Raw genomic sequence first — 144,179 nt, forward strand, 5'->3', positions numbered from 1 at the left:
TCCAGGTTTGGATGAACGGACTAACCAGACCCTCAAGACTGCCATAAGGGTTACCTCGGTGGAAGCCAACAATCTTCTCCAGTTGGAGCAGTTGGATGGTTGACCACTGAAATCCCTGACACCTTACACTTCGGTGAAGCCTGTGAGACAAAGTATGTTAAGCTTTGGTTGACATTTGAGAATGCAAGAAATGGTAGTTATGCGGAGCTCATAAAAATGTACCTCTTCAATTTACCTCTCCAAATGACTTTAGGACCATCAACTGTCCGAGCCACCCAGGAAGTATCCCATCCACCAGAGCCAGTAAGTTCGGCTCAGTCTGATTCTCTGTGCTCTGAGTCGTAAGGGGACCAGCTTGAGGTAGAACCCCTGACTGAGACTGGCTGCCTGTCGAGGACAGGAAGAACTAGCCGCAGCACCTGATCAAGCATCTCTTGATTCTGACTCTTTCCTCTCTCCTCATCCTTTAACTCTTTCTCTCCTCTCCCTCGAGATGAAATTATGCATCTGATTGCCCAACAATCTGCCCACACATCCCATCCTCCATCTCATTACATTATCTAAAGCTACTGTTATTGTCATGTTGTCATTATCTGCTAATAAAGTTTGCTAGAACTGCAAACACTCAGAACTAAGAGTCCCTGGACTTCGCAGTCTCCCTCTTCAAGTCCCCCTTCCGAGACTGAATATTGAAAACAAGTGACAGGCAGAGCCTCCCAACCACACAGCACCCACTTCTTTATTCCACACACCATAATTCATTATTTCAGTCTGATTGCCATGAGTTAAAAAAAAATAATCTGTGAAAATAAATGAATGACACAACTGTACCAAAAAGTTTATGTATTAAAATCTGAAATATTGCCAGGTTGGTATTCACACCTGTTTTACAAGGTGATCATTATTGTAAGTTGAAAGGTATCCTTTGATGGTAGTTATTTGTTTCATATTATTCATTTTTGTGTCCTAGGACCTACAATAGATACATATATATATATTCAACCACAAGGGTGTACCAATGAGCTACTTTATGAGCGATAGAAAAAAATGAATCATAATAGAGGACTACTGAAATTATATTATTTCAGTGTAGACAAGAGAAGGGCAGGTTACAATTTTAAAAAAGGACAGCCAGACAAGCCAGTGTATGCATCAAATGGATTTGCATATGAATGGAGTGGAAATTAGCTGACTTCGATATCTGTAAGGTAAGTAACTAATGTGTCAAGCAGATGACACGTTTTCTTTGCCATTTCCGAAACGTAACAATGTTTAAGACATGGATTTCATGTTGTAATGTTAACAAGGTACGCTAAAGTAGTTTGAATTAATGTTTTCATTTTATTAGCTAAACAAAACTGTATAAACAGCGAAATTGTCGTGGAAATCAGCCTTGTTTGCATAGCGATAATTAAAATAATGTAATTTAGGCTGTAATCTCCAAATTTCAAATCATTAGGTCATCCCACAATTGATATGGCAACGAAAGCTAATAGTTTATCGAATCCAATTGTGATGTAGTGGGGGACACTATTTGGCTGGGGTACATTATTTAGCATGACAGGCCCCCTAGTCCTACGCGCAGCGTGTAGTCAGCATATAGGCAGAGACGGTGTCGACCGTGAATGCAGTCTACTGCTAACAGGTTGTTGCAAAATACATTTAGAAATCTATGTTATTCAATTATTGCGTCATCGAGCATCTGCGTTGCCAAGGGCTAAAATAGAAGTCCTTTCTATTTCCGACGCAGATCAAGCTGCAAGTCCTGCCTCTCCCATCTCCTCATTGGTTTATAGAAGCAGCTACCCACGTGCCATCTCCTCATTGGTTATAACCACGTGGGTGATTGAAAGATGAACTGTGTTGCCGGTTGTCATGGTAATACTATGAAAGTTTAGATGCCAATCAGCATATAATTTAAACATGAAAAAGCCTGGAAGGAGGAGAGATGACTAGAAATGATTCGGTTGACCGTTTTATGTGTGGATTGTCGGAGCTAGCAAGTGCAAGCTAACTAGCCAAATTGCCATAAATGTTTTATGCTTTTCGACCTGTCCCCAAAGTAATGTAATTTTAACCTGTGTGTCTTGATCGCGTTTGGTGTAGGGGAACAAAATAAATGTATGCACGATGGCGCACGTGCGCAGCCGGTTTGGTTTCCGTGTAATGCTGTTACATTGTTTTTAAATAACATCTGCCCTAAAAAAAAGAATCTCTATGTGGCATCGATATGAGTCAGAAACCTTTATTCTAGTGCCAACGGAGTCTCGTCTAAAACAGAGATTGGAACCTGAGTGCGTCACGAGTAAATGAAGGATGGGTTTGGATTACAATTATGTCAACAATTCATACCCCCTTTTGCCAAGCTCCACTTGTAAATCACCCTTCCGCCCACTGCGCTTCATTGAATAGGGCTCAATTGTTTCATCACCCCCAGCGCGTTCAAAGGATCATGGCTATTTGAGACTGAAAAGCCCTATATGGATTTACCATGCCTCTGGCTCTGGTTTGACAATGCATGCTTCCAGCAGGATGCACAGTTTACTATGGTTTGCATGCTGTGCTAAAGGGGCTCCCGAAAGGCACTGCATCTCAGTGCTAGAGGCATCACTACAGACCCTGGTTTGATTCCAGGCTGTATCACAAGCGGCTGTGATTGGGAGTCCCATAGGGGTAGGGGTAGGCCGTCATTGTAAATAAGAATTTGTTCCTAACTGACTTGCCTAGTTAAATAAAAAAATCATTAAGGACCCTACTGTGTGGAATAGGTGGTGAGAATTGGTCCCCAATCGTGGTGAATATACTGGTAGCTAGACCATAGACTGCTGGTTATGTATCTGGTTATGTATATTTTGATAATTATTATCATTATCATTGCTAGCATAGCTGACATTAGCTACCTAAGGATTGTGATGTTGCCAGATTGACTTTAAATTCAGTATAACATTAGCCAGCTAACTAAGATTGAGGGGACCACTGTATTTTAGGTAGCTAACATTAGCATTGCTAGCTATTTTTGACAAACTTTGCTAGTAACAGTAATCACTCTAAATTAAATTTGACGACATCATAATATGGCAACGTTTTTTCCGACTCATTTGCCTATGTCACGCCCTGACCATAGTTTGCTTTGTATGTTTATATGTTTTGTTTGGTCAGGGTGTGATCTGAGTGGGCATTCTATGTTGTATGTCTAGTTTGTCTGTTTCTGTGTTTGGCCTGATATGGTTCTCAATCAGAGGCAGGTGTTAGTCGTTGTCTCTGATTGGGAACCATATTTAGGTAGCCTGTTTTGTCATTTTGGGTTGTGGGTGATTGTCTATGTGTAGTGTTTGTGTCAGCACGATTGGTATTTAGCTTCACGGTTGTTTCTTTGTAGTGTTCAGTTTTTCCATTAAAATGACGAACACTTACCACGCTGCGTATTGGTCTTCCGATCCTGCAAACTTCTCCTCCTCAGATGAGGAGGACGAAGACAGCCGTGACAGCCTACATAAGCAATGTCATGATATTTCCAAGCCGCTATAAATGAATGTAATTTAAACTAAACAGTCACATTAGCCTCCGAGGTGCAACCCATGTCTAGGGCACAAATACATATTTAATGCAGCTATGGTGGTACTAGCTGACTCATGTCTGACTACAACAGTACCCCTGCACAGAGGCTGAAAAAACAATACCCCCTCAGGAGGCTGAAGAAATTTGTCTTGGCTCCTAAGACCATCAAATTTTTCAGATGCACAATTGAGAGCATCTTGCCAGTCTGTATCACAGGCTGGTACGGCAACTGCACCACCCGCAATCGCAGGGCTCTCCAGAGTGTGGTGCGGTCTGCCCAACGCATCACCGGGGGCACACTGCCTGACACCAGGACACCTGCAGCACCCGGTATCACAGGAAGGCCAAAAAGACAATCATGGCCTATTCACCCCACTACTATCCAGAAGGTGAGATCAGTACAGGTGCATCACAGCTGGGATAGAGAGACTGAAAAACAGCTTCTATCTCAAGGCCATCAGACGGTTAAATAGCCATCACTAGCCGGCTACCACCTGGTTACTCAACCCTGCCCATTAGAGGCTGCTGCCCAATACACATAGACATGGAATCACTGGTCACTTTAATAATGGAACACGAGTCACTTTAATAATGTTTACATACTGCTTTACTCATTTCATATACCACAGATTAAAAGTTTTAGAACACCTACTAATTCAAGGGTTTTTCTTTATTTTTACTATTTTCTACATTGTAGAATAATAGTGAATATATCAAAACAATGAAATAACACATATGGAATCATGTAGTAACCAAAGATGTGTTAAACAAATCAAAATATATTTTATATTTGAGATTCTTCAAAGTAGCCACCCTTTGCCTTGATGACAGCTTTGCACACTCTTGGCATTCTTTCAACCAGCTTCACCTGGAATGTTCTTCCAACGGTCTTGAAGGAGTTTCCACATATGCTGAACACTTGCTGGCTGCTTTTCCTTCACTCTGCAGTCCGACTCATCCCAAACCATCTCAATTTGGTTGAGGTCAGGGGATTGTGGAGGCCAGGTCATCTGATGCAGCACACCATCACTCTCCTTGGTAAAATAGCCCTTACACAGCCTGGAGGTGTGTCGGGTCATTGTCCTGTTGAAAAACAAATGATAGTCCCACTAAGCCCAAACCAGATGGGATGACGTATCACTGCAGAATGCTGTGGTGGCCATGCTGGTTAAGTGTGCCTTAAATTCTAAATAAATCACAGACAGTGTCACCAGCAAAGCACCCCCACACCATCAAACCTCCTCCTCCATGCTTCATGGTGGGAACCAGACATGCCCAGATCATCCGTTCACCTACTCTGCATCTCACAAAGACACGGCAGTTGGTACCAAAAACCTCAAATTTAGACTCCAGACCAAAGGATACATTTCCACCGGTCTAAGGTCAATTGCTCATGTTTCTTGGCCCAAGCAAGTCTCTTCTACTTATTGGTGTCCTTTAGTAGTGGTTTCTTTGCAGCAAATCGACCATGAAGACCTGATTCACACAGTCTCCTCTGAACAGTTGATGTTGAGATGTGTCTGTTACTTGACCTTTGTGAAGCATTTTTTGGGGCTGCAATTTCCGAGTCTGGTAACTCTAATGATTGTATCCTCTGCAGCAGAGGTAACTCTGGGTCTTCCATTCCTGTGGCGGTCCTCATGAGAGCCAGTTTCATCATAGCACTTGATGGTTTTCGCGACTGCACTTTCAAAGTTCTTGACATTTTTCGTATTGACTGACCTTCATGTCTTAAAGTAATGACGGACTGTTGTTTCTCTTTGCTTATTTGAGCTGTTCTTGACATAATATGGACCAGGTTTTTTACCAAATAGGACTATCTTCTGTTTACCAGCCCTACCTTGTCACAACACAACTGATTGGCTCAAACGCATTAAGATGGAAAGAAATTGCACAAATGAACTTTTAAGAATTGAAATGCATTCCAGCTGACTACCTCATGAAGCTCCATGAGAGAATGACAAGATTGTGTGCAACCTTTCATCAAGGCAAAGGTTGGGTATTTGAAGAACGTTTGACTGGTAGTGTATGTATATACTGTATTCTATTCTACTGTATTTTAGTCAATGCCTCTCCGACATAGTTCGTCCTAATATTTATATATTCCATTCTTTTACTTGTGTGTATTGTTGTGAATTGTTAGATACTACTGCATTGTTGGAGCTAGGAACACAAGCATTTTGCTACAACTGCAATACATTCGGAAAGTATTCATACCCTTTGACATTTTCCACATTTTGTTACGTTACAGCCTTTGTATTACATGAATTGTTTTCCTCTTCAATCTACACACAATACACAATAATGACAGCGAAAACAGTTTTTTAGAATGTTTTTGAAAAGTTAATAAAAATATAAAACAGAAATACCTTTACATAAGTATTCAGCCCATTTGCTATGAGATTCGAAAATTGAGCTCAGGTGCATCCTGTTTCCAATGATCATCCTTGAGATATTTCTACAACTTGATTGGAGTCCACCTGTGGTAAATTAGGTTGATTGGACATGATTTGGAAAGGCACACACCTGTCCCACACTTGACAATGCATGTCAGAGCAAAAACAAGCCATGAGATCGAAGGAATTGTCCGTAGAGCTGGGAGACAGGATTGTGTTGAAGCACATATCTGGGTGGGTACCAAAAAATTTCTGCAGCATTGAAGGTCCCCAAGAACACAGCAGCCTCCATCATTCTTAAATGGATGAAGTTAGGAACCACCAAGACTCTTTCTAGAGCTGGCCGCCCGGCTAAACTGAGCAATCGGGGGAGAAGGGCCTTGGTCAGGGAGGTGACCAAGAACCCAATGGTCACTCTGACAGAGCTCCAGAGTTCCTCTGTGGAGATGGGAGAACCTTCCAGAAGGACAACCATCTCTGCAGGACTCCACCAATCAGGCCTTCATGGTAGAGTGGCCAGACGGAGCCACTCCTTAGTAAAAGGCACATGACAGCCCGCTTGGAGTTTGCCAAAAGGCACCTAAAGACTCTCAGACCATGAGAATCAATATTCTCGGGTCTGATGAAACCAAGATTGAACTCTTTGGCTTGAAGGACAAGCGTCATGTCTGAAGGATGGCTGTGGCAGCATCATCCTGTGGGGATGTTTTTCAGCGACAGGGACTGGGAAACTAGTCAGGATTGAGGCACAGATGAATGGAGCAAAGTACAGAGAGATCCTTGGTGAAAACCTGCTCCAGAGCGCTCAGGACCTCAGTCTTGGGTGAAGGTTCACCTTCCAGCAGGACAATGACCTTAAGCACACAGCCAAGACAACGCAGGAGTGTCTTTGGGACAAGTTTCTGAATGTCCTTGAGTGGCCCAGCCAGAGCCCGGACCTGAACCCAATCGTGTCAGTGTGTTAGACAGCCCAATCCTTAGATTTGGGCAAATGGACCATAGAAATAGAAATGCCATTCTAGTTCTGGTTAGATAGCTGAAGTTGTACTCCGCACACAACTGATATGTTAGGTTAAGTGTTGGCATACTGTCTTTATAAGCACATTAATATGATAATTACAGTAGAAAATGTTTTGTCTTTGTAACACGAACACATTCATAATTTTTTGTTGTTGATGTATGTACAGTCTAGCTGGGCGATGTTTGTGCAATGTCCACATGTAGGGATATTAGTTCTGGGATTTGTCTTCCGGGAAAGATTTACCAGCGGACATAAGGATAGCTGTGCTGCAAGCCCAGCTTCAGACGCAATCGTTAGGCAAGGGTAATTTCAGTGTAGGAAAGGATGAAACAGCGTCTGTGCCACCAGTAAGTACAGATAGTAACGTTAGTATAAATCCCCCCGCACAGTCCCCGCAGCCGGACAACTTTCTCATGGCTTCTGGAGGGAAATGCTGTTGGAATGCTCAACTGGTGTCGCTCATTCAGCCGACAGAAACTTTCAACCGGTTTTCCCCATTAAGTAGCGAGTCGGAGTCTGAGGCCGAGTCTTCTCTTGTCTCTACTCCTCCCGTTACGGGGTCTGAGACGCCGAAGGCTCCCACCATTAGCTCTGACAAATTGAAAACCCTAGTCATTGGCGACTCCATTACCCGCAGTATTAGACTTAAAACGAATCACCCAGCGATCATACACTGTTTACCAGGGGGCAGGGCTACCGACGTTAAGGCTAATCTGAAGATGGTGCTGGCTAAAGCTAAATCTGGCGAGTGTAGAGAGTATAGAGATATTGTTATCCACGTCGGCACCAACGATGTTAGGATGAAACAGTCAGAGGTCACCAAGCGCAACATAACTTCAGCGTGTAAATCAGCTAGAAAGATGTGTCGGCATCGAGTAATTGTCTCTGGCCCCCTCCCAGTTAGGGGGAGTGACGAGCTCTACAGCAGAGTCTCACAACTCAATCGCTGGTTGAAAACTGTTTTCTGCCCCTCCCAAAAGATAGAATTTGTAGATAATTGGCCCTCTTTCTGGGACTCACCCACAAACAGGACCAAGCCTGACCTGCTGAGGAGTGACGGACTCCATCCTAGCTGGAGGGGTGCTCTCATCTTATCTACTAACATAGATAGGGCTCTAACTCCTCTAGCTCCACAATGAAATAGGGTGCAGGCCAGGCAGCAGGCTGTTAGCCAACCTGCCAGCTTAGTGGAGTCTGCCAATAGCACAGTCAGTGTAGTCAGCTCAGCCATCCCCATTGAGACTGTGTCTGTGCCTCGACCTAGGTTGGGCAAAACTAAACATGGCGGTGTTCGCCTTAGCAATCTCATTAGGATAAAGACCTCCTCCATTCCTGCCATTATTGAAAGAGATCGTGATACCTCACATCTCAAAATAGGGTTACTTAATGTTAGATCCCTCACTTCAAAGGCAGTTATAGTCAATGAACTAATCACTGATCATAATCTTGATGTGATTGGCCTGACTGAAACATGGCTTAAGCCTGATGAATTTACTGTGTTAAACGAGGCCTCACCTCCTGGTTACACTAGTGACCATATCCCCCGTGCATCCCGCAAAGGCGGAGGTGTTGCTAACATTTACGATAGCAAATTTCAATTTACAAAAAAAAAAAAGACGTTTTCGTCTTTTGAGCTTCTAGTCATGAAATCTATGCAGCCTACTCAATCACTTTTTATAGCTACTGTTTACAGGCCTCCTGGGCCATATACAGCGTTCCTCACTGAGTTCCCTGAATTCCTATCAGACCTTGTAGTCATAGCAGATCATATTCTAATTTTTGGTGATTTTAATATTCATATGGAGAAGTCCACAGACCCACTCCAAAAGTATTTCGGAGCCATCATCGACTCAGTGGGTTTTGTCCAACATGTCTCTGGACCTACTCACTGCCACAGTCATACTCTGGACCTAGTTTTGTCCCATGGAATAAATGTTGTAGATCTTAATGTTTTTCCTCATAATCCTGGACTATCGGACCACCATTTTATTACGTTTGCAATCGCAACAAATAATCTGCTCAGACCCCAACCAAGGAGCATCAAAAGTCGTGCTATAAATTCTCAGACAACACAAAAATTCCTTGATGCCCTTCCAGACTCCTTCTGCCTACCCAAGGACGTCAGAGGACAAAAATCAGTTAACCACCTAACTGAGGAACTCAATTTAACCTTGCGCAATACCCTAGATGCAGTTGCACCCCTAAAAACGAAAAACATTTGTCATAAGAAACTAGCTCCCTGGTATACAGAAAATACCCGAGCTTTGAAGCAAGCTTCCAGAAAATTGGAACGGAAATGGCGCCACAGCAAACTGGAAGTCTTCCGACTAGCTTGGAAAGACAGTACCGTGCAGTACCGAAGAGCCCTCACTGCTGCTCGATCATCCTACTTTTCCAACTTAATTGAGGAAAATAAGAACAATCCAACATTTATTTTTGATACTGTTGCAAAGCTAACTAAAAAGCAGCATTCCCCAAGTGAGGATGGCTTTCACTTCAGCAGTAATAAATTCATGAACTTCTTTGAGGAAAAGATCATGATCATTAGAAAGCAAATTACGGACTCCTCTTTAAATCTGCGTATTCCTCCAGGGCTTAGCTGTCCTGGATCTGCACAGCTCTGCCAGGGCCTGGGATCGGGAGAGACACTTAAGTGTTTTAGGACTATATCTCTTGACACAATGATGAAAATAATCATGGCCTCTAAACCTTCAAGCTGCATACTGGATCCTATTCCTACTAAACTACTGAAAGAGCTGCTTCCTGTGCTTGGCCCTCCTATGTTGAACATAATAAACGGCTCTCTATCCACCGGATGTGTACCAAACTCACTAAAAGTGGCAGTAATAAAGCCTCTCTTGAAAAAGCCAAACCTTGACCCGGAAAATATAAAAAACTATCGGCCTATATCGAATCTTCCATTCCTCTCAAAAAAAATTGAAAAAGCTGTTGCGCAGCAACTTACTGCCTTCCTGAAGATAAACAATGTATACGAAATGCTTCAGTCTGGTTTTAGACCCCATCATAGCACTGAGACTGCACTTGTGAAGGTGGTAAATTACCTTTTAATGGCGTCAGACCGAGGCTCTGCATCTGTCCTCGTGCTACTAGACCTTAGTGCTGCCTTTGACACCATCGATCACCACATTCTTTTGGAGAGACTGGAAACCCAAATTGGTCTACACGGACAAGTTCTGGCCTGGTTTAGATCTTACCTGTCGGAAAGATATCAGTTTGTCTCTGTGAATGGTTTGCCCTCTGACAAATCAACTGTACATTTCGGTGTTCCTCAAGGTTCCGTTTTAGGACCACTATTGTTTTCACTATATATTTTACCTCTTGGGGATGTTATTCGAAAACATAATGTTAACTTTCACTGCTATGCGGATGACACACAGCTGTACATTTCAATGAAACATGGTGAAACCCCAAAATTGCCCTCGCTAGAAGCCTGTGTTTCAGACATAAGGAAGTGGATGGCTGAAAACTTTCTAGTTTTAAACTCGGACAAAACAGAGATGCTTGTTCTAGGTCCCAAGAAACAAAGAGATCTTCTGTTAAATCTGACAATTAATCTTGATGGTTGTAAAGTCCTCTCAAATAAAACTGTGAAGGACCTCGGCGTTACTCTTGACCCTCATCTCTCTTTTGACGAACATATCAAGACTGTTTCAAGGACAGCTTTTTTCCATCTACGTAACATTGCAAAAATCAGAAATGTTCTGTCCAAAAATTATGCAGAAAAATTAATCCATGCATTTGTTACTTCTAGGTTAGATTACTGCAATGCTCTACTTTCTGGCTACCCGGATAAAGCACTAAATAAACTTCAGTTAGTGCTAAATACGGCTGCTAGAATCCTGACTAGAACCAAGAAATTTGATCATATTACTCCAGTGCTAGCTTCCCTACACTGGCTTCCTGTTAAGGCAAGGGCTGATTTCAAGGTTTTACTGTTAACCTATAAAGCGTTACATGGGCTTGCTCCTCCCTATCTTTCCGAGTTGGTCCTGCCGTACATACCTATACGTACGCTACGGTCACAAGACGCAGGCCTCCTAATTGTCCCTAGAATTTCTAAGCAAACAGCGGGAGGCAGGGCTTTCTCCTATAGATCTCCATTTTTATGGAACGGTCTGCTTACCCATGTGAGAGACGCAGACTCGGTCTCAACCTTTAAGTCTTTACTGAAGACTTATCTCTTCAGTAGGTCATATGATTGAGTGTAGTCTGGCCCAGGAGTGTGAAGGTGAACGGAAAGGCTCTGGAGCAACGAACCGCCCTTGCTGTCTCTGCCTGGCCGGTTCCCCTCTCTCCACTGGGATTCTCTGCCTCTAACCCTATTACAGGGGCTGAGTCACTGGCTTACTGGTGCTCTTTCATGCCGTCCCTAGGAGGGGTGCGTCACTTGAGTGGGTTGAGTTACTGACGTGATCTTCCTGTCTGGGTTGGCGCCCCCCCTTGGTTTGTGCTGTGGTGGAGATCTTTGTGGGCTATACTCGGCCTTGTCTCAGGATTGTAAGTTGGTGGTTGAAGATATCCCTCTAGTGGTGCGGGGGCTGTGCTTTGGCAAAGTGGGTGGGGTTATATCCTTCCTGTTTGGCCCTGTCCGGGGGTATCATCGGATGGGGCCACAGTGTCTCCTGACCTCTCCTGTCTCAGCCTCCAGTATTTATGCTGCAGTAGTTTATGTGTCGGGGGGCTAGGGTCAGTTGGTTATACCTGGAGTACTTCTCCTGTCTTATCCAGTGTCCTGTGTGAATTTAAGTATGCTCTCTCTAATTCTCTCCTTCTCTCTTTCTTTCTCTCTCTCGGAGAACCTGAGCCCTAGGACCATACGTCACGGCAAACCGGGCATGATGACTCCTTGCTGTCCCCAGTCCACCTGGCCTTGCTGCTGTTCCAGTTTCAACTGTTCTGCCTGCGGTTATGGAACCCCTACCTGTCCCAGACCTGCTGCTTTCAACTCTTAATGATCGGCTATGAAAAGCCAACTGACTTTTATTCCTGATTATTATTTGACCATGCTTGTCATTTATGAACCTTTTGAAAATCTTGGTTCTCTCTAATTCTCTCCTTCTCTCTTTCTTTCTCTCTCTCGGAGGACCTGAGCCCTAGGACCATACGTCAGGACTACCGGGCATGATGACTCCTTGCTGTCCCCAGTCCACCTGGCCTTGCTGCTATTCCAGTTTCAACTGTTCTGCCTGCGGTTATGGAACCGCCACCTGTCCCAGACCTGCTGTTTTCAACTCTTAATGATCGGCTATGAAAAGCCAACTGAAAATTATTCATGATTATTATTTGACCATGCTTGTCACTTATGAACATTTTGAACATCTTGGCATAGTTCTGTTATAATCTCCACCCGGCACAGCCAGAAGACGACTGTCCACCCCTCATAGCCTGGTTCCTCTCTAGGTTTCTTCCTAGGTTTTGGCCTTTCTAGGGAGTTTTTCCTAGCCACCGTGCTTCTACACCTGCATTGCTTGCTGTTTGGGGTTTTAGGCTGGGTTTCTGTACAGCACTTCGAGATATTAGCTGATGTACGAAGGGCTATATAAAATAAACTTGATTGATTGATGATAAGGAGAGACGAGACGAGCCAGTTATAGAATATTGTGTTGTAGGACAGCTGAGCTGACTGAAGACTGTGTGCATTCAACTCCCAGTAGGTAGTATCGTCTCCACAGTAGTGGAGAGTGTCCCATGGTGGCGGTGGGGTTATGGTATGGGCAGGCAAAAGATCCTGAGGCCCATTGTCATGCCATTCATCTGCCGCCATGACCTCATGTTTCAGCATGATAATGCACAGCCCCATGTCGCAAGGATCTGTACACAATTCCTTGAAGCTGAAAAAGTCCCAGTTCTTCCATGGCTTGCATACTCACCAGACCTGTCACCCATTGAGCATGTTTGCGATGCTCTGGATCAATGTGTACGACTGTGTTCCATATCCAGCAACTTTGCACAGACATTGAAGAGGAGTGGGACAACATTCCACAGGCCACAATCAACAGCCTGATCAGGAAGTGTGTCACGCTGCATGAGGCAAATGGTGGTCACACCAGATACTGACTGGTTTTCTGATCCATTCCCCTACCTTTCTTGTTTAAGGTATCTGTGACCAACAGATGCATATCTGTATTCCCATTCATGTGAAATCCATAGATTAGGGCGTAATGAATTTATTTAAATTGACTGATTTCCTTACATGTACTGTTAACTGAGTAAAATCTTTGAAATTGTTGCATGTGGCGTTTATATTTTTGTTCAGTATAGAATGAGTGTCTTATAATACACATTCCAGACACTGGCTCTTGCTATCTGGATTTGGCAGAGAAATATCATCTAGATTGTATAGCCAGGTTCAGCTATCACCAACCTATGCTTGGTAGCTGCTGTCAGCTTAGCTAAACACAAGGTCAGCGCAGGCTTCAGGCTACACATATAACTGAATTATCTGACCTTCTTGAGATGGCGAGTCAGTCAGGAGGGGAGAAGTCCTCAACTTCAAAACGTCGCTCTCTCCTTAGCAAAGCTAGTTCATCTTACTTCGCTGTTTTCACTACTGCACTTGTTTGTTGTGATTGAATGACAAAGTCACACCCAATAATCACCCATATCAAACCACACCCCCAAGACAACTCTTGTTTGCCTTCTGTCATGGCCACTAACATTTCTTAATGAGCATTGATGAAAAACTAGCCCAAATCAGGAAGTGCAATTGACTTTAAAATTTCAATCACGCTGTAACGCTGAACTTCAGCAATATGGATTGAAAGCCTGGTTTTGACTACACAAGCGGCACTCGCCTAGCCACGCTAGTTTCTCCCTCATGTGGATGCTAACTAGCAAGCAAGCTAGGTAGTGCTAGGTATCAACAGCCATTTTCAGCTACTCCAGTAGGGGCTGGAAGCTATGGTGAGCTTCGACTGGTCACTCGAGTCGCAATATCGCAGAGGATTTGCATGAAGTTCAGATTTACCCAACTTTAGTCCTACCTTGTTCAGCTCTCTCGCCCATGCGCACATCGCTCAACGGTCCCCCACCCACTCCACTTCTCTTGCTTTCCTTCCATTGAAAGTGAATGGCTTCCGATGTTTCACCAAGCGATGCCGATGTATAGTGTGAACACATTGTAGTCACACACTGCACACTTCCAGTCCTGCCATGCACACACACCAACACACTCTCTCACAAACGCACACATGCACGCACACACACACACACCCTTGGAATTGAATTGTTATCAACAGTGCAGGTTTTGGAGGCTGACAAAAAAAATATAGCAGCTATAATCAATAAATCATCTCAATTTCATTAATATTTCCAACAACTCCTACATTTTTACAAAGAACCTTGTATCTCTAATGAGATGATGCAGAAACCCAAGTTTTTCCACTGCTGTCAGTAATTGTTACCTTGGACAAAGCTACAATCCAGAAAAGAAACACCACCATCTACAGGACATAATTGTACACCACAGCAGGCAAATTAAATGATGGCTGCATAGTACCATAACGCTTCTTACAGACTCCCTACTAATGTCTACTTAAAGAGTTGTCTTTTATAAATAATCTGTGAGATGGTAGGTATAACTCTCCTTTCCTTTCCTTTCCTTTCCTCTCCTGTCTCTCTCTGTTTTGTTTGTATGTAACACTGCAGTGATCAGGGGCCTGTTGCACAAAAGTAGAATTAAGACATCCGGGATAAATGACTCAGCTGAGCTCAATGAAGCCAAAACATGTGCGTCCAGGCTTAATTGGTTGCACAAAGACCAAGCCAGGATGAGCAGACACGGATTCATTAAGCCAGGTGAAACCAATCCTGGATAGGTGCGCGCTCACGGCTCACTCAAATAGACCCCGCCACAGATCACAGATTAACTGATTTACCATGGCAACTAGAGCCGCGTACTTTTCCCCGTCGGAAGCACAAATCCTCATGGAGGCATACGAGGAGGTAAAAGATATAATTAAGAAGAAAGGCAACACCGCCACAGTGATAAAGCAAAGAGAAAAAGCGTGGCAAAGTATTGCAGACCGCCTGAATGCGTAAGTAGTGCACAATTACACACTCACCGCTCCGCTGAAACATCACAATTACAATTCAAATATTTAATTCACATCTCCAAAAATGCAGTTGTACTGTAATTATGAAACGGTTACATTTTTATTTGAAATGCACTGCAGATATGAGTGAAATTGTGTAAAGTAACTCCATCACACTGTATAAAGCTATGATAAATTTTTTGATATTTTTACTGAAAACAAGACAAAAATACCAAGTAATTTTTTGCAGTGTGACTCCATTAAATGTGTGTGTGTGTGTGTGTGTGTGTGTGTGTGTGTGTGTGTGTAGATTAAACATGAACGGGCCAAAACGGACATGGCAGCAGGTCAAAATCAAATACAAGAACATTCTGCAGAATGGTATGGTCCCTGACTAATATTTAACAAAGCACAAGCATATATTGTACCCAGAAGGTGCCTGCTCACACATTGTCTGTACTGTTTTAGCAGTGAAAAAGAATACCCACAGACAAGGCACGGGTGGTGGGTCACCAAAGGCTGACCTTACCCCAGCAGAGGACATGGCCTTGGAGCTAAATAAAGGCAGGCCCGTCTTAGAGGGGATCCCTGGGGGGAAAGAGACGAGCATAGGTTCCTCCCAAGATGCCACCCGCTTCATTCAAGGTATGTCCTTCCATCTCTACATGGGATACAACCACATTCATATTGAATCAATTTGGACTGTCTGACTTTGGTTTACCTATTGCCTTGCAGTGTCTGGCAGCACTGTGTTCCTGTTAGAGCCACCAGCACAAGCACCAGACGATGCTGATCCAGTGAGTACTCCATCAAAGGCATACTGTAGGCCTGGCATGTCTTGTCTACTAGCTTCAATATGAATCCGATTAAATGTGATAGGGTGAAGGCCCCAGTGCAGCAGCAACAGCACATGATGGAGACGATGATGAGGAGGAGACCATCTCTCTGGATTCCAGAAGGCATGAGGTATCATGTTAAGACTGTGAAAGTACTATTTACTCTACAATGGTGAGGAGTCCTCATCAAAATCAAAAAATCTAATTTCTTTTACAGGACCCAGATGCTATACAGTGGGAAAACCAGCCTGGCAACATAGTGCGTATTAATAAAAGGACACCACATCCTGCCAAATTCCAGCTGCGCTAATTGTATTGTGTTCACAGAGCTCACAAGCTATCAGAAAGTTGTATGGCAACCACCTCCGGCGCCAAATAGAACTGGCAGACATAGACATTCAGTACAAGAAGAAAAAGATGGAAAATCTTGCACTGGAGTCCGAAATAAAAAAGAGGACAATTAGGAAACTGGACCTTGAAATAAAAAAACTTGAGAGGGAGGTGAGATATGCCTTCAATGTACACTGTATGCTAACTGTAACACAAATGTATTAATCATTATTTTTCTTTCCTCCCCCAGCTCCAAGAAGATGACACAGCTCAAAATAAAAATTAGGTATATTCTCATAAAGTCAAGTGAGCCATGACATATGAGCTCTTATTGTGAGCACACAGGACGGTGGCATCTTTCTAAGGTTTTTTTTATTTTCCCAGCAATCAGTACAACCAAGTCATCGTTATAAGGCATCGCCCTCTTTTGCCCACCCCCCCAGCACCAGGTGTGGCCACTAGCCTATATGAAGGCCCAAAATTGTGTGTTCCTTTCTGCTCTGACAATGGCATGCCCATTCGTGCGAGATGTGGTGGATGAAGAAGCACTTGTGCTGAGGAGAGCCTTCAGGCGAGAAAGGGTCTTCAGGGACCGGTTGGACCCACTGGCCTTCCCTGATGACCATCTATATGAAAGATACAGGTTTTCTGCAGATGGCGTCAGGTATCTATGCAGACTACTGGGTCCCAGGATTAAGCACCGCACTGCACGGAGCCATGCACTGAGTGTGGAGCAAATGGTTTGTGTGGCCTTGCGCTTTTTTGCTAGTGGAGCCTTCCTGTACTCAGTGGGGGATGCAGAACAGCTGAACAAGGCCACAATTTGCCGCACAATAAGGAGTGTGTGTCTGGCTATCAAAGCATTAGCAGATGTCTTCATCTCCTTCCCTGGCCACAGAAGACTCTGTGACATCAAAGAGGAGTTCTATAGGATTGCAGGTAAGAGGATCTACAAATTACAGGACAACTGTTAACACATAGTAGGATACTCATTACTTTGTGTGACAGGTTTCCCCAATGTCATTGGTGCAGTGGACTGCACACACATAAGGATAAAAGCCCCCTCAGGTGCCCATGAGGCCGATTTTGTGAATAGGAAATCCTTTCACAGCATTAATGTTCAGGTGAACATAACTTTTTGATATTGTCCATTGACGAACACTATGCATTGCCAGTGATGTGCATTGATTGGTGTAATATTCCTCATCTTATGATTTCAGATGGTCTGCAATGCTGACTGTGTGATCAGCAATGTTGTGGCAAAATGGCCTGGCTCAGTCCATGACTCCAGAATCTTTCGGGCCTCTGAAATCTATCAGTGCCTATCACAAGGTAAGCCACACAACCCCTATTTATAACCATCATGGCTGTGTCAAGAATATCACTGTGTTTATGAGGTAGTAATGATGAGATTTTGTGTTGACAGGTGAATTCTCTGGTGTGTTGCTGGGAGACAGGGGGTATGGCTGCCAGCCTTTTCTCCTGACACCTTTCACAGACCCCCAGGAAGCACAGCAGGCCTACAACCATGCCCATGCCAGGACCAGGGCCAGAGTTGAAATGACCTTTGGCCTCCTGAAGGCACGCTTTCACTGCCTTCACAAATTAAGGGTCAGCCCTGTTAGGGCATGTGATATTACTGTGGCTTGTGCTGTCCTCCACAATGTGGCCTGCCTGAGGAAGGAGAGGGCCCCCAGAGTGCCACCAGCCATGGACTGGGACAATCCGGCAATCTTCCCTGATGACGACAGTGGTCGGCTGCTGAGGGACCAATATGTGTTGAATTATTTTAGTTAGTATGTGTGCTTTCAATTTTGGTTAAATATGTCCTGCGGTGGCAGAGGAATTTGGGTTTTTTTGGGTTCGTTTTTTGACGAATTTGGCCTCTTATGATGTTTGTGCGGTATACTGTGTGTAATACAAGGCTGCAGGGAGGCTACTGCATCCATTCATTTGTCTGTTCAGTTGATGTGTATGGATTTGTCCTGCATTTATTTTAGTGTGCAGACATGCAGGGTGTGTTATATACAGACCTTTGAATGTGTATGTATCATTTTGTATAATATGCTTGGATTCTGTGCTTTCCATCTTGTAGAGTCACTGTGACTTCAGTTTCGAAAGGAGCTGATGGTTTACCTGCTTTGTTTTGTCCTTATTCAATAAAGGAACATAATGTTACACATTGTGTTTTTATATTCATATGGAATGTGTATTTGTTTATATGACAGAGTACTAGGGCCACACTGAAGAAAAAGGATAAAGTCATAAATTTATGAGGCTGGTTCTTTCTGCAGAAAAGCTACATATTGTTTTTACAGTTTTGATACTTATGACAATGTGATACTTAATATTCTGGCACATCAGCATGTCTTTGTTTATGAAACCATACTGAAGTACAATTTCACGAAATGCCCCACATCTGTCATTTTAACAACTGTCCTCCTTTAAAACAACTGGTTACAATATTATGACTTGTGTTTTTTTCCCCTCTGTGACCCTAATATTCTATCATTTTATATATAGCCTTATAGTCTATGGGAAACTGTAAATTATCTAATGATAGCAACATCATCTAAAAATCATTTTTTATCCAAAATCATTGAAATTAATGATCACAAACGTTTAAATAATAACAGTGGGTCTAGTTATATGTGATAACAATGTATAGTGAGCAGTGAAATAACTATTGGTTTCCATTTGTGGTGACTGCTGACTGACATTAGGGATGAGATTAAATAGATCCTGGAATTTAGCCTGGTCTGGAGCAGGCTAGCTCCACAGAATAAATCTCCATGGTAATTTATACCATAACATATCCTCCTGCCCCCTATCCATCTTTAGTGCAACCGGATTACGGATCAATTGAGCCAGGATCACCAAGATATCCTGGCTTAATCCCTTATCCTAGTTTTGTGCAACAGGCCCCAGGTCATGGCTGGCTCCTATTTCTCTGCTCCAGCACAAATAAGCCAAACCAGGAAGTAAACACGCAACGTCATCACAGTTCTTGGTCCTTTGGGAAACACTGGGGCCCAATTAGGCTGTTCCTGAATCAGTCACATACCAAACCCACATAGCTTTGTCCCTTGTGGGCTAACCCAGATTACCCCTCCTGACAACACACAGCCATGTAGCCTACTGATTCAAATCAATGCCATACCATACCAACAGTTTACCCACAGTATTGTGCTTAAAAATACTGCTCCTGCTCACCTGTAGAGGGCAATCACTAGATGGCCATGCTATAAAAGACAAACATTTCTGTATTATCAGAAACGATGAGCACGTTAGTAATTTGTTATCACCCCCACTACAGATACAATAGGTAATTAATTAACTCAGTTTCAGCGGTAGGTCAAGTGGGTTGATGAGGGCGAGATTCAAACCAGGCTTGTTTACAGGCAGTGACGAGCAATTTCAAAACAGCTCGGGTTCCTGTCCATACAGGCTCATTTAATATGCAGATGATGTGCAGTTTCAGTGAAAGGAAGATTAGGTTTGTACATGGCAGTGTGAATCTCAATTTAGTATTCATCTCTTAGTACAAGACAGTCAATACCATTGAAAAGGGCCAGTAAACGTGTTTGGCACAGTCTAAAAGGAATGTCCATATATAAAACAAACATAACACATAAAATAAGAAAATTCACATACTTCACCAAGGCTATTTTGAGGGTGGGGGTTAGATGGTCAAAGCAGAAGTGGTCAATCTGGTATGGTGGGGTACTTCAGGGTAAATGTGAATCATTTTGGTGAAAAACAGCACAACATTGTCATGTCTGACATGCATCCAACCACTTCCTTGTTCCTTGTCAACAAAAGATTCTAAAAGCAAAGCTGGTTATATTTATATTTTTATTGATTTACATTAATATATAAGTAAAGCAATTTGTGGGTACAAAAGTACATCTATCTGTAAGAATCACTACTCTGAGATTATAGAATATGTCAGCTTCTCATGTGTCTTTACTGTGATGATCTCTTGTGGAAATTGAGAATGATATTCTGAGAATGTGAGGTTACTTGCTGCACAACATTCCTAAAACCAGTCGCTTTCTAATCACTCTGGCAGAGAATTAACCTGAGACTGTGGACTAACTTCACTTTCTTATACAGCATGTTGTTATCGTTCTCATCTGAACTTTATTTACCCAGGAGCAGGCCATTGAGATTGCAAAATATATTTTACAAGAGACTAGGTATATAAGTGGCAGTAGAAAGACAAAATCATTTATAGAACAAATCATTTATAGTGTAAATAAAGATTGCTGATAAAATGCTAGGGATCGATGTTTAAAAAAACTGCAACTTGTGTTTGTAGATTACAATACTGAATCAATATTTTACTAAAACTCATCTGTTTGACTTACGACAGCTAGATGGTTGAAAGATTATAATTTTAAAAGAACGGGTGCCCAAAAATATATTTAGCTAGTAAAGACTATGGAAAGCCACTCCCCCAAAGTGAAGAAACTCTAGTATGTTCTTCTATCGGACACAGTAATGGCTTCACATGTATACTAGAAGTCTCTCAACCAATTTAGAAATTGCCATGGTTGGATGGTTGGATGAGATAAAAGTAGCTACAGTATTCTGAGGTAGCAAATCATTTAGTTTAAGGCAATACACCAATGACATTTTGTAGTTGACATATCAACTTTCATAGTGTACTAATTGAACATTCCAAATGGCGCACACTATATGCCACCATTTTAAATCTCTGTGTTTATTAGTTTCATCTGCCTTCCTCAGGCGGCGTGGATCCAGACCTCATTGTGTCGGCCAATCAGAGTCCACGGGCCTTCATACCCTGCCGCAATGAACCGGTGGGAGTCAAAGGCTTTCCCAGCCTGTGTCAGGGCATCACGTAGCTTCTTCAAATTTTCCTGGAAGTTGTACTGTGACGGAAAACCACTGAAAATCCTGAGAGAGAGAGAAAGAGAGTTAAAAAACAGAGACATGGACTTAAACAGCAGGATTTGGCCCCTAGTTAGTGAAACAGGATGGCAATGGTGGTTCTTCACCTGACATATATGGTGCAGGCAGGCATAGTCTCGTTCCTGATTGAGGCATCATTGGGAGTGGGGAGGACTGTATCTTCTGGAGCCACATAGAAAGAGAGCGATGCATGCTTCTCTCCACCATCCTCTACCTCAGTCGTAGAAATAAGTGCAGGCCAGGTATGAGTATTGACATGTTCACCTGAGAAGGAATGATAAAAAACACAACATACATTTTACAACCAAAAACCAGATAAAAAAAAGGGCTCATTGAAAGATGATATTCATTCAAATTATTCATCCTTTAGATAATTTAAATTTTAATTGTGCATTCCAACAGGTAGGTTTCCAGTTGTGTAGGCTACTGAATTACACTGCACTTGTCTATGTTACTAGGCTACCGTGTAATAATAGGTATTTTTCTCTTTAATGTTGAATGTTAATGTTAAGTGGATGGTCATATTAAACATATCTTCATAAGAGGGCCATAAACAGTACTTAGTAATGACACGTACAGTTAGAAAGCTCAGATGTCCTGCTTTTTGGGGTATTTATTATTTATCTATGATTTGTATGCAATTTGTCCACTAGTATGTACTGCTATAGTAAATAAAATGAAAAATTGTACATCGTAGATTTTATTTTCAAACTTCATATGCTATGAACAACCTATTCATGAAAAATAGGGGAATAGGGCTTAATCTACATATACTCAACTTTACAATTGACATGATATAAGATTTGAGCTGCCTTATACTGTAATCATTTTTAGATTACAAGTGATCCGGGAAAATCCTACTAATTCCCTGGTGGACTGCTCTCATTCATTGTTGTCTCTCTCCCAGTGAACGTACCAGAGTTGACTAGCGAATCAACTGATTTGTCACAATCCCAGTTTTAATAAATATAAAGTGTGTCCCTCTGTGGTAAACAAAGTGATTTCTTCACATTGTGTTCAATTTGATTTATTTTAAATTCCGATCAAATCGACGTGTGTTTGTCATAGAACAAATGGGACACTTTCATATCGCTGCAGTAGACTATAAGCATTGCAGCGCTATGCTGCTTGTGTGCCTGAGATGTACCGTTCTGCCCGAGCCTCCAACGGCTGTGGACATATAACTCGATACATTTAACCTAATTTAGCAGGCGTAAAATAAACGCCTGAAACTACTTCCCCTACACACTGGTCTTGCCGAGAAGGAAAAAAACTGTCGGGGGAGGTTCTCTTCTGCACTGTTCAACCAATCCAGTAAATGTGGAGGAGGAATTAAGATGGAGTGTTGTCTTGTTAATGTCCAAAAGTGGAATTTGTGTCACACGTTCTTTCCAATTTCCCTGAAAACCGGAACACTCGGTTTATGAAGCCACTGCCGAGTCTCCATATCCAAGAGTCAATCTAAGCTATTTGGCCTAAAATAAATTGATTTATAAGCGAATAACCTTGATATGCCATGATAAAACAATTACATAACGAATGTCCACTAAATAGGGGAATTAACATTTAATTGGTATTGAACATTTGTTGGCTACATTAGTATTGAATTTCCTTGAAGCACATTTCAGTAAAACACAATACTGCATAATATAACTTGCAATTAATCAATAAGGTCATTATTGCAGTTTAAACAATATTGAGACATCCACCTGCTTGATTGTCCCACTGGGTGTAGTCCCACAGTTTCGTGAATCCAGCCTTCACGTCGTGGTCAGAGACACCCAGACTGTCGACGGTTATCCAGCGGCTCACTTGGTACGCACGTTCCTCAAAGTCCTGTTCAAATAAAAACAACGCTAGACTATTTAACAACTACATCTCAAGCTTCTTACATCAGTTATCATATTTGTCATAGATCTCTATATTCACTTACTTCATATTTATTAACGACCGTGAACTCAGGACAATCATAGCTATGACAAAACGGCGGCGCATCCCAACCGTGCGCCCCGCGTAAAAACACCACGGCCAGAACCGAGAGAAGCGTTGTTACCTCGAGATACTTCATATCGTCGCTGCCTAAACTCGGATGACACTTTCAATTTTAACAACTCTCTACCATCTTTGCATTTTCAGGACACACCTACAATACCTTTCTGAGAAAACAGGTGTTGCCTGACTAATTTATTCATCGGGGGGCGGGGAAAGAGAGCCAAATAAACAAAACCTTGCAATACGCCGGGGAGTCGTGCGCTGTGGCGGGGAGTAGCATGGTTATGGTCTCCGTCCATAACAAGACAACGCCCCAACAATCATAGCTATGACAAAACGGCGGCGCATCCCAACCGTGCGCCCCGCGTAAAAACAGAGGAGAGGAGTTCAGGTGCACTAGAGGCATACTCCCTATGAAATTGCACACGTATAGCCACGATAACCAAGGCTACTACTATATAGAAAAACACATTAAATACGACAATAACTAATGTAAAGTAAATGTCAATGCTACTTTTCATGTAAATTCCATTGCCTGATCAAAATAGATGTACAGTATCTGCCAGACCCAAGCCTTTCTGCTTACTGTGGGCTAACCTTATAGAACTGGTCTAACTGGTCCAGGGTCACTGCAGGATGCCAGATCCAAAATCTAATTCTGACAGACTCCTTTGCCTATTTTCTTAAGCTAGTCTAGCCAGTTTCAGCTGCACAATGTAATGCAAAGTTATGACTTTGATGGGGGGACTTTGTCTAAACAGACAGGCAGTGAGACAAGTTATGAAGTCTTTGGTTTGCTAATCAGAGGAGAATTGATAGCTGTTTTCTGGCCTAGGTGTCTGTGGATGTACATTAACTTTGTGTGGGCTATTATTGCTCCTGGCTTGTCCTTGATGGATGGAGCCTGGGGCAAATAACAAAAAAACATCAGACATGTCAGATGGCATTCAGCAGATATTTGAGGCTCCAGCCTTAACATAATTACTGGTTCAATTACCATGACAGAGATGACCACATAACAAACTGTCCAATACTGTGTAGCATGTGAAATGGTACATGTCAAAATCTAGTATGTACACTAAAAGAATAGTGATGGTGTTGAAGAAAGGTTTACTGTAGCAATCCCTCTATATTGCAATAAAATGGAGGTAGAGATTATATAATTATTTTATTGAAACTATTATTATATTTTGATAAAACAACTACCCATTAAGACATAATCCAAATCACTGTGCATGTGAAAGTGTATTCCACTGCAATGCTCCATTTCTAATAAATGTATTGCTCACCTCCTGACTTAGTACTTGCAAAGGAGTGGAATGCAATAGCACAGACTGAAATATGTTCCGGGATTCTTCCGATGGCATTGAGGAGTACACCACATCAGTCACTGGCTTCGTTAATAAGTGCATCGATGACGTCCCCCCCACAGTGACTGTACGTACATACCCCAACCAGAAGCCATGGATTACAGGCAATATCCTCACTGAGCTAAAGGGTAGAGCTGCCGCTTTCAAAGAGCGGGACTCTAACCCGGAAGCATATAAGAAATCCCGCTATGCCATCCGACGAACCATCAAATAGGCAAAGCATCATTAAAGAATTAAGATCAAATCGTACAACACCGGCTCCGACACTCGTCGGATGTGACAGGGCTTGCAAACTATTACAGACTACAAAGGGAAGCTAAGCCGAGAGCTGCCAAGTGACACGAGCCAACCAGACGAGCTAAATGTACTTTTATGCTCGCTTCGAGGCAAGTAACACTGAAACATGCATAAGAGCATCAGCTGTTCCAGACGACTGTGTGATCACGCTCTCCGCAGCCGATGTGAGTAAGACCTTTAAACAGGTCAACATTCACAAGGTCGCAGGGCCAGATGGATTACCAGGACAAATAATCCGAGCACGCGCTGACCAACTGGCAAGTGTCTTCACTGACATTTTCAACCTCTCCCTGTCTGAGTCTGTAATACCAACATGTTTCAAGCAGACCACCATAGTCCCTGTGTCCAAGAACACTAAGGTAACCTGCATAAATGACTATAGACCCATAGCACTCATGTCTTTAGCCATGAAGTGCTTTGAAAGGCTGGTCATGGCTCACATCAACACCCTTATCCCAGAAACCCTAGACCCACTCTAATTTGCATACCGCCCTAACAGATCCATAGATGATGCAATCTCGATTGCACTCCACATTGCCCTTTCCCACCTGAACAAAAGGAACACCTATATGAGAATACTAATTCACTGACTACAGCTCAGCGTTCAACACCATAGTGCCCTCAAAGCTCATAACTAAGCTAAGGACCCTGGGACTAAACACCTCCCTCTGCAACTGGATCCTGGACTTCCTGACAGGCTGCCACCAGGTGGTAAGGGTAGGTAACAACACATCTACCACGCTGATCCTCAAAACGGGGGCCCCTCAGGGATACATGCTCAGTCCCCTCCTGTACTCCCTGTTCACTCATGACTGCACGGCCAGGTACGACTCCAACACCATCATTAAGTTTGCCAATGACACAACAGTGGTAGGCTTGATCAACAATGATAAGATAGCCTATAGGGAGGAGGTCAGAGACCTGGCCGTTTGGTGCCAGGACAACAAACTCCCTCAACGTGATCAAGACAAAGGAGATGATTGTGGACTACTGGAAAAGGGGGACCGAGCATGCCCCCATTCTCATTGACGGGGCTGTAGTGGAGCAGGTTGAGAGCTTCAAGTTCCTTGGTGTCCACATCACCAACAAACTAACATGGTCCAAGCACACCAAGACAGTTGTGAAAGTGCACGACAAAACCTATTCCCCCTCAGGAGACTGAAAAGATCTGGCATGTGTCCTCAGATCCTCAAAAGGTTCTACAGCTGCACCATCGAGAGCATCCTGACTGGTTGCATCACTGCCTGCTATGGCAACTGTTCGGCCTCCGACCGCAATGCACTACAGAGGGTAGTGCGTACGGCCCTAAGACTCCAGCCACCCTAGTCATAGACTTTTCTCTCTGCTACCGCATGGCAAGTGGTACCGGAGTACCAAGTCTAGGTCCAAGAGGCTTCGAAACAGCTTCTACCCCAAGCCATAAGACTCCTCAACATCTAATCAAATGGCTACCCAGACTATTTGCATTGCCCTCCCTTTTAGACTGCTGCTACTCTCTGTTATTATCTATTCATAGTCACTGTACCCTCTCTATATAGCCTCGCTATTGTTATTTTTAATTTTTTTAGGTCGTTTTTTCATTTGTAATTTTTTTAACTGCATTGTTGGTTTGAGCTTGTAAGTAAGAATTTCACTGAAAGGTCTACACCTGTTGTGTTCGGCGCATGTGACAAATACAATTTTATTTGATTTAATAGCTGCGCAGAGACGGCAACCAGGCTACTCTTGACCTACAGTATATAGCTTAACAATAGCTATTCATTCTATGGTCTCCTTTTTTTATTCTTTCTATTGTTGTTAGGTCATTTTAATTGTAGGTTAAGTCTGTCACACTGATGACTAGGTAGGTGTTGGCAGTAGATCTGTAGTAAACCTACTGGATTGTAGGCTTTTGTATACAGTAAATCTACCTGTTCCTTTTCTTTGCTTACATTTGGCACCTGCACTTTTGGACAGTGTAAATAAAATCATCCACTCCTCAACACACCTTACTTCCTGCTTTGTTCCTGTCATGAAGACCTCCTCTCCGTCCACAACACTATGTTGTAGCGTTCATTAGTGAGTTATTGGGCTCAAATAGTGATGAGTGGTCGAAATCTGCCCAGTCACGGTATCAGAGCTCATTTTAGTGGTCATTAGAGCAACTAAATATCTTCTACTATGGCAGAGTAGTCATGGCAAATCTGAGACAAAGGGCAGAAAAAGCTGGAACATTAGTTGGCCTACATTGTGGGAGGCAACCTGTCTGTCAGAGCTACGGTTTGTAACCTTTTCCGTTCGGAGGTTCACCAATTCACTGTCAACAGCTCTCGAGGACCACCATTCCCAAAGTCGCAGATTTTTTTTTACATAAAATATCTTGGCAGTTAAATGTTTTCAATTTTATCAGTGAATGTAACAGATAAATGACTAATAATATTATTATTATTATAAACAATTTGCATTGTGAAAAGTAACATTAAATTGCTTATAATACCATTAATACTCCCAACAGATAATATTTTTAGAAGAAAGATTTGATAAATAATGAAACAAATTGCCGACCACCTTCAGTACCCCCACAGATTGAAATCCATTGGTCTAGAGCAGGGATGGGCAACTGATGCCGGTGGGGGTCACAAAAAATCTAGTCTCATCATGAGGGGCCGCAGTGGCTGGTGGGTCTGCGTATCCACATCCATACCCACACAACATGCAATGTGATCCTTAGCCTTTTGGGGGCCCTAAGCAAAAACATTTTTGGGGGGGTCCCCACACCTTGCAAACAAAACGTTTTAGTGGCCCCGTTCTTGACAGAGGAGAGAAAACTTATATACGTTTTCAGAGTTAATTTTAGTAATTCGACTATGATTACTATACGTTTAGATATCTGGCTAGACTAACAACATTTTTTGCTGACATGGGCTAATTGAGTGACTATCAGTGACCGACAAAGCAAAAGAAAAACTGCTGATCCACGTCCAAATTTCAAAATTGTGCCTTGGAGTATTCTACTATTCTAACTTTCAACAGTAAGGCCAGTTGCCCATCCCTGGTCTAGAGACTAATGGCACAGGGGTTCCCAAACTTTTAATTTCGAGGCACCGTAAATATAATTAGGGCTACATAAATGCAAACCATTCGTTTTTTTAACCTATTTGCTCACATTTTCCACCTTAGGCCTACTTCCTGGATCCAGTCCCATGCTGCTTTTCACTAGACTTTAAGATCAAAGACTAATTTAAGCTACTTCTATCCGATGCCTTCATTGGCTTTTCACGCTTGACCATTAAAAAAATGTTAAAAAGTTTATATGGAAGTTGTATGGAAGCCCTTTCCTGCCACGACAAAAAAATAATTGGACTACGAGTTATGAGATAGGGAGTCATTATTATGAGATAGTAAGTCATTATTATGAGATAACCAGTCATTATTATGAGATATGCACTGTAAGTAACAATTATGAGATATTATACAACGGGTGGGTCTAATTCTGGATGCTGATTGGTTAAAACCGTATTCCAGCCGGTGTCTATTCCACAAGTTACCACCGGCTAAATCTGTGATGTTAAAATGCGCGTACTCTGTTCCATCTGACTGCGAAATCCACTGTCTCATCAGCTCAGCCAGGCAATTTATATATTAGATCCGCACTCTAAAAAGCATCTAGACATTATCTCCCATTTCATTGTTAAAAGCATATAGACATTATCTCCACTTTCTTTTAGACTAGCATTTGGTTTTGAACCACAGAGATTTGTAATAACCTTGCAGTCTGTCTCTCCGACATTTGCAACATTGTTTGAATATTGAAATTCGATCTCCAGCTGTACTATGGTAATGAACATGTTGGGAGTCAGGACGTAACAGACAGGCTGGCAGCTTTTCTCAGCCAGTCGAAATCATGAATCTGCATAATGTTTATGGATGTATAAGAAGAATGTTAATAGAAGAACAATAAATGCAGCTAGTTGACTGTCATTACAGTTTCAGTTTGAAGCGATTGTATTAGCTGTGTAGTTGGCTATCTCTTCTGAACAGTGAGATAGTAAATGTTCTATGCCAGGTGAAATCGCACATCATTAGCTCATTGTTGTGGATGTATCCCCCCAAAATCACTAGGAAACAGCTTAAACAAACGCAAATGCAGCCACTTTGCTGTTATTCTGGGTACACTGTTTGACGTGACTGTGTTAGCCAAAGTTGTCTAGCTAGCAAGCAAGGGATAAGAACATTGCCAGCCATCATGGCAACGTAACATTTAGAACAAACGACTGGGTCGTGTCCATAGATTTAGAACACAATGACTTAATGACTGGGTCGCTTCTCTAGCAACTGAGCCGGCTTGGGTACTAACCCTAGATTTGTGTCGGGACTATATCTCGTGGAAGGATGAAACGGTATGATTAAATTCATCATATTAACGTTTTTAATGAAAATATGTCAATTATTATTTGAATAGGTTTAGTAATCTTTGTATAATAGTGATAATGCTGTCGAAGCCAGTGTTTGGAGGATATATTAGCATGGTTTTAGGGCCCTCAACTTCGTCTGAGGCCTAACAACACCCGTGCCACTATATTCTCCAAATACCGGCTTCTCGGGCATTATTACTAAAGTAAGTCATTACAAGTTAGTAAATCAGAATAATGAGATTCTAAGTCACAATTATCAGATTATAAGTGTCACATTGTCTAAAGATTGGAGACAGGCACAGGAATACAAAATAGTTTTTATTTTATTTTCTCCACCCAAACAAAGGGCGAGGTGTAAACCTCTAAATAATACATGGGACGAGACCCATAAAACAAGTGCACAATAACACGCAGCATGGAAGCCGATACGATAGCAGAGGTACTCACAGGACCAAAGGACGTGGTAACAATAACCGACAAGGACAATGGGGAACAGAGGGCACATACAGTTGAAGTCGGAAGTTTAAATACATTTAGGTTGGAGTCATTCAAATTCAAAAAGGCACTGGCACATCTGAGCAATCTTATTTGCAGGTGCATGGCAACAATTGAACAAGATGAAGGAAAAAGGAAACCGCACACTGCTCTTGATAGTATCACCGATATTTAATAAGCTTACGTATCGGCCACACGGCCTTCGTCAGAGCTTTTGGGATTTTTTGAAAGTTGCACCCTTATGTAGACCTGGCCCCACCCACATCCGTTCTACATATCGAAGGGGGTTGGAGGCAAAGGAAAAAACAAATAAGTGCTACCAAATATAACAATATGCATTTCATAAATATTACAAAAGTGTATAAATAAGGTGTATTGAACACTTCTGTATAATCTCAATGAGGACATAGAAAGTTTTCATTGGTCATTGGGTAATTCATATGAAAAACGTCAGAATAATCTACAAGAGACACACATTTCATGTTCCAATTCACAGCATAACATACATAGGCATTTCATCATTAAATCCTTTTGGAAATAATGTCTGCAGGGTGAAAATCCAAAAACATTCTCTTTTACTCAGAGTATTATTAATATCACCTCCCCTGTCTGATATCTTAACTTTCTCTATGCCACAAAATCTAAAGGTGGAAATGTCATGCTTCAGGTCATTGAAATGTACAGCGACTGGATAATCCCTGTCGTTTCTCCTGATTGAACTTTTATGTTCACTAATTCTCTGTTTGAGAGAGCGGGTGGTTTCACCGACATAACAGAGCCCACATGGACATTTAATAATGTAAATAACATGGGTGGTGGTACACGTAATAATGTCATTTATTTGGAACCTTTTTCCTGTGTGTGGGTGACAGAAATATTCACACTTCATCATATTGTAGCGACCCGCCCAGGGTCGTTACAATATTGTTGCACTGTGCGCATCCTCTGCATTTATAGCTACCATTTGGTAGAGGGCGTAAAAGAGCTTGGCTAATTTTCTTAAGTGGCTGGCAGTTGGCATGAACCAATTTATCGCGTAAATTGCGACCTCTCCTATACACAATACGTGGTGGATATTTAAATTCAGCCGGCAAAGCTGGGTCCGATGATAAAATATGCCAGTGTTTCTTGACCACCTCTCCCACTTTTCGCGAATTCAAAGTATATGTAGTTGTGAACATTACGGAGTGTTCTGTAGCTTTAGCGGGTCTTTTTTGGAGCAGTTCATCTCGTGTTTTTTCCAATGCCAAATTATGAGCTTCATCCCTTGTGACGAATAGCCTCTTTTTAGAAACCTCATGCGCATCTCCGCTGCTTTTTCTAGATAATCATCTGTGGAGTGGCATATACGGCGCAGTCTAAAAAAATTGGCTTCTTGGAAGTCCTCTTTTTAATGGATCAGGGTGGAAGCTGTCCCCCTGTAATAGAGTATTTCTGTCCGTTTCTTTTCTATACAGACTTGTAAACAAGGTTCCATTTGATTTCTCAATCCACATATCGAGATAATGAACACGTTGAGTGTCACGTTCAATAGTGAATTTGAGATTAGGGTCAATGTCATTGAGTAGTGCCATAAAATCTGACAGTTCTTCTTCAGTTCCTTCCCATATACAAAAAATGTCGTCAATATATCAATACCACTTAAGGACTTCATTCAAAAATGAATTCTCGTTTACATTATTAACAAAACGTTCTTCAAAAAGACCCATATAGAGGTTAGCATAGCTCGGAGCAAATGTAGAGCCCATCGATGTTCCATTCGTTTGGAGATAGTATTCATCATCAAACCTGAAATAGTTGTACGTCAAAACATATTCAGCCAGCTCTAGAATGAAGTTTGTTGGTGGATATTCATTAGTATCTCTGTCTCCCAAATAGTGCGCTAGTGCTACCAGCCCCCCCACATGGGGAATGCTGGTATATAGACTCTCGACATCTAATGTGACCAAAATACAGTCTTCTTTTAAACCCGTTATTGGTGAGATCTTGTTTATGAAGTCTATAGAGTCCTTTACATATGATGGCAATGATTGCACATGAGATTTAATAAAAGAGTCTACAAAGTTTGACAATGGCTCTAGCATTGAGCCTATTCCTGCAACCACTGGTCTGCCTGGATAGTTGCCTTGTTGTGTTTTAGGTTTGTGTTATTTCGGTAAAATGTATAAGCATGGACGTATGGCACATTTGCAGCAAAGATATTCATATTCAGGTTTTGAGATAAGGTGGTTTAATAGGGCTTGCTCCAAATTAGAGCAAATATCCCTTTGGAACACCTGTGTGGGATCAACACTCAGTTTTCTATAGAAACGTTCATTGCTGAGTTGTCTCTGAATTTCTTCTTTATATTTGTCATAGTCTAAAACAACCACAGCACCCCCCTTGACTTTCAAAAAATCCCAAAAGCTCTGACGAAGGCCATGTGGCCGATACGTAAAGCTTATTAAATATCGGTGATACTATCAAGAGCAGTGTGCGGTTTCCTTTTTCCTTCAGGTTGGAGTCATTAAAACTAATTTTTCAACCACTCTACAAATTTCTTGTTAACAAACTATAGTTTTGGCAATTCGGTTAGGACATCTACTTCATGCATGACACAAGTCATTTTTCCAACAATTGTTTACAGACAGATTATTTCACTTATAATTCACTGTATCACAATTCCAGTGGGTCAGCAGTTTACATACACTAAGCTGACTGTGCCTTTAAACAGCTTGGAAAATTCCAGAAAATTATGTTATGGCTTTAGAAGCTTCTGATAGGCTAATTGACTTCATTTGAGTCAATTGGAGGTGTACCTGTGGTTGTATTTCAAGGCCTACCTTCAACCTCAGTGTCTCTTTGCTTGACATCAAGGGAAAATCAAAAAAAGTCAGCCAAGACCTCAGAAAAAAAATGTAGACCTCCACAAGTCTGGTTCATCCTTGGGAGAAATTTCCAAACGCCTGAAGGTACCAAGTTCATCTGTACAAACAATAGTACGCACGCCTAAACACCATGGGCCCACGGAGCCATTATACCACTCAGGAAGGAGAGAGCAGAGAGGTAATAGGCGCGACCATCGTCCTGAAGCCCCGGATGAACCTCCGGAAATAGTTGGCTTACCCCAGGAATCGCTGGACTGCTTTCACAGAGTTGAGGATGGGCCATGACCTGACTGCACTTACACGTTGCTCCTCCATCTCCACTCCCTCCGTGGATATGCTGGAAAAATAAACACTTATCTTGTTTTAACATATAGATCATGCTCCAACAGTCTACCCAGCACAGACCTGACTAACGAGACATGCTGGGTGCGGTCAGCAGAATAGACCAAAATATTGTCTATATAAACCACTACACCCCGTTCCAGCAAAGGCCTTGAAGACTGAAGGAGCATTAGACAGGCCAAAAGGAATTACGAGATACTCGTAATGGCCCATGGTCGTGGAAAAGGCTATTTTCCATTTGTCGCCTGCACGAATGCGCACCAGATTGTAGGCGCTCCTCAAGTCCAGTTTCGTAAAGTACTGCGCCCTGTGTATTTGTTCGATGATGGTTGGGATGAGGGGTAAAGGATAGCTGAACTTAACGGTGGCTTTATTCAGAGTTCGATAATCAATGCAGGGGTGCAGTCCCCCATCTTTCTTTTTAACAAAAAATAGTACCGGGGGGATCCGTGACAGTAAGTCGTTATTATGAGATAGTGAGTCTGGATCGTGGACATTATATATATATTCCTGCAGGTCGGGAATTTTTATGTCTCTGGACACAGAGACATAAAAATGGTATCCATGAGTTCATCTGACCCTGCCAAAATCCCGTAGTATCTTTTTAATAATTTAAAAGTCCAAAATGATGTACCATCCCAGATTGTCCCTTTAATGGGTTATAACTAATTAATTTAAATGAATCACACACACACACACACACACACACACACACACACACACACACACACACACACACACACACACACACACACACACACACACACACACACACACACACACACACACACACACACACACACACACACACTGAACTGTGATTCATGTGATACAGTTTGCATTAACATATCTCATAATAATGGCGGGAATGAGCTTTCATATACAAAACCACATTCCTGCCACCCCCAAAAATTATCTGATTAAGAGTTGAGATAGTAACTCTTAATTATGAGATATGTAAGTCATTATTATGAGATACTAAGTCCTAATTATGAGATTGTAAATCATTATTATGAGATATGTTAGTAATAATTATGAGATTGTAAGTCATTATTATGGGATATGTTAGTCATAATTATGAGATAGTAAATCTGGATCCTGGACATTGAACAGTCCTGCAGGTTGACCCCTTTTAAAGGGCAATCTGGGATCCCAAACAATAACAAAGCACTCTCCCCGCCACTTAATTTGGTAAACAGCTGAGGAAGGGGGCAGGAGAAATGTAACCACTCAAATAAACTCAGCAAAAAAATAAATGTCCCTTTTTCAGGACCCTGTCATTCAAGGATAATTCGTAAAAATCCAAATACCTTCACAGATCTTCATTGTAAAGGGTTTAAACACTGTTTCCCATGCTTGTTCAATGAACCATAAACAATTAATGAACATACACCTGTGGAACGGTCGTTAAGACACTAACAGCTTACAGACGGTAGGCAATTAAGGCCACAGTTATGAAAACTTAGGACACTAAAGAGGCCTTTCTACGTACTCTGAAAACACCAAAAGAAAGATGCCAAGGGTCCCTGCTCATCTCCGTGAACGTGCCTTAGGCATGCTGCAAGAAGACATGAGGACTGCAGATGTGGCCAGGGCAATAAATTGTAATGTCCGGACTGTGAGACGCCTAAGACAGCGCTACAGGGAGACAGGACAGACAGCTGATCGTCATCGCAGTGGCAGACCACGTGTAACAACACCTGCACAGGATCGGTACATCCGAACATCACACATGCGGGACAGGTACAGGATGGCAACAGCAACTGCCCAAGTTACACCAGGAACGCACAATCCCTCCATCAGTGCTCAGACTGTCCGCAATAGGCTGAGAGAGGCTGGACTGAGGGCTTGTAGGCCTGTTGTAAGGTATGTCCTCACCAGACATCACCGGCAACAACGTCGCCAATGGGCACAAACCCACCGTCGCTGGACCAGACAGGACTGGCAAAAAGTGTCACTGACGAGTCACGGTTTTGTCTCACCGGGGATGATGGTCAGATTTGCATTTATCGTCGAAGGAATGAACGTTACACCGAGGCCTGTACTCTGGAACGGGATCGATTTGGAGGTGGAGGGTCTGTCATGGTCTGGGGCCGGTGTGTCACAGCATCATCGGACTGAGCTTGTTGTCATTGCAGGCAATCTCAACACTGTGCTTTACAGAGAAGACATCCTCCTCCCTCATGTGGTGCCTTTCCTGCATTCTCATCCTGACATGACCCTCCAGTATGACAATGCCACCAGCCATACTGCTCGTTCTGTGCGTGATTTCCTGCAAGACAGGAATGTCAGTGTTCTGCCATGGCCAGCGAATAGCACGGATCTCAGTCCCATTGAGTACGTCTAGGACCTGTTGGATCGGAGGGTGAGGGCTAGGGCCATTCCCCCCAGAAATGTCCGGGAACTTGCAGGTGCCTTGATGGAAGAGTGGGGTAACATCTCACAGCAAGAACTGGCAAATCTGGTGATGCACTGCGTTACTTAATGCAGCTGGTGGCCACACCAAATACTGACTGTTACTTTTGATTTTGACCCCCCCTTTGTTCAGGGACGCATTATTCAATTTCTGTTAGTCACATGTCTGTGGAACTTGTTCAGTTTATGTCTCAGTTGTTGAATCTTGTTATGCTCATACAAATATTTACACATGTTAAGTTTGTTGAAAATAAACGCAGTTGACAGTGAGAGGACGTTTCTTTTTTTGCTGAGTGTACATAGACGCAAGGACTCTCACTGTCACACCCTGATCTGTTTCACCTGTCTTGTGCTTGTCTCCACCCCCCTCCCGTTTCCCCCATTATCCCCTGTGTATTTATACCTGCGTTTTCTGTTTGTTGCCAGTTCGTCTTGTCCCGTTAAGTCCTACCAGCGTGTTCCTGTGTTTCCTGTGCTCTATCTTTAGTTATTCTTAGTGCTCCCAGTTCTGACCTTTCTGTCTGTCCTGATCCTGCCTGCCGTCCTGTACCTGCCTCACTCTGATTTGGACTACGACCCTTTGCCTGTCTTGACTTACCTTTTGCCTGCCCCTTGTACTATAAAAAAAACTGAGACTCGTACTATCCACCTCCTGTGTCTGCATCTGGGTCTTAGCCTGAGTCCTGAAACTCAGATATTAATGTGAGGACTGACCATCCATGAGATCAAAATTATATGTTTATATATAATTATATGTTTTGAAGCTATACAGTGTTTGTTTACAATTGCATTGTTTACAAACAATGGAGTTAAACAAGCTTATATTTTGGGTTCTGATGGGGTATGACCGTTACTCATTACGAAGTGACATTCTTCAAGAATCAAAGGCTATATATTAATAAGTTTAAAGTTCGAACATGGATGTACCAATCCCAGATTGCCCCCCCCCCCCATTGAATTTATGAATGTCATCAATCAGGCACCCACTAACATCAACAAAACTCTCCAATCCAGTAGTATGGAACAATATCACCACAAACACTCTCTCTCTCTCTCTCTCTCTCTCTCTCTCGCTCTCTCTCTCTCTCGCTCTCTCTCTCTCTCTCTCTCTCTCTCTCTCTCTCTCTCTCTCACACACACACACACACAATGTGTATGTAGACTATAGAACATGCATAAGGTTATCCTTGAAAATTGAAGAGGGCCTGATGCAAAGGCAGGTAGCCTAGTGGCCAAGGTCGCTGGTTCGAATCCCTGAACCGACTAGGTGAAAACTGTGTCGATGTGCCCTTGAGCAAAGCACTTAAACCTAATTGGGTGTCTGCTAAATTACTGAAATTCAACGTGGACATTGGATTCATGTGATACAGATCGCTTTTCCTTTTTTTTGGTGGCAGGAACGAGCTTCCAGAGTAGACCTTTTTAATGCCGACCAATATCTACACAGGGTTTTCAATCTCAATAAAGTCCACACTAGGCCTAGTTATATTGGAAACCCGATTAATACAGTTTTGTGCTAAATCTATTGGTTAACAGGGATAAAATCATGCAGAAGATGGCGCAAGAAGACAACGCGTCCTCGCCACTCAACCCCTGAGGGAGAAAGAGAGAGAGGGGGGGGGGGGGGCACGAGTTTTCCAGTCAGTCGAATTTTATCACGCACCGTTGCTTCTCGAGATGCATCTGCAGCCACTACTTCTCCCTTCTGTACGAAGCGCAGGAGCAGGAGAGCCCTAGGCAAAGGCTTTATGTGTGAGGCAGCAGGCATGCCCAGAAACAGCCTACGAGCCGGCGATGGGCTCTCCAGAAGAGACCGCGTGCGGACTACTTTGAGAAAGGCGGGAATATAGGAGAGCACTGCTTGTTTTGGATAGCTTCAAAATGGGCGTCAGAGAGAGAGAACAAACATGAAATTGATATAAATATCTGGACATTAGATAAAGAGTGTACATTTGGGTAAGTGCAGGTGCGGAGTTACGTTTGGGTGGGTTTTCCACTGAATTAGTAGGTTACCGTCGTAGTGTTATCTTCTCATTAGAGTAGGCTAGCCTAAATTCAATGATGGAGAAGGGGACGCAGCCCCAGCTGATGGCCAAGAGCGCAGAGAGTCCGGCGGAGGAACTCTCCAAGATAAGCGACGGGGAGCTGGTGAAGTGGAGGAAAGAGGAGCTGGTGCGGCGGTTACGGAGGGCAGAAGCCGAGAAGATGGGCGTCATGCTTGACCACGGAAATTTGATCCGGGAGGTGAACCGGCGACTCCAGCAGCACCTGACAGAGATCCGGGGTTTGAAGGTGAGGCAGGTGTGATGTTGATAATGCAGTGCGCACAAGTTTGCGCACTGCTCTATGGATGTCTGATGGATTCCTGGTGAAAAAAGCCATGGTCTAATTATTATTATCATTCATGCGTTAAAAAAGCTGTAATTTACCACTGCAAACTCCTTAAAAATAACCAAGGTAGGTGGTTTGAAGGTAGCAAGGTAGTCTTCAAGTGGTTTACATAATTCAACCCAATGGACCACTTGTTGCTTGTATGCTTATCATAAGAGCTGGAACTGCTGAAGATATGTAGTAGCCCTTGCCTGCAGTCGAAATGACGGGTCCCCATGGGTGGAATGTTTTTAATATTTTTTATAATAAATACATATTATTTAAAAATAATAATCCTGTGTTTCTATGTCAAATGGTTTTGTTATATTTCAATCTTCTGTGATGTACAGTTGAAGTCGGAAGTTTACACCTTAGACAAATACATTTTAACTCAGTTTTTCACAATTTCTGACATTTAATCCTAGTAAAGATTCCTTGTTTTAGGTCAGTTAGGTCACCACTTTATTTTAAGAATATGAAATGTCAGAATAATAGTAGAGAGAATTATTTATTTCAGATTTTATTTATTTCATCACATTCCCAGTGGGTCTGAAGTTTACATACACTCAATAAGTATTTAGTAGCATTGCCTTGTAAATTGTTTAACTTGGGTCAAACGTTTCAGGTAGCCTTCCACAAGCTTCCCATGAATTTTGGCCCATTCCTCCTAACAGAGCTGGTGTAATGGAGTCAGGTTTGTAGGCCTCCTTGCTCGCACACGCTTTTTCAGTTTTGCCCACAAATGTTCAATGAGATTGAGGTCAGGGCTTTGTGATGGCCACTCCAATACCTTGACTTTGTTGTCCTTAAGCCATTTTGCCACAACTTTGGAAGTATGCTTGGGGTCATTGTCCATTTGGAAGACCCATTTGCGACCAAGCTTTAACTTCCTGACTGATATCTTGAGATGTTGCTTCAATATATCCACATAATTGTCCATCCTCATGATGCCATCTATTTTGTGTAGTGCACCAGTCTCTCCTGCAGCAAAGCACCCTCACAACATGATGCTGCCACCCCCGTGCTTCACGGTTGGGATGGTGTTCTTCGGCTTGCAAGCCTCCCCCTTTTTCCTCCAAACGTATCGATGGTCACAGTTCAATTTTGTTTAATCAAACCAGAGGACATTTCCCCAAAAGGTACGATCTTTGTCCCCATGTGCAGTTGCAAACCGTAGTCTGGCTTTTTTTATGGCGGTTTTGGAGCAGTGGCTTCTTCCTTGCTGAGCGGCCTTTCAGGTTATGTCCATATAGGACTCGTTTTACTGTGGATATAGATACTTTTTCACCTGTTTCCTCCAGCATCTTTACAAGGTCCTTTGCTGTTGTTCTGGGATTGATTTGCACTTTTCGTACAAAAGTACGTTAATATCTAGGAGACAGAACGCGTCTCCTTCCTGAGCGGTATGGCGGCTGCGTGGTCCCATGGTGTTTATACTTGCGTACTATTGTTTGTATAGATGTACGTGGTACCTTCAGGCATTTGGAAATTTCTCCCAAGGATGAACCAGACTTGTGGAGGTCTACAATTAATTTTTTTTATTGGCTGATTTCTTTTGATTTCCCCTTGATGTCAAGCAAAGAGGCACTGAGTTTGAAGGTAGGCCTTGAAGTACACCTCTAATTGACTCAAATTATGTCAATTAGCCTATCAGAAGCTTCTAAAGCCATGACATTATTTTCTGGAATTTTCCAAGCTGTTTAAAGGCACAGGCAACTTAGTGTATGTACATTTCTGACCCACTGCAATTGTGATACAGTGAATTTTAAGTGAAATAATCCGTCTGTAAACAATTGTTGTAAAAATGACTTGTGTCATGCACAAAGTAGATGTCCTAACCAACTTGTCAAAACTATAGTGTGTTAACAACGAGTTTGTGGAGTGGTTGAAAAACAAGTTTTAATGACTCCAACCTAAGTGTATGTAAACCTCCGACTTCAACTGTATCACCTCCTCTGTGCTTGCTCCTGTATGTGTGTGTGTGTGTGTGTGTGTGTGTGTGTGTGTGTGTGTGTGTGTGTGTGTGTGTGTGTGTGTGTGTGTGTGTGTGTGTGTGTGTGTGTGTGTGTGTGTGTGTGTGTGTGTGTGTGTATCCAGGACGTGAACCAGAAGCTGCAGGAGGATAACCAAGAGCTGCGGGACCTGTGCTGTTTCCTTGATGACGACCGTCAGAAGGGCAAGCGTGTGTCTCGGGAGTGGCAGCGCCTGGGACGCTACAGCGCCGGCCTCATGAGAAAAGAGGTGTCCCTTTACCTGCACAAACTGAAGGAGCTCGAGCAGCGCCAGGGAGAGGTGATCAGAGAGAACCTGGAGCTAAAGGAGCTGTGTATCCTACTGGACGAGGAGAGGGGAGGAGGGGGAGGAGCAGTGCAGGGTGCAGGGTGCAGAAGTTCCATCGACAGCCAGAGTAGTCTGTCTCAAACTAGGGAGGCTATAACGTGCCTGCTCCGAGACGTGGGGGATGGGAGCAGCAACTCCAGCGCGGGGAGCATGGACAACCCCGACCACCCCCATCACAAGCCTCCTACCCAGGGCTCTGGTCTGGGCTCCAACCCTGGCTCCAACCATGACAAACCAGAGGGCCAAGGCCCAGAGTCTACAGGCCGTCGCCACAGCTCCACCCCAGACTACCACACCTTCCCCCAGGCCTGCAGGCCCCGCGGGGGATCCCTCACCATCCCTGACCCCAGGGGCCTCCGGGGGCCCTGCAGCCCAGAGAAACACGGCAAATCCCCTACTAGACTGGAGGCCGAGGCTCAGTCCAAACCCAGCAGTGCTGACATGCTGGCTCAGAAACAGCTCTTGGGGGCTGGGCAAGGGCTAGGGCCAAACCAGGGTCCGGGTGAGTCAAGTCCAGACCTCTCACAGAGACACAGGGGTAATCCGGTCGTGGTTGGGGCTGGATGTGGGAGCCCTGAGGCCAAACAGGCACTGCCGGGGACACCAGAGCATCTGAGGAAGGGTCGGGTGATAGTGGGGAGCCCTGAAGTGTTACGACACCAGAACCTCCACCACAGCCCCAGTTCAGAGCACGGGAAGGGGAGGTACGGCAGCAGCCCCCCAGCAGGCAGGGAGGGGGTACAGAGGAGGACCACTGGAGACGAGTTGTCCCCTCACCACCGCAGCATCTACAACGGCATGAACGGTGCGTTTTTGTTCAGAATAGTCATAATGTTTTATTTGAGAAATACTGTATGTAGCTGAGGTGGTTCAGGGAACGATATCTGTGTGTTGAGTCTTATACAATAACACAGTCTGAGACATACAGTAAACACTTGTGCTAATACCTAGGCTTTAGTTGAGTGGGCTAACGCGGTCTTTAGGTGTGCAGACATTATGGGTTAGCACACCCAGTAGCCTTCCAGGACCACTGTATATGACTAGAACAAGCATATAGGCAGATGTAACACAATTGACTGTGTAATGTGTTTAGCAGCCAATTGGGAGGTTGGGGCTATGGTAGGTTCAGTTACTGTGGTATCACCTATGTGGTTCAGCAGCAGTTATGGTGTTAGCCAAGCAGCAGTGATGTCACCGCTCTGTGGGATTCTCTTTCTGTGGGTCACATGAGGTTGTGGTGGTGGTGGGGGTGGTATTTGTGCGTGTGTGTGTGTGTGGATGGATGGTGGAGGGCATATGATGTAACACTCCCCAGGGTGTCTGAAGTCAACACAGGGGCATATGATGTAACACTCCCCAGGGTGTCTGAAGTCAACACAGGTAACACAGCTGTGTGCGTTCAGGGCCGTGATTCAGGCAACACACACACGCATACGCACACACGTATGTGCCACTCAGCACAGCAGGGTCCTGTCTTCTTGTTTCATTATTATTATTAGCAGCATCTTTTAGTTATTTTTACCCACAGTTCCAAGGGCATGTGTTTGTGTGTGTGTATAAGAGTTCAGGGAGTCTACTGTCCTGGATAAACATGGAGAGGGAGTCTATCAGTAAGGGTCTCCACTTAGTTAAATATAAGGCTTTCATTTGACAGTTAAATTACATTAAATCAAATAGATTTTCTTAATAACCTTGACAAACGGTTCCTCTTTTAATAGTAAAAGCCTCTTTCATACTTAAAAAGATTTCTGGGAATCCATTTCAGTGACTGCATTGACAGAGGAACAGCTGAGTATGTATTCATAGACGCTCTGTCCCTTAGTAAGTATGCATTTATTAGGGAGAAATTACGTGAGTATGTTTTTCCATGTTTGTATGTGTGTGAGAGAGAGAGAGAGAGAGAGAGAGAGAGAGAGAGAGAGAGAGAGAGAGAGAGAGAGAGAGAGAGAGAGAGAGAGAGAGAGAGAGAGAGAGAGAGTGTGTGTGTGTGTGTGTGTGTGTGTGTGTGTGTGTGTGTGTGTGTGTGTGTGTGTGTGTGTGTGTGTGTGTGTGTGTGTGTGTGTGTGTGTGTGTGTGTGTGTGTGTGTGTGTGTGTGTGTGTGTGTGTGTGTGCCTATGTGTGTGTATCTGCAGACCTGAGATCTAAAGATTAGTGTAGAGTGCTGAGTGGATCCTCTGTGTAAGGCCATGGGAATGAGTCCTGGTTGTGAGCAGTTGGCCTGATGCGTCACTTATCAAATAAAATAAAATGTTATTTGTCACATGCGCCGAATACAACACCTTACAGTGAATTGCTTACTTACAAGCCCTTAACCAGCATTGCAGTTTAAGAAAAAGTTAAAAATAAGAAATAAAATTAACAAATAATTCAAGAGCAGCAGTAAAATAACAATAGCGAGGCTATATACAGGGGGTACTGGTACAGAGTCAATGTGCGGGGGCACCGGTTAGTCAAGGTAATTTAGGTAATATGTACATGTAGGTAGAGTTAAAGTGACTATGCATAGATAATAAACGGAGTGTGCAGTGTAACAGGGGGGGGGGGGGGGGGCAATGCAAATAGTCTCGGTAGCCATTTGATTAGCTGTTCAGGAGTCTTATGGCTTGGGGGTAGAAGCTGTTGAGAAGCCTTTTGGTCCTAGACTTGGCGCTCCGGTATCGCTTGCTGTGCGGTAGCAGAGAGAACAGTCTATCACTAGGGTGGCTGGAGTCTATGACAATTTTTAGGGCCTTCCTCTGACATGCCTGGTATAGAGGTCCTGGATGGCAGGAAGCTTGGCCCCGGTGATGTACAGCACCGTACGCGCTACCCTTTGTAGTGCCTTGCGTTCAGAGGCTGAGCAGTTGCCATACCAGGCAGTGATGCAAAGAAATCAGGATGCTCTCGATGGTGCAGCTGTATAACTTTTTGAGGATCTGACGACCCATGTCAAATCTTTTTAGTCTCCTGAGGGGGAATAGGCACCACAGGGCCAGATCTCATCGTTGTCGGTGATCAGGCCTACAGATGTTGTGTCATCAGCAAACTTAATGATGGTGTTGGAGTCGTGCCTAGCCGTGCAGTCATGAGTGAACAGGGAGTACAGGAGGGGACTGAGCACACACCCCTGAGGGGCTCCTGCGTTGAGGATCAGCGTAGCGGATGTGTTGTTACCTACCCTTACCACCTGTGGGCGGCCCGTCAGGAAGTCCAGGATCCAGTTGCAGAGGGAGGTGTTTAGTCCCAGGGTCCTTAGCTTAGTAATGAACTTTGAGGGTACTATGGTGGTGAACGCTGAGCTGTAGTCAATTAATATAATTCTCACATAGATGTCCATGTGGGAAAGGGCAGTGTGGAGTGCAATAGAGATTGCATCATCTGTGGATCTGTTGGGGCGGTATGCAAATTGGAGTGGGTCTAGAGTTTCTGGGATAATGGTGTTGATGTGGGCCATGACCAGCCTTTCAAAGCACTTCATGGCTACAGACGTGAGTGCTATGGGTCGGTAGTCATTTTGGCAGGTTACCTTAGTGTTCTTGGGCACAGGGACTATGGTGGTCTGCTTGAAACATGTTGGTATTACAGACAGGGACAGGTTGAAAATGTCAGTGAAGACGCCTGCCAGTTGGTCAGCGCATGCTCGGAGTACACGTCCTGGTAATTCGTCTGGCCCTGTTGACCTGTTTAAAGGTCTTACTCACATCGGCTGTGGAGAGCGTGATCACACAGTTGTCCAGAACAGCTGATGCTCTCATGCATGTTTCAGTGTTACTTGCCTCGAAGTGAGCGTATAACCACAACACTACACGCTCATTTACACACTAGTCTACTCAGTAGGAAAAACACTCTAGATACATAATGTGGACTGGGGTGATTCTGTTTTTGGGTGATGTAGTTGCTACCTTATTCAAAGATCTAAAGAAGTACTATTTAGGATCCAGTATTGATGAGAGGATTGATTATTGGAGGCATGTTGAAAGGGGATGACATAGTAATTGAGAAGTGGGCCTGTGGTACTGTGCACAGTTTATTATAAGGCTTTAGAACGCATGTCACTGTCAGAACAGGGTGTATAGTACATATAGTATAGATTTTCAGATGTTATTGCAGGTGCAGAGAAATGTTTGTGTTTCTAGCTCCAACAGTGCAGTAATACCTAGCAATAATAAAATAAACGATACACACCTAATCCAGAAAAAAATTATTAAGAAATATCAGAATGCGCAATGTCAGAGACCGGAATATAAATATATATACATACAGTGCATTTGGATAGTATTCAGATCCCTTAACTTTTTTCACATTTTGTTACATTACAGCCTTATTCTAAAATGGATTAAATAGTTTTCCCCCCTCATCAATCTACTCACAATAAACCATAATGACAAAGCAAAAACAGTTATTTAGAAAAAGGTTTTTTAGAGAAAGTTTTTTTAGAAAAAACTGAAGTATTACATTTACACAAGTATTCAGACCCTTTACTCAGTACTTTGTTGAAGCACCTTTGCCAGTGATTACAGCTTTGAGTCTTCTTGGGTATGACGCTACAAGCTTGACACACCTGTTTTTGGGGAGTTTCTCCCATTCTTCTCTGCAGATCCTCTCAAACTCTTCTCAAGCTCTGTCAGGTTGGATGGGGAGCGTCACTGCATAGCTATTTTCAGGTCTCTCCAGAGATGTTCGATCGGGTTCAAGTCCGGGCTCTGGCCTGGCCACTCAAGGACATTCAGAGACTTGTCCCGAAGCCACTCCTGCGTTGTCTTGGTTGTGTGCTTAGGGTCATTGTCCTGTTGGAAGATTAACCATCGCCCCAGTCTGAGGTCCTGAGCACTCTGGAGCAAGTTTTCATCAAGGATTTTTCTGTACTTTGCTCCATTCATCTTTCCATTGATCCTGACTAGTCTCCCAGTCCCTGCCTCTGAAAAACATCCCCACAGCATGATGCTGCCACCATCATGCTTCACCGTAGGGATGGATCCAGGTTTCCTCCAGACGTGACGCTTAGCATTCTGGCCAAAGAGTTCAATCTTGGTTTCATCAGACCAGAGAATCTTGTTTTGTCTTTAGGTGCTTTTTGGCAAACTCCAAGCGGGCTGTCATGTGCCTTTTACTCAGGAGTGGCTTCCATCTGGCCACTCTACCATAAAGGCCTGATTGGTGGAGTGCTGCAGAGATGGTTGTCCTTCTGGAAGGTTTTCCCATCTCCACAAAGGGACTCTGGAGCTCTGTCAGAGTGACTATCGGGTTCTTGGTCACCTCCCTGACCAATGCCGTTCTCCTCCAATTGCTCAGTTTGGCCGGGTGGCCAGCTCTAGGAAGAGTCTTGGTGGTTCCAAACTTCTTTAATTTGAGAATGATGGAGGCCACTGTGTTCTTGGGGACCTTCAATGCTGCAGAAATGTTTTGGTACCTTCCCCCAGATTTTTGCCTCGACACAATCCTGTCTCGAATTCCTCATGGCTTGGTCTGACATGCACTGTCAGCTGTGGGACCTTATATAGACAGATGTGTGCCTTCCAATCAATTGAATTTACCACAGGTGGATTCCAGTCAAGTTGTAGAAACATCTCAAGGATGATCAATGGAAACAGGATGCACCTAAGCTCAATTTTGAGTCTCATATCAAAGGGTCTGAATACTTATGTAAATAAGGCATTTCAGTTTATTTTTTTATTTTTATACATTTGCAAAAATGTCTACAAACCTGTTTTCGCTTAGTCATTATGGGGTATTATGTGTAGATTGATGAGGGAAAACATATTTAATCAATTGGCTGTAACGTAACAAAATGTGGAAAAAGTCAAGGGGTCTGAATTCTTTTGAAAAGAAAATTGTAAATGCAACATGTAAAGTGTTGGTTCCATGTTTCATGAGCTGAAATGTTTCATGAGCTGAAATGAAAGTTCCCAGAAATGTTCAATATGCACAGAAAATATATTTCTCTCACATTTTGGGCACAAATTTGTTTAAATCCCTGTTAGTGAGCATTTCTCCTTTGCCAAGATAATCCATCCACCTGACAGGTGTGGCATATCAAGAAGCTGATTAAACAGCATGATCATTACATAGGTGCATCTTGTGATGGGGACAATAAAAGGCCACTCTAAAATGTGCAAATTTGTCACACAACACAGTGCCACAGATGTCTCAAGTTTTGAGGGAGCGTACAATTGGCATGCTGACTGCAGGAATGTCTACCAGAGCTGTTACCAGGGAATTTAATGTTAATTTCTCTACCAAAAGCTGCCTCCAACATCGTTTTAAAGAATTTGGCAGCATGTCCAACTGGCCACACATCCGCAGACCAGCCCAGGACCTTCACATCCGGCTTTAAAGTCATGTTCTCTGAACGGTCAGAGAACGATAAGAAACAATGTTCTTCTGTGGGAATTAGTAGTTAGCATAATGTTTTCTACAGGCTTCTACATGGTTCTATTTCATGTAATGTTCTCAGAACGTTAAGTAACAACGTTCTTCTATGGGAATTTCAATACTTCAGAATAACGTTTTCTGCAGTTTTCCTTATGGTTATATTTAAAGTCATGTTCTCAGAACATGAAGAAGACATTCCATAAAAAAACAAGAAAACATTAGTAACATTCAAAGAACGTTCTAAGAATGTTATTTAAAAACATACATTCCGTTCTCAGCGTCAACAAAACTTTCTCTATGTTGTGTGTTCAGGTGTGTTGGCCGTTTCACTAATTGGCCACACCTGGTTCTTAAAGAGTGCTTGTTTTCTTTGAAATTGGGTCAGCTTTGTATGAGTAAAAAAAAAACATGGCATGCTACTTCCATTCTGGTGGTGCAGTGGACTTGGACTAATTCCATGGATAGAGAACAGAAGATCATGGTTTTGAATCTCACTGTCGCTGTGCCACAATAAAAAAAGGGGCTTGTATGATTATTGCCTAAGCAAATTCATTTCCATGTGTCCTATCTATGCTTGGAGTTCAAAACAGTTAATCCAAACTAATCGAGCAGTGTTATTAAAAGTCTCATTGAAACATGTTCTCAGAATATTATTTAATTACCTTAAAATAACCTAGAATTTAGTTCTCAGAACATTAATAAAACCTCCAAGGAAAACATTCAGGGAGCCATAGTAAAACGTTCTCAGAACCTCCCTGCATCTTAAAAATGTATGTTCCCAGAACAGGAAAAATTATAATTTCTGTTTTCAGAACATTTAAAAAACGGTCAGTTTTAACGGTCAGAAAACGTATGGCTTCATTCCCAGAACCAATGGGTAACCAAAAATGTACGTTCCCACAATGTGCTAGCTGGGCAAACTGTATCTCATCCTCACTCTCTTCACTTCCTCCTCTCTCTCTTTCTCTTTTTCTGTTAATTCCTTTCTCTCAGCCTCTCCCTCTCTCTGCTCCCTCCCTCCCTGCTGTTGAAGCTGAGTTTATTGGGAAATGAATGTCTCCGTCTGGTGCTCACTCACCCTTTTGACACCATGAGCTAACGAGTGGAGAACAGTCTACAGGAGCTGACACCGCCTAGCACTGTTCTCCCTCCCCCTTCTCTCTCTATCCTCCTGCCTCTCTCTTTCTGTTTTTTATCCCTTTCTTTCATCCACCCTCTTGCTCCACTCACCCCATAGTCTCGCAGTCTCCAAATCACCCTACCTCTCCTCTTCCTCCCAACGCCTTCTCTTTCTTCCCCTCTGCCTCCCACTCTTTCTGTCTCCATCCCTCTGTTAATGTTGCAGAACCAATTAGGCTAACACATACTGTGGTCTGGTCTGTTGGTCTGAGGATTATAGGCACATAGAGGCACCAGTTATCCAGTTAACCCCTCGCTGTTGGTGCTGGTGTCGTGTGTCCGCCTGTGCCCTCTCGGTTCTGTGCCAGTTCTATCTTTACCTGTATCTGCTTGTGCCTTACTGGTGTTTTGCCATTGTACGTGTCTGTGACAATCCTGTTCCCAATGTCTGTGTGCAGTGTGTGTGCCTTGTGTTGTACTCTATCAAATTGAATTCAGTTTTTACTGGCATGACTGTAAATATTTTACTGGCAGTAAATAACATGGTTAATCACAGAATAATAGAGGGTAAGAAGAATGTATTAAAGTATATCTCCACAATGATACAATAATTGACAGTACAAAATACAGTTTTTTTTAAAACCACATTGTGGACCACTCAAATAGAGCTTTGAGACACAAAAAAAATATCATAGTCCTTTGGCGTCATCTATAATACATCACCTCATATATACATTATTGGTATCAGTTATTATACATTAGGTCATCTATACAGTGTATGCATCAACAAAAAACGAAGACTGTAGATAAAAGGACATTTAGGCACTTATAAATAAATGCACAATCAGCAATTAAGGAATGCTTTATCAAATTTTTCAAAAAACTGGTAAATTGCTCCCTGTCTCTATGATTTCCATGGGCTCTAGCCTAACCCTTTCTGTGTGTCTGTTCTATCTCTGGTCTCCCTCTGTCCTGCCTGCTACTCCTCTGCTCTTCTCCTTTGCACCTGCATCTAAGTTCAGCAATGTCATGTGTCTTCCAAAGAACCAACTGTACATGTACATCAGTAGAGGCTGGTTTGAGGAGCTATAGGAGTACTGGCTGATTGTAATGGCTGGAATGGAATTCATTGAATGGAGTCAAACATGTGGTTTCCATTATGTTTGATGTGTTTGATACCGTTCCATCTATTCCATTCCAGCCATTACAATTCTCCTAAAGATCCTCCCACCAGCCTCCTTTGATGTACATTTAGGGTGGCAGTATGTGCTGTAGTCTCCGGCATTGGTAAATCCAGGGATGAAAGTAGATTTAATTTCTTACCAGTAAGGGACTCCCTATGTGTGCAAAAAAACATTTATTATAGCCTAGGTGTAATCATAGATTCACGTATAGAATCACTATTAATTTAATATGATCTCTATGGGCCTAGTAGGCCTAGTAAAGATTTTGTCATATACAGTTGAAGTCGGAAGTTTACATACACCTTAGCCAAATACATTTAAACTCAGTTTTTCACAATTCCTGACATTTAATCCTCGTAAAAGTACCCTGTCTTAGGTCAGTTAGGATCACCACTTTATTTTAAGAATGTAAAATGTCAGAATAATAGTAGAGAGAATGATTTATTTCAGCTTTTATTTCTTTCATCACATTCCCAGTGGGTCAGAAGTTTACATACACTCAATTAGTATTTGGTAGCATTGCCTTTAAATTGTTTAACTTGGGTCAAACCTTTTGGGTAGCCTTCCACAAGCTTCCCACAATAAGTTGGGTGAATTTTGGCCCATTCCTCCTGACAGAGCTGGTGTAACTAAGTCAGGTTTGTAGGCCTCCTTGCTCGCACACACTTTTTCAGTTCTGCCCACAAATTTTCTATAGGATTGAGGTCAGGTCTTTGTGATGGCCACTCCAATGCCTTGACTTTGTTGTCCTTAAGCCATTTTGCCACAACTTTGGAAGTATGCTTGGGGTCATTGTCCATTTGGAAGACCCATTTAACTTCCTGACTGATGTCTTGAGATGTTGCTTCAATATATCCACATAATTGTCCATCCTCATGATGCCATCTATTTTGTGAAGTGTACCAGTCCCTCCTGCAACAAAGCACCCCAACAACATGATGCTGCCACCCCCGTGCCTCACGGTTGGGATGGTGTTCTTCAGCTTGCAAGCCTCCCCCTTTTTCCTCCAAACATAACGATGGTCATTATGCCCAAACAGTTCCATTTTTGTTTCATCTGACCAGAAGGACATTTCTCCCAAAAGTACAATCTTTGTCCCCATGTGCAGTTGCAAACTGTAGTCTGGCTTTTTTATGGCGGTTTTGGAGCAGTGGCTTCTTCCTTGCTGAGCGACCTTTCAGGTTATGTCGATATAGGACTCGTTTTACTGTGGATATAGATACTGTTGTACCTGTTTCCGCCAGCATCTTCACAAGGTCCTTTCCTGTTGTTCTGGAATTGATTTGCAAAGTTCGCACCAAAGTCCATTAATCTCTAGGAGACAGAACACGTCTCCTTCCTGAGCGGTATGACGGCTGCGTGGTCCCATGGTGTTTATACTTGCGTACTATTGTTTGTACAGATGAACGTGGTACCTTCAGGCATTTGGAAATTGCTCCCAAGGATGAACCAGACTTGTGGAGGTCTACAATTTATTTTCTGAGGTCTTGGCTGATTTCTTTTGATTTTCCCATGATGTCAAGCAAAGAGGCACTGAGTTTGAAGGTAGGCCTTGAAATACATCCACAGGTACACCTCCAGTTGACTGAAATGATGTCAATTAGCCTATCAGAAGCTTCTTAAGCCATGACATCATTTTCTGGAATTTTCCAAGCTGTTTAAAGTCACAGTCAGCTTAGTGTATTTAAACTTCTGACCCACTGAAATTGTGATACAGTGAATTATAAGTAAAATAATCTGTCTGTAAACAATTGTTGGAAAAATTACTTGTGTCATGCACAAAGTAGATGTCCTACCCAACTAGCCAAAACTATAGTTTGTTAACAAGTAGTTTGTGGAGTGGTTGAAACACACGTTTTAATGACTATAACCTAGGTGTATGTAAACTTTCGACTTCAACTTTAGCTTTTAACATGTATTACCTTTTAATGTAGCATAAACACAACCAGTCATGATGTTTTCATCTGATTGTTCAAACAATCACTTCAAAAAAACACTCCTGTAAGCTACCCATGCATGTTGGTCCACTCACAAAATAATTCCAGCATCCAAACAGTGCACTGTGCACCCACAATTTGATGAATGGAAAGAAGACATATTTTTAGAAAACACCTAAACTTGTATTGTGATGACATTCTGCGATTTTCATAAGGCCTGCACTTAGCCTGATGTCCGCGTGCGTCTTGGTATAAGCCACTCATCTCCACCTTGGCAAAATGTAAGTGTTCTCGTCAAACCAACTCAATTTGGAGTGTATACTGTGGCTGACGTGGTAATGTTAAATAATGTTATATATCGTTTTCTTGGCATTTTGTGTTAAATATTGTGATAGACTCATGTTTTACCGGTACGGCGTACCCCCAATATTTATTTTGCCGGGACTCTATACCGGCTTACTTGCACCCCTTGGTAAATCTTTATTATAACACACAGATTTGCCAACAAGAGTGGGCACCTTAACTTCTTATGGCTGCAGGGGCAGTATTGAGTAGCTTGGATGAAAGGTTCACAGAGGTGCCCAGAGTAAACGGCCTGCTCCTCAGTCATAGTTTCTAATATTTGCATATTATTATTAGTATTGGATAGAAAACACTCTGAAGTTTCTAAAACTGTTTGAATTATGTCTGTGAGTATAACAGAACTCATATGGCAGGCAAAAAACTGAGAAGTTCCACTTCCTGTTTGGATTTTTTCTGAGGTGGCAGATTTTCAACCAAGCTCTCATTGAAATTACAGCGAGATATTGATGAGTTTTCACTTCCTACGGCTTCCACTAGATGTCAACAGTCAATAGAACTTTGTCTGATGACTCTAATGTGAAGGGGGGCCGAAGGAGACAGGAATTAGTCACCACTGCCACGAGCTGACCATGCTTTGACCACGCGCGTTCACGTGATAGGCAGCTCCGTTCCATCGCTCAACTGAAGTCAATCTAATTCTCCGGTTGGAACGTTATTCAAGATGTATGTTAACAACAACATTGATTCAGTACATCGTTTGACATGTTTCTACTGACTGTTATGGAACCTTTGGACATTTCGTCACGTTATAGTGGACGCGCTTTGTGACTTTGGAATTGTTTACCAAACGCGCTAACCAAAGTAGCTAATTGGACATAAATAACGGACATTATCGAACAAATCAAGCATTTATTGTGGACCTGGGATTCATAGGACTGCATTCTAGGACTGTTCATCAAAGGTAAGGAAACATTTATCATGTATTTTTTGGTTTCTGTTGACTCCAACATGGCGGCTAATTTGGCTATTGTTCTGAGCACCGTCTCAGATTATTGCATGATTTGCTTTTTCCGTAATTTTTTTTTGAAATTTGACACAGCGGTTGCATTAACTTCTTATGGCTGCATCCCGCTAACGGGATCGATATGACAACAGCCAGTGAAAGTGCAGGGCGCCAAATTCAAACAACAGAAATCTCATAATTAAAATTCCTCAAACATACATGTGTCTTATATCATTTTAAAGGTAATCTTGTTGTTAATCCCACCAAAGTGTCCGATTTCAAATATGCTTTTCAGCGAAAGCACTACAAACGATTATGTTAGGTCACCACCAAACCACAATAAGCACAGCCATTTTTCCAGCGAAATATAGCAGTCACAAAAAGCAGAAATAGAGATAAAATTAATCACTAACCTTTGATGATCTTCATCAGATGACACTCATAGGACTTCATGTTACACAATACATGCATGTTTTGTTTGATAAAGTTCATATTTATATCAAAAAATCTGAGTTTACATTGGCGCGTTACATTCACTAGTTCCAAAAGCATCAAGTGATTTTGCATAGCCACATCGTTTCAACAGAAATACTCATCAAAAATGTAGATGATAATACAAGTTATACACATGGAATTATAGATATACCTCTCCTTAACAAACTATGGTCATTAAGGCCTAGTGTGTTCAATAATTGAGAAAGCCAGTGGTCAGTAAACATTTCAGAAAGGGTTTCTATCAACCAGTTTGTAATGCATTGTAGATGCTTTATGGACATCAGTTGACCCTGTGCAGGTCAGACAATCACTTTGTTCCTTCAGAGAGGGTGGTGAGGTAACCAGCTCCATAATAACCTCGCTGGGACTGATTCTAGGGGGCTTCAACCTTGATCCTAGTGAAAAAACTTATACCGGTGTTATGGATGTCTGTGTTTGTATTTACGTTTGTGTGTGTGTGTGTGTGTGTGTGTGTGTGTGTGTGTGTGTGTGTATGTGTGTGTGTGTGTGTGTGTGTGTGTGTGTGTGTGTGTGTGTAACTGTACAGTGCATACCACCTGACAGAGTCCCCTTGAAACTGCCCTCTACCCTAACACACACACACACACACACACACACACACACACACACACACACACACACACACACACACACACACACACACACACACACACACACACACACACACACACACACACCCCTTCCCTGGGGGAAACCAATCCAGTGCTAGGGTGCTCATCTGTGAGGACAAGGGCTGTGATCTGGACTACCTTGAATAAGCACCTTCCAAACACAACATCATAATAAGTGTCTCTTCTTTGTCCCCTTCGATTAGCGTCATGGCTCTTGCTTGTCATCCACTATTAGTATAGCACCATAACGTTCCTATTTATTCACTATGTAGAGTCTGGGTATAGTTTTCTTCGTGCTTGATTTTGTTATGTTCCTTCCCTAGAGGTGTTAACCTTGGACTAATGACACAGAAAAACACAACTGATCTCAAAGAAAACAGTGCAATATTGGATTTTATCTCGGGGACATGATGCACTGCATTTGATTTCTGTTTAGTTTGACAACACACAACAATACAGATCAACACACAGGTGTAAAATGGACACAACTGTATTGTTATGTCAATGTAACAACAACATATCAATATATCGAAGTCAATGATCTGCTACAGCCCTAGAGTAGCACTATATACAGTGCCTTCAGAAAGTATTCAGACCCCTTGACCTTTTCCACATTTTGTTAAGTTACAGCCTTACTCTAAAATGTATTAAATAGTTTTTTTCCCTCATCAATCTACACACAATACCCTATAATGACAAAGCAAAAACTGTTTTTTAGAATTATTTGCTAATTTAAAAAATAAATATATATATATATTCAGACCCTTTACTCAGTACTTTGTTGAAGCACATTTGGCAGCAATTACAGCATCGAGTCTTTTTGGGTATGACGCTACAAGCTTGTCACATCTGCATTTGGGGAGTTTCTCCCATTCTTCTCTGCAGATCCTCTCAAGCTCTGTCAGGTTGGATGCGGAGCGTTGCTGCACAGCTATTTTTAGGTCTCTCCAGAGATGTTCGATCGGGTTCAAGTCCGGGCTCTAGCTGGGCCACTCAAGGACATTCAGAGACTTGTCCCGAAGCCACTTCTGCATTGTCTTGGCTGTGTGCTTAGGGTTGTTGTCCTGTTGGAAGGTGAACCTTCGCCCCAGTCTGAGGTCCTGAGCGCTCTTGAGCAGGTTTTCTTTAAGGATCTCTCTGTACTTTGCTCCGTTCATCCTTGCCTCGATCCTGACTAGTCTCCCAGTCCCTGCCGCTGAAAAACATCCCCACAGCATGATGCTGCCAGCACCATGCTTCACCGTAGGGATGGTTACAGGTTTCCTCCAGACGTGACACTTAGCATTCAGGCCAAAGAGTTCAATCTTAGTTTCATCAGACCAGAGAATCTTGATTCTCATGGTCTGAGAGTCTTTAGGTGCTTTTTGGCAAATTCCAAGCAGGCTGTCATGTGCTTTTTACTGAAGAGTGGCTTCTGTCTGGCCACTCTATCGTAAAGGCCTGCTTCGTGGAGTGCTGCAGAGATGGTTATCCTTCTGGAAAGTTCTCCCATCCTCACAGAGGAACTCTAGAGCTCTGTCAGAGTGACCATCAGGTTCTTGGTCACCTCCCCGACCAAGGCCCTTCTCCCCCGATTGCTCAGTTTGGCCGGGTGGCCAGCTCTAGGAAGAGTCTTGGTGGTTCCAAACTTCTTTCATTTAAGAATGATGGAGGCCACTGTGTTCTTGGGGACCTTCAATGCTGCAGACATGTTTTGGAACCATTCCCCAGATCTGTGCCTCGACACAATCCTGTCCCGGAGCTCTATAGACAATTCCTTCGACCTCATGGCTTGGTTCTTGCTCTGACATGCACTGTCAACTGTGGGACCTTATATAGACAGGTGTGTGCCTTTCCAAATCATGCCCAATCAATTGAATTGACCACAAGTGGACTCCAATCAATTGTAGAAACATCTCAAGGATGATCAATGGAAACAGGATGCACAAGAGCTCAATTTCGAGTCTCATAGCAAAGGGTCTGAATACTTATGTAAAAAGGTATTTCATATATATATTTTATTAATTTCTAAAAACCTATTTTTGTTTTGTCATTATGGGGTATTGTGTGTATATTTCTGAGAAAAAAAGAACAATAAATCAATTTCAGAATAAGGCTGTAACATAACAAAATGTGGAAAAGTCAAGGGGTCTGAATACTTCCCGAAAGCACTGTGTATGCTTGTCTTTTGAGAGCGCTTAATATTCTCTGGGCTTTGGTGGAGTGATCTCAGTGTGTCAGCCAGTCAGTCAGTGAGGTCTGGTGTCAGTTGCTGTGTAAATAAGGCATAATTCTCCCTGTCGTGTGCCCAGGGTGCCCAGGCATTAGCATTGGAGATGTTACACCCAACAGGCCCTGCTGAATTTTCAGGCTGCTTCATGCTACATAGGTTTTCCTTTCCGTATCCTGTAGTGAAAAATGTATACAGTTAGCCTACATATCGTGATATTTTTTTTGAATAAATTATATCGATACTTTGAATCCCAAGTATTGATTTTAATTTTGCTGGGTAGTATTAGCTAGCGCTTGTCGGCAGTACCTGCATCCAATCCTATAGATATCCATCTTCTTTTTACATTTTGAGCCAAAATGTTTTCTCCACTTTTATTTCCGTGACTGACCAAAACTCATTTTCTCACTTGTCTCTCTGTAGTAGACATACAGTATAGTGAGCAATATGTTTGGAACATCAAATCGGAATAAAATTGCAGTATCAAATCACAATACATATAGAATCGTGAGAATCTCGAAAGCCCTGCTCTGGTCTGTCCTGTTTGGTTTAGGATGTTTATATTGCAGTATGAACCTAATTTAATTTGGAGGGATTTTGAATTGCTCTCTGGGTTTCATTGAGTGTTGGGGGGAGGTGGGTGGGAGTGTAGAAGGTTGAACATCGGTTGTTTTGGCATCACGCTGGAATTTAATTTATCCTCTCTTGAGATGATGTTACTGATGAGGGAAAGAGGGAGCTGGCAGGGATCCTCTAAAGCCTTGTTCACACTGCAGGCCTTAATTCTCAAATCAATTGTGTTTTTCAAATCCGTTATGGAATACTAACTGTCCAAACAGCAAGTTACAAGTGACCAAATTGGATTTGTGTGTGTTCAGACAGCAGTCTTTTGCTGACATGTGTGCAGTGGTGTAGACTGATTGGTGGTGGTGCTCGTGCTTCCTATCACTCAGAAGATATGTATCAAGCTACGGTGACAACAATGCCTACAATGGACATTTCCCGGTTGCTTTGAATGTTCAAAATCATAGTGTAAGAACACTTTCAAAGCCTCAAACAACCTAGTTAGCTACCACATGTCCTTGTCATACTGTCAACAGAGTAGCTAGCAAGCAACAAGATATGCCAAATAACAGTCTTAAAACCAGTTGAGGTAAAATAAATCAGATTTGACCATTCAGACACAAGTCGCAGGGCCTTGGAATCAGATTTATATCTGACTTCAAACCACATATGAAAATGTGGCTCGAAGTATCCTATTCCATGTGCTTTAGGGCTGTTCAGACTGCAGGAAAAATAACAGATTCAAACCAATCGGAAATGCAAAAAATTTTGATTTTAGTCACTTCAAACTGCTAATATAAACAAGGCTTTAGCATTCGTCGGATGTTTTCAATATTGCACTTTCTCTTCTTTACTCATTCCCTCCCCCTCCATCCATCCCTCCTGCCCGCCCTCCCTCTTTCTTTCTCTCTGTCTCTCTTTCACGCTCCCTCTCTCTTGCTCCCTCTCTCTTTCACTGTCTCTCTCCCTCCCTTCCATCGCCCTCATTCTCAGAAACTAAAGTAATTTTCTGAGAAAACCTCCTACTGTGTATACCCAGCTGTTGGCATAAGAGGAAGCCCAGTTCTCTGAATAATCAGTCTGGTACACTGATCATTACTTAGGGCCATGTTCTCTGTTTCCTCCTTCACTTCTTAACACCCTGACCAGTGTCTCCAAATACCTTGGGATTTCAATAAAGTTGGTCCAATGCAATGCATACAAGGCTATTAGCAGTTGTCCAATAAGGATGAACATGTCTGATATTACGGAAAGGAGTTGTCAGTGTGACAGGTCTATTATGGCTCATTTGTAAAGGCCAATTGTTGTTGTTATCAGACTTGCATTCATATTCAATCAGGAATTGGGACTAGGTAGAGTGAAAAAGCATGGGCTGAATTCCCCCGCAATGCGTTGCCTAGGACAACCCTTATTTTTTTTGTGGAGAAATTCTGAAGAAATGAACTTTCACACACCTGAGTCTATTCTGAACTGAGTCTCTTTTCATTCACAGGTGGGTGTTTTATGCCTCAACTGTAAAATATTGTTGCCTAAAATTGGCATGACGTGCTATGAGTTTAAAGATCCAGGGCAGTCCAAAACGTGATTTTTCCTGTGCTTTATATATACAGTTGAAGTCGGAAGTTTACATACACCTTAGCCAAATACATTTAAACCCAGTTTTTCACAATTCCTGACATTTAATCCTAGTAAAAATTCCCTGTCTTAGGTCACTTAGGATCACCACTTTATTTTAAGAATGTGAAATGTCAGAATAATAGAAGAGTGAATGATTTATTTCAGCTTTTATTTCTTTCATCACATTCCCAGTGGGTCAGAAGTTTACATACACTCAATTATTATTTGGTAGCATTGCCTTTAAATTGTTTAACTTGGGTCAAACATTTTGGGTAGCCTTCCACAAGCTTCCCACAATAAGTTGGGTGAATTTTGGCCCATTCCTCCTGACAGAGCTGGCGTAACTGAGTCAGGTTTGTAGACCTCCTTGCTCTCACACGCTTTTTCAGTTCTGCCCACAAATATTCTATGGGATTGAGGTCAGGGCTTTGTGATGGCCACTCCAATACCTTGACTTTGTTGTCCTTAAGCCATTTTGCCACAACTTTGGAAGTATGCTTGGGGTCATTGTCCATTTGGAAGACCCATTTGTGACCAAGCTTTAACTTCCTGACTGATGTCTTGAGATGTTGCTTCAATATATCCACATAACTTTCCTCCTCATGATGCCATCTATTTTGTGAAGTGCACCAGTCCCTCCTGCAGCAAAGCACCCCCACAACATGATGCTGCCACCCACGTGCTTCACGGTTGGGATGGTGTTCTTCGGCTTGCAAGCCTCCCCCTTTTTCCTCCAAACATAACGATGGTCATTATAGCCAAACAGTTCCATTTTTGTTTCATCAGACCAGAGGATATTTCTCCAAAAAGTACGATCTTTGTCCCCATGTGCAGTTGCAAACTGTAGTCTGGCTTTTTTATGGCGGTTTTGGAGCAGTGGCTTCTTCCTTGCTGAGCGACCTTTCAGGTTATGTCGATATAGGACTCGTTTTACTGTGGATATAGATACTTTTGCACCTGTTTCCTCCAGCATCTTCACAAGGTCCTTTGCTGTTGTTCTGGGATTGATTTGCACTTTTCGCACCAAAGTACATTCATCTCTAGGAGACAGAACACGTCTCCTTCCTGAGCGGTATGACGGCTGCGTGGTCCCATGGTGTTTATACTTGCGTACTATTGTTTGTACAGATGAACGTGGTACCTTCAGGCATTTGGAAATTGCTCCCCAAGGATGAACCAGACGTGTGGAGGTCTACAATATATTTTCTGAGGTCTTGGCTGATTTCTTTTGATTTCCCATGATGTCAAGCAAAGAGGCACTGGGTTTGAAGGTAGGCCTTGAAATACATCCACAGGTACACCTCCAGTTGACTGAAATGATGTCAATTAGCCTATCAGAAGCTTCTAAAGCCTTGACATCATTTTTTGGAATTTTCCAAGCTGTTTAAAGTCACAATCAGCTTAGTGTATGTAAACTTCTGACCCACTGAAATTGTGATACAGTGAATTATTAGTGAAATAATCTGTCTGTAAACAATTGTTGGAAAAATTACTTGTGTCATGCACAAAGTAGATGTCCTACCCGACTTGCCAAAACCATAGTTTGTTAACAAGACATTTGTGGAGTGGTTGAAAATTGTATTGATTTTAAGAAAGGCATTGATGATTGTGGATAGGTACATTCGTGCAACGAATGCGCTTTTTTCGCAAGTGCGCTTTTGGCCCCGTTTGGCGAAGTAGGCTGTGATTCGATGATAAATTAACAGGCACCACATTGATTATATGCAACACCGGACAAGCTAGTTAACCTAGTAATGTCATCAACAATGTGTATTTAACTATTGATTATGTGAAGATTGATTGTTTTTTATAAGATAAATTTAATGCTGTGTCACGCCCTGGCCTTAGTATTCTTTGTTTTCTGAAATATTTTGGTTAGGTCAGGGTGTGACAGGGGGGATGTGTGTATGTATTTGTCTCGTCTTGGGTGGTGGTATTGTATAGGGGGTTTTGTTGAGTGTATGGGGTTGTGTTTAGTATAGTTGTCTAGGCAAGTCTATGGTTGCCTGAATGGTTCTCAATCAGAGACAGCTGTCATTCATTGTCTCTGATTGGGAGCCATATTTAAGGCAGCCATAGATGGTAGGCTTTTGTGGGTAATTGTCTATGTCTATGTGTAGTGTTTAGTGTCAGCACTATTTTGTTTAATATAGCTTCACGGTCGTCTGTTTGTTGTTTTTGTTCGTTTTGTTTCGTCTTCATTGAAATTAAAGAAGATGTCTTTCTTTCACGCTGCACCTTGGTCCGCTTCTTATGACGATCGTGACAGCTAGCTAGCAACTTACCTTGGCTCCTTGCTGCACTTGCGTAACAGGTGGTCAGCCTGCCACGCAGTTTCCTCATTGAATGCAATGAAATCGGCCATAATCGGCATCCAAAATTGCCGATTACCGATTGTTATGAAAACTTGAAATCGGCCCTAATTAATCGTCCATGCCGATCAGTCAACCTCGAATGTAAACTTCTGACCCACTGGGAATGTGATGAAAGAAATAAAACCTGAAAAAAATCATTCTCTCTACTATTTTTCCGACATTTCACATTCTTAACATAAAGTGGTGATCCTAACTGACCTAAGACAGGGGATTTTTACTAGGATTAAATGTCAGGAATTGTGAAAAACAGAGTTTAAATCTATTTGGCTAAGGTGTATGTAAACTTCTGACTTCAACTGTAGCTCGTCTGGTATGCTTGTGTCACTGGGCAGCTCACGGCTGTGCTTCCCTTTGTAGTCCGTTTTAGTTTGCAAGCCCTACCACATCCGACAAGCGTCGGTGTAGTACAATAGATGGGTAAAAATAAAAAAGCAGACAATTAATATCCCTTTGAGCATGGTGAAGTTATTATTACACTTTTGATTCTGTATCAATACACCCAGCCACTACAAAGATACATGTGTCCTTCCTAACTCAGTTTCCGGAGAGGAAAGAAACCGCTCAGGGATTTCATCATGAGGCCAAGGGCCAAGAGCTGAAAATAGTTGTCTTGCAATGATCAACAAACAACTTAACAGAGCTTGAATTATTAAAAAAAGAATAATGTGCAAATATTGTACAATCCAGGTGTGCAAAGGTCTAAGACACTTACCCAGAAAGACTCATAGATGTAATCACTGCCAATGGTGATTCTAACATGTATTGAGATATTTCTGTATTTCAATTAGTCATTATGGGCTATTGTGTGTAGATGGGTGAGAGAAAAAAAATCTATTTAATCAATTTTGATTTCAGACTGTAACACAACAACATGTGAAATATGTCAAGGGGTAGGAATGCTTTCTGATGGCACTGTATGCAGACACTTGTATGTGCTGCGCAGGTCGGCTCAATCAGAAATGACCAAAATGTCAAGCACGCTATATTGAATCCGTCCCCAAGTATGTGTTGTAGCTCTCAACAGACATTCTTCATCTTATAGATCCGTCAGTCTCAGAGATAGTGCATGAATATCTGTCAAATACTCATCTCATGCTATAGTAGTTGTCTGCTGAGCTCTAATTGCCCAGCACCAGCAGAGTCCATTATATTCTTGATTAATGTTAATGTATGTGTGTGTGTGTGTGTGTGTGTGTGTGTGTGTGTGTGTGTGTGTGTGTGTGTGTGTGTGTGTGTGTGTGTGTGTGTGTGTGTGTGTGTGTGTGTGTGTGTGTGTGTGTGTGTGTGTGTGCGTACGTACGTGTGTTGGTGTCTGTCTGTGTGTGTGTGTGTTGCATGAATTAATCACAGCTTTAATTTATGCTGTCAGACCTTAAATAGCACGATTTAGAGCCTTAATGATGATTATGTTTTGTAGATTGTGTTTTTAGATAATGATAGTATGGATGGAAAAGAGATGACTGATTGGATGTGTAGAAGTCAGTGTGTGTGTCGTTAAGACCAGAACACTGACATGCTTGGTGTCAGGTGTGGTGTGAGCAGCAACAGATGGTGCCCCATTCGCTTGAGTGAGAAAGTGTGTGTGTGTGTGTGTGTGACAGTGTGTGTCTTGTCACAGAAAATATGATTATGAAAGTGTGTGTGTGTGTGTATATGCTTTAAAGGGGCATAAGTGAAAGCACTGCAGTTTGGCTGAGTCTCAGCTGGCCTTGCTTGCATTATTGTTCATAGGCAGAAAGAAGTGGTTGCTCGACTGAATAGGAGGCAACTTTTTTGTTTCTGATGAGAGGGCACACATCACTCTGTCTCTGCTCTTTCACTGTGGCCATCCTAGACTGTACAGAATTGGACCATATTACATATAGGGAAAGGAAGTAGTAGAATCGTTAGGCAGCTAAATAGCATATGTACTGTGAATATTTAGCACATGCTTTAAGAAGTTAATAAAATACCAGAAGTAAGGCCAGCAGCCACATAGTGAATATGGAGCAAACCTGCCAGTGAAGATGCAGAGTAGGATGGAGGGACTTCCTGTAAACCAGCAGAATGGGAGAATCCAATGTCCCATTTTCCAGACTCTCACGACCAATCATGTTGGCCTAGCCACGAAAATCTGTTCAAACAGTGAGAGAGAGAATGACAGAGTGTATGTGTGTTGTGTGTATTGTGTGCGTGGGGGTGTGCATATGCAAGTGAGGGAATGGAGCATCATAAGAATATGGACATTAGCAATAGCCTCTTCACTATCACCAATACACATGGCAATCATACTGCCCTTGTCAATTCAGCCATCCAACTGTGGTCGCTCACTGTGAGTGAATGAGTGTGTGACGCACATTGAGGGTATGACGAAGGCTGAGCTGTTGTATTTGAAGGAGCTTTACTCTTTGTGGGGTATGCCAAGCTGAAGGTCATATTCTGTCTTTCAGGAACTGGCTGTATGCCCCCCCCTCCCCAAGTCATCTTTTGAGAACTTGTTCACCCAGACAAAAGACAGCTGCAGAAGCCTGGCGAAGCAAAGAACACAAAGACAGAACCTTTCTCCAAGGGAGAAAATGGCGCAAACCTCATCCGTCCTTGAAATGTTTGAATCCCAATCCTGGTAGATGCAGAGTGTTTACTTTTTGCACTAGTACTGTATTCCAATCTGGTTATGGGTGTCCCTTACAGAAGTCTGAATTAGTCTCATGATAATAGCATTGGTTGGCAGTGTGTCACCTGACCTCATGATGTTCTAACGTGTCAGCAGAGAAGCTCCTGAGCAGACCTTTACCAGACCTGATGACATCGCTTCTCCACTCTGTCAGTAAAGGGTTAAGCACACCTACCTCTCCTCAGGGCAGTGTGTGTGTTTGTGTGTGTTTGTGTGTGTGTGAGTGAACAAGAGAGAGAGAGAGTTATTGGATAAGAGAATAGAGGAAACGGTGGCTGTTTATTCTTTAGGCTGTCATACAGTGTATGATGCTGGGTCTATTTTTAGCCCTGAGATTTGAGCCCGGTTGTAGCTGTGAAGAAAGATTGCTGAGAAAGAGGATATGACGTCAGCATATGCTCCACATCCTCTTCTCACTGTCAGTCAGACTTCCTGTTGTCATGCCAGATGTGCTAACTGGGCTGCATTCAATATCACTGATAAGCTGTGTAAACATTTTAGAATAGCAATGGTTCCGAACTGAGTAAAGGGTTGCACAACCCAACAGTATAGTGACAAGGAAGATGTTTTTGTAATTGATGCATGGTTGTCAGCTCCATCGCTGATTGGTAGTCATTGTTCATCATTGTCCTGCAATATATGCTAAGACTGTTGAAGTACTTGCTGTGCTGGACATAAGGGATGGTGTTTGCTTTGTGGATCTTGTTTTATGTTCTGAGTCTGGAAGGGCATGCCAGGATGCTAGCAGGGTTGGCCCTGGATCATTATTCAGTGGTATGGAACGGAACAGGGAGACGTTTTGGAGATTTGTATTGCATTTTTGAATAGTCTAGTGTTAGAGTAGAACAATCAAAGCCTTTGAACACAAGTTGGATAATGGAAACAAAGATAGACATGCCTTTTGTGCTGTTTGACGGAGTTGACAGTTAGGTGCATTCTATAAAGGAAAGGTTTTGATTAGGTTGTTCTGTCACGGATCTCTCCGGAACATTCATTACGCACACCTGCCCCCTATTCACAGTGATTAGTAATTGTATAAGTGTGTCCTTGGTTTACCATTGTGCTGTCGATTTATTGTTACAATGTCCGTTGGTTCGTGTGAGTACCTGTTCTATGTGTGGTTTGTCTTTCGTGCGATTGTGGATTGCGCAGATGATTACGGGTCTCGTCCAGTGTGTTAATCATTGTGCGCTTGTGTTATTTATTCGAGGTACTCCTCGCTCTTTTGTTTGAGTTTCTACCCTGTGTTTTGTATAGTGTTTGTTTGGTCTTCGTCCCTGTGCCTTTACATGGCACGCCGTAATTTGGGTAAGAAATAAAAATAACTATTACGCATTCCTGCGCCTGTCTCCCAAATCATTCATACCAATGTGACATGTTCCTTTGCATGGTGTGATGGCTGATACTTTGGTTTGTGGAAGGGTTTGTTTCGGATGTGGTTAATGTTGAGAAAAGTATGTGTAAAAAAATAAAAATATACTGTATGTACACTACCGTTCAAAAGTTTGGGGTCACTTAGAAATGTCCCTGTTTTTGAAAGATAATATCATTTTTGCCCATTAAAATAACATCAAATTGATCACAAATACAGTGTAGACATTGTTAATATTGTAAATTACTATTGTAGCTGGAAACGGATGATTTTTAATGGAATATCTACATTAGCGTACAGAGGCCAATTATCAGCAACCATCACACCTGTGTTCCAATAGCACGTTGTGTTAGCTAATCAAAGTTTATAATTTTAAAAGGATAATTGATCATTCGAAAACCCTTTTGCACAGCTTAAAACTGGCCTTCTTTAGACTAGTTGAGTATCTGGAGCATCAGCATTTGTGGGTTCTATTACAGGCTCAAAATGGCCATAAACAAATAACTTTCTTCTGAAACTCGTCAGTCTATTCTTGTTCTGAGAAATTAAGGCTATTCCATGCGAGAAATTGCCAAGAAACTGAAGATCTCGTACAACGCTGTGTACTACTCCCTTCACAGAACTACGCAAACTGGCTCTAACCAGAATAGAAAGAGGAGTGGGAGGCCCCGGTGCACAACTGCGCAAGAGAACAAGTACATTAGAGTGTCTAGTTTGAGAAACAGACGCCTCACAAGTCCTCAACTGGCAGCTTCATTAAATAGTACCCGCAAAAACACCAGTCTCAACGTCAACAGTGAAAACACGACACCGGGATGCTGGCCTTCTAGGCAGAGTTGCAAAGAAAAAGCCATATCTCAGACTCAGATTAAGATGGGCAAAAGAACACAGACATTGGACAGAGGAACTCTGCCTAGAAGGCCAGCATCCCGGAGTCGCCTCTTCACTGTTGACGTTGAGACTGGTGTTTTGTGAGTACTATTTAATGAAGCTGCCAGTTGAGGACTTGTGAGGCGTCTGTTTCTCAAACTAGACACTCTGGGACGGAATCAATGGAATGGTATCAAGCACATCAAACATGTGGTTTCCATGAGTTTGATACCATTCCATTCACTCCATCCCAGTCATTATTATGAGCCGTCCTCCTCTCACCAGCCTCCTGTGATCTCTCTCTCAGTACCAGGGCAGGCAGTCAGTAGCTAGACCAGGACTGAATACAGTATAGTGTTCCTCAGTACCCCTGCTGTGTTTCTACAGACAAGAGAAGAGACAGAACATTGGTCTGTTGTGGGTGGATGCCTTCAGTAGGACTAAGGATGAGAGCCTAATTTGCCTCCAGAGAAAACACACACACACACACAGCGTAAGTGTGTGAGTGTGTTTGATCTTAGGGTTTTTAAATAGTAGTTAAAGCTCCTAATATCGCTGGTTTTCCTGGTGTGCTCCAATCACTTCTATTTACTCCATCTCTGGGTCTTCCGGCTGCGAGTGCTAGGAGTTCCCACAAACAACTATAACAGGGAAGTGTGTGTGGAAGTGGGAGTCAGAAAGTGTGTGTGCTGTCACTGTTGGGTATTTTTCTCTCTTTTGGTTGCTAGCAAGCAGGAAGTAGGTTAATAAGGTGGTAAGCCCAGCACAGATATTTGGTAGGAAACTAATTAAGTGTTGACCTGGACTGCTGTTGGATTATGGGATGTTGGAGGATGTGTGAGTGTATGTGAGCGTGTGTGAGCATGTGTATGTGTGTGTGATAGTGATCAGAGGTCCTCTACAGGGGACAGCTCCTAAGCTAGGCCAACAGCTGCTTCCCTAGCTTCTAATTTGCATTTCCACTTTGAAGCCTTTTTCCTATTATGTCTGCTGAGGAATATTTTACATATTATTAATGGCTTACATGTGCAGCTAACCTACCCACACTGTCATGAACATAGACACGCACACATGCGCATGTACAGTATGCGTGTACAGGCATGCACACACATGTAAGCACGCACACACACACTAACTCCCCTAACCATGTCAGCTACAGGCTTCTGACTGATCTTAGTGTACAGTGTGTTATGTATCCAAATAGATGCAGTAAAATCATTCTGTTTATTTGATAGTGTAAGCAACACTTAGGCGTCGTTCCTGGTGCTTTGAGCTTTTTGTTCCCCCACCAATAGCCTAATGCAGAGGTTCAGAGCAGACCTTCACTGACACTGTGTCTAATGGCTGTCATAGAGGGATTCAGGAACATAATGAAGACTGTTGAGGTGGTGTGTGTGTCGTTATATGTGTGTGTGTGTCTTTACCTTTTTATATGTGTTTGTGTGTGTGTGTTTACTCTTTGAAGTCTTCATAGAAGCCTGGCGCTGTTGTTCAAAGAGTCGGCTCTTTCTATTCTCCCTTCTTTCCTCCTCTCACAATGAGGCTATGCCTCAGAGGACCCTAACAAAATGGAGGGCCACCTCCCCCCTCCACACACACACACACACACACACACACACACACACACACACACACACACACACACACACACACACACACACACACACACACAGGTGCAGCAGAGCAGAGGAGACAGCTGTGGACTAGCCAGAGGTCTCTGTCCCTGTCTCTGGCTGGACCAATGGGAGGGCAGGAGGAAGCAGGTCAATAGTGGCAGAGGGCCAGGAGGATCAGGGTCTCTCTGCTTAGAGGACAGGATAGGGGCAGGATAGCCCTTCAAAACACCTGTCAGTGTTTTCTCTGTACTTAGAATATTAAATAAACACGCATGCACACACACACGTAGCTAGCTAGTTAAACAATGAACCAGGATAATCTCATAGTACTACAGTACCAATACAAACATTGTCATGGCTGTAGTATGAATCTGCAGGTAGCTAAAGCTAACAAAATTGGTTCAATGTTAGCTAGCTAACATTAGGCTATAACTAGCAATGCAAATGGATTCCTGATTCAAATAATATTACTACACAGATCATACACTTAATGTTAGTTAGCGAGACAGCAAGCTAACGTTTGCTAACTAACAGTACGCTTTAACTTGCAATAAAAACGACTTTCTGACTAAATTAGAAACGTATATCTGAAAATGTAGCTAGACTCTTATCTGTATACATGGATGAATGCTTCACGTAGTTAACCATTTAACTCAATTTTGTTTAGCTACATCTCATTTGGCCAGCGTTGTGTCAAGTCATGTTGTTGAGAAAAGTAGCAAAACTTTTGTAGTTCTCTATGGCTAGCGTTATATCTTTCATGGAAAGGATTGTCAACACATACTGAACAGCTCACGTTATAGACAGAAGCATGCTACATTGCAGACCAATCCAAACTCATCTCCCGGCATATCCAACCCATCCATTTTCTCAGCCAATCATGGCTAGTGGGAAGGTTCCATCTTTTTCTGTGGCTAAACCAACTTGGCTCGTAATTTAACAATTGTGTTCATATTTAGAATAGAATACAAGTTTGTTATTAAGGCAAATGAAAGGTCACATATTCCAGAAGGCATTTCTACCAAAAAAACACATTTTGATAAAAAATATTTGTTTACGTTCAAATGACGCTCCTGTGAAGTAGTGCGACATATGCCTAGTTTCCTGAAACGAGTCATATATGTACAGTGCCTTCAGAAAGTATTCATACCCCTTGACTTATTCCACATTTTGTTGTGTTACAGCCTGATTCAAAATGTATTAAATATGTTTTTCTCACCTATCTACACACAATACCCCATAATGACAAAGTGAAAACATGTTTTTAGAAATTTTTGCAAATTTATTGAAAATTAAATTCAGATTATTCAAATTAAATTCTGATTATTCAAACTTTGTCAAATTGGTTGCTGATCATTGCTAGAAAGCGATTTTCAAGTCTTGCCATAGATTTTCAAGCCGATTTAAGTCGAACCTGTAACTAGGCCACTCAGGAACATTCAATGTCATCATGGTAAGCAACTCCACTGTATATTTGGCCTTGTGTTTTAGGTTATTGTCCTGCTGAAAGGGGAATTTGTCTCCCAGTGTCTGTTGGAAGCAGACTGAACCAGGTTTTCCTCTAGGATTTTGCCTGTGTTTGGCTTTTTCCTATTTATTTTTTATTCCTAAAAAACTCCCTAGTCCTTGCCGATGACAATATGAAGAGTAGTACTCAGTGATGTGTTGTGTTGGATTTGCTCGAAACATAACATTCAGGACAAAAGTACATTTCTTTGACACATTTTTGCAGTTTTACTTTTGTGCCTTTTTGCAAAGAGGATGCATGTTTTGGAATATTTTTATTCTGTACAGGCTTCAGTCTTCTCACTGTCATTTAGGTTAGTATTGTGGAATAACTACAATGTTGTTGATCTATCCTTAGTTTTCTCCTATCACAGCAATTAAACTCTGTAACTGTTTTAAAGTGGAACTGACAGCATTTTTGCAACATGACATAAAATCTGTTCATATACACCTCCAGGAAGAATATTACACCTTTTTTGTACATTTTCTGACAAGAGAGATATGTTCATTATCATGTTTTCATAAATTCATAGTATGTTTGGGAATTACGTATAGTAAGGCGTTTGTGAAAATTCTATATTAATATAGAGTGGGAAAGCGGCCTCGCGTTTGGACAATTAATATACACTGCTGTAATTAAAACCAAATAAAACATCTGTCCTGTCTGGGTGCATCATAGCCAATCAGAGGTACAGTAGGCTTATATGCAAATAAGTCATTTGCCACACAGGCCTGCCATCATTCACTTTGAACTGGACTGTGTGTTTACAGGCAGTAGTAACAGCGCAACATTAGATCATTAGAACGCATTCACCAAAAGCGACAAAATACACCTGAATGGAGTTCTGCAAATATGTAAATACCACGGGAGTCCTCTTACATTTGCAAACTTCACAATCCTATTGATCGAACAACCATGAAAAGGGAGTCTCTCTCCCTCAGTTGCCTATGCACATCAACAACAACAAGATCAAAAACTAATGCTAGCCAGAGCGAGATGCGCTAAAATCGAACGAGGGAACAGTAGATTAAGCCTCTCAAACTAGTTTGCCGTCAAAATTGCACTGATAAACAATGGGGAATAGTGGCCTGCTCATCCTTCTGCACCTTGCCTGCAAATGCATGCTTGCCCCAACTCCACGTTTTAACAACTGAATGGGAACTTGCCTGCCTGCCCGCACATTTGATCGATACCAAGTACATTTGATTGACAACTAAGAGATATGCTAACTGTGGATAAAGTGATTCACATTTCTTGCTCGCTAACCAAATGAACCTGCAGCATCTCTAGCTGTAGCCAAAGAAAAACGATATGAGTGGAAAAAGTCGGTCACTCACCCACTCATCCAATGACATGTCATCCTCCCAGCAGCTAGCTAGCTAACATTAGGCTCCGTGTTTTTAACTTGCTAAATAAATAGCTAGTTACATAAATAGATAGTCTAGCCAAGGGGTGTCAAACTTGAAAAAACACAAAGAATTCACGGACCAGACATAGCCTATTTGTTTTTACAATTTTTTTTTGCAACTGCGACCCAACCTGGCCATTGTTTTATTTGAAAAAATATGGCCCTTGATAATGTTCACTTATGTACATACAGTAGGATGCATTTTAACATATTAAAACAAAAGAGATAAATAATATTTGTCCAGCCTTTGCTGCTATGCTACAGTAGCAGATATGCATAATATGCTGTGACCCAAATCAAAAAGTATTTATTAACTCCAAATAACAAAAACTTAGCTATAGGTTGTTGTAACTTTGAAACTTAAAACATGTTTTTCATTTGCACTGGGAAAGGGAAAGGGGGATATCTAGTCAGTTGTACAACTGAATGCCTTCAACTGAAATGTTTTTAACCCAACCCCTCTGAATCAGAGAGGTGCAGGGGCTGCCTTAATTGATATCCACGTCTTCGGCGCCCGGGGAACAGTAGGTTAACTGCTTTGCTCAGGGGCAGAATGACAGACATTCAGTTTCTTGGAAGTTGTGGGAACGTACATTTTTTGATTCCCATTGGTTCTGGGAACGAAGCCATACGTTTCCTGACCGTTAAAACAGAACGTTTTTTAAACATTCTAAAAACAGAAATGATCATTTTACCTTTTCTGGGAACAAATATTTTTCAGTTGCTGGGAGGTTCTGAAAATGTTTTACTATGGTTCCCTGAATGTTTTCCTGGGAGGTTTTATTAATGTTCTGAGAACTGAAATTCTAGGTTATTTTAAGGTACTGAGAAAATTCTGTTCTGAGAAAATGTTTCAATATGACTTTTAATAACACTGCTAGTTTAGTTTTTATTAACTGTTTTGAACTCCAAGCATAGATTTATTGTGGCACAGCGTCAGTGAGATTCAAAACGATGATCTTCTGTTTTCTATCCATGGAATTAGTCCACTGCACCACCAGAATGGAAGTAGCATGCCATGTTTTTTTTTACTCATACAAAGCTGTTCAGTTTAGTCTATTCAAATTGACCCAATTTCAAAGAAAACAAGCACTCTTTAAGAACCAGGTGAGGCCTCCCGGGTGGCGCAGTGGTCTAGGGCACTGCATCGCAGTGCTAACTTCGCCACCAGAGTCTCTGGGTTCGCGCCCAGGCTCTGTCGCAGCCGGCCGCGACCGGGAGGTCCGTGGGGCGACGCACAATTGGGCTAGCGTCGTCCGGGTTAGGGAGGGTTTGGCCGGTAGGGATATCCTTGTCTCATCGCGCTCCAGCGACTCCTGTGGCGGGCCGGGCGCAGTGCGCGCTAACCAAGGGGGCCAGGTACACGGTGTTTCCTCCGACACATTGGTGCGGCTGGCTTCCGGGTTGGAGGCGCGCTGTGTTAAGAAGCAGTGCGGCTTGGTTGGGTTGTGCTTCGGAGGACGCATGGCTTTCGACCTTCGTCTCTCCCGAGCCCGTACGGGAGTTGTAGCGATGAGACAAGATAGTAATTACTAGCGATTGGATACCACAAAAAGGGGGGAGAAAATGGGATAAAATTTATAAAAAATAAAAATAAAAAAAATAAAAAAGAACCAGGTGTGGCCAATTAGTGGAACGGCCAACACACCTGAACACACAACATAGAGAAAGTTTTGTTGACGCTGAGAACGGAATGTATGTTTTTAAATAACATTCTTTGAATGTTACTGTTTTCTTATATTTTTTATGGAATGTCTTCTTAATGTCCTGTGAACATGACTTTAAATAGAACCGTGAGGAAACCTGTAGAAAATGTTATGCTCAAGTACTGAAATTCCCACAGAAGATTGTTGTCTCTTAACGTTCTCTGAACATTACTTTAAATTTAACCACGAGGAAACCTGTAGGAAACGTTCATTATGCTGAAGCACCGAAATTCCCACCTAATAAACATATGTTTCATGTTATGTGCTAGCTTGGTATCCTGCACCATTCACAGAACTTTGTGGGAAGGTTGTATGCAAAATAACCATAGAACAACCTTGCTTTCACCAAGATCTAAGAAACATATGGTTCTTAGAACGTTATGTGCTAACTGGGGTGTGTGTGTGTTGTCCTCAGTGTATCAAACATAAATAATTAAGAGGGCATTATAAGCAAATCAAACCAGCAGATCCAGTCCTCTCAGATTAAGTGATGCTTCCTTATTACAACACACTTGAATTATGGGGTTGTTTTCCACCTAATGACTGTAATTAGTACAGTGACTCACTACTATGGCCACACGTACGAACACACACACACACACACACACACACACACACACACACACACACACACACACACACACACACACACACACACACACACACACACACACACACACACACACACACACTGCTCTGGATATACTGTGAAAATCAAGACAGACACACGACAATACTCTACTATAATATATTTTCAATCTTAAATATGTTTATTTTATTCTATGTTGTTTCCAGCTCTCATATCTGCTGGCTGCTGCACCAACACCTGTAGGAGTGTGAAGATTTGGGACAGGTGAGACATACAATACCAGTCAAAGTTTGGACACACCTACTCATTCAAGGGTTTTTCTTTATTTTTACTATTTTCTACATTGTAGAATAATAGTAAAGACATCAAAACTATGAAATAACAAATATGGAATCATGTAGTAACCAAAAAAGTGTTAAACAAATCAAAATATATTTTATATTTGAGATTCTTCAAAGTAGCCACCCCTTTCCTTGATGACAGCTTTGCACACTCTTGGCATTCTCTCAACCAGCTTCACCTGGAATCCTTTTACAACAGTCTTGAAGGACTTCACACATATGCCGAGTACTTGTTGGCTGCTTTTCCTTCACTCTGCGGTCCAACTCATCCTAAACTATCTCAATTGGGTTGAGGTCAGGTGATTGTGGAGGCCAGGTCATCTGATGCATCTCCTTCTTGGTCAAGTAGTCCTTACACAGCCTGGAGGTGTGTTGGTCATTGTCCTGTTGAAAAACAAATGATAGTCCCACTATGCACAAACCAGATGGTATGGCGTATCGCTGCAGAATGCTGTGGTAGCCATGCTGGTTAAGTGTGCCTTGAATTCTAAATAAATCACTGTCAGTGTCACCAGCAAAGCACCCCCACATCATCACACATCCTCCATGCTTCACGGTGGTAACCACACACGCGGAGATCATCCATTCACCTACTCTGCGTCTCACAAAGACATGGCGGTTGGAACCAAAAATCTAAAATTTGGACTCATCAGACCAAAGGACAGATTTCCACCGGTCTAATGTCCATTGCTCGTGTTTCTTGCCCCAGCAAGTCTCTTCTTCTTATTGGTGTCCTTTAGTAGTGGTTTATTTGCAGCAATTTGACCATGAAGGCCTGATTCATACAGTCTCCTCTGAACAGTTGATGTTGAGATATGTCTGTTACTTGAACTCTGTGAAGCATTTATTTGGGCTGCAATCTGAGGTGCTAATGAACTTATCCTCTGCAGCAGAGGTAACTCTGGGTCTTCCTTTCCTGTGGTGGTCCTCATGAGAGCCAGTTTCATCATAACGCTTGATGGTTTTTGCGACTGCACTTGAAGAAACTTTCAAAGTTCATCCAGATTGACTGACCTTCATGTCTTAAAGTAATGATGGACTGTCGTTTCTCTATGCTTATTTGAGCTGTTCTTGCCATTATATGAACCAGGTATTTTACCAAATAGGGCTATCTTCTGTATACCAACCCTACCTTGTCACAACCTAACTGATTGGCTCAAACGCATTAAGGAAAGAAATTCCACAATTAACTTTTAACAAGACACACCTGTTAATTGAAATGCATTCCAGGAGACTAGCTGGTTGAGAGAATGCCAAGAGTGCAAAGCTGTCATCAAGGCAAATGGTGGCTACTTTGAAGAATCTAAAATCTAAAATATATTTTGATTTGTTTAACACTTTTTTGGTTACTACATTATTCCATGTGTGTTATTTCATAGTTTTGATGTCTTTACTATGTAGAAAATGTAGAAAATAGTACAAAATCAAGAAAAACCCTAGAATGAGTATGTGTGTCCACACTTTTGACTGGTACTGCACATACAAAGGCATGCACACACACAAAAACAAACACATACAGTGCATTCAGAAAGTATTCAGACCATTTGAATTTTTCCATATTTTGGCCTTAATCTAAAATTTATTGAATAGTTTTTTCCCCCTCATCAATCTACACACAATACCCCATAATGACAAAGCAAAACAGGTTTTTAGAAATTTTTGCAATTGTATTAAAAATAAAAACCGGAAATATTCCATTTACATTGGTATTCAAATCTTCTACTCAATACTTTGTTGAAGCACCTTTGGCAGCGATTATAGCCTCAAGTCTTCTTGGGTATGATGCTACAATACACCTGTATTTGGGGAGTTTCTCCCATTATTCTCTGCAGATCTTCTCAAGCTCTGTAAGGTTGGATGAGGAGCGTCGCTGCACAGCTATTTTCAGGTCTCTTCAGAGATGTTCAATCGGGTTCATGTCCGAGCTCTGGCTGGGCCAGTCAAGGACATTCAGAGACCTGTTCCAAAGCCACTCCTGCATTGTCTTGTCTTTGTGCTTAGGGTCGTTGTCCTGTTGGAAGGTGAACCTTCGCCCCAGTCTGAGGTCGTGAGCAGGTTTTCATCAAGGATTGTTATGTTATTTATTTTTATTTTACCAGGCAAGTCGGTTAAGAACAAAATCTTATTTACAATGACGGCCTAGGAACAGTGGGTTAACTGCCTTGTTCAAGGGCAGAACGACAGATTTTTACCTTGTCAGCTCAGGGATTCGATCCACCAACCTTTCAGTTACTCGCCCAACGCTCTAACCACTAGGCTACCTGCCGCCACAGGGAGTTTTCCAAAAGGATCTCTCTTTGCTTTGCTCCGTTCATCTTTCCCTCGATCCTGACTAGTCTCCCAGTCCCTGCCGCCGAAAAACATCCCCACAGCATGATGCTGCCACCACCATGCTTCACCGTAGGGATGGTGCCAGGTTTCCTCCAGACGTGACGCTTAGCATTCAGGCCAAAGAGTTTCTTGGTTTCATCAGACCAGAGAGTCTTTCTCATGGTCTGAAAGTCCTCTAGGTACCTTTTGGCATGGCTTCCATCTGGTCACTCTACCATAACGGTCTGATTGGTGGAGTGCTCTTCCATTTAAGAATGATGGAGGCCACTGTGTTCTTGGGGACCTTCAATGTTGCAGAAATGTGTTGTTACCCTTCCCCAGATCCGTGCTTCGACACATTTACCACAGGTGGACTCCAATCAAATCACATATTTTCATGAAAGTGAAACTTAAGTAAATACAAAAAAACTAATAAAGAATAAACGAACCGTGACGACAATTCAGTGCGAACAGGCAACTAAACATAAACAATATCCCATCACCCACAGGTGGAAAAAATGCAACTTAAGTATGATCCCCAATTAGAGACAACGACTACCAGCTGCCTCTAATTGGGAATCATACACAAACACCAACATAGGAAAATTAACCTGAACCCCACATAGAAATAATAAACTAGACTAAACACCCCTAGTCACGCCCTGACCTACTCTACCATAGAAAATACAGTCTTTCTATGGTCAGGACGTGATATATAGCTTTCTTTAACTTTGAAAAGGTGGAGTAGGTTGTGTAGACATGTAGGAAAAAAATTGAATATAATCCCTTTTTAGATTTAAGTTTAACGCAGCAAAATGTGAAGAAAGTTCAATGGGGTGTAGACTTTCTATAGGCACTGTAGCTTGTTGTTGATGTTGGCCAATCAAGGTGACAAAGAGGCTCAATGTGTAGCAAGTGAAGTGAGAGTTCGCTAATGCAATGCAAGATGGAATAAAATTATGGGATTTAAAGTTCTCAATGAGAAGGAGTAAGCTACAACGAGCAACCAACAGGTAAGCTGTTGTTTTATCTGAAAGGGGTTGGGGGAAAAGCGCAGCATGTAGCCTGAATTAGCCTAGCTAGCTATAGCAGCAGTGCTCAGGTAAAAAAACGTAAGTAAAAAAATAACATGTATTTACAATATCCGGATATCTGACAGAAATTACTATTCGAATAGTGAAATTATTTAAAACCCCCATCCCTAACGCGCGCGCACACACACATGGCAACTTGCACGAAACATGCATATACACAGTAATGGTAATACCCATTTTCCCCTCTTGTCTTTCAGCTTTGATGCCTCCTGACCCCGACAAGCCTCCATCATACATGCTGCAGTGACCAGAGCCCCTAAAGAGAGAGAGAGGGGGAGAGACAGAGAGAAACACTAGAGAGAGAGGTGCAGTAGAGAAAGAGAAAAAAAGAGAGAAAGAAAGACCAAAATAAAGGTTGAAAGACAGTGTCTTGATGAGGGCGACTCTCCCACTTCAGCCATGCTCTTTCTTAATGTCAGATAGAGGAAACACGGTAGTGTGGTTGCCAAATTAATATAACTGTCAGTGAATTTTATCTCTCTGTTGCCAACAAAATAGTCCTACCTCCTTTGATAAAAAAGCCTATGAAACAGAAAGGAACAAGACTTGTCGGCCATAGGCCCTTTACAGACCAACACATGCTCTCCATAATGCATTACAGTACTGTGTTCCCCTTTCAGCTTTGTGTGAAGTTCCAACCAGTGTTACAGTACAGTACATAAACCTTGTGTCAAAGTTCAACTGAGAAGATTGTATTATATTGGCCTCTTATTATACATCTACAAATGTAAACACCAGCTAATATGACAATGGTTGTGGAGAGAACATAACAAAATCCTAATCTCAATTCATGTGATTTGTGAGGGGTCACTTACACACACACACACACACACACACACACACACACACACACACACACACACACACACACACACACACACACACACACACACACACACACACACACACACACACACACACACACACACACACACACACACACACACACACACACACACACACACACACACTTTATTACTAACAGACTGTACCGTATAACCTCTAATCCCTGTGACTTTTTAGATTTTTGGTGACAGAACTAAGATAAGTCAAAAGTAGTGTATATCTGCTTAGTTTTCTATATATAACAATGATAGTATTATTTTTGACCTACTGGTCTTATTATATCTATAAATATCATATCAAGAGATGTATGTCTAATATAATAAAGTGTCTTTATGTAAAATACCTAATCCAGAGAGACTTGTCTTCTGTTTGGCCCCACACACACACACCATACACTGACGATAGGTGTGTTTGTATTTAGGAGTGCATGGATTCATGTTAAGGATGAAGAAAATTACTATTTCACCCCAGCAGAAGGAACGGCAACAGGTATTCAGCAATTATGCGCTTAACTCGTCGATCCAGGCACAACACAGCAGATAGAAGCTCATGATGATCAAGCTCACCATTCCGCTTGACCGAAGAGACCTCCATGATATTCACAGGCTTATCTGATCAATATCTCTCTATAGTCAGCTTGTGTCTGTGTGTTTTCGTAACACTATATTATACAGTAAATATATAGATTTTCCTCTGGGTTGCTGCCATGGGAAATGGTCTAACATTATTTATTTACTCAAATGGCATCAGATCAAATCAATTCTAATAAGAACCACCCTCGCAGTTAGAAACACATATACATCTCTACACTTTCCCAACCAACATACATACACTCGCAAAGGAAGCATACACACTAAGGAAATCACACAAAGGAAAATGTTTTATTTTCATTGTACACAATTATCTTACAAACACACACCTGTGTGTGGGGTAGGCGAGGGGAGTGGTGTGCTGATTAACATTAACTCTGTCAGCAGGGCGGAACTGCAAACCTACTCCTGTGATTGTCTGAGTTCTCACTGCAATGCACCAGTAGTGGGTCCTACTAGGGTTGCCCTCACTACTGCCTGCAAGCTGTGTCTCTGTGTCAGCCTACCTGACTAAACACACTGTGTCTGTCTATCCGCCTGTACTTACTTTGACATGTAATGTCAATGTAGGCTGGGAGGGCTGAAGAGGATGGCTTATATTTCATAACTGCAGTATTGTTCAAATAAAATAACACAATTTGTAGGAACTGGGATTGTCTAATTAGCAACATGCCTTCGCTAGCACGTTGATACCTGGTGTGTGTGCTTGTGTGTGTGACTGTGACTTTCTGTGTGTGTCTGATTCTGCACGTGTGTGTGTCTGTGTGCGTGTGCATGCATGGAGATCCCTGGGGATTTCTCATTATAGAAGAACTACGTTGTTTTTTCAAGTCCTAAACATCCTACATTTGATCCAGGATAACAGTCACACACTAATGTCAGAGCCTAGGGATTTGGGAATCACATTGCAAAGTCCTGGATTTGCAATGGATTGTTCCCCTTCATTGTTATTCCCTGTTCCCTGTAGGGAACGGTCTGTGTATAAATCAGTAGTTCTCACTAGGGATTGAGTAAAGCAGCTTTTTCTTTGCCTCTATTGTCTCTCTCCGTCAGTTATGTGACACACAACACCTGGAAGTCTACCTGGGGTGCGTTCAACGTTTGCTACGTTGCGTGGCGGTTTGTACTGAAACCACATTTTCCCAAAACGGTCTTCAACAGCATTTGAGGTATGTTTTCTCCTGTTTGGTGGATGTAGCAAGGTGCGGCCTGATCAATATGGTTGTGACCATCTGAAATCGGCAAACACACCATATATAATCACCATCTGGGACACCATTGTCACATTGACCACGTTTACATGCACACCAATATCCCGTTTGTAACGTCTCTCATCGGAAGGCATGGACCAAAGCGCAGCGTGGTAAGTGTTCATGATATTTTATTTCTCAAAAAACACTTGAACAAAATAACAAAGTGAAAAACCGAAACAGTTCTGTCAGATGCAGACACTAAACAGAAACTAACTACCCACAAACACAGGTGGGAAAAAGGCTGGCTAAGTATGATTCCCAATCAGAGACATCAATAGACAGCTGCCTCTGATTGGGAACCACACTTGGCCAAAAACAAAGAAATAGAAAACATAGAAATAAAGAAACTAGAATGCCCACCCTAGTCACACCCTGGCCTAACCAAAATAGATAATAAAAACCTCTCTATGGCCATGGCGTGACACCGTTATTATTCGGGATACTCAAGGATTCTGTTTTTGAGTTGATGCATATAAACATCATATCTGTCAGCGATTGGGTGCAGAGATGTAGCGGAGTCAGGCGCAGGACACAGTTTAGAGTTAAATAAGGAACATGATATGGGAATTGAAACCAGGTGTGTGTAATACAGACAAAATGAAACGAAAATGAAACATGGATCGGTGGTGACTAGAAAGCCGGTGACGTCGACCGCCGAACACCACCCGAACAAGGAGAGGGGCCGACACCGGCCTCGGGACGACCCGGAGGACGGGACGCAGGGCGATCCGGGTGGAGACGGTGAAACTCCTGTAGCAATGAAGGATCCAGGATGTCCTCCACCGGTACCCAGCATCTCTCCTCCGGGCCGTACCCCTCCCACTCCACGAGGTACTGAAGGCCCCTCGCCCGACGCCTTGAGTCCATGATGGCTCGTACGGTATACTCCGGGACCCCCTCGATGTCCAGAGGGGGCGGAGGAAAAGGCACATGGAACGAGGGGTTAATACGATAATCAGGGGGAAGTTGTATCCTATTACAAACCTCGTTCAGTCTCCTCAGGACTTTAAATGGCCCCACAAACCGCAGACCCAGCTTCCGGCAGGGCAGGTGAAGGGGCAGGTTTCGGGTCGAGAGCCAGACCCGATGCAGCCTCACTGCGGTGGCGGTCGGCACTCGCCTTTTGCCTCCTGACGGCCCGCTGTAGCCGCACATGGGCAGCGTTCCATGTCTCCTCCGAGTGCCGAAACCATTCATCCACCGCAGGAGCCTCAATCTGGCTCTGATGCCATGGTGCCAGGACCGGCTGATAACCCAGCACACACTGAAACGGTGATAGGTTGGAAGAGGAGTGGCGGAGGGAGTTTTGGGCCATCTCCGCCCAGGGGATGTAAACCGCCCACTCCTCCGGCCGGTCCTGGCAATAGGACCGCAGAAACCTACCCACATCCTGGTTGACTCTCTCCACCTGCCTGTTACTCTCGGGGTGGAAACCTGAGGTAAGGCTGACCGAGACCCCCAGGCGTCCCATAAACGCCCTCCAGAGTCTAGACGTGAATTGGGAACCCCGATCAGAAACTATATCCTCAGGCACCTCGTAGTGCCGGAATACGTGGGTGAACAGGGCCTCTGCAGTCTGTAGAGTCGCAGGGAGACCAGGCAAAGGAAGGAGATGGCAGGACTTAGAAAACCGATCCACAACGACCAGGATTGTGATGTTACCCTGCGACGGTGGAAGATCCGTCACCGATAGGTGTGACCACGGTCGTTGTGGAACGGGAAGGGTTTGTAATTTCCCTCTGGGCAGATGTCTAGGTGCCTTGCACTGTGCGCATACCGAACAGGAGGAAACATAAACCCTCACGTCCTTAGCTAAAGTGGGCCACCAGTACTTCCCAGCAAGGCAGCGCACCGTCCGACCGATGCCAGGATGTCCAGAGGAGGGTGACGTGTGAGCCCAACAGATCAAACGATCGCGGACATCAAACGGAACATACAGACGCCCAGCTGGACGCCCAGGGGGAGTGGGCTCTGCACGTGACGCCCGCTTGATGTCCGCGTCCACCTCCCATACCACCGGTGCCACCAGGCGAGAAGCTGGAATTATGGGAGTGGGATCCGTGGACCGCTCCTCTGTATCATACAGCCGGGACAGTGCGTCTGCCTTAACGTTCTGGGAACCTGGTTTGTAGGATAGGGTGAAAACAAAGCGGGTGAAAAACATGGCCCACCTTGCCTGGCGAGGGTTCATTCTCCTCGCCACCCGGATGTACTCCAGATTGCGGTGGTCAGTCTAAATGAGGAAAGGGTGTTTAGCCCCCTCAAGCCAATGCCTCCAAGCCTTCAGAGCCTTGACAACAGCCAACAGCTCCCGGTCCCCCACATCATAGTTTGGCTCCGCCGGGCTGAGCTTCTTCGAAAAAAAAGCACAGGGGCGTAGCTTCGGTGGCGTACCCGAGTGCTGAGACAGTACAGCTCCTATCCCAGCCTCGGACGCGTCCACCTCTACTATGAATGCCAAGGAGGGATCAGGATGAGCCAGCACGGGAGCCGAGGTAAACAGAGCCTTCAGGTGACCAAAAGCCCTGTCCGCCCCAGCTGACCACTGCAGTCGCGCCGGTCCCCCCTTCAGCAAGGAGGTAATGGGAGCCGCTACCTGACCAAAGCCCCGGATAAACCTCCGGTAGTAGTTGGCAAACCCTAAGAACCGCTGCACCTCCTTTACCGTGGTTGGAGTCGGCCATTTATGCACGGCTGAAACGCGGTCATTTTCCATCTCCACCCCTGACGCTGAAAAGCGGTACCCTAGGAAGGAGACGGACTGTTGGAAGAACAGACATTTCTCCGCCTTGACGTATAGGTCATGCTCCAACAGTCGACCAAGCACCCTGCGCACAAGGGACACATGCTCGGCGCGTGTAGCGGAGTATATTAGAATGTCATCTATATACACCACTACACCCTGCCCGTGCAGGTCCCTGAAGATCTCATCCACAAAGGATTGGAAGACTGATGGAGCATTCATTAACCCATACGGCATGACTAGGTATTCATAGTGCCCAGAAGTGGTACTAAATGCCGTCTTCCACTCATCCCCTCCCCGGATACGCACCAGGTTGTAAGCGCTCCTGAGGACCAATTTTGTGAAGAAGCGCGCCCCGTGCAAAGACTCTGTTATACTGGCGATGAGAGGTAGCGGGTAACTGTATTTTACTGTAATCTGATTTAAACCTCGATAGTCAATACACGGGCGTAAACCTCCATCCTTCTTCTTCACAAAAAATAAACTCGAGGAGACAGGTGAAGTGGAAGGCCGAATGTATCCCTGTCCCAGAGATTCGGCAACATATGTTTCCATAGCCGCCGTCTCCTCCTGTGACAGAGGATACACGTGACTCCTGGGAAGTGCAGCGCCTACCTGGAGATTTATCGCACAATCCCACTGTCGATGGGTTGGTAATTGAGTCGCCTTATTTTTACAGAAGGCGAGTGCCAAATCGGCATATTCGGAGGGAATGTGCATGGTGGAAATCTGGTTTGGACTTTCCACCGTAGTGGCCCCTAAGGAAACACCTACACACCTCCCTGAACACTGACAGGACCATCCTTTGAGAGTCCTCTGTTGCCACGAAATAATAGGATCATGAGAGGCCAACCAGGGAAGACCCAACACAACAGGAAACGCAGGAGAGTCGATCAGGAAGAGACTAATTCTCTCCTCGTGACCCCCCTGCGTTATCATAGTAATGGGAGCTGTGACCTCCCTAATTAGCCCAGATCCCAAAGGACGACTATCTAAGGCATGTACAGGGAAGGGAACATCAACAGGAACAATAGGGATCCCTAATCTATGTGCCAAGGAGCGGTCAATAAAGTTCCCAGCTGCGCCTGAATCTACTAGCGCCTTATGCTGGGAATGCGGGGAAACTCAGGAAATTCTATAGGTAACCACATGTGTGCAACAGGGGACTCTGGGTGAGTTGTGTGCCTACTCACCTGGGATGACCCACCAGTGCTCCGCGGGAGGCCAACAGGTTATCCAGCCGGATAGACAAGTCCACCAGCTGGTCCAGGTTGAGAGTGGGGTCCCTGCAGGCTAGCTCCCTACAAACGTCCTCTCGTAAACTACACCTGTAGTGGTCGATCAGGGCCCGCTCATTCCATCCCGCACCAGCGGCGAGAGTTCTGAAGTCCAGTGCGAACTCTTGAGCGCTCCTCATCCCCTGTCTCAGATGGAACAATCGCTCTCCCGCCCTTCAGGTGGATGATCAAAAACTGCCCGGAAGCGGCAGGAGAAGTCCTCGTAATCATCCAGAGTCGGGCCTTCCCTTCCCCAGATGACGTTGGCCCACTCCAGGGCTTTTACAGTCAGGCAGGAGATGAGGGCGCTCACTCTCTCGCGTCCCGGAGGGGCCGGCTGAACAGCTGTCAGGTAGAGCTCCAGCTGGAGTAGGAACCCCTGGCACCCGGCAGCTGTTCCGTCATACGCTCCCGGGAGCAAGAGCCGAATCCCACTGGGTCCTGACAAAGGAGGGGTGGACATCGGTGTAGGTTGAGGTGCGGGCGGAGGTGAATGTGGGATTTACAGGAAAGCCTCCTCTCTCCCATCTGTCCATTGTTTGCAGCACGCGATCCATGGCTGTCCCGAGACTTTGTAACATAGTCGCGTGCTGCTGGACTCGCTCCTCTACTGGGAGAGAAGGGCTGGCTGCACCTGCTGACTCCATTTGAGTGGTCCGTGATTCTGTCAGCGATTGGGTGCAGAGATGTAGCGGAGTCAGGCGCAGGACACAGTTTAGAGTAAAACAACTGAGTTTACTCAATAAAACAAACAAGCAATATTCCAATAAGGAAAATACAAACTAACACCTACAACAACCACTAAGACACCAACAATCACAGACAGAACAGAAAGGTATGCCAGAGGGTTAAATAAGGAACATGATATGGGAATTGAAACCAGGTGTGTGTAATACAGACAAAACAAAACGAAAATGAAACATGTATCGGTGGTGACTAGAAAGCCGGTGACGTCGACCGCCGAACACCACCCGAACAAGGAGAGGGGCCGACTTCGGCGGAAGTCGTGACAATATCCTGTTTACAATCATCCGAAAAAGCTTGTATCCCGGTTATGAGAAACCCGTATAAGATGCCTGGGATATGCTGATCTTAGACCGGATACTGTGCCTTGTAAACATCTTACCCTGTTTACTGTTGTTTTTTGCGGTCTCCGCAAGTCCAATTTTACATATAATGGGTGTGGTGTGATTATGTTTTCATCTGATTGTCAAACATATCACTTCAAAAAGTAGGCTACCTGCGCAGTTCCATCCACCATAGTAATTTCATAATAATTGATTTTGCTGATACTCCGTACTGGACCATATAGCCTACTGGCCACATTTTTTTTGATAGGCCATTTGTTAGTCAAATATAGGTATATTGAACAAAAATATAAATGCAACAATTTCAAAGATTTTACTGAGTTACAGTTCAAATAAGGAAATCAGTCAATGGAAATAAATTGATTAGGCCCTAATCTATGGATTTCACATGACTGGGAATACAGATATGCATCTGTTGGTCACAGATACTGTACCTTAAAAACAATGGGCGTGACAATGGGCCTCAGGATGTCTACAAGGTATCTCTGTGCATTAAAATTGCCATCGATAAAATGCAATTGTGTTCGTTGTCCGTAGCTTAAGCTTTCCCATTACATAACCCCACCACCACCATGAGACACTCTGTTCATAACGTTGACATCAGCAAACCGCTCGCCATACACGTGGTCTGCAGTTGTGAGGCCAGTTGGACGTACTGTCAAATTCCCTAAAACGATATTGAAGGTGTCTTATGGTAGAGAAATTAACATTACATTATCTGGCAACAGCTCTGGTGAACATTCCTGTAGTCAGCATGCCAATTGCACGCTCCCTCAAAACTTGAGACATCTGTGGCATTGTGTTGTGTGACAAAACTGCACATTTTAGAGTGGCCGTTTGTCCACGGCACAAGGTGCACTTGTGTAATGATCATGCTGTTTAATCAGATTCTTGATATGCCACTCCTGTCAGGTGGATGGATTATCTTGGCAAAGAAGAAATGCTCACTAACAGGGATGTAAATTTTTTTCTTTCTTTTTTTGGGGGGGGGTCTTTTAAATCAGCTCATGATGAGACCAACACTTTACATGTTGCGTTGATATTTTTCTCATGCAGCTTCTCTTCTGTCATAAGTTGTTGCCCTAGAAGACTAAATAAAGTAGTGCTCACCAGAATAATGTCTTACATTTATAGAATGAATGCGGTTAACACTGGTAAAGTTGTCTGTTTCTTTTAGGGACCGGGGATAAAACGCAATAACTCCAAAACAGTGGAAAGATTGGTCCTGTGCAAAATGTCCAAATGTCATCAGCTTGACCGGTTTTAAGGAAATGAAAGGCGAGGAAACTATGAAACACGTTTCTGATAAGACTTCAGTTCATCTTGGGTGCATAGCTGCAACCTGCTCTCAGAATATTTCATATTATTCTGTATGTAAATCCAAGATGCTCCATTTAGTATCATATGTTACGTTTAGTATGGTATGTATTAATTTGTGGATGTCTATCATCCATTTCATATGATGTTACGGAATTTGCAAAACGTACAATATGTTGCGAACTTGCTAAATTTATGATATGTGACGAATACAGTACCAGTCAAAAGTTTTGGACCCACCTACTCATTTCAGGGGTTTTCTTTATTTTTACTATTGTCTACATTGTAGAATAATTATCAAGGCACAAGGCGAGACCCAAATGCAGACACAGGAGGATATGGTTGGAGTCTTACAATGTTTATTAATCCAAAGGGACAGGCAAAAAGGTCAAAACCAGATCAGAGTCCAGGAGGTACAAAGTGGCAGACAGGCTCGTGGTCAAAGCAGGCAGAATGGTCAGGCAGGTGGGTACAAAGTCCAGAAACAGGCAAGGATCAAAACCGGGAGGACTAGAAAAAGGAGAATGCAAAAACAGGAGAACGGGAAAAATGCTGGTTGACTTGGAAACATACAAGACAAACTGGCACAGAGAGAGAGGAAACACAGGGATAAATACACTGGGGAAAATAAGTAACACCTGGAGGGGGTGGAGACAATCACATGGACAGGTGAAACAGAACAAGGCAAGACAATAATAGTGAAGATGTCAAAACTATGAAATGACACATATAGAATCATGTAGTAACCAAAAACATGTTCTTTGTACACAAGTACCCTCAATGGACTCATTCATTAATTTGTTTTATGAAACATTACAGATGGCTTCTACTGCAATTAATTTGGTTAATTTTGCAGCTTTGGGGTTGGTTGGTTGAATAATCATGGTAATATTTCCTTTAGGGCTCTTCAAAAATCAGAATACCATTTAAAAAAATAACAATATATAATATTTTATATATATATATATATATATATATATAGTACAGTCAAAAGTTTGGACAAACCTACTCATTCCAGGGTTTGTCTTTATTTTGACTATTTTCTACATTGTAGAATAATAGTGAAGACATCAACACTATGAAATAACACATATGGAATCAAGTAGTAACCAAAAAAGTGTTAAACAAATCAAAATATATTTTATATTTGAGATTCTTCAAAGTAATCACCCTTTGCCTTGATGACAGCTTTGCACACTCTTGACATTCTCTCAACCAGCTTCATGAGTTAGTCACCTGGAATGCATTTCAATTAACGTGTGCCTTGTTGAAAGTTAATTTGTGGAATTTATTTTCTTCTTAATGCGTTTAGTCAATCAGTTGTGTTGTGACAAGGTAGAGTTGGTATACAGAAGATAGCCCTATTTGGTAAAAGATCTGGTCCATATTATGGCAAGAACAGCTCAAATAAGCAAAGATAAATGACAGTCCATCATTACTTTAAGACATAAAGGTCAGTCAATTTCAATAACTTTGAAAGTGCGGTTGCAAGAACCATAAAGCGCTATTATGAAACTGGCTCTCATGAGGACTGCCACAGGAAAGGAAGACCCAGAGTTATCTCTGCTGCAGAGGATAAGTTCATTCATTAGAGTTACCAACATCAGAAACTGCAGCCCAAATAAATGTTTCACAGAGTTCAAATAACAGACACATCTGAACATCAACTGTTCAGAGGAGACTGAGTGAATCAGGCCTTCATGGTCAAATTGCTGCAAAGAAACCACTATTAAAAGATACCAATAAGAAGAAGAGACTTGCTTGGGGAAAGAAACACGAGCAATTGACATTGGATCAGTGGAAATCTGTCCTTTGGTTTGATGAGTCCAAATTTGAGATTTTTGGTTCTAACCGCCGTGTCTTTCTGAGACGCAGAGTAGGAGAACGGATTATCTGCGCATGTGTGGTTTCTACCGTGAAGCATGGAGGAGGAGGTGTGATGGTGCTTTGCTGGTGACACTGTCTGTGATTTATTTAGGATTCAAAGCACACTTAACCAGCATGGCTACCAGAGCATTCTGCAGTGATACAGCATCCCATCTGGTTTGGGCTTAGTGGGACTATCATTTGTTTTTCAAAAGGACACTGACCCAACACACCTCCAGGCTGTGTAAGGGCTATTTGACCAATAAGGAGAGTGATGGAGTGCTGCATCAGATTACCTGGCCTCCACAATCACCCGACCTCAACCCAATTGAGATGTTTGGGATGAGTTGGCCGCAGAGTGAAGGAAAAGCAGGCAACAAGTGCTCAGCATTTGTGGGAACTCCTTCAAGACTCTTGGAAAAGCGTTCCAGGTGAAGCTTCTTGAGAGAATGCCAAGAGTTCGCAAAGCTGTCATCAAGGTTACTTTTCAGAATCTTAAATATATTTTGATTTGTTTGGTTACTACATGATTCTACGTTGTATTATTCTACAATGTAGAAAATAGTACAAATAAAGAAAACCCCTTGAATTAGTTGGTGTGTCCAAACTGTTGACTGGTACTGTATGTAAAATGTATTATATTCTATGAATTCTAATTTGTTGTGGCTAACGTTAGCTTGGTGACTAGGTGGCTAGTGTTGTCTAGCTGGCTAAAGTTAGCTAGGCTAGGGGTTGGGGGTTAGGGTTAAGAGTTAGGTTAAAGGGTTAAGGTTAGGGGAAGTGTTAGCTGAAGGCTTAAGGTTAGGTGAAGGGTTAGCTAAAAGGGTTATGGTTAGGGGAAGGGTTAGCTAACATGCTAAGTTGTTGCGAAGTAGCTAAAAAGTAGTAAGTAGTTGAAAAGTTGCTATTCATCTAAAATGCTAAAGTTGTCCATGATGAATTTCATATTATACACCCACCCATCCACCCTGAATAACCAACCTCCTTTTGTTTTTGCCTGAAGTAACCATCTGTCTTATGTAACCATACCAAATGTAACATATACTAAATGGAGTGTCTCGGATTTCCGTACATAATAATAATATGAAATGCTCTGAGACCAGGTTGCTCTGTTACACCCTCCTTATGTTTTTGCCTTACATAACCTTCTGTCTTATGTAACCATAACAAACCTAACAAATAATACTATATCATTTGAGTGTCCCGGATTTACATTTACTATGTTACGTCTAGTCTATGAGACCAGGCTGATATTTTATGTGGTTGAAATACTGTCTGCTTGCATTACAGTGTGAAAGATAACACATTACACGCACATTCGCATTTTCTCAAGAGATGCTGAAAGAAATATATCATATTTCTCCACTTCTGTACCCGAGACAAAATAAACATTTGTTCCATACCTTTACTGCAAGAAATGCATAATTCTGCAGTAGTTAATATTGTATTACGCTACATGTGAGCAGTTATAGGCCTACAGTCGGTGTCCATATTTCAATTACTATTCCATTTAACCCATATATTAACTTTAATTAGGAATATTCTGTTTTTTCATGGATACGGGTATACTTGTTAGCGGGATATCAAAGGTGCATGTAAACGTTTTATCCCGAATAAGACCTTCAACGGGATATGAGCTACTATCCAGAGTACTGTGTGCATGTAAACGTGGTCAATGTCTTCAACTGGTTGTTCAGTACAGTACCGTTTCCACACACTGTTGAGTCATACTGACCTAGAAGTCTGAGAGGGGCTACTTACACAAATGTATTGTAAGACCCAAGGGCATACACAGTATACATTGTATTGTGTTTGACCCCTTACAGTAGTTATCTAAATGCAATTTGATCAAAGGGATTCTGGGTTATGTTTGATACATTACCACCATCTAAATATTTGCTTGTAAACTTGAAAGCAGGTAAATACTTGATGAAATCCAGACTTGTGAAATAATCACAAACGTGCATACACCCACAAACACACTCCTCTTTCTGTTGCGTTGTTTTGTAGCATGTTGCCCATGTTGTATCCAACCGCATCCCCACCCCCCACACACTTACATAACTCTGCCCAACCATGGGCGACATGACTTCATCACCATGGCAACAGACCTAAACTCTCAGACACTATTATGATTATCTGGGTTTCCACAGTTTTAAACTCTGTGTCTCAATGACCGTGCCTGTCTGACTCAGCGACCAGTCATTTTCAAGACGCTAAAAGGAACAATTGTCCAGACAGAGGATTAAGTTTGCGAATTTACGGTTTATTGACCCAACTTCACACAGGCTACTGTTTGGCCGTAGCCCACGCCAAATAAATGAAGGATACCCAATAAAACAACCGTGACCTTCTCTTGTGAAGGCCAGACGTAAGAGAGAGAACAATGGCTAAACCTGGACTTAACCTGCGGCAGCCAACCGCTCCAGCACACGCCGTAGCGCCCCCAGGGCTGACTGGAAGGAGCTGCCATGGGCCAGGATGTCATCGAGGTATACCAGACACTGCTGTCGGGGGATGCCATCCAGCACCCTGTCCATCAAACGCTCAAAAGTAGCTGGAGCGTTGCACAGGCCGAAGCACAGGACCTTGAACTGCCAGTGTCCTCTGTTAGTGGAGAACGCAGTTTTGGCTCTGGCCTCTGGGGAGAGGGGCACCTGCCAGTAGCCACTGCGGAGGTCTAGTGAGGAGAACCAGGAGGACCCCCTAACCAGGTCCAGCGATTCATCGATACGTGGTGTGGGGTATGAGTCCTTCCTGGTTACCTCATTCAGCCGCCTGTAGTCCACACAGAACCTCAGCTTGGCCCCTTAGGAACCATGATGACTGGCGCCGCACAGGGGCTGTCTGAGGGCTCGATGAAGTCTGCCCGCTGCATCTCCAACACAGCCTTGTCTGTCGCCTCCTGGCGTGCCAGCGGGATATGGCGGGGACGCATCTTGATGTGCCGAGCATCACCTGTGTCGATCTCATGCTGCACCAGATGAGTCTGACCCACCTCTTCCTCAGTCAGCGCAAAGCTGTCTCTGATTTCAAACAGCAACTGCCACAACCGTTCCTGCTACTCAGGGTCAAGACCAACACAGTTCCTTCCCCAAATCTCCCTCACTGCAGACAGTGTCCTCTCCTCTCCCATCTGGGGTAGCTGGGCTGGGGGGGCGTGGCCTGGGCTCATGGAGGAATGTGTCGTGGAGGTAGCTGGGGGAATGTAACACACAGCCGTAGGTGACAGAGGGGCTGGGAAAAAGTCACACACAGATGTGGGGGGGGTCTCTGCTGCTTTAACTGTTGGAGTAAAGGTTTTTTTGGGTTGAGTGAATGTGACATTGGGGGGGGGGGGGGGGGGGCATGGTGACTGCCGGCCCTCCCTGGAAGCTCAGTGTGCCCCCATTTAGCTCTAACTGGCAGCCTGTGCTCCTAAGAAAGTCCAACCCCAGGATACAAGGGTCTTGCACCCACACAGGATGACTCACAGACCTGCCCCCTACTGTCAGAGTCATTATTCCCTTCCCTTTCATGGGTGCCAGCTCACCTGTGACTGTGCAGAGCTGCACAGTTGTGGACTCAAACTGAGTCCAACCTGGCACAATATTCGGCCTCACCAGGGTTACTGTGGACCCAGTGTCCACCAGGGCAGAGCAGTGCACCCCTTCCACAGTGACAGGGACATGACAAAAGTCCCCAACACAGGTCCGGCCCACCACAACAACAGGCTCCATCAGCTTGCCCTCGTCTGCTTCTGGGGGAAGTGGAGCCTTGCTTACCAACAAGGAAACAGACAAACTAGAATGCCCACCCAAATCACACCCTGACCTAACCAAATAGAGAAATTAAAAGGCTCTCTAAGGTCAGGGCATGACAGGCCAAGGGGCCAGACGGATTACCAGAATGCGTACTTAGAGCAGTTGCCGAATAGCTGGAGAGTGTCTTCACTGACATTTTCAACCTCTACCTGACCGGTAATACCTACATGTTTCAAGCAGATCACCATAGTCCCTGTGCCCAAGAATGCCAAGGTAAAAGACTATCACCCCATAGCACTCACATCTGTAGTCATGAAATGCTTTGAAAGGCTGGTCATGGCTCACATCAACTGAATCCTGGTTTTCCTGACCGGCTGCCCCCAGGTGGTGAGGGTAAGCAACAACACAATCACCACGCTGACCCTCAACACGGGGGCCCCTCAAGGGTGCGTGTTTAGTCCCCTCCTGTACTCCCTGGCCACCCACGACTCCAACACCATCATTAAGTTTGCTGACGACACGACGGTGGTTGGTCTGATCACCAACGTCGATGAGACAGCCTATCGAGAGGAGGTCAGTGACCTGGCAGTGTGGTTCCAGGACAAAAACCTCTTCCTCAACTTCAGCTAAACAAAGGATCTGATCATAGACTACAGGAAATAGACTACAGCCTCAGCTCTTCAAAAAGTTATACAGCTGCACCATTGAGAACATTTTGACTGGCTGCATCACCACTTGGTATGGCAACTGCTTGGCATCTGACCGCAAGGCGCTACAGAGGGTAGTGCATAGTGCAGTACATCGCTGGAGCCGAGCTCCCTGCCATCCAGGATCTCTATACCAGGCGGTGTCAGAGGAAGGTCCTACAAATTGTCAAAGATTCCAGCCATAGACTTTCCCTCTGCTACAGCACAGAAAGCGGTACCGATGCACCAAGTCCAGAACCAACAGGACCCTGAACAGCTTCTACTCCCTGCTAAATAGTTAGTTAAATAGTTAACCAATAGCTACCCTGACTAGCTGCATTTACTATTTTTGCACTAACTCTTTTGACTCATCACATACGCTGCTGCTACTGTTTCTTATCTATTATGTTGCCTAGTCATTTTATCCCTACCTATATGTTCATATCTACCTCAATTACCTCGTACCCCAGCACATCAACTCAGTACTGGTACCCCGTGTGTATAGCCAAGTTAGCGTTACTCATTGTTTATTTATTCCTTGTGTTATTATTTTTTTTCTCTCTGTATTGTTGGGAAGATCCCGTAGGTAAGCATTTCATTGTTAGTCTACGACACTTGTTGTTTATGAATCATGTGACACATACACTTTAATTTGACAATTTGAGATAAAAAATATTTATTTATGAACTACATTTAAATAGAGTTTGAATTCATCCAATGAGCACTTCGACTTTACTTCGTTCCTTAATTCCCGACCTAAAAAAGGAAGTCAGAAGAATCTACATTTTATCTCAAACTTAAATAGAAGAGTTTCATTCCAAAATGCAACAGTACACAGTATATCCATTTTCAGAAATGGTTAATTAGCTTATATTGTTTAAAAAATGACATAAGAGACTGGTGTGTTTTGTCACTATCTATTCATGGTATGTGGTTGTTCAATGACAGATATGTATTTGTTAAAAATCACTTGATGGGTTAATTTCAGAGAGATACGGTTGAAGTCGGAAGTTTACATACACTTAGGTTGGAGTCATTAAAACTTGTTTATCAACCACTCCACAAATGTCTTGTTATCAAACTATAGTTTTGACAAGTTGGTTAGGACATCTACTTTGTGCATGACATAAGTAATTTTTCCAACAATTGTTTACAGACAGATTATTTCACTTATAATTCACTCTATCACAATTCCAGTGTGTCAGAAGTTTACATACACTAAGTTGGCTGTGCCTTTAAACAACTTGGAACATTTCAGAAAATTATGTTATGGCTTTAGAAGCTTCTGATAGGCTAATTGACATCATTTGAGTCAATTGGAGGTGTACCTGTGGATGTATTTCAATGCCTACCTTCAAACTCAGTGCCTCTTTGCTTGACATCATGGGAAAATCAAAAGAAATCAGCCAAGACCTCAGAAAATAAATTGTAGACCTCCACAAGTCTGGTTCATCCTTGGGAGCAATATTACGTTTGTAATCGCAACAAATTATCTGCTCAGACCCCAACCAAGGAGCATCAAAAGTCATGCTATAAATTCTCAGACAACACAAAGATTCCTTGATGCCCTTCCAGACTCCCTCTGCCTACCCAAGGACGTCAGAGGACAAAAATCAGTTAACCGCCTAACTGAGGAACTCAATTTAACCTTGCGCAATACCCTAGATGCAGTTGCACCCCTAAAAACTAAAAACATTTGTCATAAGAAACTAGCTCCCTGGTATACAGAAAATACCTGAGCTCTGAAGCAAGCTTCCAGAAAATTGGAACGGAAATGGCGCCACACCAAACTGGAAGTCTTCCGACTAGCTTGGAAAGACAGTACCATGCAGTATCGAAGAGCCCTCACTGCTGCTCAATCAACCTATTTTTCCAACTTAATTGAGGAAAATAAGAACAATCAGAAATGTATTTTTGATACTGTCGCAAAGCTAACTAAAAAGCAGCATTCCCCAAGAGAGGATGGCTTTCACTTCAGCAGTAATAAATTCATGAACTTCTTTGAGGAAAAGATCATGATCATTAGAAAGCAAATTACCGACTCTTTAAATCTGCGTATTCCTCCAAAGCTCAGTTGTCCTGAGTCTGCACAACTCTGCCAGGACCTAGGATCAAGAGAGACACTCAAGTGTTTTAGTACTATATCTCTTGACACAATGATGAAAATAATCATGGCCTCTAAACCTTCAAGCTGCATACTGGACCCTACTCCAACTCAACTACTGAAAGAGCTGCTTCCTGTGCTTGGCCCTCCTATGTTGAACATAATGAACGGCTCTCCATCCACCGGATGTGTACCAAACTCATCCTCAGTAATAAAGCCTCTCTTGAAAAAGCCAAACCTTGACCCAGAAAATTAAAAAAACTATCGGCCTATATCGAATCTTCCATTCCTCTCAATTTTTTTTGAAAAAGCTGTTGCACAGCAACTCACTGCCTTCCTGAAGACAAACAATGTATACGAAATGCTTCAGTCTGGTTTTAGACCCCATCATAGCACTGAGACTGCACTTGTGAAGGTGGTAAATTACCTTTTAATGGCGTCAGACCGAGGCTCTGCATCTGTCCTCGTGCTCCTAGACCTTAGTGCTGCCTTTGATACCATCGATCACCACATTCTTTTGGAGCGATTGGAAACCCAAATTGGTCTACACGGACAAGTTCTGGCCTGGTTTAGATCTTATCTGTCAGAAAGATATCAGTTTGTCTCTGTGAATGGTTTGTCCTCTGACAAATCAACTGTCAATTTCGGTTTTCCTCAAGGTTCTGGTTTAGGACCACTATTGTTTTCACTATATATTTTACCTCTTGGGGATGTCATTCGAAAACATAATGTTAACTTTCACTGCTATGCGGATGACACACAGCTGTACATTTCAATGAATCATGGTGAAGCCCCAAAATTGCCCTCGCTAGAAGCCTGTGTTTCAGACATAAGGAAGTGGATGGCTGCAAACGTTCTACTTTTAAACTCGGACTAAACAGAGATGCTTGTTCTAGGTCCCAAGAAACAAAGAGATCTTCTGTTGAATCTGACAATTAATCTTGATGGTTGTACAGTCGTCTCAAATAAAACTGTGAAGGACCTCGGCATTTCTCTGGACCCTGATCTCTCTCTCGACTAACATATCAAGACTGTTTCAAGGACAGCCTTTTTCCATCTACTTAACATTGCAAAAATCAGAAACTTTCTGTCCAAAAATGCTTTTGTTACTTCTCGGTTAGACTACTGCAATGCTCTACTTTCCGGCTACCTGGATAAAGCACTAAATAAACTTCAGTTAGTGCTAAATACGGCTGCTAGAATCCTGACTAGAACCCCAAAATTGGATCATATTACTCCAGTGCTAGCCTCCCTACACTGGCTTCCTGTTAAGGCAAGGGCTGATTTCAAGGTTTTACTGCTAACCTACAAAGCATTACATGGGCTTGCTCCTACCTATCTTTCCGATTTGGTCCTGCCATACACACCTACACGTACGCTACGGTCACAAGACGCAGGCCTCCTAATTGTCCCTAGAATTTCAAAGCAAACAGCTGGAGGCAGGGCTTTCTCCTATAGAGCTCCATTTTTATGGAATGGTCTGCCTACCCATGTGAGAGACCTCAACCTTTAAGTCTTTACTGAAGACTCTCTTCAGTAAGTCCTATGATTGAGTGTAGTCTGGCCCAGGAGTGTGAAGGTGAACGGAAAGGCACTGGAGCAACGAACCGCCCTTGCTGTCTCTGCCTGGCCGGTTCCCCTCCACTGGGATTCTCTGCCTCCTCCACTGGCTTACAGGTGCTCTTCCATGCCGTCGCTAGGAGGGGTGCGTCACTTGAAAGGGTTGAGTCACTGAAGTGATCTTCCTGTCTGGGTTGGAGCCCCCCCTTGGGTTGTGCCGTGGCGGAGATTTTTGTGGGCTATACTCGGCCTTGTCTCAATGTAAGTTGGTGGTTGAAGATATCCCTCTAGTGGTGTGGGGGCTAAGCTTTGGCAAAGTGGGTGGGGTTATATACTGCCTGTTTGGCCCTGTCCGGGGGTATCATTGGATGGGGCCACAGTGTCTCCTGACCCCTCCTGTCTCAGCCTCCAGTATTTATGCTGCAGTAGTTTATGTGTCGGGGAGCTAGGGTTAGTCTGTTATATCTGGAGTATTTCTCCTGTCTCATCCGGTGTCCTGTGTGAATTTAAGTATGCTCTCTCTAATTCTCCCTTTCTCTCTTTCTTTCTCTCTCTCGGAGGACCTGAGCCCTAGGACAATGCCTCAGGACTACCTGGCATGATGACTCCTTGCTGTCCCCAGTCCACCTGGCCGTGCTGCTGCTCCAGTTTCAACTGTTCTGCCTGCGGCTATGGAACCCTGACCTGTTCACCGGACGTGCTACCTGTCCCAGACCTGCTGTTTTCAACTCTCTAGAGACAGCAAGAGCGGTAGAGATACTGGTTGGCTATGAAAAGCCAACTGACATTTACTCCTGAGGTGCTGACTTGCTGCACCCTCGACAACTACTGTGATTATTATTATTATTTTATTATTATCTGGTCATTTTGTCACGATCGTCGTTACATGAAAGAGTGGACCAAGGCGCAGCGTGATAATGATACATCTTCTCTTTTTAATGAAGACGAAACAAACACTATTACAAACTAACAAAACAACAAACAACCGTGAAGCTATATAAACAAATAGTGCTGACACTAAACACTATACATAGACAATTACCCACAACCTGTCTAATGCCTATGGCTGCCTTAAATATGGCTCCCAATCAGAGACAACGATAGACAGCTGTCTCTGATTGAGAACCACTCAGGCAACCATAGACATACCTAGACACCTACACTGAACACAACCCTATAAACTCTACCAAAACCCCCTAGACACTACAAACACCCTCGACTAGACAAAAACACACAAACATCCCCCATGTCACACCCTGACCTAACTAAAATAATAAAGAAAACAAAGATAACTAAGGCCAGGGCGTGACACATTTATGAACATTTGAACATCTTGGCCATGTTCTGTTATAATCTCCACCCGGCACAGCCAGAAGAGGACTGGCCACCCCTCATAGCCTGGTTCCTCTCTAGGTTTCTTCCTAGGTTTTGGCCTTTCTAGGGAGTTTTTCCTAGCCACCGTGCTTCTACACCTGCATTGCTTGCTGTTTTGGGTTTTAGGCTGGGTTTCTGTACAGCACTTTGAGATATCAGCTGATGTAAGAAGAGCTACATAAATAAATTTGATTTGATGAGTACCTGGTCATGCCATTTAGACTCTCCAACGGGGCGTTGGAGAGTCTAAATGGCATGACCAGGTACTCATCAAATCAAATTTATTTATGTTTTCCAGGCTTTGGTCAATGATGTGCTTCGGGACATGCTAAACCGGTTTGTGTTCGTCTACCTGGACGACATCCTTGTTTTTTCCCGATCTGCCCAAGAACATGTACTCCATGTCAGACAGGTCCTTCAGCACCTCCTGGAGAACCAATTGTTTTCGAAAGCCGAGAATTGAGTTCCACCGCTTTTCTATCACCTTTCTGGGATATGTCATTGCTGAGGGAAATGTTCAGATGGATCCTGGAAAGGTGAAAGCAGGGGTTTATTAGCCTCAACCAACGTCCAGGATGCAGTTGCAACGGTGTCTGGGGTTTGCAAACTTCAACCGCCGTTTCATTCGGGATTACAGCACCCTGGCGGCCCCCCTCTCGGCACTCACCTCCCCCAAGGTACCGTTCAAATTTTCTCCAGCTGTCGACAAATCCTTTGTGGACCTGAAGCATTGGTTCACAACAGCACCCATCCTCATCCATCCGGACCCCTCGTGTCAATTTGTGGTGGAAGTGGATGCTTCGGATGTTGGAGTGGGGGCCATCCTGTCCCAGCGATCTGTCCAGGACCAGAAGCTTCATCCTTGTGCCTTCCTGTCCCATCGTCTCAATCCTGCAGAGAGGAACTACGATGATGGCAACCGAGAACTCCTGGCAGTGAAGATGGCGTTGGAGGAGTGGAGGCACTGGCTGAAAGGAGCAGAACAGCCATTCCTGGTCTTGACCGACTATAAAAACTTGGAATATCTCCGTTGAGCCAAGCGTCTCAACTCAAGGCAGGCCCGGTGGGCCCTCCTGTTTACCAGACTCAACTTTACCATTTCCTACCTTCCTGCGTCTAAAAATGTGAAACCTGATGCTCTCTCCCACCTACACAGTTCCTCTGTCACACCCTCGACTTCCGAAACCATTCTCCCTACCTCATGCCTTGCTGCCACTGTGGAATGGGGTTTTGAGAACCTGGTTCGAGAGGCGCAACGCTCCCAACCTGGACTTGAAGGGGGCCCGCCTAACCGGCTGTTTGTCCCTAACCCATTCCGGTCCCGGATCCTGGAATGGGCTCATTCCTCCAGGCTGACCTGTCATCCAGGGTCCCGTCGTACACTAGCCTTCCTTCGACAATGTTTCTGGTGGCCCACAATGGTCCCTGACGTCTCTGCCTTCGTCACCGCATGCACTGTGTGTGCTCAAAACTAGACTCCACGGCAAGCTCCTTCTGGCCTCCTGCAGCCACTACCGGTTCCTCATCGTCCCTGGTCTCATATATCTCTGGACTTTGTCACTGGGCTCCCTCCGTCTGATGGCAACACTGTCATTCTAACGGTAGTCGACCGGTTCTCCAAGGCCACCCATTTCATCCCTCTCCCCAAACTACCTTCTGCCAGGGAGACGGCCCAGCTTATGGTGCAGCATGTCTTCCGGAAGACATGGTCTCCGATCCGGGTTCTCGTCTCAGTTCTGGAAGGCATTCTGCACCCATTCGTTGGCCAGCCTGTCATCCGGATTCCATCCCCAAACTAACAGTCAGTTGGACCGAGCAAACCAAGACCTGGAGACCACCTTAAGGTGCCTGGTCTCAACTAATCAGACTACCTGGAGCCGTCAACTAGTCTGGGTGAAGTATGCCCGGAACACTCTTCCCAGTTCTGCCATGGGACTCTCTCCATTCGAGTGCTCCATGGGATATCAGCCTCCACTCTTCCCGGAACAAGAACAGGAGGTTAGCGTACCCTCGGCCCATATGTTTGTCCGCCGCTGTTGACGTACCTGGAGAAGAGCCAGGGCGGCTATTCTCAAGACCAACACTGGGGTATCATCGACAATCGGACTGTCGCCGGACACCAGCTCCCCGCTACCGCATTGGGCAGAGGGTATGGCTTTCCACTTGGGATCTACCTCTTCGGGTTGAGTGCCACAAGCTGTCTCCCCGGTTTATTGGTCCTTTTCCCATCTCCAGAGTCCTGAGTTCCACTGCTGTCCGTCTTGTGTTACCTTACCTTACATGTGTCTAGGATTAAGCCTGTGTCTCACTGTCCTTTTGTCTTCTGTCTCCAGGCCCATCCCTTCCCACCGGGTTATCGGTGGCCAGCCAGTGTATACGGTCAGACGCCTCCTGAAGGTTTGACCACGGGGCAGGGGTTTCCAGTACCTGGTTGACTGCGAGTGTTATGGCCCAGAGGAGAGGTGCTGGGTTCCTGCTAAAGACATCTTCGACCTGGCCCTCATCGCCGATTTCCACCGCCGACAACCCGGTCAGCCAGGTATGCGCCCAGGTAGGAGGTCCCTAGGGGGTGGGGGTACTGTTTCTGTTTCACCTGTTCCTGTTATTGTCTCCACAACCTCCAGGTGTCGCTTATTTTCCCCAGTGTATTTATTCCTGTTTCCTGTCTCTCTGTGCCAGTTTGTCTTGTATGTTTCCAATTCAACCAGCGTTTTTCCCGTTCTCATGCTTTTTGCATTCTCCTTTCTCTAGTCCTCCCGGTTTTGACCCTTGCCTGTTTCTGGACTTTGTACCCGCCTGCCTGACCATTCTGCCTGCCTTGACCTGTCTGCCACTTTGTACCTCCTGGACTCTGATCTGGTTTTGACCTTTTTGCCTGTCCACGACTATTCTCTTGGATTAATAAACATTGTAAGACTCCAACTATCTGCCTCCCGTGTCTGCATTTGGGTCTCGCCTTGATAAACCTACTGGCAAATCCTTTTTAATCCTGGTCATATGAAGAGAAGTAATGAAGATAAATTATAGATAAAACGTATCGGTGCTCATCGGCCTTTGGGCATAAATATTACACAACAAAAATTCAACACTGAGTAGTTTGGAAGAAATCAGTGGCTAACTGCAAGCATTGCAAAGCAATCATTAGCCTGCTATTCAGTTGAGTGGCTGTGTGGTCACAAGTCTAAGATTAAAGGTCTCTTTTCCTAGTTTAATATGATAAACATTCAACATTGGCCATGTTGTCAATGAAGCATGATTTGTGCCGCATTCAAAACAACTGTTAACTTGGAACTGCAAAATCTGACTTTAGTGAGTTCAAGACAACTGGGAACTCAGGAAAAACGCGCTACGACTGGGAAAATACGTTTTGCACTTTCATCCAACTCGGAATTGTAAATCGGGAACTCTGGTCTTTTTCTAGAGCTATGACCTGAAGATCACTGACATCATCATGGTTCAACCTTCCCAGTTGTCTTGAATGCACCATAATGCCAGACTTCGATCCCAAAGTTTGACAGAATTTGCCCACGACGGACTGCCGCAACACTTTCCTGTTCAAGTGAGCACAGCACAACAAGGTGAGTCCAAACATGTCTTGTATGCTGCTGCCTAAATTATGTAATATGCCAGGGAGATATGTATACTGTACCTAAGAAATTAATACTACTGTAAGTGTATGTTGTGTAGTAAGCTGTTAGTAGCGCATGTGCCTCACCCTAAATTTTGTTTATTTTCTCCTCGTAATTTCGTCTACTGTTCTGACTTGGTTGTGCACATGTAGCCTATAACCTGTTTTCGAGAAATGTAATCATCTAATATTGTAAGATCTTTCATTGTCTGCTTATATATCCCCTTTATTTATCCTACGGTTCTGACTTGGTGTACAGGGAGAACACTGTAAAAACAGCCCATGTTCTGAATTCTGTCGCTGTACATTTCAAAGTGGTGAACAAGTAGTTATATTGACTACATCCGTCCGTCCTCATTAATGTCTTAATCGAAATTACGGATCACCTCTTATCCATTTGTCGTCCCCTTATGCCATAGTTTGTATATCTCAATTGTGAGTATAAACCCCATTTGTTTAAGCAAGTCAGCTATGTTTTTTTTAAAGGCAGTAATTGAGGCTGAATTAACTGTTTCGCTGCCAGATGAGGCTCCGCTGATAGACAGGTGTAGCAGTGGTATAGTACAATTCATGTATTGTTTAGTGTTGTGTTGGGTAGTGGCTTCGCTTTTTTTTTTTTTCCCCCACCAAGATTTACATGCTAAAATCGACACTGGTTAATGGTAGTCTTCATTATAACAGTACAATAGACAGCTCATTACAACCCAGCCCAGCTTCCGTAGACTCATCATTATAACTGGGCACTGCAATTACAGAGCACAGGCAAATAGGAAGATGCGAGATAGGTAGACTCAGCATAGTTCACATCTCTGCGTAGAGAGAGGCGATAGCCCCTCAGATGCTCTATGGGACTGTACAAGCACCGGACTGACCATAATATGAAGAGCAATCACCCTTCCTCTTGAGTTTTTCTCTGTTCTTCTCACATCCTCTCCTTGTCATGCTGTGATGGAAACTATAAAATGACCCAGGGATTAAAAAATTATTGTGAGATTGGACCATGCATGCAATTAAGATGACAGAAGCATTGACCCGACACCCAATCACTGCAACCACACATGCATGCACATGCACACACACACACACACACACACACACACACACACACACACACACACACACACACACACACACACACACACACACACACACACACACACACACACACACACACACACACACACACACACACACACACACACACACACACACACACACACACACACACACACCACCAGGCACTTCAATCACCAGCAATAATCTGTCCCCCCTGCCATCTGTTGCCACATCACACACATCTAGATTAAACACATTTAGAACCAGGCGTAATACCCACTCCGCTAGTGATCCGTCTACATTTTGGAAAACAGTTAATACACTGAAATGTGGAAATTCCTCTCCGTCCCCTGCCTAGGCAAGTTGTGTCAGAGTCTGACATCATTACTGAGAAATGTGATGTGATGTTTTTTTTATTTATTATCCTCCGTGACCAAGGCCTTTCTCCCCCGAGTGCTCAGTTTGGCCAGGCGGCCAGCTCTAAGAAGAGTCTTGGTGGTTCCAAACGTCTTCCATTTAACAATGATGGAGGCCACTGTGTCCTTGGGGACCTTCAGTGCCTCAGAAATGTTTTGGTACTCTTACCCAGATCTGTGCCTCAACACAATCTTGCCTCGGAGCTCTACGGACAATTCCAGCATACGCCCACACCATTCTGTTGCTGGGGTACAATTCCAACACAGAAAAGCTGCTTTTTAACATACTTAATACATTTTTTTTCAGGAAAACAATTTCACTCATATTGTAATTAATAATAGGTAATATTTCATAGTCATCTGGAAACACTGGACAGTTACATTAAGAATTAAAATGGTCTTTCTTTATAGGAATAGGGAATGCCTTTCGTTAAATAGGAGAAAACAAATAACTCAGTCGACATTCATACAGTTATATATTATGGTGATATTGTTTATGTGAATGCAGCTGCCACTATATTGAAGCCATTGGACGTAGTTTATCATAGCACACTGCATTTTATTATGGGCATCAGGTTCAATACACATCATTGCTTTCTGTATCAGAAAGTAGGCTGGCCCTCTTTGAAGTGTCGTAGATCCATACATTGCACTATTTTTGTTTATAAAGCCCTCGAGCACCAAACTTTCACCATATATTACTTCATAGTTAACCTACAGATGTACATCAGATTTAAAATTATTTGTGGAATAATCTCTATAACTCTTTCAAATTTGATGTTTTGGTGCCGCTATGGTAATTCAGACAGCTAATTGTTCCTATTTTTACTGAAGAATGTGTTTGTTTTGTATGATTGCGTTTTGATGATGTTGATGATGTAGTATTTTGTATTTGTAAATGTACATTTGTATTGATTGTGTACATGCAGGGCTCCCTTTGGAAAATAGGCCTTGGTCTCAATGGGATTTACCTGCTTAAATGTTAAATTAAATAAATAAATACAACTATCTCCTCTCCTCTTTTCCTGACTCTGTGGGGGGTGATATATCAGATCGGAATCTCATAAAAGTAACATGAAATAAATAATCTAGAAAGAATCACAGAATCTTTGTACACATGTACCCTCAATGGACTCATTCATTAATTTGTTTTATGAAACATTACAGATGGCTTCTACTGCAATTCCAATTGGTTAATTTTGCAGCTTTGGGGTTGGTTGGTTGAATAATCATGGTAAAATTCCCTTTGGGGCTCTTCAAAAATCAGATTTAAAAAAAAAATGTAAATATATAATATTTTAAAAATATATACAGTACCAGTCAAAAGTTTGGACACACCTACTCATTCCAGGGTTTTTCTTTATTTTTTAAAACTATTTTCTAAATTGTAGAATAATAGTGAAGACATCAACACTATGAAATAACACATATGGAATCGTGTAGTAACTAAAAAAGTGTTAAAGAAATGAAAATATACTTTATATTTGACATTGTTCAAGTAGCCTTGCCTTGATGACAGCTTTACACACTCAACCAGCTTCATGAGTTAGTCACCTGGAATGCATTTCAATTAACAGGTACCTTGTTGAAAGTTAATTTGTGGAATTTCTTTCCTTCTTAATGCGTTTGAGCCAATCAGTTGTGTTGTGACAATGTAGGGTTGGTATACAGAAGATAGCCCTATTTGGTGAAGACCAAGTCCATATTATGGCAAGAACAGCTCAAATAAGCAAAGAGAAACGACAGTCCATCATTACTTTAAGATTTGAAGGTCAGTCAATGCGGAAAATTTCAAGAACTTTGAAAGTGCGGTCGCAAGAACCATCAAGCACTATGATGAAACTGCCTCTCATGAGGACCACCACAGGAAGACCCAGAGATACCTCTGCTGCAGAGGATAAGTTCATTGGAGTTACCAGCCTCAGAAATTGCAGCCCAAATAAATGCAGAGTTCAAGTAACAGACACATCTCAACATCAACTCTTTAGAGGAGACTGTGTGAATCAGGCCTTCATAGTCTAATTTCTGCAAAGAAACCACCCCTAAAGTACACCAATAATAAGAAGAGACTTGTTTGGGCTAAGAAACACGAGCAATGGACATTAGACCGGTGTAAATCAGTCCTTTGGTCTGATGAGTCCAAATTTGAGATTTTTGGTTCCAACCGCCATGTCTTTGTGAGAGGTGAACGGGTGATCTGCGCATGTGTGGTTCCCACCGTGAAGCATGGAGGAGGAGGTGTGATGGTGTGGGGGTGCTTTGCTGGTGACACTGACAGTGATTTATTTAGGATTCAAGGCACACTTAACCAGCATGGCTACCACAGCATTCTGCAGCGATATGCCATCACATCTGGTTTGAGCTTAGTGCGATAATCATTTGTTTTTCAACAGGACAATGACCCAACACACCTCCAGGCTGTGTAAGGGCTATTTTACCAAGGAGGAGAGTGATTGAGTGTTGAATCAGATTACCTGGCCTCCACAATCACCCGACCTCAACCCAATTGAGATGGTTTGGGATGAGTTGGACCACAGAGTGAAGGAACTACAGCCAACAAGTGCTCGTCATATGTGGGAACTCCTTCAAGAGTTTTGGGAAAGCATTCCAGGTGAAGCTGGTTGAGAGAATGCCAAGAGTGTGCAAAGCTGTCATCAAGGCAAAGTGTGGCTACTTTTCAGAATCTCAAATATAAATATATTTTGATTTGTTTAACACTTTTTTGGTTGCTACATGATTCCATATGTGTGATTTCATAGTTTTGATGTCTTCACTATTATTCTACAATGTAGGAAATAGAAAAAAATAAGAAAAACCCTTGAATGAGTAGGTCTGTCCAAACTTTTGACTGGCATTGTATATTTTAGAAGAAAATATTTGTCACAAAAGTCGTACCCTAGGCCTATAATAGTCCTGTAATAGCGGACCGATTATAGCCATCTGCAGCGCGGGCAAAAACTTTTGCCCACCCCCCATCCACACGTGTGTTTGCTCAGCTCTGTTTTACATTGGTCTGTGAGGTGTAGAGAGGTATTAAAAATGCACACTAAATTGTCATTTACAGAAGACAATGTACAGTATGTCAGATGAGATATTTCTGAAATTAACATCATATAGCATATTTAGCACATAAACTAAGCATTTGTGATAACATAGAGCACATCTTGTCTCTGTTAAGTTATGCAGATGAGATGTGACCCCTCATGCGTTGAACACCCACACTATTTACTAAACGGAAAACGGATGGTCCGACATTATACCCGCCTCTCCTGGAGTATTGGTAAGACAACGGCGGGGGGATTGGGAACGCTGTTCATTTGCATCGGACACAGGGCTGAAATTAGGTTCCCGTGGTGATGGATTGGCTGCCTCACTCAGATTTAAACAGACTGAGTGGAATTCCGGATCAGAATTCTCAGCGTCACAGGTTCACAGCTTTTCTCGTTATCATCCACCTCCTAGCAAATCTATTTCATCCTGAGGTTGTCTGAATGAGAGTGTAATATAAGGTGAAATATCGGTTGTTCTCAACACAACTACTGCTCATCACAATAGCCCGTATTGTGATTTGAATATAGTGACATTGGATTTCTACATGACAGAGGCAGTTACTGATTTTCTCACACAACAGCTACTCCATAATGGCTCTACAGTCGTGGCCAAAAGTTTTGAGAATGACACAAATATTAATTTCCACAAAGTCTGTTGCCTCAGTGTCTTTAGATATTTTTGTCAGATGTTACTATGGAATACTGAAGTATAATTACAAGCATTGTGTCAAAGTGTCAAAGGCTTTTATTGACAATTACATGAAGTTGCAAGGAGTCAATATTTGCAGTGTTGACCCTTCTTTATCAAGACCTCTGCAATCCGCCCTGGCATGCTGTCAATTAACTTCTGGGCCACATCCTGACTGATGGCAGCCCATTCTTGCATAATCAATGCTTGGAGTTTGTCAGAATTTTTTGTTTGTTTGTTTATCCACCCACCTCTTGAGGATTGACCACAAGTTCTCAATGGGATTAAGGTCTGGGGAGTTTCCTGTCCATGGACCCAAAATATCTATGTTTTGTTCCCCGAGCCACTTAGTTATTCACTTTTGCCTTATGGCAAGGTGCTCCATCATGCTGGAAAAGGCATTGTTCGTCACCAAACTGTTCCTGAATGGTTGGGAGAAGTTGCTCTCGGAGGATGTGTTGGTACCATTCTTTATTCTTTATTCATTCTTTATTCATGGCTGTGTTCTTAGGCAAAATTGTGAGTGAGCCCACTCCCTTTTTTCTGGATGCCCCAACCAATCGGAAAGGGGATTCATCAGAGAAAATTTCTTTACCCCAGTCCTCAGCAGTCCAATCCCTGTACCTTTTGCAGAATATAAGTCTGTCACTGATGTTTTTCCTGGAAAGAAGTGGCTTCTTTGCTGCCCTTCTTGACACCAGGCCATCCTCCAAAAGTCTTCGCCTCACTGTGCGTGCAGATGCACTCACACCTGCCTGCTGCCATTCCTGAGCAAGCTCTGTACTGGTGGTGCCCCGATCCCGCAGCTGAATCAACTTTAGGAGACGGTCCTGGCGCTGGACTTTCTTGGACGCCCTGAAGCCTTCTTCACAACAATTGAACCGCTTTCCTTGAAGTTCTTGATGATCCAATAAATGGTTGATTTAGGTGCAATCTTACTGGCAGCAATATCCTTGCCTGTGAAGCCCTTTTTGTGCAAAGCAATGATGATGGCACGTGTTTCCTTTCAGGTAGCCACGGTTGACAGAGGAAGAACAATGATTCCAAGCACCACCCTCCTTTTCCAGTCTGTTATTCGAACTCAATCAGCATGACAGAGTGATCTCCAGCCTTGTCCTCGTCAACACTCACACCTGTGTTAACGAGAGAATCACTGACATGATGTCAGCTGGTCCTTTTGTGGCAGGGCTGAAATGCAGTGGAAATGTTTTTGGGGGAGATTCAGTTCATTTGCATGGCAAAGAGGGACTTTGCAATTAATTGCAATTAATCTGATCACTCTTCATAACATTTTGGAGTATATGTAAATTGCCATTATACAAACTGAGGCAGCAGACTGTGAAAATGTATATTTGTGTCATTCTCGAAACTTTTGGCCACGACTGTATTTTACTCCATCAACTTTAAATGGCTGTCAATGAAGAAATGCTGAAACCACAAATTTAACCTGGTGCATAACTCATGTACGTTGAAGATTGTGTTTCTGCTGTTTGGAAGAATCGTTACCTGTATCTACCACATTAATGGGAACCAGACAAGACTATGTAAAATATCCTATTAAAACCATACGTTTAATATGGGCCTATCTGTGCAGCCTCCTGACAGGAGTGCCTGGTACATGTATCAACCTCGTTCACTCAAGTAATTCATTCACAGCAGTCATTCCTTTTCTGTTGATGTGATGTGCCACTGTGCTGTGAATAACCAACATGGCCATCCTCCAGGATGACTCAGCGATGCCAGTGTCAGCATGACAGCGGAAGAAGAGCAGGTGGGATACACTGTCTGCCAATATAGAGAGGCTGAAGGACACACACACTTGTATCCGCACACACACACGTGCATGCACAGTAAATGCTCACACAGGGTTTCAAATTTAACAATAACTCTTGGGTGTGTTGAAAATGAATTGTGGAGCCAATGGATTTTCAACCCTTATGTGGCTTCCCTGGTTAACCTATAGGGCTTACATGGTTTGTATGAGTTTACCTAGCCAATTACACTCCTTTCATTTGAACCCTGCACACAATGAGAATCACCACTTTTTTCAACTTCAGGATAGCCTGAAGGCATAAAAGAGAAATTGGAGTTGAAATTTGGTTGTTGTGTGGGTTATGGCTGCGTGTTTCCATCAATAGCACAGTAATGAGAGGCTACATTCATTACTAACTCTAATCAATAACATGAGCCAGGTTGGAAAAGGGGTGTGCTGACCGCTGTAATTATAGGCCAAACCTGATAAATAATACACTCATGACCTCTTGGGTGAACACACACGCACGGACACACACAGTGTAAGAATGGAGACAGAAACATAATGTATGGCTGAATGCACCAACCAACAAAACATCAACACCCAGTATTAACTGACAATACTATTGTTCTACAGTACACTAGTCAATCATAGGGTTCACGAAGGAGCTTCCTCTGCACACGCCAGTCTTGTCCCTAACTGTTGGTTCCAGGAAGCCGTGGAAACAAGTTCTCTTTGTTCCTGTAACGACACAGCTGCATTGTTTTCCGCAGACTGATATTCATTCATGGTGCTGTAAGCGACACTGTAAACGCATTGCTATTAGAAAAACAACCATTTATAGTACAATATGTGTTTGGGATGGAATATGAACATATATTTTTGCTTAAGTTACAGAAAGCCATATGACCTTCTCCACAAATTGCCCCAAGACTTACATCATTCTTTTCTATAATAGAAGGTAAGCAGAAGAGGAGATGGTGTTGAGAGAGAAAAGTAGGCATTTAAAGAGTTAAAAGTTTCTTAATTGGTTATATATTGGTGCATTAGCTTAGGGATAAACACATTGCCTCCCAACCCTCTCTCTCTTTCTACTCACAAACATGCATGCATGCATGCACGCCCGCCCGCCCGCACACACACACACACACACACACACACACACACACACACACACACACACACACACACACACACACACACACACACACACACACACACACACACACACACACACACACACACACACACACACACACAGAGAGATGCAGTGACACAAGGTCGTAAATCAAACACAGTGTAATCGGATAGAGAGTAAGCAAGCTTAATGGACACACAAACAAACAAACAAAAACACAAGCACGCACTTGCACACACACACACACATTATACTGTAGATTATAGAAGCTGGTAATGAAATAGTGATTTAGAGAAACACAGTAGACATTTTTGAGAATGTTTTACAGTATCACAGGTAAGCAATCCCCTTCCTCTTAGGCAAATGACAACACTAATGCTAGCTACAAAACAGAAATATAACGTCTTTATTTGTAAAGCATTAATTGTCACTACCCATTGAGTGGATACCATTAGCATGCACTACATTTTCATTATTTATTTCAAAGCCTTTATGTATTATGTCAGCACGAATCCTTCAGCAAATAATCTCTAATTTGTACACATTCATTAAAGGTAGAGTAAATCTGGCGCTATGCTATGGAGAGTGACGAGGCGGGGGTTGTTCATCTAGACTTACAGCTCTATACCAGAGGACACCTCTGCTAGTGGGCGGTTCCTCCTAGTTGTGTAAACTGCATATACGATTACCATCAAGGGCAGTGCCACACAGAGCACTATGCGACTGATTGGCAACTCATTGATGTTGTTGGTACCTGAATGAGAGGGCTTTGGAGGACTTTGACCCTCAATAGGTTGTTGTGGAGCAGTGATGATTGTCCCGACAGGATCCATAGTCCCACCTGAGACCTTAGAAGTGAGGTAGACAAATGTCTTCCTTGTTCCCTCAGTCAGCTGACACCACCACTTCCTGTTCTTATCCTTTCTCCAAAGTTTCACAGTCAGAGTGATGTCACAGCCAGACACCCGTGTGACCTGGTATCTGGAGTCTCCCTGCAACTCGCCACCTGTCTCATTCACCCAGCTCACACTAACGATATCTCTAACGAAGGAGTCACACGTTACAGGACCGCCATATGTTAGCAGAGAGCACCTCAAGGTTACATTTGTAGGATGCTTTTGATCTGTCTCTGGTGTGGACATGGAGATGGTGAGAACAGACAGGTAGACAGTAGTATCCTCTCCAAGATGTGCTCTGCCATCTGTAAGGTACTGTCGGCAGACATAGACTCCAGTATCATCAGCGCCAATGTTACGAACACATAGGGAGCAGTCAGACCCTACTCCCAGTCTCTCACTGCCCTCGTTTCCTTCATTTTGGATCTTCCCTTGAAAGACCTTTTCAGTAGCACTGTGAGACTCAGTTCTGCTGAAGAGCCACACTGTAGAGGAGCAGTCAGGGTTGACCACATTGGTACACGGCAGACTGACATCATCCCCCACACTGGAGTACAGGGAATGGGAGCCTCCATTGACACCTGGGTAGACAAAGAGGTTTCTTACAAAAACATATATTTTGAGCACAATTTGCTAAAATGAGAATTACAACAACGTCAGTATTTTTTGTATTACGGTAATATGGGGAAAAGGGGCTGGACGGAACCATAGATTATTTAACTCTGGCTTTTTGCATTTGCAATGTAAACATATTGTTACGTTCCCCAGTTTCTGTGTTGTAGCTTTTGTATTTGAGTGTGTGTGTTTCAGGAGATAGCTTCCTGAGTTCTCCCCAACCAGCTGATTGGTCGACTCAATGGCTAATGGATGATTGGAGAGCTGACCCCGCCCCCTCGTCAAGAAGCAGCTGACTCTAATCAGCTAATAGCCACCTGAAGATATAAAAGCCAGTGTTCTGTTTAAGAGAAAGAGATTATTAGAGAGAGAGGATAGGCAGGGTGAGATCATTGAAGGCTGAGGAATGCAGAGAGTTTGATAGAAAGATTAGAGGGAGATTGGATATTTTGGAGAAAGCATTAGATGGAGAGAGAGAGAGAGATTAGAGGGAAATTTAATATTTTGGAGAGATCATTAGTGATTAGAGAGAGATCATTGTAGGTTGACATTGAATGTTATATAGAGCATTGCTGAGGGTTAAAGCATATTGGTCGTGAGTATGTACTATGTTAGTTGTTGTTGGTAGCAGCTTTGCTATGTTCTGTGTTTGTTGTTCTTTAGTAACTGAGTTAGTTTTCTCAGTTTTGTTGTGGATTGTTTGTTCTGTTTCATTTGTTCCCAGGGGGGAAGGGGAAGGCACCTAGGGAGTGCTTAGGCAAGAGGCCCGCGGGCATACATATACCCGTAGTATATTCACTGTCTAGGCACACTAGGTAAGACCTGGACGGACCACCCCCTGTATTTTGGTTAGGGCACCAGGTGGTGTTAAGATAGGTAAGTAGTGGGTAGGCAGGTTAGATAGGAGAGGGGGAACTTTGATATTTACTTTCTTTGCTTTGGTTCCGTCCAGCCCCTTTTCCCCATATTACCGTGTAGGAAATAAATCCTAGTAAACGGTAAATTCTGCCTTTGTCGTCCTTTCTCGCACCTACAGTCCATACCTCTTGCTCTTCACAGAGAGTTGAGTGTAGCAGGGAGTTGCGTTCCCTCTTCTCAGAGGTGTGCGTAACACATGTTCCCATGCCAATAAAGCTCTTTCAACTGAGAGAGAGAGATAGAGAGAGAGATTCTGATTGTTTATTTCACTTGCTTTTGCATGTTTCCCATTGAAGTGAATTGAGAGAGTGAGAGAAAGAGAGAGTGAGAGAAAGAGAGAGTGAGAGAAAGAGAGAGTGAGAGAAAGAGAGAGTGAGAGAGAAAGAGAGAGTGAGAGAGAAAGAGAGAGTGAGAGAAAGAGAGAGTGAGAGAAAGAGAGAGTGAGAGAAAGAGAGAGTGAGAGAAAGCGAGAGTGAGAGAAAGCGAGAGTGAGAGAAAGCGAGAGAGAGATAAAGAGAGAGTGAGAGAAAGGGCGAGAGATAAAGAGAGAGAGAGAGAGAGAGAGTGAGAGAGCTATGCATTTGTATTTTTCATCCTCATCAGAAGTTTAGGTGTTTGTGTCTATATTGTCAGGGGCCTTTCCTTTCCCTGTCTGTGCTCTGACTACCATTGCTTTACTTAAAGGCTTAGAATTACAAATCAGGGCATTCCCATATGTGTGGTACAAATATTAAAGTGGGCATCCTCATAAGTGATGAAAATATCAACATTGATCCAGACCATTATTTTCAGGTCACTCGCAAGAGACAACACGTCATTGGAATTCTATGGACTAATGCAGTTACGCCAGTTATGGCGTTTTCTTTGGAGGCTGTGCTGATAATTTGGTCGAGTAGGTATTTAGTAAGAGACCTGTTTTAAATCTGCTGTTCCAAAATCATTAAGGGCAGTGAAATGAACAACAGCCCAACTATGACACACACAAATCAACATGCTAATTGTCTTGTGTCTGTGACAACAATCTATTCTACGTCTACACTATGATCATCTGAATTTGAGGTGTCAGATGATTTACGACAGGTCTGTTGTCAAAAAGATGATGTCTTCACATTTCGGCTCACACCTCTCTCTGTATCTGAGTGATTTGCAGTGCAGTTATGTGAATATTGTACAGGTCATTCAGCACAGAACTAAAATTGTGCATCATTATTTTTTCAGCTCCGTGATTAAGTTATGGGTCTACATATTATAGAAATTGAGGGTTCCGGTTTGCGAAGTCTCCACCGTCGCAAAAGGAACCTCTCAGCCCTATCGTGATACGTCCAAATAACTAGTGACAAAAACCCAAACACCGGAACTACTGCTGCTCGTTATCCCAGGCATCCCATTAAGTCCCAACAGATTCTACGGTTTACTTGCAGATATCTGCCCACGAGAGATTAGATGCAGACCTACTGCACCCAATGAGGTATGTCTGAGTTTATAGGGCTGTGTGTGTGTGTGTGTGTGTGTGTGTGTGTGTGTGTGTGTGTGTGTGTGTGTGTGTGTGTGTGTGTGTGTGTGTGTGTGTGTGTGTGTGTGTGTGTGTGTGTGTGTGTGTGTGTGTGTGTGTGTGTGTGTGTGTGTGTGTGTGTGTGACACGAATGACCCTGTTTGCCTGATGTATTTAGTTTGATGTCTTTCCCAGTAAAACACAGCAGCAGTATACAGCATACAACAACGTGGATGTCCCAACTTCTCTGGATCTTTCAGTAGAAGGACAAACATTTGGGTCTAGGAGTTTATCCTACAATCCACCATGACAGATAGAGTATGCCATGGGCAGTTCTGATAAAATCATCTTCCTCAATGTCTGCTTGACAGATATTTTGTCAGTGGTATCTCAATTTTATTCTCTTTGGTGTTTGTTTCATTTACATCAGTGTGGTTTCTACATATCAGGCCTCCATATTGCGTCTGTGTGCTGGCGCTGTGATTTGGTATGTACTGCACTGAGCTGTTAGAGAGAGTTGATTTAGCTGGGTCATTCCCTCACCTAGCCAGAGGGCAGGGATTTCATGACAGATGTGATCTGCTGCAGACAGTCTGATACAGATACAAGGACATATACAGACACAGAGACACAAACACACAATCTCTTTCTCCGTCATGATTATAGTCACAGCTATGCGGTTATGGTTTCGGCTTTGCCTTCGATCCTTAGCTGTGATATAATCAAGAATTGGCTCAACCTTTTTGCTTTATGATGGAAAAATACCTTATTCTAGAAATGAGTTCCAGGTAAAACTGGCAACATTGTTACCACAACTGTCTGTGTTTTGCTGAGGCAAAAATTGTCAGAGGCCTTTCTTTTGCCTGAGTAAGTGCTTGGTGAACTGGAGTTCAGTAGTAATTTTTTTATTTTTTTTACCGTTATTTTACCAGGTAAGTTGACTGAGAACACGTTCTCATTTGCAGCAACGACCTGGGGAATAGTTACAGGGGAGAGGAGGGGGATGAATGAGCCAATTGTAAACTGGGGATTATTAGGTGACCGTGATGGTTGAGGGCCAGATTGGGAATTTAGCCAGGACACCGGGGTTAACACCCCTACTCTTACGATAAGTGCCATGGGATCTTTAATGACCTCAGAGAGTCAGGACACCCGTTTAACGTCCCATCCGAAAGACGGCACCCTACACAGAGCAGTGTACCCAATCACTGCCCTGGGGCATTGGGATCTTTGTTTAGACCAGAGGAAAGAGTGCCTCCTACTGGCCCTCCAACACCACCTGGTCTCCCATCCAGGGACTGACCAGGACCAACCCTGCTTAGCTTCAGAAGCAAGCCAGCAGTGGTATGCAGGGTGGTATTGACTGAATCTTCTCGTTAGATGTCTGCTGTGCGCTAATTAACGACTCTTGTTACAGTATTTGTGTTGGTTAAATTGCATGAATAAAACATCTATCTCAACAAGCTCAAGGTCTCAGTCAGAATTTTACAACAGCAGTTTCCCTCTCCTCCATTTCCAACTAAGAAAGGGAAGCGCTACACAGCTATTTCCGTTGTATTGCTATTGTGACACCCTCATCTTGATAGAGGTTTATATAAAAAAACATGGCTCATACAATTTCTTCTCAGTCTCTAGTGTTATAGTCAGTGTAAGAGGGAGGCAACAACAGAGCCATTGTCAGTGATCTTATAGGTCACCAATACATGACCCTATGATTTAACTTTGAACATTTGCAGACAGTGCTACTTGACTTTGTCGGAGAGATACCGTGTGAATTCTAAACTGTGCATTAGACACGTGCAAATGAGCTTAATCTAACCGAATGTGATGTTATATCTGGAGGTCTCATGGCTGACGTTAGCGCTGCACCTACTGTAACATAATTTCCCATTTGGCATTTTTAACATGATGTCTGCAATCAGCCAGCTGTGCCTGGAGTGTGGCAGATTGCATTAGCATCGTGAGGCATGCCCCTGCAAATGTCTACCAGTCAAATGTATTCAGAGCATTGATGTACTAGTGTCACATCAATAAGGTGGTTGGTTCACACTGTGAGATAAGGTTGAGATGGGGCGAGGGAGGAGGGCAGAATGACGGATGGGGTGAGGAAAAAAGGAGACACCAGTACATGTTGACAGCTCTTCGAGAAACATAACCATAATCACTTACCCTTTAGGGGAAACTTCCAGATATGATACATACTGATACATACTGATCATGTTTTTGATTTAATATGACCAGAATTATTTACATTTGATATAAGTTGATTACTAATTCAATGAATTCAATTTTCACATTAATTCACAAAATACATTTTATAATGACATTGAGAAGTAGAGTATTCATTTCTAGTACTGGGTAGATAAGGATCCAGAGTAATGGTTGTTTCTCTATTCAGCTAGCTACCTGTGAATCACCATCGCCAGTCAAGTTGAATACTTGTCATTACTTTTACATTTACATTTACATTTAAGTCATTTAGCAGACGCTCTTATCCAGAGCGACTTACAAATTGGAAAGTTCATACATATTCATCCTGGTCCCCCCGTGGGGAATGAACCCACAACCCTGGCGTTGCAAGCGCCATGCTCTACCAACTGAGCCACACGGGACCACAGATGCAGTCTTTGTATTAACTTGAATACCCTGACAGACATGACAGGAAGGATGACCTTGCCAAGCAATCAAATCAACGTTTGCTGTAAACATACTTATTAAAAGCAATTCTCTTTGAGAGAATCGTAAGATTCATATTATTTCGGGGCCTCCCAGGTGGCGCAGAGGTCTAGAGCACTGCATCGCAGTGCTAGCTGCGCCACCAGAGTCTCTGGGTTCGCGCCTAGGCTCTGTTGCAGCCTGCCGCGACCGGGAGGTCCGTGGGGCGATGCACAATTGGCCTAGCGTCGTTAGGGAGGGGGTTGGGTTGTGCTTCGGAGGACGCGTGGCTTTCGACCTTCGTCTCTCCCGAGCCCGTACGGGAGTTGTAGCGATGAGACAAGATAGTAATTACTAGCGATTGGATATCACGAAAATTGGGGAGAAAAGGGGAGAACATTTTAAAAATCAATAAAAAATAATAAAAAAATCATATTATTTCAAACGATTTTGTCTGTGTTTATGCAATTTACTCCTTGCTGTATTGGGGCCGGTGTGCCCAGAAAGTATTCACACCCCTTGACTTTTCCACATTTTGTTGTGTTACAAGGTCGAATTAAAATGTATTTAATTGTATTTTTTTGCGAACAATCTACATAAAGTACTCTGTCATGTCAAAGTGGAAGACAAAATCAAACATTTGCAAAAAAACACACATTGATTACAGCTGTGCGTCTTTCTGGGTAAGTATCTAAGGGCTTTGCCCACCTGTATTGTACAATATTTGCACATTATTCCCCCCCAAAATTCAAGCTCTGTCAAGTTTGTTATTGATCATTGCTAGACATACATTTTGAAGTCTTGCTATAGATTTTCAAGCCAATTTAGGACAAACTATAACTAGGCCATGAACATTCAACGTTGTCTTGGTAAGCAACTCTAGTGTATATTTGGCCTTGTGTTTTAGGTTATTGTCCTGCTGAAACCAGGCTGAACCAGGCTTTCTTCTAGGATTTTACTGTGCTCGCTCAATAAAGTTTATTTTTATCCTAAAAAAAACTCACTAGTCCTTGCCGATGAAAAGCTTACCCATAACATGATGCAGCCCCCACTATGCTTGAAAATATGAAGAGTGGAACTCAGTGATGTGTTGTGTTGGATTTGCCAAAATTATAACACTTTGTTTTCAGGATATAAAGTTAATTTCTTTGCCACAATTTTTTCAGTTTTACTTCAGTGACTTATTGCAAACAGGATGCATGTTGGCTTCTTTCTTTTCACTCTGTCATTTAGGTTGGTATTGTTCTCTCCTATCACAGCCATTAAACTCTGTAACTGTTTTAAAGTCCCCATTAGCCTTATGGTGAAATCCCTGAGCGATTTCCTTCCTCTCCGGCAATTGAGTTAGGAAGGACGCATGTGTCTATATAGTGACTGGGTGTATTGATACACCATCCAAAGTGTAATTAATAACTTCACCATGCTCAAAGGGATATTTAATCTCATCTTTTTTTATGTTACCCATCTGCCAATGTGTGCCCTTCTTGCAAAGCATTGGAAACCCCCCTGGTCTTTGTGGTTGAATCTGGTTTTGAAACTCACTGCTCGACTGAGGGACCTTACAGATAATAGTGTGTGTGCGGACAAAGATGAGGTAGGCATTAAAAAATGGCACTTATTAAGTGACTTGTTAGTTAGGACTTAGTTAGGCTTGCCATAACAAAGGGGTTGAATACTTATTGACTCAAGACATTTCAGCTTTTCATTTTTAATTGATTTGTAAAAATGTCTAAAAACATAATTCCACTTTGACATTATGGGGTATTGTGACACAAAATCGAAATGTAATACATTTTAAATTCAGGCTGTAACACAACAAAATGTTGAAACATTCAATGGGTATGAATACTTTTTGAAGGCACTGTACATCTCTGTGTGGGTGTGTGACTGATCTCAGAGAAACAAACTTGCTGAAGCAAACCTACAACCATTGCTTTTCTCATCATGTCAGTATTAAGCCAAGAATAAAGGAGTAATTGGATATGCTTGTTTTTAAGAAAGAAATACAGAACAGAGCTTTCAGAGCTCTTTAATAAAATGACAATTAGAAATTAATTACCTGTGAATACATAGTTGAGATAGACATGACTTTGACTTAGGTGTCTATTTCAAACAACAATGTGCACAGTTGAAATAAATCCTTCATATGCTATCATTTACATTCTGGTTGGCATACTGTAAGCAGTCTTATTTCAAAACATGGCGAAATGGCACAATGACTATGAATAATGATGACGCACACATATCATACCCCCCAATCATGGTAACATCCACATTAATGTACAAGTGTTTAGAAACATATTCTATTCTTATTTACAATACAATAAAAGTGACTCCAAACTGACATAATACAATATTTACCATTCATTTCTTTTGGGCACAAAATCATCTGAAACACAACAGCAAATGCATCCAACAAGTTTGTAGAGTCTCAGGCTTGATGTAACCATTGTGTGCTAAGAATATGGGACCAAACACTAAACGTTTGACCATTTCTATGGGCTATAGTAGTAAAGGCCAAATGATCAAATCATTTAAATAAAACATTTTTGATATCTTAAGGGGTCCTACATTTCCAAATCAAATAGCTAAATGATCCATGGTATGACCATCTGAAAACAATTACATATGTTAGCTTAATAGAACAACACGTGCATTACTCATTTATACATTTATAATGCAATGTAACTTCCTCATGGAATTCTGGACAATGTTAGGTGTCTATAATTAGAGTGTGTTCTGGGCAAAGACAGTAAAAGAGGAAGGGCAGATCTATCTCCTCTGAGTCCTAATGCGCACACGCGCACACACACACACACACACACACACACACACACACACACACACACACACACACACACACACACACACACACACACACACACACACACACACACACACACACACACACACACACACACACACACACACACACACACACACACACAATTTTTTTTAAATAATAATAATAATGACAAGTGCATATATGTATTAATTTGATATGTAATTTTTTTTTTCAATCTGACATTGTAAATTGGAGATATAATTAAGCAATAAGGCCCGAGGGGATGTGGTATATGGCTATTATACCACGGCTAAGGGCTGTTCTTATGCACGACGCAACGCGGAGCAATAAGATGCCTTATTGCTATTATAAACTGGTTACCAACATAATTAGAGCAGTAAAAATAAATGTTTTGTCAAACCTGCTCATTCAATTCTTAATTTGTACTATTATCTACATTGTAGAATAATAGTGAAGACATCAAAACTATGAAATATGTTACGTTCGTCGATGGAAGGATCGGACCAAGGTGCAGCGTGGTAGGCGTACAACATACATTTATTAAATGAACACCAAAAACAAGAAAGATAAACGACACGTAAAGTTTTGGAGGGCTAACACAGCAACTATACAAAAACAAGATCCCACAAACTAAAGGTGGGAAAAAAGGCTGCCTAAGTATGATCCCCAATCAGAGACAACGATAGACAGCTGCCTCTGATTGGGAACCATACCTGGCCAACAAAGAAATAGAAAAACTAGAATGCCCACCCAAATCACACCCTGACCTAACCAAATAGAGAAATAAATAGGCTCTCTAAGGTCAGGGCGTGACAGTACCCCCCCCCCACCCAAAGGTGCGGACTCCGGCCGCAAAACCTGACTCTATGGGGGAGGGTCCGGGTGGGCATCTAGACCCCGCTCCGCTCGCTGATCCCTCCGCTTCAGTGGAACCGGACCGTCGATCGTCGCCGAAGGCACCGGACCGTAGATCGTCGCCGGGGACTCCGGACCGTGTATCGTCGCCGAGGGCTCCGGACCGTGTATCGTCTGTGCCATGGATTATCACTGGAGGCTTCTTGCCATCGATTATGACTAGATTGGAGAGACACACAGAAGGCCTGGCTCTGGGAGAAGGCACAGGACTCACCAGGCTGGGGAGACATGCAGGAGGCCTTGTCCTTGGCCGAGGCACCGGATGCACTGGACCGTGGAGGTGCACTGGCGGTCTCGAGCGCAGAGCTAGCACCACCCGTCCTGGCTGGATCCCCCCCTGTAGCCCGGCAAGTGTGGAGAGTTGGAACAGGCCGCACTCTCTCTCTCTCTCTCTCTCTCTCTCTCTCTCTCTCTGTGTAAAATGCCATATTTGTAACGATACTCTAAATCTTCCTCCTCCTCAGACGAGGAGAGGAGAGAGGGATCTGAAGACCAATGTGCAGCGAGGTACGATGACATAATTGATATTTATTAAACAAGACGAAGACGAAACGAAATACACTTGATAAACTACAAAATAACAAACACGACGTAGACAGACCTGAACATGGACTTACATATAACGTGAAGAACGCACGAACAGGTACACGACTACAAACAAACGCTACAGTCCCGTGTGGCACGAACATACATACAGACACAGGAGACAACCACCCACAACGAACACTGTGAAACAACCTACCTAAATATGACTCTCAATCAGAGGAAACGTCAAACACCTGCCTCTGATTGAGAGCCATACCAGGCAACCCAAAACCAACATAGAAACAGAAAACATAGACTGCCCACCCAAAACTCACGCCCTGACCAATAAAACACATACAAAACAAGAGACAACAGGTCAGGAACGTGACAATATTGTAAAAGTCTAAGGACCTTTTTATCAAGTGTGTATGTAATCCTGTTATTATTTAGTTAGCTAGTCAATAAATAATGAAACCAAATTGTGTAGTACTGAATCATGAGCAATGTTGGGGGTTTTGCAGATGCATGAGGTTACGACTGTTCAGAATGATGATATGATAAGAGGTAATGATTAATAAGATGACTGTTTATCGATATATACCTTATAGAGTTTAATTCAGGAGATGGTAACTCTTTAATCAACCTCTTCCGTGGTGCCCCTAATCCGAATGAGTTAATTATTACATTAATAATTTAATTGGAACCACTCCAATTTGCATAGCGTCCCATATTGCCTTTTCACACCTGGACAAAAGGAACACCTATGTAAGAATGATATTCATTGACTACAGCTCAGCGTTCAACACCATAGTGACCTCAAAGCTCATCACTAAGCTAAGGACCATGGGACTAAACACCTCCCTCTGCAACTGGATCCTGGACTTCCTGACGGGCCTCCCCCAGGTGGTAAGAGTAGGTAACAACACATCTGCCACGCTGATCCTCAACACGGGAACCCCTCAGGGGTGCGTGCTCAGTCCCCTCCTGTACTCCCTGTTCACTCATGACGGCACGTCCAGGCATGACTCCAACACCATTACATTTACATTTACATTTAAGTCATTTAGCAGACGCTCTTATCCAGAGCGACTTACAAATTGGTGCATTCACCTTATGATATCCAGTGGAACAACCACTTTACAATAGTGCATCTCAGTCTTTTAAGGGGGAGGGGGGGGTTAGAAGGATTACTTTATCCTATCCTAGGTATTCCTTAAAGAGGTGGGGTTTCAGGTGTCTCCGGAAGGTGGTGATTGACTCCGCTGACCTGGCGTCGTGAGGGAGTTTGTTCCACCATTGGGGTGCCAGAGCAGCGAACAGTTTTGACTGGGCTGAGCGGGAACTGTACTTCCTCAGAGGTAGGGAGGCGAGCAGGCCAGAGGTGGATGAACGCAGTGCCCTTGTTTGGGTGTAGGGCCTGATCAGAGCCTGAAGGTACGGAGGTGCCGTTCCCCTCACAGCTCCGTAGGCAAGCACCATGGTCTTGTAGCGGATGCGAGCTTCAACTGGAAGCCAGTGGAGAGAGCGGAGGAGCGGGGTGACGTGAGAGAACTTGGGAAGGTTGAACACCAGACGGGCTGCGGCGTTCTGGATGAGTTGTAGGGGTTTAATGGCACAGGCAGGGAGCCCAGCCAACAGCGAGTTGCAGTAATCCAGACGGGAGATGACAAGTGCCTGGATTAGGACCTGCGCCGCTTCCTGTGTGAGGCAGGGTCGTACTCTGCGAATGTTGTAGAGCATGAACCTACAGGAACGGGTCACCGCCTTGATGTGAGTTGAGAACGACAGGGTGTTGTCCAGGATCACGCCAAGGTTCTTAGCACTCTGGGAGGAGGACACAATGGAGTTGTCAACCGTGATGGCGAGATCATGGAACGGGCAGTCCTTCCCCGGGAGGAAGAGCAGCTCCGTCTTGCCGAGGTTCAGCTTGAGGTGGTGATCCGTCATCCACACTGATATGTCTGCCAGACATGCAGAGATGCGATTCGCCACCTGGTTATCAGAGGGGGGAAAGGAGAAGATTAATTGTGTGTCGTCTGCATAGCAATGATAGGAGAGACCATGTGAGGATATGACAGAGCCAAGTGACTTGGTGTATAGCGAGAATAGGAGAGGGCCTAGAACAGAGCCCTGGGGGACACCAGTGGTGAGAGCACGTGGTGCGGAGACAGATTCTCGCCACGCCACCTGGTAGGAGCGACCTGTCAGGTAGGACGCAATCCAAGCGTGGGCCGCGCCGGAGATGCCCAGCTCGGAGAGGGTGGAGAGGAGGATCTGATGGTTCACAGTATCAAAGGCAGCCGATAGGTCTAGAAGGATGAGAGCAGAGGAGAGAGAGTTAGCTTTAGCAGTGCGGAGCGCCTCCGTGACACAGAGAAGAGCAGTCTCAGTTGAATGACTAGTCTTGAAACCTGACTGATTTGGATCAAGAAGGTCATTCTGAGAGAGATAGCAGGAGAGCTGGCCAAGGACGGCACGTTCAAGAGTTTTGGAGAGAAAAGAAAGAAGGGATACTGGTCTGTAGTTGTTGACATCGGAGGGATCGAGTGTAGGTTTTTTCAGAAGGGGTGCAACTCTCGCTCTCTTGAAGACGGAAGGGACGTAGCCAGCGGTCAAGGATGAGTTGATGAGCGAGGTGAGGTAAGGGAGAAGGTCTCCGGAAATGGTCTGGAGAAGAGAGGAGGGGATAGGGTCAAGCGGGCAGGTTGTTGGGCGGCCGGCCGTCACAAGACGCGAGATTTCATCTGGAGAGAGAGGGGAGAAAGAGGTCAAAGCACAGGGTAGGGCAGTGTGAGCAGAACCAGCGGTGTCGTTTGACTTAGCAAACGAGGATCGGATGTCGTCGACCTTCTTTTCAAAATGGTTGACGAAGTCATCCGCAGAGAGGGAGGAGGGGGGAGGAGGGGGAGGAGGATTCAGGAGGGAGGAGAAGGTGGCAAAGAGCTTCCTAGGGTTAGAGGCAGATGCTTGGAATTTAGAGTGGTAGAAAGTGGCTTTAGCAGCAGAGACAGAAGAGGAGAATGTAGAGAGGAGGGAGTGAAAGGATGCCAGGTCCGCAGGGAGGCGAGTTTTCCTCCATTTCCGCTCGGCTGCCCGGAGCCCTGTTCTGTGAGCTCGCAGTGAGTCGTCGAGCCACGGAGCAGGAGGGGAGGACCGAGCCGGCCTGGAGGATAGGGGACATAGAGAGTCAAAGGATGCAGAAAGGGAGGAGAGGAGGGTTGAGGAGGCAGAATCAGGAGATAGGTTGGAGAAGGTTTGAGCAGAGGGAAGAGATGATAGGATGGAAGAGGAGAGAGTAGCGGGGGAGAGAGAGCGAAGGTTGGGACGGCGCGATACCATCCGAGTAGGGGCAGTGTGGGAAGTGTTAGATGAGAGCGAGAGGGAAAAGGATACAAGGTAGTGGTCGGAGACTTGGAGGGGAGTTGCAGTGAGATTAGTGGAAGAACAGCATCTAGTAAAGATGAGGTCAAGCGTATTGCCTGCCTTGTGAGTAGGGGGGGAAGGTGAGAGGGTGAGGTCAAAAGAGGAGAGGAGTGGAAAGAAGGAGGCAGAGAGGAATGAGTCAAAGGTAGACGTGGGGAGGTTAAAGTCACCCAGAACTGTGAGAGGTGAGCCATCCTCAGGAAAGGAACTTATCAGGGCGTCAAGCTCATTGATGAACTCTCCAAGGGAACCTGGAGGGCGATAAATGATAAGGATGTTAAGCTTGAAAGGGCTGGTAACTGTGACAGCATGAAATTCAAAGGAGGCGATAGACAGATGGGTCAGGGGAGAAAGAGAGAATGTCCACTTGGGAGAGATGAGGATCCCAGTGCCACCGCCCCGCTGACCAGAAGCTCTCGGGGTGTGCGAGAACACGTGGGCAGACGAGGCGAGAGCAGTAGGAGTAGCAGTGTTGTCAGTGGTAATCCATGTTTCCGTCAGTGCCAAGAAGTCGAGGGACTGGAGGGACGCATAGGCTGAGATGAACTCTGCCTTGTTGGCCGCAGATCGGCAGTTCCAGAGGCTGCCGGAGACCTGGAACTCCACGTGGGTCGTGCGCGCTGGAACCACCAGGTTAGAATGGCAGCGGCCACGCGGTGTGAAGCGTTTGTATGGTCTGTGCAGAGAGGAGAGAAGAGGGATAGACAGACACATAGTTGACAGGCTACAGAAGAGGCTACGCTAATGCAAAGGAGATTAGAATGACAAGTGGACTACACGTCTCGAATGTTCAGAAAGTTAAGCTTACGTTGCAAAAATAAAATAAAATCTTATTGACTAAAATGATATAGTACTGCTGGCGGTGAAGTAGGCTGGCTAGCAGTGGCTGCGTTGTTGACTTTGTTTGAACGTGTAGCTGGCTAGGTAACCTCTAACTGGCTAGGTAACCTCGAAAATTTCTCAAAACTACACAATTATCTTGGATACAAGGACAGCAAAGACAACTATGTAGCTAGCTAACACTACGCTAATCAAGTCGTTCCGTTGTAATGTAAGTTGTAATGTGAGTTTCTACAGTGCTGCTATTCGGTAGAAGTTGGCTAGCTAGCAGTGTTAGCTAGCAGTGTTGACTAGGTAGGAGACGGCAGCGCGGCGCGGCGGACGAAAATAGCTGGCTAGTTAACCGAATACTCTAACCAACTCTAAGCTACACAATTATCTTAGATAGAAAGATAGCAAAGACAACTATGTAGCCAGCTAACACTACACTAATCAAGTCGTTCCGTTGTAATTCCGTTGTAATGTAATCGTTTCTCCAGTGCTGCTATGCTGCTATGCGGCTATTCGGTGGCTAGCTGGCTAGCTAGCTAGCAGTGTTGACTACGTTACGTCACGTTCGGACGAAAAATAGCTGGCTAGCTGGCTAGCGAACCTCAATAACTACACAATTATCTTTGATACAAAGACGGCTATGTAGCTAGCTAAGATCAAACAAATCAAACCGTTGTACTGTAATGAAAATGAAAATGGTAAAACTACCTGTGGAGCGAAGCGGAATTGCGACTGCTCGCTCCAAACCGGAAGTTGTGTGAAGTTTGCTGATGACACAACAGTGGTAGGCCTGATCACCAACAGCGACGAGACAGCATATAGGGAGGAGGTCAGAGACCTGGCCGTGTGGTGGCAGGACAACATACCTCTCCCTTAACAGGATCAAGACTAAGGAGATGATTGTGGACTACAGGAAAAGGAGGACCGAGCACACCCCCATTCTCATCGACGGGCTGTAGTGGAGCAGGTTGAGAGTTTCAAGTTCCTTGGTGTCCACATCACCAACAAACTATCATGGTCCAAACACACCAAGACTGTCAAAGACCTCAGCCACCCTAGTCATAGACTGTTCTCTCTGCTAGCTAGCGGTACCGGAGCGCCAAGTCTAGTTCCAAGAGGCTTCTAAACAGCTTCTACCCCCAAGCCATAAGACTACTGAACATCTAATCAAATGGCTACCCAGACTATTTGTATTGCCCCCTCCCCGCCCTCTTTTACGCTGCTGCTACTCACTGTTATTATCTATGCATGGTCACTTTAATAACTCTGCCCACATGTATATATTACCTCAATTACCTCAACTAACTGGTGCCCGCGCACATTGACTCTGTACCGGTACCCCCTGTATATAGCCTCACTATTGTTATTTTACAGCTGCTCTTTAATTATTTGTTACCTTATTTTAATTTTTTGTGGTTGTTTTCTTAAAACTGCATTGTTGGTTAAGGGCTTGTAAGTAAGGACAAGCCCCTGGTTCAGATACATTTAACGCAGCCCTAAAAACCCTATTCAAATTCGACACAAACCTTCAAATAGGTATGTAATGACACATTATACACTGCTCAAAAAAATAAAGGGAACACTTAAACAACACAATGTAACTCCAAGTCAATCACACTTCTGTGAAATCAAACTGTCCACTTAGGAAGCAACACTGATTGACAATACATTTCACATGCTGTTGTGCAAATGGAATAGACAAAAGGTGGAAATTATAGGAAATTAGCAAGACACCCCCAAAAAAGGAGTGATTCTGCAGGTGGTGACCACAGACCACTTCTCAGTTCCTATGCTTCCTGGCTGATGTTTTGGTCACTTTTGAATGCTGGCGGTGCTCTCACTCTAGTGGTAGCATGAGACGGAGTCTACAACCCACACAAGTGGCTCAGGTAGTGCAGTTCATCCAGGATGGCACATCAATGCGAGCTGTGGCAAAAAGGTTTGCTGTGTCTGTCAGCGTAGTGTCCAGAGCATGGAGGCGCTACCAGGAGACAGGCCAGTACATCAGGAGACGTGGAGGAGGCCGTAGGAGGGCAACAACCCAGCAGCAGGACCGCTACCTCCGCCTTTGTGCAAGGAGGTGCACTGCCAGAGCCCTGCAAAATGACCTCCAGCAGGCCATAAATGTGCATGTGTCTGCTCAAACGGTCAGAAACAGACTCCATGAGGGTGGTATGAGGGCCCGACGTCCACAGGTGGGGATTGTGCTTACAGCCCAGCACCGTGCAGGACGTTTGGCATTTGCCAGAGAACACCAAGATTGGCAAATTCGCCACTGGCGCCCTGTGCTCTTCACAGATGAAAGCAGGTTCACACTGAGCACATGAGCACATGTGACAGACGTGACAGAGTCTGGAGACGCCGTGGAGAATGTTCTGCTGCCTGCAACATCCTCCAGCATGACCGGTTTGGCGGTGGGTCAGTCATGGTGTGGGGTGGCATTTCTTTGTGGGGCCGCACAGCCCTCCATGTGCTCGCCAGAGGTAGCCGGACTGCCATTAGGTACCGAGATGAGATCCTCAGACCCCTTGTGAGACCATATGCTGACATATGCACATTTGTGGCCTGCTGGAGGTCATTTTACAGGGCTCTAGCAGTGCACCTCCTTGCACAAAGGCGGAGGTAGCGGTCCTGCTGCTGGGTTGTTGCTCTCCTACGGCCTCCTCCACGTCTCCTGATGTACTGGCCTGTCTCCTGGTAGCGCCTCCATGCTCTGGACACTACGCTGACAGACACAGCAAACCTTTTTGCCACAGCTCGCATTGATGTGCCATCCTGGATGAACTGCACTACCTGAGCCACTTGTGTGGGTTGTAGACTCCGTCTCATGCTACCACTAGAGTGAGAGCACCGCCAGCATTCAAAAGTGACCAAAACATCAGCCAGGAAGCATAGGAACTGAGAAGTGGTCTGTGGTCACCACCTGCAGAATCACTCCTTTTTTGGGGGTGTCTTGCTAATTGCCTATAATTTCCACCTTTTGTCTATTCCATTTGCACAACAGCATGTGACATTTATTGTCAATCAGTGTTGCTTCCTAAGTGAACAGTTTGATTTCACAGAAGTGTGATTGACTTGGAGTTACATTGTGTTGTTTAAGTGTTCCCTTTATTTTTTTGAGCAGTGTATAAAATCTTTACAGTGTTTTATTTACATTTTAGAGGTAATAAGTTGGACAAATCGGGTGAAAAAAGTAGTTTCCCCACATGACATATCTCCTCCCCCTTTCACTATGACGCAGTAGCTTTCGCTTCCCCACCCGCCATTTTTAAAAAGACCCGGCAGAGCACCATTGCCTTCTTCAATCATGCAGAGACGGGCAGCATGAAGGTCTCGTCATTAATTTTGCCGGAAAGGGCAGAAATTGTGTTTTACAATGGTATTCATATTACAGTTGACCTGGAAGTATTACATTTTTGGGGCGCTAAAATAAGGTCAAAGGTACAGAACAGCGCAATGTACAAAAGTGTGTTAGTTACCGTTAGCATGAATAAGTCAGATGCCAGCATTGCCAAGTTCATGCCTTTTACAAACACAAATCATATACACATATAAAAGAGACAATTACATTCAAGCAGATCGTTATAGTTTTATTCTAGGACTTCAGGCCGAGTAGTAATAACTACTTGTTGGTAGAAGCGACGTCTTCACCTGATGTTGTGCCCAGTCAGCTCCAGAGTCTTCACCTGATGTTGTGCCCAGTCAGCTCCAGAGTCTTCACCTGATGTTGTGCCCAGTCAGCTCCAGAGTCTTCACCTGATGTTGTGCCCAGTCAGCTCCAGAGTCTTCACCTGATGTTGTGCCCAGTCAGCTCCAGAGTCTTCACCTGATGTTGTGCCCAGTCAGCTCCAGAGTCTTCACCTGATGTTGTGCCCAGTCAGCTCCAGAGTCTTCACCTGATGTTGTGCCCAGTCAGCTCCAGAGTCTTCACCTGAACCACCGTCACAGGCTGCATCACAGGCTGCATCATGCATTTGAGGGGGCGTTGCTTACTAGCGCCCGTGCTTCACAATTCTTTTCTTGAGCAGCCCTTCCTCCAAAAGCAAAAGCTTTAATTTTATTTGTATTGCCATCTACAAGGGGTGTATATTCTATTTATATTGCAAATTTAACTTGCAACATGGCCTTTAACAACCTTTCTGATTTTGATTAACGTTATTGATTTGTCATGTTTTGAAGATCAGATGATGATTAATGATGCAGCTCTGGCCAGGTGACACAGGTGTTCAGGGAATACATATTCCATCTCTCCCTCCCTCTGGTCAGGTGACACAGGTGATCAGGGAATACATATTCCATCTCTCCCTCACTCTGGTCAGGTGACACAGGTGTTCAGGGAATACATATTCCATCTCTCCCTCCCTCTGGTCAGGTGACACAGGTGTTCAGGGTATACATATTCCATCTCTCCCTCCCTCTGGTCAGGTGACACAGGTGTTCAGGGAATACATATTCCATCTCTCCCTCCCTCTGGTCAGGTGACACAGGTGTTCAGGGTATACATATTCCATCTCTCCCTCCCTCTGGTCAGGTGACACAGGTGTTCAGGGAATACATATTCCATCTCTCCCTCCCTCTGGTCAGGTGACACAGGTGTTCAGGGAATACATATTCCATCTCTCCCTCCCTCTGGTCAGGTGACACAGGTGTTCAGGGAATACATATTCCATCTCTCCCTCCCTCTGGTCAGGTTCTTGAAAGAGGTTTGTGTGCAGATGTTTGTCTAGGTTTCCATGGTAACCTGAAGTTCCCCTAGGGAGATGCAGGTGGCTCACAGTCTCCATTGTTATGTGTTGTACTGTGTCATTCAACCAGGGAGGAGCACACCATAGGGTTTAGATTTGTTTACAGGTCTAGGCAGCTCTGAGAGCAGGTTCTGCATGTAAAGCACCAAAAACATACTGCTGTGACCTATCCATCACTGTTTAGGGGGTGTGGGAAAACCAAAATATTCTGCTTTATCCCAATGTTATGCTTTCAAATGAAACAAAATATCTTCCTCTTGTTAAAGCTTCTAGAATTGATTTGTTCGTTACACTCTCTCTGTCCCATATATCTGCACTCAGTGGTAGAAACCCCAGGAAAGTACAGAGTGTCAATACCAGCCTGAACAAACTAGCAATCACATCTGTCAAGCCTCCCTCTGACGACAAGTGTGACTGCATAGGATAAGTCCCTCTCTCCCTCCCCCTCTCCCCCTCTCCCCAACAGGTTCTCTTTATCTTCCTACCTCCCTCATTCTGCCCATTCTCTCACCTTTTTTTTTCTTTTTCTCCCTTGCTCCTTCTTTATACTCTTTATTATGCCAGTCTTTATCTTCCTCTGGTATCTTCTTATTTTTCTCTCTGTCTCTTACTCTCCCTTCCCTCTTTCTGTCTCTGAGGCTTTTTCTCTAAGTGCTGCACTGTGCTGCTGGGGGCAGAAGTATAGCCTCTCCTAACAGCTTGTGTATTTGCCTGAGGCAGAATAACTCATGTCACTGCCTCTCCACAGATCATAAAGTGCAAACATTTTAGTGTAAGCAACAGCCTGTTGTATTTCTCTAAATAACCGTACAACACTTCACTTACTCCAGTAAGACCAAGAGACACTAGAAGTCCTAGAAATATTATTTTCTTCAGATTTCTCAGAATATTCCCGGCATACATTAAACATGCTTGTATACATACAATCATTCTATCATATGGTACAGTCACAAAGATATGAGGACACATGGCATACCATCTCATGTCTGTCCTTCGACTTCTCCTGGAATGTCCCATCCTTTGAAGCAGTGGGGAGTACCAGAGCTTGATTGGTGTAACATTGCTGTCAGATATTTTGGTAAAACTGCTGAAACAAAATGCCCATAATTACACTGAATGGTTAATCTTCCCTAAGAGAGAGTCCCAGTATGACTGTTCATTCAATAACATAAATGAGGAATGTACCAGTTAATTACCAATTTAAAGAACTTGTGAGGCAGACCAGATAATCCGAGACGTGACTAGTATAGGGATCTCTGTAGATGAGAAATATGACCGAACATTTTGTTACTCATCAATGGTATGTATGTAGTTCTGTCCTTGAGCTGTTCTTGTCTAACGATGTTCTGTATTATGTCATTCTGTATTATGTTTCATGTTTTGTGTGGACCCCAGGAAGAGTGGCTGCTGCTTTTGCAACAGCTAATGGGGATCCTAATAAAATACCAAACACCAAAAATGGTTTGTTCAGCTAACATGGTTTTCTGTGCCACTCCAAAGAAGATGGCCATCAACATGTAATGATTGTAATGATGAATATGGAGTAGTCACAGATTCGTACAGACCAAAGTCTGTCAGTATTATGTTCTTATCAAAACATTGGTACCCATCCAGGAATGGACATTAAGCCCGTCTACCTGTAGCGCTACATAAGAGATAAGAACATTGGATAAGAACATTGGCACCCAGCCCATCTCTCCAGTTTAGGGCGTGTGTTACAGGGAAGGCCACAGGTGATTAATGCCGCCATCTCTCATTGCCGTGGCGATCCTTGAACTCTGACACTTTCAATCTGTCAGGTGAACACAGCTCAATCAGCGCACCGCCCCGTGTCACACCGTCACCCCCGGCTATCTGTCATCCACAGCAACAGCAGGCCATCAGTAACTGGCTTGTTAGAGAGGACCAGGTCAAGCTTAAACAATAGGCTGCTGCTGTCCCATAGCCTCCCATACACAACGGTGTAGTCTCTTATTACCTCTCCTCTCTTTTTGTATTTTATCTTCCTCATATCTCTGTGCCTCCTGTCTACTCTTTCTATCTATTACTCCCTGCCTCTTTTTTTACCATCTCAAGTTCTGGAAACACAAATCATAACATTTCCACTAAAACAGACCATATTTCCCTACCTGAAATTGAGAATCACAGAGGGTGTTGAAATAAGCAAATACAGTTTCTTTCAATCTTATGTAGGTCTGTAGGGTTAGCTGAGGTCCTGACCCCTCTAACCTCTCTCCCACTACATACTGAGTTCTGAAGTCACTTTAACCTTTGACACCTGACATGTGGGAGGTGATGGTAGTAAAGGATATTTCCCTCCCTGTGTTAGTGAAGACAGGAGAAAACAGACACATGCCCAAAATATCTACACCCCTTCAGAGTTCACTGAAGCAGGTCAAACTCTCTCTCTCTTTCGGTTTCTTTTTCTGTCCCTTCTCTTTTTTTCTATAATACTGTCTGTCTGTCTGTCTGTCTGTCTGTCTGTCTGTCTGTCTGTCTGTCTGTCTGTCTGTCTGTCTGTCTGTCTGTCTGTCTGTCTGTCTGTCTGTCTGTCTGTCTGTCTGTCTGTCTGTCTGTCTGTCTGTCTGTCTGTCTGTCTGTCTGTCTGTCTGTTGTGGCGGATGAATCAGAATTAGTTGGGTAACATAGATAAATAAGATGTTTTATTTACATAATATGCTTATGTGAGATGCTTGTCATTAGAATGTATCCTTTTGGACTATAGCGTTGGCAGTTGCACTTTTTTCTTAGCTGGGGCTCAGTCATTTGGGGCCCAGAGAAGGGAGAGGTCAGGCTTGTCTTTTACATGTCTCTGGTGCTATGCAGAATATCAGAAAGGGAAGAGGACAGGATGGAACATTGTCTTCATATGTGAATGTATCTGTTAAACCCTGTGAAGGGATGGTGTGATTAAGGGGGAACCAATTACTTGTCTCTACAATGTCTGTGCGCAAGTCACTCCCCTCAGTGAGCTTGTCCAGGAGTGGGGTCAAGAGGGGGTTTACTTGAGATGGGGGTATCTAGAGTTGACAATTGAGTTATGCCTTGGATGAGGTAATGTTTTTGTACTATGAAGTACCAGGAACGAGATTAGAACCTCGTCTTAGAGACCAAACTGAATGATAATTTATAGCGAATGCTATCTGGCTATGGGATACTCCTCTCTCTCAAGTAAAAGTCTTTCTTTGTGAACTGTTCCTAAGATCTGTGGTTCGTCATGTAAGTTGAGAGGGGTGTATCTGGCTATAAAAGATCTTTGTATTCTACTGTAGGGACTCTCAGAATTCATTATAGACACTGAATTGATCTGAGAGTCAAAGGGCTATTGTAAAGCTCATATTATTAAAGATGAAGTTTAAGTATAACTCTGACTGGTGTGTGGTTTGTAACTCTCCTCATTTGGTAATACAGGAAATTGCCACGACACTGTCTTGCTCTCTCTATTAGCTCTAGACAGGCTTATAAGCATTAGTCCCTAATTTGCTTTTTAGTGATGTCAATAATAATAGCAGTTGGACTGAGAGCATTGTGTGGTAGAATGGGAGACTGTATTATGCTCCTTGACCCCTGCCCTTATTGATTATCAGTAATCGTTGGGGTTAAAGGGTGATGAGTTACACTTACACCATCGCTTATGGCATCAACTGCTCTTCCACATGCTTGCATACATGGACATACAGTATGTGCTGATAATTCATGTGCAATAAATAATAGACACTAAGCTCCTGACATAACAGATGACCTTCGGTGCCAGGGGTCATCGGGGTATCTTGTGGCTGATCGATTTGTCAGAGTTTCATCATATTTGAGCTATTTATAATGTGGTCTCAAATCGGTTTAGTGTGCATCATTGACATACCACTTGTATGCATATTGTCCCCAAGGAACAATTTGCCATTTGCAATTGAGCTCTCATTCTGCATGCGTCTGACACAAGCACACACACACACGCACATGCATATGTCACTACACACACAGCAGAAAATTATATTTTCTCATGTGTTACAGTAGAATAGAAAGCTTTTCCAGTAAATGTAATCTTTTTACCAGTATTTCAAAATGAATACACACAGAAGATAGTAAGGAACATTTCATACCTTTCCATCATGTTATGGAATCTTTCAAGAAGAGCTCCTCTTTCTAAACCGTAAATAACCTAATTTGGACTAATTGATAGTTGACATTTGTTGGTAAAATCATACCTCTCTTTCAACACAATATCTTGTCCAGACACACAAAGAGCAAGTGAACTGAGTTATGTTTTTTTCTCTCTAGCTAAAAGCACCCCTAGGAGGCTCATGGTTCTCATCCCCTTCCATAGACTTACACAATAATTATGACAACTTCCGGAGGACGTCCTCCAACCTATCAGAGCTCTTGCAGCATAAACTGACATGTTGTCCAGCCAGTAAAAGATTCAGAGATGTAATCTAGTACTGAAAGCATAAGCTACAGCTAGCTAGCACTGCAGTGCATAAAATGTGGTAAGTAGTTGACTTAAAAAGAGAGAAAGACAATAGTTGAACAATTTTGAACAAATTAATTTCTTCAAAAATGAAAGAGAAGCAAGAGAGAGAGAGAGATTTCATCTTTCTTTTTTCACTTTCAATTTCACTTACTGTAGTAACCTGGTATATTTATGTTTACCAACAGATGGCAGTATTGACTCAAGACGGGGGTTTGCTTTCCGTTATCCGTAGCCATTTCCTATGTCTGCCTATATAACCATGATTTAAGAAAGCTTCAGGTAGCTTAAGCCAGGTGCATTAGAGAATGTTATTCTAAGTTACAATTAAATACTAAACCATACTTACGTGTCATGAGTCATCAATCTAAGAAGCCTCTACCCTCTTAGCTCCTCTGCATAAACTGTTAAGGAAGGATGTGGCCTGGAAATGGTCAGAAAGACAGGAAGAAGCTTTTGCAAAGTCAAAGATGTTACTGCAATCAGCTGAAGTGCTAGTGCACTACTCAGTGCTAGCGCACTACTTCATCTTATCGTGTGATGCCTCATCGTATGGTGTGGGGGTGGTGCTATCACACCGGATGGAGAAAGGTTTCGCTGCACCAATCGGGTTCATGTTAAGAACGTTGTCGCCAGCGGAGAAAAAGTACTCTCAGCTGGACAAGGAAGGACTGGCTGGCATATTCAGAATACAGAGATTCCACAAGTACTTATACGGGAGAACATTCACTATTGTGACCGACCATAAGCCTCTGATCTCTCTGTTCCATGAACAAAAGCCAGTACCACAAATGGTCTCTCCCAAGAGTTCAATGATGGGATGTGTGGCTCAGGGCCTACGAGTACAGAATCATTTACAATGCAGGTAGATACCATGGGAATGTTGATGCTCTGAGTAGGCTGCCCGTTCCAGAAATCATCATTCAGGAAGAAGAAAATTACCAGGTTTTGATGATTGATGTTTTGGATGATGCACCTGAGGAACACAGCACAAATCAGGCAATGGACTTCAAAGGATGTGACGCTATCACAAGTGCATGAATTTATCCTGAAAGGATGGCCTACAGTGACAGAGCCTCAGATCATGCCTTACTACGCTCGACGCTTGGCCTTGAGTGTTTGAGATGGATGTGTTCTGTGGGGTTCAAGAGTAGTTATCCCACCACAAGGGCGGGGTATGCTACTAAAGTTGTTGCATCAGTCGCATCCAGGTATGTCGAGAATGAAAGGCCTAGCGAGGTCATACGTCTGGTGGCCAAAGATGGACCAGGATGTGGAAAATGAGTTCAGCCGGTGTGCAGATTGTCAGAGCAACAGGAAGTCACCCCCCACCGTGCCATTACATCCATGGGAATGGCCGGAAAAACCATGGACACGACTACATGTAGACTACGCTGGACCTTTCCTAGGAAAAATGTTCCTTGTGCTGATTGATTCTCATTCAAAGTGGATGGATGTTTACCCCATAAACACGCCCACATCGTACGCTACGATTGAGAAGTTGAGACAAAGCTTCAGTGTTATGGGATTGCCTCAAATGTTGGTGAGCGACAATGCTACTTGTTTTACAAACACTGAATTCACAAGATTCATGAAACAAAATGGAATTCAGCATGTAACGTCGGCCCCTTTTCACCCATCTTCAAACGGATTAGCAGAACGTGCAGTTCAGACCTTGAAGGCGGGGATGAGGAAGATGCAAAGGCCCAGCATTGAAACAAAGGTGTCAAGATTCTTGTTTAGCTACAGGATTACTCCTCAAGCTACAACTGGGTTGTCACCTGCAGAAATGTTGATGTCAAGGAGGTTAAGGTCAACCTTGGATCTCATCAGACCAGACCTGAAATGAAAATACAAACAAAGGCAATGGAATCAAAAATGTAATCATGACAATGGAGCCAAACTCAGAAGTTTCTCACCTGGAGATGATGTCTGTACAAGAAACTATGGGTTTGGTCCTACATGGATTCCAGCAACCATTGAGGATTGCTCAGGACCAGTATCTTATACTGTGATCATCGGAAGTGGACAAAGACTAAGGAGACATGTGGAACAGATCGGAGCTCGAATTCCAGTTTCATCCAGGGATCTGGATCAATGCTTAAACGAGCAGGACAGGACATTGGAACGTTCCCCAGAGCTGCAGTTGGACAAACCACCTGATACCAACAATGCTCAACTTCCTGAGACCACCAGTCCGGTACAACCTACTCCTGTGAAGTCTCCACAAAAGGACTTTGTTTCACCATCAAGGGGTGAAGAACATTACATCCGGCGCCGAAACGAGATGGCCGCCTCGCTTCGCGTTCCTTGGAAAATATGCAGTATTTTGTTTTTTTATGTGTTATTTCTTACATCGGTACCCCAGGTAATCTTAGGTTTCATTACATACAGTCGGGAGGAACTACTGAATATACGATTAACGTCAACTCATCATCGTTCCTACCAGGAATATGACTTTCCCGAAACGGATCCAGTGTTTTGCCTTCCACCCAATACAGGCGACCCTGTGCGACGCCGTAAAAGGGGCAAACGAGGCGGTCTCCTGGTCAGGCTTCGGAGACGGGCACATCGCGCTCCACTCCCTAGCATACTACTCGCCAATGTCCAGTCTCTTGACAATAAGGTTGATGAAATCCGAGCACGGGTAGCATTCCAGAGAGACATCAGGGATTGCAACGTGCTCTGCTTCACGGAAACATGGCTAACTCAAGAGACGCTAACGGAGTCGGTGCAGCCAGCTGGTTTCTTCATGCATCGCGCCGACAGAAACAAACATCTTTCTGGTAAGAAGAGGGGCGGGGGGGTATGCCTTATGATTAACGAGACGTGGTGTGATCATCATAACAACACACAGGAACTCAAGTCATTCTGTTCACCTGATCTAGAACTCCTCACAATCAAATGTCGACCGCATTATCTACCAAGGGAATTCTCCTCAATCATAATCACAGCCGTATATATTCCCCCCCAAGCAGACACATCGATGGCCCTGAACGAACTTTATCTGACTCTTTGTAAACTGGAAACCACACACCCTGAGGCTGCATTCATCGTAGCTGGGGATTTTAACAAGGCTAATCTAAAAACAAAACTCCCTAAATTCTATCAGCATATCGATTGTGCTACCAGGGCTGGAAAAACCCTAGATCATTGTTATACTAATTTCCGCGACGCATATAAGCCCCTCCCCCGCCCCCCTTTCGGAAAAGCTGACCACGACTCCATTTTGTTGATTCCAGCCTACAAACAGAAACTAAAACAACAAGCTCCCGCGCTCAGGTCTGTTCAACGCTGGTCCGACCAATCTGATTCCACGCTTCAAGACTGCTTCGATCACGCGGATTGGAATATGTTCCGCATTGCGTCCAACAACAATATTGACGAATATGCTGATTCGGTGAGCGAGTTCATTAGGAAGTGCATTGACGATGTCGTACCCACAGCAACGATTAAAACATTCCCAAACCAGAAACCGTGGATTGACGGCAGCATTCGCGTGAAACTGAAAGCGCGAACCACTGCTTTTAACCAGGGCAAGGTGACCGGAAGCATGACCGAATACAAACAGTGTAGCTATTCTCTCCGCAAGGCAATCAAACAGGCTAAGTCCCAGTACAGAGACAAAATCGAGTCGCAATTCAACAGCTCAGACACAAGAGGTATGTGGCAGGGTCTACAGTCAATCACGGATTACAAAAAGAAAACCAGCCCCGTCGCGGACCAGGATGTCTTGCTCCCAGACAGGCTAAACAACTTTTTTGCCCGCTTTGAGGACAATACAGTGCCACTGACACGGCCCCCTACCAAAACCTGCGGGCTCTCCTTCACTGCAGCCGAGATGAGTAAAACATTTAAACGTGTTAACCCTCGCAAGGCTGCAGGCCCAGACGGCATTCCCAGCCGCGTCCTCAGAGCATGCGCAGACCAGCTGGCTGGTGTGTTTACGGACATATTCAATCAATCCTTATCCCAGTCTGCTGTTCCCACATGCTTCAAGAGGGCCACCATTGTTCCTGTTCCCAAGAAAGCTAAGGTAACTGAGCTAAACGACTACCGCCCCGTAGCACTCACTTCCGTCATCATGAAGTGCTTTGAGAGACTAGTCAAGGACCATATCACCTCCACCCTACCGGACACCCTAGACCCACTCCAATTTGCTTACCGACCCAATAGGTCCACAGACGACGCAATCGCAACCACACTGCACACTGCCCTAACCCATCTGGACAAGAGGAATACCCATGTGAGAATGCTGTTCATCGATTACAGCTCAGCATTTAACACCATAGTACCCTCCAAACTCGTCATCAAGCTCGAGACCCTGGGTCTCGACCCCGCCCTGTGCAACTGGGTCCTGGACTTCCTGACGGGCCGCCCCCAGGTGGTGAGGGTAGGTAACAACATCTCCACCCCGCTGATCCTCAACACTGGGGCCCCACAAGGGTGCGTTCTGAGCCCTCTCCTGTACTCCCTGTTCACCCACGACTGCGTGGCCATGCACGCCTCCAACTCAATCATCAAGTTTGCGGATGACACTACAGTGGTAGGCTTGATTACCAACAACGACGAGACGGCCTACAGGGAGGAGGTGAGGGCCCTCGGAGTGTGGTGTCAGGAAAATAACCTCACACTCAACGTCAACAAAACAAAGGAGATGATTGTGGACTTCAGGAAACAGCAGAGGGAGCACCCCCCTATCCACATCGACGGGTCAGTAGTGGAGAAGGTGGAAAGTTTTAAGTTCCTCGGTGGACACATCACGGACAAACTGAATTGGTCCACCCACACAGACAGCGTCGTGAAGAAGGCGCAGCAGCGCCTCTTCAACCTCAGGAGGCTGAAGAAATTCGGCTTGTCACCAAAAGCACTCACAAACTTCTACAGATGCACAATCGAGAGCATCCTGTCGGGCTGTATCACCGCCTGGTACGGCAACTGCTCCGCCCACAACCGTAAGGCTCTCCAGAGGGTAGTGAGGTCTGCAGAACGCATCACCGGGGGCAAACTACCTGCACTCCAGGACACCTACACCACCCGATGTCACAGGAAGGCCATAAAGATCATCAAGGACAACAACCACCCAAGCCACTGCCTGTTCACCCCGCTATCATCCAGAAGGCGAGGTCAGTACAGGTGCATCAAAGCAGGGACCGAGAGACTGAAAAACAGCTTCTATCTCAAGGCCATCAGACTGTTAAACAGCCACCACTAACATTTAGCGGCCGCTGCCAACATACTGACTCAACTCCAGCCACTTTAAAAATGGGAATTGATGGAAATTATGTAAAAATGTACCACTAGCCACTTTAAACAATGCCACTTAATATAATGTTTACATACCCTACATTACCCATCTCATATGTATATACTGTACTCTATATCATCTACTGCATCTTGCCATCTTTATGTAATACATGTACCACTAGCCACTTTAAACTATGCCACTTTATGTTTACATACCCTACAGTACTCATCTCATATGTATATACCGTACTCTATACCATCTACTGCATCTTGCCTATGCCGTTCTGTACCACCACTCATTCATATATCTTTATGTACATATTCTTTATCCCTTTACACTTGTGTGTGTATAAGGTAGTAGTTGTGGAATTGTTAGGTTAGATTACTTGTTGGTTATTACTGCATTGTCGGAACTAGAAGCACAAGCATTTCGCTACACTCGCATTAACATCTGCTAACCATGTGTATGTGACTAATAAAATTTGATTTGATTTGATTTGATTTGATTTGATTTGGTGGCACCAGCTACACTACCTCTGAGACGCTCTATTAGAGAGAGACGTCCGCCAGACTTTTTCAGATCCTAAAGGAGATCATGTTTGAAAAAATTTAAATATGAAAATAGCATAGCTCAGAAAGGAATTAAGTTGGGTTATTAGCTTTAAAGGGGGGGGGGGGACGTAGTAACCTGGTATATTTATGTTTACCAATAGATGGCAGTATTGATTCAAGACGGGGGTTTGCGTTCCGCTATCCGTAGCCATTTCCTATGTCTGCCTATATAACCGTGATTTAAGAAAGCTTCAGGCAGCTTAAGCCAGGTGCATTAGAGAATGTTATTCTAAGTTACAATTAAATACTAAACCCTACTTATGTGTCATGAGTCATCAATCTAAGAAGCCTCTAAGGATACTACACTTACTTAGCTAGCAAATGCAGCTAGCTAGTTTAGCTTACTCAAAGACCCTGCTCAAACAGAGGGATGCTATGTTAGCTAGCTGGCTATGAATATCCAACACAACACTGGAACTATTCCAAGTAAAGGTAAGCTTTTGGTTATACAAATGTATTGCCACCGGGGCTCGCTGGTGTAACTGCTGGCTGACTATACACTGTAAAGTTAATGCATGGTTGTAGCGGGTTTACTAACGCGTTAGTTCTATTAGCTATGTTGACTATGATGTTACTTTAGCTAATATGGTGACCACAATGTAGGCTGTGTGTAACAGTTATGATATGGTTTGAAAAGTTTTTTTTTGCTTGGTCACATACAGCTAATGTGTTGTGCATTGAAGTCCACAAACGAATGGAAAAGGTGAGAGGAGGAGAGCGCATAGATGCGAAAAGGAATACAACGTGGCTGCTATGAATGTGAAAAGTGTTTACGGGTGACCAGCGGTGTATTCATTCTGCCGATTCTGTTGAAAAATGTTTCTTAAACAGATGCAAATGGAATGAAACGAGGATAAACATACCTGAATTTGACCAATAGAAACTCTCATTTGCAACTGTTGGACTAATGATTACACCCTAGTTCAGCTAGATGCAGGCAAGAGTGTGCAAGGCGGTATTAAATGTGTCGCAATCTCGACCTGGGTGCACCTACATTGTAATATTTCATTCATATGCTAGGTTGTAGCAACCTCATGAGTATCATGTAGCAGCCTAAACCTATCGATGTTACATTGAACTGGGTGAATGGAACATGAATGGCAGTCATCGAGTATGCTGTAATAGAAATAATGCCATGCTCATGATTTTTCTTTTGTTTTCCCTCATCTTAAATGGCACTGACCACCACGGACCCCTAGACACTACTTTACTTCAGCTGTCGAGTGAAGCACTTAAGTTTCAAAAGACATGGAGGGAACGATTGTGCAGCCAAGGTAATCTTTTTTTTCATTCTCTCACTTCAATAAAACTTGGCACTCGACATATGTTCAGGCTACTAATATACAAGGGTTCTTTCAAACACGACTAAGTGCAAAACCATCCAAAATGAGGTAGACAATCTGGGAGGTGTTACAGCTGGTTACACTAGAACAGGTGTTTCCAAACTGTACCCCCAGGGGTACGTGCAATGCCGTCAGGGGTACGCCAAATAAAAATGTGATTCACATTTTAAAATAAATTTGAAAAAAAATGTATTTATATTTTCCAACGGGGCTATATATTTGGGTGAGTTTTTTTCTCTCGCCTGAGTGGCCTCGTTTCACTGCCAAAAATAAAATTAAACCATCTAGTGTTCAGCGAATTAACACAATGTCAAATACAGGTAGCCTAGTCAAATAATTTACATCCAATCACATTATCCGTTTCTCTCTCGCGGGAATTCCACTAACGGTCCGCATTTAGCCAAACTTAGCTGCTGCTCATGTTGGTATCTGTACTGATGGCGCAAAAGCCATGACAGGGAGACATAGTGGAGTGGTAACATGCTTGCAAGTAGTTGCTCCCGACGCCACTTGGGTACACTGCAGCATTCACAAGAGGCTCTTGTTGCCAAGGGAATGCCAGACAGATTGAAAAATGTTTTGGGCGCTACAGTGAAAATGGTTAACTTTGTTAAAGCAAGGCCCCTGAACGCTCGTGTATTTTCTGCATTATGCAATAATATGGGCAGCGACCATGTAACGCATTTACTGCATACAGAAGTGCGCTGGTTATCAAGGGGCAAAGTATTGACATCTTTTTTAAATTGAGAGAAGTTATTTTTACTGACCATCATTTTCACTTGTCTGACCGCTTGCATGATGACGAGATTCTCACAAAACTGGCCTATCTGGGTGATGTTTTTTCTCACCTGAATGATCTGAATCTAGGATTTCAGGGACTCCCTGCAACTATATTCAATGTGCGGGACAAAATTGAGGCTATGATTAAGAAGTTGGAGCTCTTCTCTGTCTGCATTAACAAGGACAACACACAGGTCTTTCCATCATTGTAAGATTTTTTTATGTGCAAATGAACTCAAGCTTACGGACAATGTCAAATGTGATATAGCGAGTGAGTTGGGTGCGCAATTACGCAGGTACTTTCCCGAAACGGATTACACAAACAACTGGAATCGTTATCCCATTCATGCCCTGCCTCCAGTCCACTTACTGATATCTGAACAAGAGAGCCTCATCGAAATTGCAACAAGTAGTTCTGTGAAAATGTTATTTAATCAGAAGCCACCGCCAGATTTCTGGATTAGGCTACGCTCAGAGTATCCTGCCTTGGCAAATCGTGCTGTTAGGACACTGATACCCTTTGCAACCGTGTACCTATGTGAGAGTGGATTCTCGGCACTCACTAGCATGAAAACTAAATACAGGCACAGACTGTATGTGGAAAATGATTTAAGACAGAGACTCTCTCCAATACAACACAACATTGCAGAGTTATTTGCATCCTTTCAAGTACACCCTTCTCATTAACCTCTCTTGGGTAGGGAGCATTATTTTCACATCCGGATGAAAAGCGTGCCCAAAATAAACTGCCTGTTACTCAGGCCCAGAAGCTAGGATATGCATATATTTGGTAGATTTGGATAGAAAACACTCTAAAGTTTCTAAAACTGTTACAATTATGTATGTGAGTATAACAGAACTGATATGGCAGGTGAAACCCTGAGGACAAACCATCACCCCCAAAACAATTCAGCCTACCACTGTTATCAATGGCTGTCACTTTTATTATAAGGCGACATCCTCCCAGATTGCAGTTCCTAGGGCTTCCACTAGATGTCAACAGTCTTTAGAAAGAGTTTCATGCTGGTTTTTGGAAAAATTTGCCAGAAATTCTAGTTTTTCTAGGTGGCTCCCATTTTGGCTGTAGTGTTTCCAAGCGCGTGGAAGAGAATGCATTCTTTGGTATTTTTCTCCGGTAAAGACAATAACGATTCTCCATCTTAAATGTTATTGTTTATTTACGTATTAGGGTACCTAAGGTTTGATTATAAACGTTGTTTGACTTGTTTGGAAAAGTTTTAGTAACGTTTGGGATTAATTTTGTATGCATTTTGATGGAGGGAAACTGGGTGGATTATTGACTGAAGCGCACCAGCTAAACTGAGTTTAATTGGATATAAAGAAGGACATTATCGAACAAAAGGACCATTTGTGATGTATCTGGGACCTTTTGGAGTGCCAACAGAAGAAGATCATCAAAGGTAAGGCATTTATTATATCGCTATTTCTGACTTTCGTGGCACACCTGCCTGGTTGAAATATGTTTTTCATGCTTTTGTATGCGGGGCGCTGTCCTCAGATAATCGCATGGTGTGCTTTCGCCGTAAAGCCTTTTTGAAATCTGACACAGCGGCTGGATTAACAAGAAGTTAAGCTTTATTTTGATGTATTACACTTGTGATTATATGAAAGTTAAATATTTATAATTCTGTAGTTTGAATTTCGCGCTCTGCAGTTTCACCGGATGTTGGCCAGGTGGGACGCTACTATCCCACCTGCCCATAAGAAGTTAACCTGTGGTGAGTTATTCACAATTTTCGATGAACAAATAAGGTTTTATATGTAAGATGGTTAAATAAAGAGCAAAGTTATTGATTATTATTATTTGTGCCCTGGTCCTATAAGAGCTCTTTGTCACTTCGCACGAGCTGGATTGTGATAAAAACTCACACTCATTCTTATGTTTAATAGATGTATCGTATAATGTGTGTGTGTGGCAGGCTTACAATGATGGCAAAAAACAACATTTGAGAGTGCGCTGACCCTGGTGCTAGAGGGGGTACGCATTTGGAGGTTGGGGTACGGGACTATAAACAGTTTGGGAACAGTTAGTGAAAGAGAGATTTTATTTTATTTTATTAGGATCCCCATTAGCTGATACCTGGGGGTACGACACATTATCTAAAAAGCCACTATCTGGCTCCAAGGACCAATGTCCTCTTCATGATATTCATGATATGTTCCACTCCACAATCACATGACGCATAGTAGAGTTCCAACACATCATGGCATCATGCCCATGCGTCTTGTTGCAGACAATAATCATGGCAGTGTGTCAGCTCTATCCCTGGGATGGTGAAATGGCTCATGGCTTTATGGACAATGTAACGATGGGTATTTTGATGGTCTAAGGCAGTCATGGGGGCAATCATGGCAAGAAAATTAGTATCAATAAAAAAATGTATGTATGTGAGGCCATCTTAAGAACAGACATGATATGTAGCTGATGTATTCTGTGGAATAGAAAATTGTTGACAATATCACTGACTTGTTCCTTCACGTATTTTTGTCTTTTACAGGAACCAAAGGGTCGAGCCACACTGCAACCCAGTCAGGAAGTAATACCCTGGAGAATCTTGCTGTCTGTACATGGTTACTCATAGTGACAAAAGAGGAGATACACCACATAGGCTGGAAGGGAGGAAGAGGCGATGCCAGATGCTGGTCTTATTCAGCCCCTGATGGTTCAACCTGTCACTCTCACACAGTCTAAGTGATGCCTTAAAGCCAACACAAAAGCAATCCTTTCTCCTCTTATCGATTGACCTGCCCAGTAGACAATGACTGCTACCTACCTCCAAATTCACAGAGCTAAAGCTTGTTATAGTGTTTTTTTCACATTGTTTGATGTAGAAGGCAAACACTTTAAACAAGAATGCCTTCTGCACAATAGCTTGGGTAGAGGAAGCATGGCATTGACTGTTGTATACCGGATCTAGGCATGACTCCTCAATGTGCATATTCTGAGCACTACTTCAAAAGTATCTGACTCGCTTGCAGTGACGTGAAAAAGATGCCTATGTTATACTGTCTGCATACATTTTTTTAATATATATATTTTTTATTTTACCCTTATTTTACCAGGTAATTTGACTGAGAACACATTCTCATTTACAGCAACAGCCTGGGGAATAGTTACAGAGGAGAGGAGGGGGGATGAATGAGACATTGTAAACTGGGGATGATTAGGTGGCCATGATGGTATGAAGACCAGATTGGGAATTTAGCCAGGACACCGGGGTTAACACCCCTACTCTTACGAATGATACTACACTGGGTAATGCATTTTTTTCTATAAATATTTAACATACAGTATATACAAATGTTCCCTTTAATCTCAGTGTACAGGGGACCCATTTTGACTGGTCAGCGAGCGAAGCTGCATCGTTATGTTAAATAATAGAAGCGCCGGCACGACAGACGGGCTCTAATGGCTCTGAGCTGACAGCACACAGCTGCAAGGCATTCTGGGATAGATGAGGTGCGTGGATACCTGTGAAAAGGTTACTGACGTGGTAACCAAGGGATACCGCTTATGCAGCACATCTGAAGGTTAATAAACTCTCTCGGCGTGTGTATATGTGTAATGTAGCGTGGACAAAGTGATATTCACTCAGGGAAGAGGGCATTGCTCTCGGATCAGGTGGAAGTGGTCTGATGGTTTAGTCGGCTTCAATTTAGCCAGCTAGCACAGTAGCTAACTGGCTAAACCAGCATGGCATTGATCCACTTAAGGAGATGGTACTTTATGAACCTCTAGGTTCAACACAATGACTTGGTCCCCTGCTACACACACAGTGCCAGGATACTTCACAGGCCCTGTTAGTCCTCCCAGGGACGCCAAACTGCAAATTGTCCAATAGAAACTCAGTGAATGCTCTCATGCAGTATTCTGAGACGTATAAACACTTTATTATCCTGGCTCTTCTTCAGGAGACCTTTATGATGCTAATGTGTTCAGAGGGTTATGTTTTCATAGGCTGCGTGTGAGATATTGCGGTTATTAAGTTTGGCTTGGTAATTGAGGCGGTTATTAACCATGCGGCAAACAAAAACAAAAAATGTTTAGATGCACGCCAGCAAAGCCCCTACACAACACAACACTAAACAATCCATTAATTGCACTATAACGGCGACAAGCGGTGCCCACAAACTGTTAGGGCCTACATAAAGCTGTCTCAACAGCAGAGCTTTCCTTCAGCACCATGGAGTGAATCCTTACCACCGCTACACCTGGTTATCAGAGGAGCCTTGTCTGGCAGAAAAACAGTTTATTCAGCCTCATTTACATCCTTTTAAAAAACAACATAGCTGATATGGCTGACTTGCTTAAACAAATTTGGTTTATAATGACAATTGAGATGTACAAACTATGGCATAAGGGAACGATGAGCGTATAAGAGGCATTTGGTAATTTCGATTAAGACATTAATGAGCGAGCGACGACGGACGTAGTCAATATAA

The 144,179-nt window shown here is 43.4% G+C and overlaps 3 protein-coding genes across 12 annotated transcripts; 2 read left to right on the forward strand and 1 right to left on the reverse strand.

Moving 5' to 3' along the window:
• Window positions 1–14,657: 14,657 nt before the first annotated feature.
• LOC139562504 (putative nuclease HARBI1) lies at window positions 14,658–18,373 on the forward strand. Of its 6 annotated transcripts, XM_071380245.1 has the most exons (11): window positions 14,658–15,032; window positions 15,340–15,410; window positions 15,498–15,674; window positions 15,765–15,826; window positions 15,909–15,995; window positions 16,083–16,124; window positions 16,193–16,366; window positions 16,446–16,481; window positions 16,580–17,134; window positions 17,416–17,527; window positions 17,622–18,373. In XM_071380245.1, exons 1-8 carry the CDS (start codon window positions 14,875–14,877, stop codon window positions 16,479–16,481), a joined length of 807 nt encoding a protein of 268 aa, XP_071236346.1. In that variant the 5' UTR covers window positions 14,658–14,874; the 3' UTR covers window positions 16,580–17,134; window positions 17,416–17,527; window positions 17,622–18,373. The 6 variants fall into 6 exon arrangements, with proteins under 6 accessions (XP_071236346.1, XP_071236343.1, XP_071236341.1 ...); XM_071380242.1 differs by adding an exon at window positions 17,204–17,319 and having other exon boundaries at window positions 14,658–15,410; window positions 16,083–16,366; XM_071380240.1 differs by adding an exon at window positions 17,204–17,319 and having other exon boundaries at window positions 14,658–15,410; window positions 16,446–17,134.
• A 1,660-nt stretch (window positions 18,374–20,033) lies between these two features.
• Window positions 20,034–23,270, reverse strand: soul2 (heme-binding protein soul2). Its single transcript, XM_071380006.1, has 4 exons — window positions 23,067–23,270; window positions 22,843–22,969; window positions 21,220–21,397; window positions 20,034–21,118 (listed from the first exon to the last, which is right to left on the reverse strand). Exons 1-4 carry the CDS (start codon window positions 23,199–23,201, stop codon window positions 20,944–20,946), a joined length of 615 nt encoding a protein of 204 aa, XP_071236107.1. The 5' UTR covers window positions 23,202–23,270; the 3' UTR covers window positions 20,034–20,943.
• Window positions 23,271–36,948: 13,678 nt separating this feature from the next.
• On the forward strand, window positions 36,949–101,845 carry ccdc85a (coiled-coil domain containing 85A). 5 transcript variants are annotated; one of them, XM_071380584.1, is made up of 4 exons: window positions 36,949–37,597; window positions 39,773–40,820; window positions 71,733–71,790; window positions 75,469–76,464. In XM_071380584.1, exons 1-4 carry the CDS (start codon window positions 37,364–37,366, stop codon window positions 75,482–75,484), a joined length of 1,356 nt encoding a protein of 451 aa, XP_071236685.1. In that variant the 5' UTR covers window positions 36,949–37,363; the 3' UTR covers window positions 75,485–76,464. The 5 variants fall into 5 exon arrangements, 3 of the variants coding, with proteins under 3 accessions (XP_071236685.1, XP_071236686.1, XP_071236687.1); XR_011672428.1 differs by lacking the exons at window positions 71,733–71,790; window positions 75,469–76,464 and adding exons at window positions 98,052–98,269; window positions 98,470–101,845 and having other exon boundaries at window positions 36,962–37,597; XR_011672427.1 differs by lacking the exons at window positions 71,733–71,790; window positions 75,469–76,464 and adding exons at window positions 98,052–98,257; window positions 98,470–101,844 and having other exon boundaries at window positions 36,962–37,597.
• Window positions 101,846–144,179: the final 42,334 nt, after the last annotated feature.

This window comes from Salvelinus alpinus, chromosome 32, assembly GCF_045679555.1.
Source record: "Salvelinus alpinus chromosome 32, SLU_Salpinus.1, whole genome shotgun sequence".
NCBI classification, from domain to species: Eukaryota; Metazoa; Chordata; class Actinopteri; order Salmoniformes; family Salmonidae; genus Salvelinus; species Salvelinus alpinus.

What these genes read in the sequence shown, in the direction of transcription:
- ccdc85a (XM_071380584.1), top strand. Translation starts at nt 37,364, where the DNA reads ATGATGGAGAAGGGGACGCAGCCCCAGCTGATGGCCAAGAGCGCAGAG. An exon ending in CAGAGATCCGGGGTTTGAAG is followed by an intron (nt 37,598 to 39,772) that starts GTGAGGCAGGTG and finishes GTGTGTATCCAG; the next exon opens with GACGTGAACCAGAAGCTGCA. An exon ending in CATCTACAACGGCATGAACG is followed by an intron (nt 40,821 to 71,732) that starts GTGCGTTTTTGT and finishes TGTTGTTTCCAG; the next exon opens with CTCTCATATCTGCTGGCTGC.
- soul2 (XM_071380006.1), bottom strand. Translation starts at nt 23,201, where the DNA reads ATGAAGTATCTCGAGGTAACAACGCTTCTCTCGGTTCTGGCCGTGGTG. An exon ending in CCAGTGGGACAATCAAGCAG is followed by an intron (nt 21,398 to 22,842) that starts GTGGATGTCTCA and finishes ATTCCTTCTCAG; the next exon opens with GTGAACATGTCAATACTCAT. An exon ending in GCCTGCACCATATATGTCAG is followed by an intron (nt 21,119 to 21,219) that starts GTGAAGAACCAC and finishes TCTCTCTCTCAG; the next exon opens with GATTTTCAGTGGTTTTCCGT.
- LOC139562504 (XM_071380242.1), top strand. Translation starts at nt 16,663, where the DNA reads ATGAAGGCCCAAAATTGTGTGTTCCTTTCTGCTCTGACAATGGCATGC. An exon ending in TTCACAGCATTAATGTTCAG is followed by an intron (nt 17,320 to 17,415) that starts GTGAACATAACT and finishes TTATGATTTCAG; the next exon opens with ATGGTCTGCAATGCTGACTG. An exon ending in CTATCAGTGCCTATCACAAG is followed by an intron (nt 17,528 to 17,621) that starts GTAAGCCACACA and finishes TTGTGTTGACAG; the next exon opens with GTGAATTCTCTGGTGTGTTG.